Source organism: Diadema antillarum, unplaced genomic scaffold, assembly GCF_040938485.1.
Source record: "Diadema antillarum isolate AM-2024a unplaced genomic scaffold, OU_Dant_1.0 seq00000031_RagTag, whole genome shotgun sequence".
NCBI lineage: Eukaryota > Metazoa > Echinodermata > Echinoidea > Diadematoida > Diadematidae > Diadema > Diadema antillarum.
In genome coordinates this window covers 262,974-407,152 of record NW_027271147.1, presented here as the reverse complement: position 1 = coordinate 407,152, position 144,179 = coordinate 262,974, and the positions used below count along the sequence as shown (strand labels likewise).

The following is a 144,179-nucleotide window of genomic DNA, read 5'->3' as shown; positions in this document are numbered from 1 at the left end:
GAATTGCAATCATAATATGCAAAACCTCCCCCACTTGGTCCCTTTCGACAGATTGTTTTTTTTTTATATTGACGTATTTAATAATATTTTATCAAAGAATGTACAGCAGATCTTTCGTTTACAAAAGTTCCCTCTTATATTCAAAGGCGTCGATGGGGGAGGGGGGGCGCACAGTGGGCCAGAATGGCTCCAAAGTGCGCCAAAATTCATATTCACCGAGATCAACTTAAAATGTATGCTAAATTGGAGGATCTAGGGGTAATCAGACCCGTAGAATGCAATGAAAATATTTTCAAACACCTATGACGTCATTTATATAGCGATTTCTGATTGGCTGTGAACATCCAATGAGAAATATAATATTTCTCACGTTACAATAGTTTTCCCATGTCAGAAAATTGATATTGCGAACTGTAGCTGTAACGCATGTGCAGAAACAACATGAAAAGTAACAAAACAAAAGAAAAAATACAGGAAAGACGTCAAAGGTTCAGACTTAGGTCACACTTAGAGGGGCGCCCTTCAGGACTTTTTTTGGCATATTTAATCAATAGTTTGCTGTATATGATGTCCTCTCTTGAAAATGCATGCGTTAACAATGCAAATAAGAGACAAGTGAGAAACAAACATTGTACACAAATTGAAAAGGAAATTTGATAAATTTATTATGTTAAGTGCGCCCTCTGTAGCCCGGAAAACAAAACAAAACAAAACAAAACAAAACAAAACAGAAAAAATACCGCATACCTGTATCACTGAAGCAACCTGTTCAAAATATTGAAATTACTCCGAATCACAGTCACTCTCTGCTGCGTCACCAGCAATGTCCTGGATTGTTGGATCTTTCAACATTTTCTGAACACCTCAGCGGGAAGCAGCTGTGATTTCTGTACTCGCAGAGATTTGCTACTGATTACTATGTCACCCGTTACCATCAGTCTGTGAAAAAACATCGCTGATGTTGTCAGTGCGAGATGTTTTTCTCGCGTGCAGTCGTCTACAGGCATGCATAAGGCATGAAGAATTCTGGTTCGGACGAATGCATCCAATTACATGTATTTCAATACAGGAAAAAAAAAAGATCATTGACACCCACACTGGAAACTAACCTTACATCTCAATAACCCTACACAATAACAGAAGCAGAAGCCTATGATATGTACCGTGAAAACATCAAGCTAAAACAAAGTAACATGAACTGTTTATCGACACTTTAAGATTATTTATGATAAGTGGATATTCCCTATAGTGGGGCAGATATGTGAAAAAGATGCTCACATCCGGCGGAAAATGTGAAATTTTGCATATTGGGGTATTTTGGGGCGCTGATTTCAAAAATTGCCGGATCCAAGAGATCTGACAACGGGGTCGGCCGCCATTTTGAATTTCAATATGGCCGCCGTCAAAGATCCCTCCTCAGTTCTGAATGACATAATTCATTGAAATCTTATATTTTAAAGCGTGGTGATAATAATGATAACATCAATAACAGACTTATTTGATATGTCTGACAAGCTGCACGGCAGCCAATTTAAATTTTCCTACATAGTTGTCAAGTTGCAGTGTTGAAAATCTCTATCTCGGCTTTGTGAATTAGGCTACATGATTGAGCGCGCGTTTGTAGCTGATTGAGTGCGCGCTGCTGTATTTACATTGTGACTTCAGTGAAAAGTGCATGATGTTTCATTTTTGCTGCACTTTCTGGCATGCCCGTGAATGTAAGTCGTGATGTTTGTCTTCCCAGCCATATTGGAATTCAAAATATCGGGCATTGCGTTTGTCTGACACATCGCATTAGTCAATTTTTTTTAACTCAGTATGCTAAAATACTTGTTTGCACCTAATTTCAGCGTCACTCACCACTTAGAACTCGTATAGGGATTTTGAACATTTTGTGGAGGCGGCCATATTGGAATTCAAAATGGCGGCCATTCAATGTTTGTCAGACACTTTAAATTAATCTTTCATCAAATTCAATATGTCAAAACGCTTTTGTATTCCAAATTTTGGAGACACAGGTCATTCACAACTGAAGATAGGGTTCTTTAAACTTGTTTGTGATGGCGGCCATATTGGAATTGAAAATGGCGGCCGACCCCGAGGTCAGATCTCTTGGATCCGGCAATTTTTTAAATCAGCACCCTAAAATACCCCAATATGCAAAATTTCATACTTTCCGCCGGATGTGAGCATCTCGACCAATTCTTGCTACATATCTGCCCTTAATACTATTACCTTCAAAGAAGAATATAACTCTGGCATCAAAATATAATGTCATTTCACTGGCTTGATGTAAATATTAAATCATGCACACCTATCAATCATGATGAACATGACACCCTGCCCCTCCCCAGACCCCCCCCCCCCATCTCTCTCTCTCTCTCTCTCTCTCTCTCTCTCTCTTGCAACTCTGTGGTCTCTAATTGTTGTGTGTGTCTTGCCTGCCTATGAGGATCCATTGGGTGCGTGCTTCCACCGCACGCGAGATTTTGGCAAAAACCAGGCAAACATGCGGATGGAAAATTGGGTTTTCTTCACAAGATTGCGGAAGATTGCAGCCAAGTTTGGTATCATTGTAAAGCAGGAACTACAGCCAAGGCGATTGTGATATCTTTAGCGCGGGAATCGGCAGGAATGTTGACCATTTTTGCACTTGAAAAGAATTTTGCTATTTTTAGCCAAAAATTCCTTGTTTTGACCGAAACTACTTTCAGGGGGAATAAAATTTGGCCTGTAGAGTTTATGATCATTTAAAATAGTTTATTTGACACACGTGTTGAAAATTTGAAGTGGGTCAAACGTCTTGTTCGACGGAAACCTTTTGAAAACTGAAATATTGCATTTACTCATTTTTTACCTAGTATTCACAAATTTTGAGTCTTTTTGTAGATAAACAATCCACTTAAAATTAATTTCAAGAAAAACTATTGATCAGAGGTGTTCAGGAGGATGTAATCTGTGCCTAGGATATGAAAAAAATAAATTTCCTTCCAGTGACTAAATCCCTATTTTGGCGCACTTTCATTCACTCCTGGCCCACTGTGGGGCGGTTCCCCATAAAAGTATTAGGGCAGGCATATCATTTTGCTTACCCTCGTATTTCCTGAGATGTGGAAATTTTCTTGCTTTTTTTTATAGAAAGCTGCATGTCTAAATAATGTATTTCACCCAAAGATGGCTGAACTTCAATTCTGAAAATACAAAATCTCCTTCGCGAGAGAGGGAGGTTTATAGGCCTACCCCATCCCATACCCTCCCCGTTGGGTCATTTCTACTTAATACACTTTAGATTGACAGATTTCCATGTTTCATCTAAAGTGTGCACCAGATCTGTCGCTTCGGTTAAAAAATGCAAAAGTTCCGTATGGGTGGATGGGAGGGTACATACTTTCAATTAACCCAATTCCCACCATACTTGGTTTTCCTCCATAGATTTAGCACACTTCTGGGATTGACAATTTTCCAAATTCCATCATAATGTGTTTACGAGATATTTTCATCTTAATTCTAAAAATACAAAAACTTCCTCGTATGAAGGGGCGTCGATCCTCGAGGGCTATTATAGGGGGAAAACATGTCATTTTGTTCCCAATAATACCAGAAATGAGGAAAATGCCCTTGCTTTTTTTTTATAGAAAATTTATTTTCTAAATATATTTCACCTATATTGTGCACCTGATCCTTGAATTTCAATTCTGAAAATGCAAAATCTCTCTCATGTGGGAGGCTCCTTCACGTGGAAGGGGTATACCCTTCCCAACCCCCAACCCCCCATTTCGTCCCCTATTATGGAGAATTGGTTTATGTGCAGAGTATTTCATCAAAAAGTCTTTTGTGTGCATCAAATCTGCAAGTCACTGTATACAATTCTAATAAATCCAAAGTTCCCTCATCCTATTTACATTTACCCTTTCCCTGGCCACTCGGTTCCTATCCATAGAATTAGACTTGACAAGCTTTTCGGATTGAAAATTTTCCGAATATTCCACAAAAGTGTGCGTCAGATTGTTCTATTTCAATTCCAAAAGTGCAAAAACTCCGTCGTGTGGAAGGGGACTAACCTCTCCCACACGGTCCCCCTCCCCCCGTCAACTTGGTATACAATCATGATGTCGCACAAGCTGAACATAGACACTGCGATTTAGCCTTTGACATATTCTGTGAATATTTATTTTGCTTGCTTGTTTGATAGGGAAAAAAATCACAAAATTTCACCAAGAATGTGTACCAGATCTCTGAATTTTAGATCTGAAAAAGCAAAATCTGGGAATGGCCACAGCATATTTTTTTTTTAAATACGAATGTTTCTTACTTTTCTGACAGAAGCAAAACTGGAGAATTTCACAAGAGTGTGTGCATCTAGATCTCTGAAGAACAGGTCTGAATTTGCAAAATGTCCCTCATGTTTGAGGGGGTAACCCCCTCCCTAGGGGCGTCGATCCTGGGACACCCCCCCCCCCCCCCCATTCACGAGATATGAAAATTTCTTGCTTTTTTCATAGAAAGTTATCCAAATATTTCATCCAAAGTATGCACAACATGGCTGAATTTCAATTCTGAAATGCAAAATCGCGTGGGAGGGGATAATCCCGCCCACGCCCTCCCCCGTTTGGTCCTTTTCCTATAGACCTATAGTACACTTTTACATTGCCAGATTTTTAAATGTTTCATCTAAAGTAACTTTCATATGATTGCTAGAAATGCAAAAGTATACCTCCCCTGTATTATGCAGGGTCGTCGATCCATTTTTCTTCCCCAATAATTACTGAAATGAGGAAAGTTGTTTTGCTTTTTTTGATCGAAAACTGCCCCAAGACTTAGTTCACATTTAGATTGACAGATTTCCAAATGATTCATTTTTTAATGTGTATCAGATCTATCATTTTTATTCTAATAAATTTAAAAGTTCCCCCATCCTCTTTAAATCCCTTAAACTGCTGAAAGCCACGTCAGTGGCCCCGAGCTACATTTTATGTCATTTTGTTATTAAGGACAAGTATTTAAGTGAAAACTAATGCTATTTCACTCAAACACATTTAGTTTTAAAAAAAACCAAAGCAGAAAAAATAATGTTATCATAAAAGTGAAATCTTATAGCCAAAATAGATGCCAAAATAAGCGTTTTTGAACAGAGTACCACGGTAAAATCAATATATGGGACTATACGGACATTGATTACATGACTCACAATTATGCAAATATCTCAGCAGTAAAAAGTGATGAACACCTGAATTTTTTGTATCAGTGTCCTAACATACGAATGTACAAAGTTAGGTATTAAATTTGGAAAACCATACAGGAAAGTTTGAAATATATCATAATTTTCATATTCACTTTCATATTTTTTTTACAATTATGGTATTTTTCAATATGAAAATTTGTTTTTTGCATAGAATATGAAAATTGTATTTGAAATTTATTGGAACTTACTTTTTTAATTCAAATTTTCAATCTATCCTCTTCAAAATGACATATAATATCACATAAAAACTAGAAATATAATGCTTTTCAATAATTTCCAAAATATCTGTGTGGCCCTTTAACTAAAAATGCCAAAAATACCCTTAGCAGTTTACGGGATTTATGAAATCTATCTTTCCCCCGCTCGGTTCTCATCTACTGATTTAGACTCTGCACACCTGGGGATTGACAATTTCTGAAATTCCACAAAAGTGCGCATCAGATCCTTCTATTATTTATTTTTTTTTTTGGTTCTTTTTTTGTTCTTTTTGCTTGTCAGCTGAAGAAACCCGGAGGTGGCACCAGAAGTTGCGTAAAAGGCCTTTTCTTTTATTTCTTTTTTGTTTGTTTGCTCATGAAACCCAGAAGTGCCACCCCCACCCCCCCCCCCCCCACACACACACACACACTTTTGAAAACGTAGCGCCGGCGGTGTGTCAATCCTAAAAATGGAAAAGCTCCGTCGTGTGGAAGGGGGCTACCCCCTCTCACACCCCCTTCTCCTGATAACTTCCGTGTATCATTTAATAGGCCTGTAGTTGCACACGGAACATGGGCTGAGATACCACGATTGATTCATTCAATACGAATATTTCTCTTTTCTTACTTTTTCAATTATCTGTGAATATTTCTTTTTCGTACTTTCTTATGGAAAAAAAATCCCAAATTTCACCTAAAGTGTGAACCAGATCACTGAACCTCAGGTCTGAAAAAACAAAATCTTCCTCGGTCACTCTGCTCCCTCGCACAGATATACCAACTGCAAGTCCCCCCACCCCCCAATCGTGAGAACGGATCGACGCCCCTGCCCCTCCAGTTCCCTTTAAAGAACAAGTTCACCTTCATAGACATGTGGGTTGAGTGAATGCAGCAATATTAGTAGAACACATCAGTGAGAGTTTGAGCAAAATCGGACAATCCGTTAAAAAGTTATGAAGTTTTGAAGTTTCTGCTCATTAACGGCTGGATGAAAAGACTACTATAGCTTGTGATGTCACATGAGTACAACGATATAAAGAAAGAATAAAGAAAATTCAACATATTTCCATTTTTCTCGCAAAACAAAAGAACACTCGACTTTTCTCTTTCAGAAGGCAGGGGGAATGATATTACCCTTAACATACGTCAGTAGCAAGTCGAAGAAATGTGCACTTTATTCAAAAAGTAAAGTTTTGTGAAATTCTCTTTTTATTTTCCTTATACAGTTGTACGCATGTGACATCATATAAACATTTTAGTAGTCTTCTCTTCCAGCAGTGACTGCGCAGGTACTTAAAATATTCGTAACTTTTGAACGGATTGTCAAATTTTCCTCAAACTTTCACTGATGTGTTCTACTATGCTGCATTCTCTCAATCCTTATGTAGATGAAGGTGGACTTGTCCTTTAACTCCTCCTCTTGGCCGCTCCGCTCTCTCGCACATATCTTCCATCTCTCCCATCCCCATCATCAAAATTGAACGACGCCCCTGGGGATGATTGTTGAATTGATTTTAATCAAGAAATTGAGAAACGCAATAGCTATGGGGAAAGATCTACTACATTATCATAATGAGTAATGTCAACATTTTCAAGCTCGCTTGCATTTAATCTAATGCAATTATTCTGATGTAAACTGCCAGTAATTGTCAGCAGTTGCACCCGACACGGCCTCACACGGTGCGTCCCCCCCCCCCTTAATTTCCAAAGCGAAAAAAATATAGCTACAAACGGCAGGTTTTTTTTTTACTGTAAAATGTCAAAATTTTCAAGCTCGCTCTCTTCGCTCGCAAGAATTTTATGCCATTCACCTGATGTTAATGCCAGTAATTGCCAGCAGATGCGCCCGGTGCGCCCCCCCCCCCCCTTAATTTCCAAAGCAAAAAGATATGGCTACAAACGGCAGTTTTTGGACCGTAAAATGTCAACATTTTCAAGCTCGCTTGCATTTAATCTTTATCTATGCAATTATTCTGATGTTACTGCCAGTAATTGTCTGCAGTTGCACCCGGTGCGTCCCCCCCCCCTTAATTTCCAAAGCAAAAAAAAAAAATATAGCTACAAACGGCAGGGTTTTTTTTTTTACTGTAAAATGTCAAAATTTTCAAGCTCGCTCGCTCCGCTCGCTAGCATTTAATTATTGTTATGCAATTCTCCTAATGTTGCTGCTAGTAATTGCCGCAGTTGCGTCCTTTGCGCCCCTCCCCCTTTATTTCCAAAGCGAAAAAAATATGGCTCCAAATGGCAGTTTTTGGACTGTAAAATGTCAAAATTTTCAAGCTCGCTCTCTTCGCTCGCACGCATTTAAAGGACAAGTTCACCTTTATGATTATATACATGTGGATTGGGTGAAGGCAACAATATTAGTAGAACACATCAGTGAAAGTTTGAAGAAAATCTGACAATCCGTTCAAAAGTTATGAATTTTTAAAATATCTGTGCAATCACTGCTGGAGGAGAAGACTACTACAGTGTATGATGTCACATGCGTACAACGATATAAGGAAAATAAAAAGAGAATTTCACCAAACTTGACTTTTTGAATAAAGTGCACATTCTTCGACTTGCACTGACTTATGTTAGGGGTAATATTGTTCCCCCTGACTTCTGAAAGAGAGAAGTCGAGTGTTCTTTTATTATGTGAGAAAAGTGAGAATATCTTGAATTTTCTTTATAATTTCTTTATATAGTTGTACTCATATGACATCACAAGCTATAGTAGTCTTCTCATCCAGCCGTGACTAAGCAGAAACTTCAAAAATTCATAACTTTTATTTAACGGATTGTCCGATTTTCCTCAACCTCTCATTAATGTGTTCTACTAATATTGCTGCATTCACTCAACCCATACACATGTCTCTGAAGGTGAACTTGTCCTTTGTTATGCCATTCACCAGGGGGGCATTTCATGAAGCATTTTTGTCCGACAACTTGTCAGACTAATTTGCTCTCAACCAATCAGATGCAATTGAAGGATTTCGGTAGCTTTTAACATTTTGTGAGACGAAATGTCTGATAAAACGCTTCATGAAATGCCCCCCAGATGTTGCTGCCAGTAATTGCCAGCAGATGCGCCCGGTGCGCCCCCCCCCCTTAATTTCCAAAGCAAAAAAAAAATATGGCTACAAACGGCAGTTTTTGGACTGTAAAAATACGTCAACATTTTCAAGCTCGCCCGCTCCGCTCGCTCGCACGTAGTCGTTATGCCATTCTCCTGATATTGCTGCCAGGAATTTGTCATTCACAATTTGTTGTTTCACACCGTCATTCCATAATCCATTAATAGGGGGGACAACCCCCTCCCACAACCTCCCCCCTTGCTCGTTCCGCTTGCTCGGGCTCGGTCGCGTTCATGACATCAGTGTAAGAATTATCACGAGAAGTTTATTTAAATTATACCATTTATAGGCAAATTGTTCAATAACAATTTACTTCAAAATGTACTGATACCTTAAACAAGTGGGACTGTTTCAAGTCGATAAAACACGCAAAAAAAACTTGCATCAAATTGCACTATTTTATACAACATCAAAATGCAAAAAGTGCTCACCGTGGGAGGGGGACACACATCCCACATCCTCCCCCTCGCTCACTCCTCTCGCTCTTGCTTGGCCGCGTTCATGATATTCAGTGTAAATAATATTAAAACAGGAAGTTTATTTGGATGATACTATTTTATAGCCAAATTGTTCAATAATAATCTACATCAAAATATACTGCTACCTTAAACAAGTGGGACTGTTTCAAGTCGATAAAACAAGCAAAACATGCATCAAATTGCACCATTTACAACATCAAAATGCAATTTCAGTTCTAACCGTGGGAGCTGGGGTTGGCCACCTCCCACACCCTCCCCCCTCGCTCGCTCCGCTTGCTCGGGCTCGGTCGCGTTCATGACATCAGTGTAAGAATCAATACAAGAAGTTTATTGAAATGATATAGTTTATAGGCACATTGTTCAACAACAATTTCCATCAAAATGTACTGCTACCTTAAACAAGTGGGACTGTTTCATGTCGATAAAAACACGCAAAAAGCATGCATCAAATTAATTGCACCATTCACAACTGATCAAAATGCAAAAAGTTCTCACGTGGGAGGAGGGGGGGGGGGCAACAGGCACTTCCACACCCCCCCCCCCCTTGCTCACTCCCTCGCATACTAACACCCCCCCCCCCCCCCCCAAGATGAAATCCTAGCTATACTCCGCGCGGTGCCCTTTCCCCGCTTGGTTTCCCTCAAAAAACAGTAAAAATCTAGGGATTGAGAGCTTCCTATAGTCCAAAATAATGTCTGTCCAAAAAATCTCGTTACATATTTAGTGTCAAACGCACCCCCCTTGAAAAAAAAAAAAAAAAAAGCTGGTGACGCCCCTGCTTGTGGACATACAGAAGGCAGTGCTCTTCTTTGTATAGCGGCTAGTTTCTATTCAGAAGTATAGGGATATAAAAACGAGACCAAATTGGTTAAAAATTCATTCATTATGACCATGGACCTACAACGTTCGTTGTAGGTCCATGTTATGACTAAGCTACTCATTTGGAAATGCTATCATAGCTTGATATTATAGCATATCTATGTCCGACAAACAAAATGACACCAAAATGGTTTTGCCACCTCAGGTGCAATACCAATAACCCATTTTTCGGGTCTTGGCCCATGGACTAAAAGGGAGATTCTTGTTTCTTCTCCTCGATCCCTCAGAACAGCTTATAGGGAGGTGAGAGGAAGCACCTCCCTGCATGGTTACGAAACCGATTCAGCAGCATACGGTAAGCATGACTCTCCGTATCCCCGACTGCATGGACCAGGTTATAACCCAGGCACTGTTATGACTACCACCCCACCCCACCCCCCCCCCCAACCACCCCCCCCCCCAAAAAAAAAAAAACAACAACAACAACAACAAGAAAAGTAGGTCTAGTGACAATTTGTAGTTTTGGCATGGTACTGAAGAATGCCACTTTCAATAATTCATTCAAAGATCCTATATGGGGTAGGGCTTTTCTCGTAAATAGGGCCCTATGCGAATTTGAGTCGACAAGGGGAATTTTGTTTTTTCTCCTTTTCATTGTTTTATAGAACACCATCATAGACATGTGAATTGACTGAAATGCAGCAATATTAACTTAGTTACCACATCGTATAAGAGTTTGAGGAAAATCGATCGGACATTGGCATTCAAAACTTATTAATTTTTGCAGTTTCTGCTCAGTCACTGCTGGATGAGAAGACTAGATATTATGTCACATATTGTGTACAACAATATAAAGAAATTTAAACGTATTTCATACTCCCATAACAAAAGAACTCTTGACCTCCGGGTCCCCCCCCCCCTCCCCCCCCCCCCCCCCTTCAGGAGGCATGGAGAAACCATTACCCTAACGTACGTCAGTAACAAGTCGAGGAAACGTGCACTTTTTTCAATAGTAAAATTTTGTGAAATTCTCCACATATTTTTGTTTTATACATGTACTCTTAAAAAAATCTTGGAGTGATCCCTGAGGTCACTCTAAGTGAAAATGAACATTTTCACTAAAAATTCACTCCAATTTCACTCTAAATTCATTCTTGTCTGTCACTCCTTCAAGAGTGAACATTTTCGCTCGATTCTTTTTTTTTAGAGAGTAGTTCTACGCATGTGACATCAGTAATCACACACACTCTTCCAGTAAAAGATAAACGGATTGTCTGAATTTCCCCAAATGATGTTATTGCTGCACTCACTCAATCTGCATGTCTATGAAGGTGGACTTGTATAGTGTTAAAGTGTACCATAAGTCACCATCAGCACTACATGATATCAGGACACTGAGGATGACTACAGTATAGGTCTAAGCCTTTGCTTGTTTCTGAACATCCTCACAAATGTCTTTTACTCTTGATCGTATCATACGCGCCTGTTTCTTGCATAACAATTAGCAAAATCCTAATTCTTGACACCTAAAATTCTTTAGCAGACGATATCCTTGCGAATCGCGCGTTCAAGAGCCCGATCGCCTAATACACGTAAGTCCCATAGGCGAATCTTGGGCATTTCGGTGGATCCAGCGCACATTGTAATAGCCAATGAGTAGCCGAGAAAATTGTCCAATTGAGGCGAAGATATCGTACCATAACATCCAATCAAAATGTGATATGTTTGACCAATCAGATCCAAGTATGCGTGAAGACAGTAGCCTATCAAACATTTCGTTATTGCAACATCCCGGACAGACCAATGGTAACCCCCAACTCATTACCTACTGGCTGCCAAACTATTTTTAGTAGAGGGGATTGCCGATCTATATGCACGCTGACTGTGTTTATTCCGCGCTTGCAAGTTACCCAGTGTGAGCCACTCGCCAAGTGAACATTGTGAGACCGGTAGAAAGTGAGTAAAATTGTATTTTCACGGCTACTTTACGTCGTGGACTAATTTTTAAGCCGTTATCAGTTAAAGTAGATATATATAACTCCTGTTTATGTGAATTTTACTAATTTCGAATAAGTATTCGCCTATAATTAACTCCTTTTGTCGTGAATATCGCCGAAGTGGGACACAACAATGAAATGCTGAAAAGCGCGCTAGAAACAGTTGAAACAAGCTCCGTCCGTTTCTAGCTAGCGCGCCTGTCTAACAGAACGTGCGGTGGCGCGGCGCGGTACGTGTGGAACTGGAAGGCTACGAAGCTAGGCGAGTCCAGTGAAAACGTCAACTTATTAATGCACTCAGATTTCACGATGGTCAGGTCAGGGACTTCTCTCTGCATGTGTAATTTAAGATCCTATCCGTTGGATGTAGACAATGTTTTTGTGAGCATCTAAAAGATTTTCTTTTGTCTTGTGAAATGTAACGTTAGATCTTTTGTATGTAAGACGTACTCCCCTATATATAACTAATGGCAGCCATAACTAATAAGCGTAAGAGCGCGCCAGAAGCCGTTAAACACATGCCATGGCACCATCCGTTTCTAGCGCGCCTGTCGAATAGAACATGCTGCGGCGCGGCAGTGTGGTACTGTGAAGGCTGCCTACATAAATTTACAGCAAACTACAAAAATACAATGCCAACTACAAAAGTTAAACCTGGATAGAATCTAGAACGTAGAAATAGGGTTCTAAATGCTCGTAGAGTTGTAGGAAAAGATTTTCCCTTGTAAAAATGCTGGCCTTGTGAAATTGGGCCTTTTTTTTTTTTTCTTTGTGCGTGGTGAAGGAATGTGTGATTCAAACACTAACAAAATGTTAGACCCTTTCTAATTTGTTGCCTATGTTATATAAATTGAATTTCTATTGCTCACGACCTGGCTCAGCGTAATTTGATTGACCTGAGTTAGTGTCGTTGCATTTAATGATTTATAATCTTATTTATGGTATCATTCATTGTTTTGTTGTTGATCTTGTTTTTATCGGGTAAATATTTGGACATCTTCAAATCCCCAGTGCAGTGAAGAATACAAAACCATTGCGTGTAGTCTCGTGCGTGAATGTTCGTTCTTTACGTGCAGTGCTTCTTCAAAGAGAGGGGTGTCCATTTCAATGTACAACTACAGTGTCAATGTGGTGGACACCTTCCCATAATCCCTTGTCACATGACTTGCTCACTGGCATGTGATTTCCTCACACAGAATTGCCAACTCACACACAATTGACCCAATTTAAACTGTCCGCATGATGAACAAATCCTTGTGCTGAACCCCAAAAATATAAATTGATTTTTTTTTTTCAAAGTCTCTCCAAATATCTGCCTGATGTTCCAAACATATTTGGCCATCATCCAAAATTTGACTGCCCTCTTTATGTGCTAGGCAGTGCCTACATGTAAAGCCGTAGAGTTCTATGTATGATGAGATGTAGGACCTCTGTTACAGTGACTCAGCCGTGCATTTTCGTCCGTTTACACTGCCTTGTCGAGCCACAACCGGCAATAACTTTCCTTTCGCACATTCCTTTGAATGTCATAGGTGCGCTCTTCGTACATGATTTTTTTTTTTTTTACTCTCTCTCCCATAATCTCTACAGTAAGATAGGGTCTACTTGCCTTTACATCTTTACATCAACAAAAGTTGTCTTGTGCCAGCCTCATGTTTGGTTCCACATTTTGATTTATGTGTGGTTACATCAAAATGATTTTTCCCACCGTAAACGGGTCTATTTGTTGAAATTGAGCAAGACTGAGTTATGCTATTGTCATGGCCCACAACAGCCAAGTACAGTCATCAAGGCTAGTACTGCCATACTAACGATCATATCCAAACATTCATCCTTATGCAAATATTCTTAGGTATTTTTTTTTGCCAGGAAATGATTGTTCACCTTTAATTAAACTTCCATTGTTATTGCTATTTTTCAGAGACTAAGCAATGGCCCGTACAAAGCAGACTGCCCGAAAGTCAACTGGAGGGAAGGCTCCCCGTAAGCAGCTGGCCACCAAGGCAGCCAGGAAGAGCGCCCCATCCACCGGAGGTGTCAAGAAGCCCCATCGTTACAGGCCTGGAACCGTCGCCCTCCGAGAGATCAGGCGCTACCAAAAGAGCACAGAGCTGCTGATCCGAAAACTGCCATTCCAGCGCCTGGTGCGTGAGATTGCCCAGGACTTCAAGACTGAGTTGAGATTCCAGAGTGCTGCCATTGGGGCTCTTCAGGTAATTTAATGTTTGCATGGAGTCCTCCTTGGAGTCATCAACATTTTTTTTTTTCTTCTTCTTTTTAGGTTTCTATTCATAAAGCTATCTTTAATGACCCATTTGACAGGGGGAAAAATGACCAAGGTCAATGAAAGATTTTATTAGTATGAATTAGTGGTGACAACCTGAAGTGTCTTAGGGGTAATTGCCCTCTAAAACTTCCTGTTGACACCTATGCTGCAGCTAAGGAGCATTGCTCACATTAATTACATTGAATTTGATTTTCTGGTTGGTCATTATGTAATCATTTGTGCTTCTTTGCTAAGGTATTGATGAATCTTTGCTCTGATGTCTTCAGAACATACATTTTTGGTTTTGTCTTTGTTTTATCCAGTATCCCAGCTGTAGATTTGTTGTTGGAACAAACATTCACCCCAAACTTAAACCGTGGCTGGCCAGTTTTTGTTTTTGTTTTGTTTTGGTTTTTTTTTTCAGTTTTGAACAAAAGTTTTTCTGTTCTTTCATTACAAATGATATGCAGGAGGCCAGCGAAGCATACCTTGTTGGTCTGTTCGAGGACACCAACCTGTGCGCCATCCATGCTAAGAGAGTGACCATCATGCCGAAAGACATTCAACTGGCCAGGAGAATCCGCGGAGAACGAGCATAAACCGGATTGTGTGGTGTCATTTTATGTGAACCTGTACAAAACAAAAAATAGTAGCTGGCACTAGAATGGGCTGTGGGCTGGGTCCCTACCTCCAAGTTTTTTAACGAATATGTGAAAAAGCTACAGCAGACGGAGATGGAAACATGCTGGCAACAATTCCGGAGAAAGACCTTTTCAGGACCTTAGAGTAACTTCACACTTTGAGCTGCATCTGAACTATTTTTACAATCTTCATACATTGGGTGTGCATTCTTGTGGAGGATGTTCAGTCACACAAGTCGAAGATTTGGCACACTTCCATGCCAGTAAAGTTTTTGTATACAATACCTTTTCTTCTATTTTTTTTTGTTCTTTCTTGCAGCATGGTTTTCAAATGCAATATGCGCAAGTCTACAAAACTTTCAGAAACACCAGGCCTGTCTTTTCCATTGTTATTTTGTGACTGAACACCCTTCAAGAACTGTAATGTTCAACTTCAGTGTGTGCAGTGATTGCAAATCTGTACATTTTACCCAATCAGGAAGGGGGGTGGGAGTTGTAGCCTCAGAAAATTTTGTATGTTTTGTTTGTTTTCTTCTTCGTAGCACATAACTTATATTCAGACTTGTATGGTGGAGTGTCAGTGATTGGTTATATTACAAACTAGTAAATGACTTGTGTTACTTTGTCTATATATTCATGTCTTTATAAAACCTGCAAATCAACTCCCACGTTTTTATTAGTGAAAGTTTGATCTTGTAAATATTTTTACTGCAGGATTTTAAGTTAACCCCAAGTAAACTTAAAACATGTACTGTTACACGTCCACGTATAAATACTGCAGAAATAGTTAATTCAAACACCTAATTGGGAAGACTTGTTTTTGTTTCAGGGGGGATGTACCAAACTGAAAAGTGAAGACCTAAACTACCTCTGATATATTTAGAAGCTATGTAATGGTAAATGAAAGCTAAGTTATACACAGAACATTTGGAGTCAAACATGCAACAGTTAAAGGGGGGAGGGACCAGGTAATTTTTTATCATACACAGTTATCAATGCCTATGGGGGGAGGGGGAATGATGGAACAAATAATGTAACCTATGTCCTTGATTCGTGTTTTATGTGTAATAAACTTGGGGTATAGAAACCGAAATGGTTCTGTGTGCATGTGCCCTAAGCGTTATGTCGTGGTGTAGTATGCAAAGTGATGTCCCGAGTGCGAGTGTGTGATGTGGGACTTTAGACAGTGTGTACAGTGCTGTGTTTTTGTTTGTTTTTTCTGCACCAGTTGACACTCCATGCACACAGAGTTCATTCAATTTAAAATTGCTGCTGTTGGTGTGATGTGTGTAGATCTAAACTAACACCACAAGTACATTGTACAGCTCAAATACATGTAGGTGTACACCAGGGTAACCACAAAGCTCACATCCAAAGAGTGACACATACACCGTGTATTTACACTGTGTTGCTACACCATGTTTCATCTTTCACTTTCAACATAAATGATGCTGGTCTAAGATGTCTTTGTAATAGACATACACTTGTACATGTACAGCTGTATTCAGTTTTAAAACACAAACTCTATAGTGTATGTTGGCCATAACTAGGGGGCTTCCAAAATATGGAGAAAAGATTATTCTTTTGGCTATGAAATGAGTCGGTTGCATTGTAATGTCAGGGCATAAATCAACTTTTTAGACACGCTGTAGCCCCCCAACTATGACTGCAATAGACATACTGTACATGTGACAAAAAAACTGGTTCTTTTTGGTGTTGCTTGTAGTGTGTTTTGATGTCTGTTTCCACTTCATACCGATGTAGTGTACATGCATCAGTACATCGGTGTGAAGTGAAAACGGTGTTGTGTGATGCAAGTGGCAGGAAAGTGGACCTAAATGCATGTTACTAGATTTTTTGTGTACATGTACAAACATAAACCAATCTGTGGGTAGTGCTAAAAGCAACTGTGATGGATGTTTTTGCTACAGTTAATATTTTTGCTTCTGGATGATGCCTCTGTATGTGGATGAAGTGGATTGATTCATCTAACTGGTACATTGTATTCAGATCAATCACAAGATACAATTTTACAGTACAGTTAGTGCATGCATCGCATGTTTTGACTTTGAAATTGCAAATGTTGCCTACATATTTCCTCAAATTCTAGACAACATGTACAGCCGTACATGTACTGGATGTACATGTGCAACCACCTGTCATGCATTCCTCTAATATGAATAGGCCTACATGTACAATAATGAATACAATGGACAGATACAAAAGTACACCTGTACAGTGCGAATTACAAAATGACCTTTGAACTTGAAGAATAAAATGTACTTACGCATGAAACCTGAGAAAGTTTTCAACTGAGCTATTCACAGGACATAGTACATAAGTCAAAACTGGCTTCTAATCAATAGGCATTTATGCGCGTAACTATGCCAAACATTCTCTGTGTACAGTGTACATGCAAATGAGCCATGTCTCGAGTAGAAGTACACCGTATAGTACACTAATTGTCAATGTGATGTAGTACATGTACAGTGTTGTTCCCTCTGTTTTATACAATCTGTACATTATGCAGACTTGATACAGTCGTAGAATGTACAGGAACCAATCCATTACTGTAGTAATGATCATGTTGAGGCATGTGCATACCGTAGTACAGGGGAAACTCGGTATAACGAACACTGCTATAACGAGATATCGGTTATAACGAGGAAATTTTCTCGGTCCCAAATTTCCTTCCACACAAGTCTATGTAAAATGCTACTCTTATAGCGAGATCGGCTATAACGAAATAACTGCTGTAACGAGATAAATTTTGTGACTTCCAAACAAAGAAAAACATAGTAAATCAAACCTGCTATAGCGAGGTAAAGCAAAATGCCTTCGGTAAAGCTTTACTTCGCCCGTGCTATCATCTTCCGAGATTGTAAAGCTTGATGCGCCAAAAACTGTCTTGTACACACATAATCATTTTCTTCAATGCACTCCAGCTAGCACTGCATGATGTACGTGTGAAGTGTGTGTGTGCACGCACACTGATACATGCAGAAAATATGGTGGGACGGCCATATGTATACATGACATCATCATGACGTTTAGCAGGTGTGAGGCAATCTGATGCTGTGATTGGCCTTCTACTTAGGGAATTCCCCGTCTTCACACACACGCAGTCATAATGTACATACAGAATGTGTCACATACACACACAGCATTGTGCATACCATATATTATTCAAGCTTTCCACACAACACACACCCATACGATAACCATGCACATACCAATCCACAGACGATCTTGATACAATCGCAAGCTATATAAATTTACAAATTCAAACATCTACAATTAATAAGAAACACATTCTTGATATTGGATTTCCTTGGCAAAAACGTCTTCTTACCCATAAAGGTGAGTAATTCCCTCACACACAATATCAAGTTTTCAGTATTGATTGAAATATGATGGGTAGTCCCACATGTGCAAATTAATGTCATTATTTTATGCCTTCTTTTATGCCTACTGATATAACGAGATATCGGCTATAACGAGGAAAATGACTCGGTCCCGACCATCTCGTTATATCGAGTTTCCACTGTACATGTACACTGCGCATGTCTGTGTGTTTGTAAACCCTCCTGTACTACCCACAGTACATCATATACCGTACATTGTATTACACTACATACACTGTACATGTATTTTACTCTGAACACAGGACTGGACAAATACAATATGTGGTACAGTATGTGCTTCATTAAAAGAAAAAAAAAATAAGGTGCATTGATTGTTTACTGTGCAAACTTCACCTCACTTGTTGAAGACATTTTCCACACATCTATACAGAAATACATGTACATGTATAGCTCGTTTGCTTGGCTTTGTCTTGCACACATACATTTGCAATTCTCCCTCCCTTGCTGTCTTTTAGGCATTCAGTGTACAGGTAATTCCACACCATGTTTACTTTAAAATGAATGAAATCACATGAACAACAAAACAGCAGGTCCTCATGTTTTCACAGAACAGTGCTGATTGTCATATCTCTACACATGCAGATTGATGGTGTCATGAACTCGTAGCATGCTCATTGGTTCATGCACAAAAATACATTTACATGCATCACATTTATTAAAAAAAAAAATTAAAACAAAACTTTGTCAGATCATGTGACAACTTAGCAGCCAATTTCCCCTTAAAAGGGATTGTATAGTTATGGTTGAAACCCAACTTCAGGTTTTTAACTTTGTGTCTGTCTGTGTGTGTGCGTGTACATGTGTGTGTGATAATGAGAAACCTCTTATGAAATATGAAAGAGCATGTAATTCCAAGAGGAGTTTCACGTTAATTTGATGAAAATTGGCCTTGAAATGGCCGAGATATCCGAAACTGAGCAATCCTGATGATAAAAGGTGGGACCCGACTGTTATTAGGATTGCTTTGTTTTTGGATATTTCAGTCCTTCCAAAACTGAATTTCATCATAACTCTATAAACTTTGAATTCCTCTTAGAAGTGTATGCTCTGTATTATTTCGTAAGTGGTTTCTTGGTATCTTGCAGAAAGTTCAAAGCCCAATCCTCACCTCCGCAGGGATGCCAAGTTCAAACAAATTTTATGAGTGAGATTTTTATGACTCAGCATCTTGGCATGCGAATGTGCGCGCGAGCGAAGGTGTGGGAGGGGTTTTTCCCCCCTGTGGCCCAGTCCCACGGTAGGGAGCTTTTTAAATTTTTAGCTCTTAATGGTGCGATCAGGTGCATACTTAAGTGACTATAAGACAAAAGGGAAATATACCTTCATTTGCAACTATCACTTTAATCTTTTGAGCTATGCTCATTATTATAGGCCCAAGTTGCAGACTTCGCCTGATGCGTGAGAAAAATGGGTGCCATGCGTGAGGTCGTGAGATGGCCCCTAAATGCTTGAGTCTCACGCAGAATGCGTGAGACTTGGTAGCTCTATCTCCGCCGCCAATACTATAGGCTCCTATCATCCCTGTACAAGTTTTAGATATACAGTGTACATGAATATATACACCACATAATAAATGCGTGCATTTTTGAGCTATGTGTACAAGTATAAATGTATACACATACATATACAAGCTGTATATGGGATACACTTAGTTCCAGAATATCAACTCGGTAACTCCTACATGTTGACGGCACCGTAGGATCCTGACACGCATAGGAAATAATATTTCACCAGTCCAGATGTAGCTTCTTCTGTCTTCCTAACTTTATTGGACCTTGAGCTTTCAGCCCAGGCCTCCATCAGGGTATGTTGATGATGAGCCCCGTGTTGGTTATGGTCTACCTTACTATCACAAACTGCCCACCCCGATCTTCATAATACATGTATCTACAGTTTATCTTGTACATGTATACAGTCAAACTTGCCTAAGTCGATCTAGCTGGACTGAAGAAATAGCTTCCACTTACCGGTATGTAAGGCCATGACATAGCACCTATTCTGTGATTGATGATGTTGATGGTAAAACAGTGTCAAACTTTCATGAACACATGGAATTGATAATTCGAAAATCTTACTTATTTTCTGTCAAATTTTGGTGACAGCTCTTTTATTCTGTCAGATTTTACACTACTGTATTCATTAACCCAATAGCCCTGGGGGGCACATTGTGCCCCCTACCATATTTTCATTTGCCACTTCTACACACTTTATCCGATTTCAACCAAATTTGGTGACTTTTCCTGAAATCTTATTGCAAACATTTTGATATACAATTTAGCTATGTCCGATATTGTTGGTTGCCATGGCAACTGTTAACTGATAACCATGTCAGCAGAGACTCCAACCCTAAGCACCTTCTGATCTGGAGATTCTCCCGCCTGAAACCCCTAGCAAACGGGAGACTCCAACATGATGTGCGCAAAGCGCATATAAGGCTTATTTTTCAACATACGAAGACAAAAAGTAAGAAATCATTTCAAACGGGAGACACAGAGCCAGGGCGGGAGAAATTAAATCTCAAGCGGGAGAACGGGAGATTTTGCAAAAGTGGGCTTTCGGCGGGAGATCTCCCGTCGAAACCGAGAGAGTTGGAGTCTCTGTATCAGTCAGATTTTGCATGTTTTTCTGTTTCAATTTCAGTTAACATAATAATGGATGAAATGGGGGTTTTCTTGGCTGTAATTTGCTGAAGGACCAAAATGTGAAGTAATAATGGTCATGAATTGCCCTGAAATGGTATTCTTATTATTTCCTTTATTTTTTATAGACATAGGCATCAAACAATAGATATAATAGAAATAATCAAAAATACAGCTGTACAGCATTTTCCAAAGACTTCCCTTTTATTTCGTGTCATTTTCACACAGGCTTAGCCTGTAATATCATTTGTTATGTTTATCATATCATCAATCTGCAAACTCAAAATTCCAATATCATGGAAACATGAAATGTGACACCAATACAATATGTACCTATCCCAAGCAATACATCATAGGTCTCATATATTTCTTTATATTGTAATAAATAGCGCCCCCACATGTTGACCTTGAGAAATTTTAACCATAACAAATAGTGGGGGTTGACTTGCTTCTCCCTTGTGTCAGATATGAAAATGATTGATATAAAATAAAAACATATATGCTGGGGATAAAAAAAATATAAAGAAAAAACATGATTTTAGCGTATTTCCTGTGTATTCCTTTATATTTTGGTAAATAGTGCCCTCAATGGGTGACCTTGAGAAATTTCAAGTGTTAGGTCATGTAGAGTACAGGTTGTTCTACCCATGTGCCACATATGACGGTGATATATGTCATATACAAAGAAGTTATATAGGGTGGTACAACGAGCCAACCTTGAGCCTGGAAGGGGTCAAAATAGCTTGGGCTTTGTAGGGTTAAAGCAAATGCTGACAAAGTGTGAATTTTAATTTTAAAGAGATGGTACAATTTTGGTTGAGATGTGGGATTCAGATATTAACTTTTTGTGAGATAAGTAGAAACCAATTGTGAATTACATGTACAGTTAAATTTAGTGCATTCAGAATTCTAAGAGGTATTCAAAGTTGTTTTAATAAAATTGGTTTTGAAATGGCCAAGAAATCCATAAACAAAGTACAACAAAGTGGTCCTCATGAAAGCATGCTTTATATTCTTATTTTACTGTATTTCTGTATTGCAATCTTGGTAATGTACATTTTTTAATTTGATACAATGTTCTTGGATTTTTTACAATGTTTAACAGCATGCACATTATGTGTGTGGTTGTTTTTTTAAGTTGCAAACAACTGAATCTTGAAACAAAAGCAGTACCTGGCACTTACATATTCAGTGAATGTGAATCATCAATCATTTCATCATAAACTAATATTCTACAAAAGCCAATTGATGTTATTCACCATGTAATTTAATTTCATACAGCTTGACATGACAGCAGCTGTTACATAATTCAAACTTCATGTAAATGAAAGTATGTAATACAGTGTACAAACACAACGCAATATGTGCAAGTATATTATGAAATGCTGTGCAATGAGCTCTAGCTATCGCCAAACTCTACAGTATATGGCTTATCATCATTTTTTTGGAATCCTTGAAATGGCTCAAGATCAATCAGTGGAGATTTACACTCTCAGCCATGAAATCATGTAATTCAGGGTTCACAAATAGCACATCATTACCACAAATCTGCAAATTTTGACAAAATGCAATCTTGCATAAAAAAAGAGAAGAAATAATAGTCAATCACTATCTTGAGCTCTTGTTGTGTAAGTTTAAGAAATAGATGGGGACAATACATTCAGAACACTTCAGCTTATATCTTTTCCTAACATGATGAATGGAAAACAACTGTCAGATTTGAATAAGAACAAAAGAAAGTTGAATAATTGTTGCTTTCATATTAAAAAAACAAAAACTCAACATTGGCTAGTTGGGTTAAATTTTAATGTGGCTATTCTCACAAAAATATCACCTTTCAGAAAGAAAAATACAAGGGCAGAGGTTAGTGCACTTTAGACAGTGAAAAGTCATACTCTTGTAAATTTTGGTAAAGTCATGACAATCCCCAAGTCGAATCAAAAGGGACTGGTTATCATATCTTCAGACTTACAAATCTGCATTTTCACTAAACAAAATAAAAGTAGCACATGCTTGTATCCATTCTAGGTAGAAGTCTTCTTTGACATTTTCCCTAATTTTGGACTTGTGTGAGGTTGACTTTTAAGGCAAGGTGGACTGCACATTCACACATCACTTTGAAGGGTCCTGACTGGGTTTGAGGATGGAACAGTTCACATTACTTTGACAGGTAGAGCAAATATGTCTTAAGAGTACCGGTACAACTTTTATGAGTACTCAAAAGAATGTTTTTTGTCGCATTTTGAAACAGGTAGAGCACAGATACATTACATATCATCTTTAGAGTTACCTATACCACTAAGAGGAACGAACGCATGTCTTTTCACCAAGATTTTTCTGTGGTTTTTTTTTTTTCTGAATTGAATAAAAAAGGTTGGTGGTGGTGTTAGAAAAAAAAAAAATACCACTGTTGATTTCCTCTTGAAAATCTGCATCCAAACAGGAAATCTTTACTACCTACAATAAAGAAATCTGAAAAGATGTCTCTGCAACCTGTGATGACATCATTGTCAAGATCCATGAAATTGCATTTCGCTGCTACAACGTACAGGCATTTCTAAATCATGCAATATTCATATACAGTGGATTCCCATTATAACGAAGTCCTCGGGACGGGCAGTTTTCTTTCGAAATAACGAATAAACTATAAAAATATATGAAGTGGATAATGTTACGGCCCACATTTTTACTTCGTTGTAACCAGAATTTTGTTATAACCATGTTCATTATAACGGGAGTGCACTCAACAGGTGACTCCCGTTGTAACTAAGTCCTCAGGACAATTTTCCTTTGTTATATCAAAACTTCCTTACAGTCCAACACACAAAGTGTAAAAAGATGACATAGATGATAATTTTGGGACCTAAATTTTTACTTCATCATGCAGTTATACTGGAATTTCATTATAACCGAACAAATAAACAATAGAAATACATTAAGAGTGGATAATGCTGCGGTATGAATTTTCACTTCGTTGTAACCGTAATTTTGTTATAACTGTGTTTCATAATGAGAGTGCACTGTATATCTGGGCCCCATTTCATAAAAGGTCGATACAATAACAACTCTTGCTGGAATGGCAATTGTCATGGTAACGACAAGAATCCAGCTTTCTGATTGGCTGTTGCTATTGGAAGTTGCCATTCCAGCAAGAGTTGCCATCCTAACATCTTTTATGAAACGGGGCCCTGTAGGTAATAAAGTCTCTTAAAAGCTGCATGGAAGTAGGCAATAAAGCACATTTTAGAACACTCTACGAAATGTCCAAATCCCATTCTTCCAATAAATTAAAAGAAATATTTCACTGAGAATCATGAAGGTGAGACATTGGGACTCTCTTCTCCTTCTTGAGACTGCTGAGTGGCAGTGGTCGGAGACTCCTGCTCAGGTTGTGGGAACATATCGGGAAGGCGGTCATGCAGAGTCTTTTCAAGCTCCCTGTCTATATCGCTCTCCGACCTTAAGAAGACCCAGGCCATGAAGATGCAGAGGCTTATGCTGAGGGGCGCAACCTTCCACCAGGGGCGAGAGTATTGGGCCCCAAAGCTCTCATCGGCGGTCCAAGTTGCTGCTTTGCTGCCGGAGAACTTGAAAGGCACATCTGGATCATCTTCTTGCCCACTATCCTCTGCCTTCTTGACATCCTCACCCTTGGAACTTTTGGGTTCATCTGAGTACATGGCCGTCTGTGAGTGTGATGCCAGAAGTCTTTGAAGACATGGTGACCTGGAAGTGAACGGAAAGAAATACATACATATACAGAGGAAAATTAATAGAAATACATGTAGTACAATTTGCAGCGGCGGATCCAGGGAGGAGGCACCGGGCGCGTACCCCCTCCCCCGTTACATTTTGCTAAAACAAAAGAAATAAAACGAAATAAATGCGGGAGGGGTGCGTGCACCCCCCCCCCCTTTAATTTTGTAAAGGTGCACCCTCTTTCCGGAATCCCTGGATCCATCCCTGATTTGTTGATATATCCATGTTGTCTTATAACAGACTCTTCATTACGCTTAATTACTTAGTTAGGTGAGAATCAAAGTTATCAAGCGACAAAGTATCTTATTCACTGATCGTTTACTACGCAAATGCTCCTTGTCTAAAGCAAACAGGATCGGAAGCCTTCTCCTTGAAATTAACATTCAGCAACATATTTTTCTGGAAATAAGAGATATTGATTATCGTCACTGACTAAAACTAGACATTGTGACAAAAGTTGTGACTGACTGTTGAAGTGTTGGTCTCTCAATAGGAAATAAATCTTTACTGAAACATTGACCAATGACCTGATGACATGTCATGAAATATGACTGTCTAGTGTTACACAGTGATTTAAATTTTATATACATTTATCAGATCTAATCTCAGTCCGGGAAACCCATACCAGACTGGTATGTGCTGGATGCGTGATGTGATGCGACGTACGTCGCGTCGCGGGATGATTCCAGAGAAAGCGCCCAAACGGCGGAATCGTGGGCGGAATTGACGAAGAAAGTGAACTCGTCATACCTACAAAGTGATTATTTTGCTAACAAACTGGAGTATGTCATCTACCCACCTACTCTATCAGTGTGGAATAGTAATTTGGAATATATGGACAAGATCAGGTTAGTACTGATTTAATTTTTCTCGTTACGAATTTGTGTAAAAAGATGTCAGACTTCAGCTTCACGAGGCTGATTCGTGCGCGGAGAGGTGAGAGCCGCAGAAAAAAGCATCGAAAATATTTAGTCGGATCAGGCCGCTAGGTGCGGCAGTCTTGCATTGTGCGAACGCGCTGGCGCCCGTGTTTTGATGGGCGCTCTGCATCGGTTGATTAAAACTCGATTTTTGAAAAAAAAAACAGACAGGATTTTTTCTTCTTTTCATCATGGATAGTGGACATGTGTGGGTAACAAAAAATCACCGTGCAAAGTTGCGACAATTTATACGTCAGATGTGAGATGAATAAGAAGTGAATGGGGGGCCTCATGAGGCGTTCCCCGGGGGGCCTCATGAGGCGGGGGGGGGGGGGGGGGGGGGGGGGGGAGGTCCTCATTAGTGCAGTCGGAAAGGGGGGTTCCCATGCACCCCAAACATATATTTTTTTAATCTACTTCATCTAGACCAATTTTGTGCGTAGATTTCAAAAATGTAATGTTAACAGGTCAAAGCGTGTCCCATAGTGGTCAAAAATCCGTTTCCATGGTAACGCATGGTGAAAATGTCAGTATCTCATAAAAATACATGTAACCTTTGATAAAATTGTTCAATTATCATGGCTTTGGTATCAAATTAAAGAAAATTAAATTATCTATATGATGATACCAATTATGTAGGGGGTTATACCAATCTTCATCTTAATTTCGAGGCCAGAATTCAATTTTTTCACATTTTTTAGCAAAAATGCATTTTTACCATAATACTAATCTACCTCTAAATCATACCAAAACATATTCAATTTGTTTGAATATTCTTCAAAATTATACCATATATGTATGTAATAAAATGTGAAAAATTCTTAGATATTGCTCAAATAACAAGAAAGTTACGGCCATCCAAAGTTGACATTGACACCTGTCAAGAATTGGTCAAGAATTTCCAGATGGATGATGATGCGCGCCCTCTATTGTGGAGAAATAAGCAAGCTTGCTTGTGATAGGACAAAAGTTTTGGTGAAAAGCTTTATTGTTTGAATCAGACCGGGATCAGTCAAAGAAATCTGCCATAAATCAAACCTCTGACCCTTGTATCTGATTGCATTTTGTGTCATATTATTATTTTTAAAACCATTCTGCAACATACATTTATTTTTGCCTGAAAGCAAAGTACCAAAAAAAACTCCATCTATTGAAGCTTTTCCACTACAAGTTTATATTCAGTGAACTTCAGTCTCACATGTTTAAAAATGTGTTAGGATTTAGGTATGACATGAAATCAGAACTTGTTGATGTGCTGTGTTGAATTGAGTTGAATTTACTAATATTTAAAGAGAACATCTACGAATAGATTGTTATTTGTATAGTTACTTTGCTGAGTGTGAAAGTAACAGATTACAAGATTAGTTTGATGGAATGATACTGTTTGTAACATAATACTAGTTTTGGTGTAGACCTTAGTTCTGTAGACTCCACATAATTTTGTATACGTTACAATAGATCTGTAATGTTAGAGTCTAGTTCTATGTAATTCATTGATGGTGAAAACTAAAAGTAAACAGAAGCACCCAAATGTTATCTAAATTTGCAATATTTCATGAGGTATATTTTCATGCCTCTGCACTGAAGGTGGCGGACCGGGGGGGGGGGGGGGGGGGGGGGGGGGGGGGGGGGGGGGGGGGGGGGTTGGGGGGTTGGGGCACATCCAACAGGATTGGCATTTACTGTACATCCTCTCACTAAATAGATATTTTGAAGCAATGCTTCTCCTATCATTTCCACGACATTTATTGATATAAAAGTGTGTAGCTGTATTGCTGGAACTACTTCAAAACCATGCACGAAAGAACGTCGGTATTTGCGTTCATAGTATCCGTGCACGTGATGTAATTACGGGGCTTGAGCGACCGTGTTTATTTTGGGCACTTCCCAGGGGGTTGCTTTTGAATGTTGACCCTTTTAACAACATAGTTAATGTACACCATTTTTACTTTTTTTAATTATATTGCATTTCATACAAACAAAAGGGCAATCGCTGTACAACCGTAACGACAATGTGAAGGCATGGTAAATTGAAACATATTTGTGCTATATGCTGGTGCATGTTTCCTATATTGCCCTTGGGGTTGGATGGTTTTGAACATATCTCACTCGGTTGCCTTTGAATGTGCACCCCTTTGACTATGGTGATTGTAAAGCAGTGTCTCTATACCATTTAAAAATCAAGAAAAGTAAAGTGTCTTTATTTACCACTCGGCAACGACTTTACATGCATGTACAAGTGAGTTTACTGTGGCATATAATGTATGTTTTGTTAATCTGTTTTGGGACCATGACGGTCAGGGCAGGGGTGATCTGGGCACTTCCCAAGGGCTTGACAAAATAGATATTGTAAAGCAACGTCTCCTATATCACCTTAATTGCATTTTACGAAAGCGTATGTGCTACACAGGCGGAAGAGCTTTTCAGAGGCATGTAACCATGGAACATTTTTCGCGGTTGTACAGTGTATACTGCATATTTTTCATTGCCTTTAGGATTAGTTTGAGCACCTCCCACAAGGTGGTCTCTGCAAGTGAACCCTTTGGACTGCATAGATATTATGGATCAATGTTGTTATTTTATCTCTACCGCGGCAGTTTTTATAGAAAAAAGTATCTTGATATGGCAGGAATCCAATTCAATAGAATTCAATTCAATTTCTATTTCATTTTTCGACAAGAACAGATAGACATCACTTTCTTTGTAACAGAAAATGAGGTGCGTAAAATTATGTCGAATGAGAAGAATGTACAATGATTATAGCACCATACGAGATTAAATCACAAAACTCAAGTGATAGTCCTAAAACTGAAGGAACGACCTTTTTTTGAGACACGCACTTTTGGAACGACTGTATTGCGTTGATATTTGCGTTACAAAGGTCATGTGTAGAGGCAATTAATGTGTGCACTTCCCATATAGTAGGCTCCCTTCGAATGATAACCACTTTAACTATAGTTATGTCAGTGTAAGTAAAAATTACAGAGCAGTACATCGTCTGTTGACTCCATAGAATTCCATTAAATAAAAGTTTCTGGGCTAGAGGACCAGAAGGACTGTTTAAAGGCATGTATCCATAGAACATATTCATGTATTTGCGCTGGTACATGATTATTACATGTCTTAGACTGTCTTTGGGTGGGGTAATTTTGGGCACCCTCCACGTGGTTGTTTTCGTATGTGAACCATTTTCACCTTCCTACCAAGATATTGTAGAACAACAATTCTTCGAGAACTTCCATTGAATTCTAATGGAAATGAAATGAATAGGACGTTATGCACGGAGGGGTTTTTTTTCCGCTTCAAACAGCTGTATTCACGTGTGTATATGTTTTGTACCGGGCCGTGAGGGTATAGGGATAAATTCGGGTACCTCCCTGCATGCGAGCCACTTTGACTGTGCACCACTTTTTAAAGATGTACACATTGTAGAAAAATGTCTCTGCTGTCAATGCCAATGGTATTTCATGGAAATAACAAAGTCTTTGCTAGACGGCGAAACGACTTTAGAATAAAATCTTGTACGCTTAGAACAACGGAAATCGTGTTGGTTGATGCATGTGTTGTAAATTAATGGTCGTGGGATAATATGCTCGACTGGGGTAACTTTGGGCACTACCCACAGGGTTTCCTTTGACTGTGCCATCTTCAATATCTCAAAACCCTCAAGGATGCAAGAGCTTAATCATCAAGATTCGAACAAACCACCCTCCAAATAGAGTTCATTCATTACAAAATTACTGTAGACAAATTATAGATGTTGACACTTGTTTAATTTCGTACTTTGATTCTACGTAATATTAATGGATAAGCTATCAATATTCTGTCTGATAACAAACTCTAATCTTATAATAATAATTCATGCTAGTTTACTAATGCTGTGAAGTTTGTTTTTGGTGAGGAGAAACTGAAATATCATATTTGAACACTCTTGATATGCTCATATCGGGCACTTTGATGCATCAGAATATTCCGTTGGCTCGGAACCCTTTGCATATTATGCAAATGAGGCCCAGACTATGTACATGGTGAAATGTTTGCATCGCACTATATAGTGACATTGTAAACATAAGTTTCAACACTTTCGGTGTTTCAATCTGAAAACTAGAAACCTAGTTTTCATGGAAACGCTGTATTTTTATCATAATGGGAACTAATTTGCATATTATGGAAATTTAGTCACTTTGCCCCACTGGATTTCTTGGGACTTTCAGCATGGTGTTTAGGAGCCCATAACAAGTATAGCACTGCAGTGGAATTCCTACTGTTGCAATTAGTGTTGGGTGAAACCCTATTTTGACTGGACTAATGTGATCTATGACAAAATGTGTATCCGGTGTCTGTTAACAGTGCGTCATTTCTTTCAGAAGTACAGTATTTGTTGTAGTAGTCCATCGAGTATAATGAGCTTGCTTTGGTATCATGCAGAAGTCCATGCAAGACCCATTTCACCCACATTGATTTCAGTGAGATCAGTGCCACTTAGTGTTTTCAGTTTCACTTAGCAAGTCCTCATGACTGAAACATACCAATCAGAAAAGTGAGATAGCGAGACTGAAACCAGTGAAGTGAAACTGAAACCAATGAAAAGTTTGTTGAAACACCCTACAGGACTGCAAGAAAGGAAAAGGCATGAACTAACTCTTTAAGATCTATAATGTTTATTTTGTTATAAGTGCTGTCTGGGGCAAATTATTTGTATAGGGCCCCATTTTTTTTTCTCTCTTCTTTCGTTCTTTAAAACAACAACAATAACATGAACTAACCATTTTTATTGGGATTGGGGGCGGAGGTAGAGGAGGGTCTCATTTTATGAGAAATTGACTTAATCTATGTTCTGTGCCTAATTGACTTGAACGAAATGTCAGCTTGTGCCAAATGCAAAACAAAAAACAAAAAATCCAGCTACTGGGATGGAATATATAATATAATACACCACTAATAATGAAAATTGTGATTTCTGGACAGCTGTGTTATATTGGCTACAGGCAAGTTTGAGTGTAACCATGGTACAATGTAGCTATGGTCTCTAACAGGTTAGGTCTCAACTCCAGTCAATTAAATAACTATGAATTTGCATACTTATGTAAATCTAAAATGGTGTTTAACGTTGAGAAGGTGTTGCATTTTTTTGTTTGAGAAAAACATTGTTTTTAGCATAAAGTTTCCATAGAAATGACCTAATTTGGGCTCAGATTTTTTGAAAAAGAGGTCACAAATGTGCCCAATTTTGTTTGAAGAAAGACAGGAAATAAGAAATACATACACTAGAAACTTATCTCATGATTAATGTCAGTTGTATAATGAACACTTGAGGTATCCTAAAATTCCCATTCATTTATCTGGTTTGTGGGGTGGCCATGTTGATGATGTCATTTCGGCATGTTCCGAAGCAGAACTTCTAGGTAAATTTTACTGGTAAGTTTGTTAAGACATACATGTATACTTTCAAATACAAAATTTGTTTGTTATACGATAGTTGCCAGTTGACCCCAAAATTCAGCCTCAATTTCCTGGCCTATAGACTTACAGTTGAAATCAACTACTAGTACATAATCAATTTTAAACAGGCTAGGCCCCGGTATTACGAAATCCTATTGTTCGATTCAAGCTATTCGCATGCCCTCGATCGAAAACGTGCACCGTATACCCGAATAGTATACTAGTACTGTACTGTATGTGAACCAATGATTTTTTTCTACTCGCCCCCCCCCCCCCAGCAGCGCGCTGCAAAAACTACTAGTACTACCCTGACCTCAAAATTGATATGAAGATTAGTATAAATTCCGTGTGATGATTGGTATATCATTCAAAGAATTTAATACTCTTCATTTAAATGTGACATTTAAATCATGATAAGTGAACAATTGTATCAAATATTACATTTTAAGGAGATTCTGACATTTCCATCATGCGTTGCCTTGGTAACAGATTTTTTTTTGCCACCATGGGACACTCTTTGACCTGTTAATGCATTTTTTTTTAAATTCTACCCACAAAACTGGTCTAGATGACCCACTTTATCACATCCAACTTCATTCTCATGCTTTTGGAACCAAATTATGATGACTGAAATGTTTAATTGAGATTATTCAACAATAGAGGGCGTACATCACACTCCCACCTGCACATTCTTGACATGCTTGAATGTCAACTTTGGATGGCCGTAACTTTCTTATTATTTGAGCGATATCTATGAAATTTTCACATTGTATTGCATACATATTTAGTATAATTTTGAAGAATATTCAAACAAATTGAATATGTTTTGGTATGATTTAGAGATAGATAAGTTTTATGGTAAAATTGCATTTTTGCAAAAAAATGTGAAAAAAATGTATTCTGGCCTCAAAATTAAGATGAAGATTGGTACAACCCCCTACATAATTGGTATCATCATATAGATAATTTAATTTTCTTTAATTTGATACCAAAGCCATGATAATTGAACAATTTTATCAAAGGTTACCTGTATTTTTATGAGATACTGACATTTTCACCATGCGTTACCATGGAAACGGATTTTTGACCACTATGGGACACGCTTTGACCTGTTAACATTGCATTTTTGAAATCTACGCACAAAACTGGTCTAGATGAAGTAGATTAAAAAAATATATGTTTGGGGTGCATGGGAACCCCTTTCTCCTACTAGACTACATGAGGAGGGACCATCCTCGTACGCGGGGGCGATCCTCATGAGCGGGTTTCCCGGACTGATCTAGACCCTCTACAACTAAAGTCAGTAAAGATGTCTCCAGACTACGGATTACGGACGACGTTTGGGCTTTTGGCATTGCTTTATATAGGTAGCACTACGCATACTATTAGACATATAATCGCATAACAGGTTATTAATTTACACTTGATGAAGCTCTTTATACACATATTTTTAGGTGTCATACTCATAAATACCAGATTTAAACTTTACCACCTTCACTTCAGTTAGTTGTAGTCTAGAGCATAAACTTTTTACTTACATGTGTTGATTGAGCGGAAGACGGTTTACATCGAGGAGTCTCAGACACGTTCTACAACGTAAAATTGTCGAAGACATTTCCTTGGATTTGTCAGGCCTCCCCTGGTTCCGCTAGCCGCTTTGCTTGAAGTTGATGCAAGTAAGTGAAAGTGAACGACTGAAAAGAGATGTCGATGAAATTCACGACGGACGAAATCTAAATTGCCCAAAAGATAATGATAACCAGTTCTTGTAAAAGATAGATCTATCTAGACCGTCTAGATGTTTGCTATAGGTTTGTCACCCTACAAAATCAATGTCTTTGTTGCGACCAATTATGCACAAAGATACTTATTTCACAACAGATCTGATGTCCGTCCAACAGCACCCGCATTTCCTGCATCTGGGACTACACTAAAAACAGTTTGCCACACACGCAGTCATTACGGAACACTGCAGACTGCGGTGGTATCACGTACACGTAACTCACAAAGATTGGCGTCGATCGAACCCGAAGCCTAAGAAGAAGAAGAAGAAGAAGAAGTCTATTTTCAGACCCTATTTGTCCTAATACTAAGCATTTTCAACTGATTATGACGATTCGTCTATGATCATTCTAAACGCAATTAGGTTTTGTTTGACTTTATGATACCCTTATAAATACTTTACAGTTTATGTTACTTATTTAGCAGTAAAAATACAAAATATAAACAAACGTATACATAAAAAGAGTAAAAACAGACTATACAATCAGACTGAATTGACGCCAGTAAAGTTACTTCTCATTGAGAGGGCAAAAATCTGAAATTATCTACCATTGAAACTGGCCCTAGCGGACTCGACCGTGCTACTGTCATTGCCAATTTAATAGACAAATTCGTTACTTTTTTTTTGCGACAAGTAGGGCCTACCTGTAATTAACGAGGATCCTTTCGATTCTTTTTTATCCACTTCAATCAGTATGAAAAAAAAATATAGAAAGCCTAAAAGAGGAGTAGCTTAATCCAGTTTTCTATGAGTTAATAATTTTATATCTTTCTTCAATCATTCATTTTCACGCCTTACACACTGCAGAATTGGTTTGAAAAAAAAAGAAAGAAGCTGCTTCCTTTAAGATGTAATTCATTATTCATTCCATTAGTTGAAAATGAAAGAAACAAGTGGTAACTTTTGAAAAGACACATATTTTGTGCGAAAAACATTGAACAACTTCATATTTGTGTATCACACGCAGGAACACAACAGACAATGCACATCTCCTTATATGCTCTGGAAAAGACTTCTGACAAGCTTTACAAAGATCTCAAATTCTCTATTACGACAGAATCAAATTGAGTGAGATTTCATATAAGATGTAATAACTTTATATATTCACACCCTGAAATTAAATTTTAACTGATTCACTAATTTCAAACTTGTCGTTCAACGGTTCAGTTAGTTCGGGTCGGATTTTTTTATTTTTTTATTTTTTGGGTCTTTTTTACATAGGAGTGTGGTAGGGCCTATGAATTACAGGCCTACAGTTGTTGATTTATATAGTAGGGTAAGCTTGTCCATTGTTTTGATCTTAAGTTTACATGCTTGATGCTGATTCTTTTAATGACAAAATTAATATAGTTAATCATAGATGGAAATGAAGTCAATTGACATCTGATAAATCGATCCGCTAAAAGTCTACATTATTTTGATGTGACTTTAAAGGGATGATACAGTATTGGTGGAGATTTATGAGAATTGGGCTTTAGTAACTTTTTTGCGAGATACCAAGAAAACACGCATGATGTAGTACCGGTACAGAGCATACCATCTTAAGAGGAATTCAAAGTTTATTTGATGAAAATCGGGTTTGGAATGACTGAAACATCCAAAAACAAAGTAAAACAAAGCAATCGTATAGTACGTGTGAGTCCCACACAGGGGCGGATCCAGGAATTCTGTAAAGGGGGGGGGGGGGGCGTGACTAATATTTCTGGTGCCACTTCCGGGTTTCATTTCATTATTTTTCTTTTTATTTCTTTTGTTTTTAACGAAAAATAAAGGGGGGGGGGCGTGCGCCGGTTGCGCCCCCCTCTGGATCCGCCACTGCCACATTAGAATCACTCTTTTTTTGATATCTCAACCATTTCAAAACCAATTTCAATCAAATAAACGTTAAATTCCTCATAGAATTATATGCACTTTCATATTTCAGAAGAATTTTCTCATTATCTCACCAAAAAAATGTTAGAAACCTGAAATTAGGTCTCAAACTAACTCAGTTGAAAACAAACTCAAACTATACGATTCCTTTAATGGTGTAGGTCTATACAACCATATTTTTGGATTTCTCCGATTACATTGAAGGCATATCCCACCCCCCCCCCCCCCCCCCCCCACCCCCTCTGCTTTGGAGTTGTTCAAGATTTTTAGAGATACTAATACTCCCTAAGGAGGGGAATAACACATAGGGGACAGGATGTCCCAGATGACAACCCTATTAAATGAGGGGGACGAAAACGTATCTTACATTTTACACCGTATCCATTACTAAGTAGCTAATTTGATTCAAATTGGCAATCCAGAGTGTTTTTCACCAGTAAAAACTCACGGTCTTAGCTCAGATCATCGTGTTGCGTAATGTATGCACATGTGTTGTACAATATTCTTGTTACGAAAGATACACATAATTATTTTAACGATGAGTACGTGCTGAACTGAGCAGGACCAGGGCAGGCAGTGGCAAGCTGATGAAATGATCGCCGCGATCGAACGTGAAGAGCTAGAGCTGTGAAATAATTACATCGTACAAATTATACATCGAGAGAAGAAGTAAGTGTTTTGTTACATCATTAAGACATGTAGTTGTAGACTGTTCCATCCATATGCCGTGTATTCTTGGACTGTAACGAATGCGAGCGTTACAAACGAAATACTTTCTGTGCAGTTTTGTACACCCAAATGCACTAGTGAGATAGCCCCACATGTTGACCGAAAGATCGGTCTGTATCTGTCCGTCGGGGAATGTTCCGCGGAGACTGCGTCTGGCTTCACGGATCCCCTCCGTATACAGACCGAAGTCAATGATTGCGGCTCCTGTGTGGAGCAGTCGCGCACAGATCAAACGTTACGATAAACCAAATTTCAGACAGCTTTTTTACATTCAAACAAGTTTGACATGACATGACACATTATGCAGCAATATTTAGGATAAATTTCTCAATTTTTCAATCGAAATACTCACATAAACTCGGTTATAACGCAGACATTTTATCGATATCGCAACATCGCCGTTCGCAAGCTGTAAGTCGCCATTTTGAATCTGTAAGCCAATCACATGCGAGGTACGTGTTTTAGTAAAAGAAACACGTAGAAACTACCTCTCGTGTGATTAGCTAATAGATTCGTAGTGTATGTTTCTGCAGTTTGAACGTGACGACTCGACAGCCTGTGTTTTACGTTGAAAATTCTACTAAAATTTTGGAATATTCATTAATCTGGTGAGTTTAATATATTCTTAAAAAGCTAATTTCACTATACAAGCTTAAATTTGCCGACCTAGGGCCGTGAATTAGACTCAATCGAGAAGGGTGAGGTACCTCACCCAATTTTCCATAGAGACAGTGGTTAAGAACATCCACACAGCAATGGGTACTGCAACCTTCCGTCTGTCTACGGAGGACAGCGTTAATGGCAAAATATAAAAAGAGTCCTCCGGACAGACGGATCTTTCTGTCTACCCCACATGTTGCAATTAATGTCAGCGACTTCGCACCACAGGTAAATACACACACACTTGAGTCCTTGGCTTGTGCTACTACTAATGAAGTATAGCTCCTCACACTCTAAACTAAATGGAAATACCCAATAGATCTACATAAATTTACGCGTACATAACATGATCTTTTGTCGTGGTCGAACAGGTGCTGCAAAAGAATGGGGGAGCAGAGCTGACCACTAAAAGAATGTTCTGACTTCTGTCAATAAAATAGTGTCATGTCACATGTAAATTTAAATTAAATTTAAATTTACTGTGTTATCATCAAATAATTTTAAAACAAAAAAGGGGGTCTACTATTACTAAGTACTATCAGAGTATCAGGCTGACTATGAATTTACTACTAGATCTGAATTACCTTTGTCGATGACGCCCAGTAAATTGTAACTGTAAGTCAAGGACTTGTAAGAGCTAAGATTGTAAGAGGGCCACTCCAAGAATCCAATCCTGAGCCTGAGGAGTTCCATGCAATTATCATTGAGCTAACTTTATCATTATTTACATTAATTTCACCTCATCTCATACTCAATTCTATGGACAATTTATATTGCCTTTTTTAATGCTCAAATCCTCAACATTCAAAGTGCTGTGTACTTCTACTTGTAAGTTGTAATAAAATCTTCACTCCAGTAAAACTATCTTATTCTAGCTCTGGGAGGCCAATCTCTGCACTGTTAGCAGATCATGTTTAATTTTCATGATTATATTTTTCACCATCATGGGAACTGGGAGGTAATTTAATGATAATCTGGAAAAGAGTATTTTTGTATTTATTTATTTACCACTTGTGGGATGGATAGCCCTTTCAGCAAATTGCTGTTTTTCGAAGGGGTCCAACCAAAGTAAAAAGAACATAACAATACACAAAACATTCAATAGGGGAGAGTAGTAAAAAACAACAACAACAAATGAAAAAAATGACTGTACAAGAAATACACAAATTTAGCTGAAACAGTAAACAAATATAAGTATACGCGAGGTACATATAAGGAAAAAAAGAACTCAAACAATAAGGAGCAAAAAAAAAATCAGAGGTAGGGAGGTAAAAAAAGAAGAGAGAGAAAAAAAAAAGAGCTAAACAAAAACATTATCTCGTATATTATACCAAATCAAAATGCCATAAACTCAATAATGTAAAGCATTCAATGCAATTGGAATGGTCTTCAAATAATGTTAAAACTCTCAACTGAAACAAATTTACCATATATTATATCTAGGTCATTCCATAGTTTTGCGCCACGATAGATCAAAGATCGTATACCATAATTAGTTTTGGGTGGGGGGAGATTGAGTTTATGTTTGCCAGATCTCGTTACATATGGGGTTTCACGTACATGAAACATACTGCTTAAATATGATGGACAAAAATTATGGGTTATTTGGTACATAACGCATGCTGAGTGTTTTCTCCAACGCACACTAAGTCTTTCTAGTTTAAGTACATCATACAAATTTTGCGAAGGAAATAAATAATCCACATTCAGTACAATCCGAAGTGCCTGATTTTGTAATACTTGTAATTCATTAAGATAGGACTTGTATGTGTTTGCCCAAACTACATCGCAGTAGTCAAAATTAGGCTGAATAATTGATTTGTAAAACAATAATGCTGTGCGTCTATCAATATACAATCTTATTCTATGAAATAGATATAACAACTTTAACACTTTTTTCTTCACATAATCAGCATGTTGTTTCCAACATAAATTCTGATCAATAATAACATGTAAGTATTTACAACATTCATTTCTCTTTATTTCATTATCATCTATTATAAATATGACAACTGTTAAGTACTGTTCCTCATTCACTTGCAAATTTTGGTTGAGGCCTAGAACATGTGTGTCAATGTCTGTATCTTGGGCTCTGTGGGGATAAGGGGAAGGTCTATTGCCGTGTACTCATAACATCATGCTTGATTTTATAATAGTGCAATGGCTGTGATTTAACATGCTTTTTGTATTTCTTCAGGCAGCCAGACAGACAATTGCATGATCACTTGCACTGTTGTAGAGTATTGTCATAAAGTTCATCTGTACTGCACTGGTGATAGATTTGTAAATATTCAGTCTCATCCCAGTACCAGGGATTCCCCCCAGAAATTTTCAGCCAGTACGTCAGACTTGTTCAGTGGATTGACCTAGATTGGCCTTCCTGAAGTGATGATAATGATTAAAACAGGGATTACAAATGCTCTTCATAAAGTTGGATACCCCCCCCCCCCATGTTTATAAATTATGGCCTAGATGACTATTTCACTCCTCATCATACCACCCTCGCCATATCTAACACAGAGACTCCAACCTAAAGCACGTTCTGATCTGGAGATTCTCCCGCCTGAGACCCCTAGCAAACGGGAGACTCCAAATTGATGTGTGCGAAGCGCGAAGTTCCTAGGGTTCTAGATGCTCTCTGGTGCTATCTAAGGCTTATTTTTTCAGCATATAATAGCAATAAGTAAGAAATCCTTTCCAACGGGAGACACAGAGCCAGGGCGGGAGAAATTAGATATTAAGCGGGAGACCGGGAGATTCTGCAAAAAATGGGTTTTCGGCGGGAGATCTCCCGTCGAAAACGGGAGAGTTGGAGTCTCTGCTAACACCCCGAATTACTTTTTTGTTTCATTGCTCATTTGTTGTTAAAAACACTTTTCAATTAGGAAGTACACAAAGCACAATGCTGACAGCTGTTCCCCAGCTACGTTGTGTGGCCCTCAGGCAGTACGTGCTCGTGGCCAAGAATCCGCTAGTCCTGCAGCGAGGGGGAGAGAGGGCCGCGAGTTCCATGACAGGTCTGAGCAGGAAGCAGATGATCGACCGCATCATCCGTGTCGATCACGCTGGTGAATTAGGAGCAGACAGAATCTATGCTGGCCAGCTGGCGGTCCTGAAGAACACTTCAGTGGGACCCCTTATCCAGGTAGACAGAAGAAATCCTTCTTGGAAGATATCTTTCCCTTTGAAAGAGTGATAGCTCCATTTAGCTATTAAGGAATTATGTGATTTCCATACATGGGTCATAATTCCATGGGTATTTCTTCTGTAAAGACACTTCCCCCACTTTTCCCACTTCCAGCTGACCTTCTTTTTTTTTTTTTTTTCCGATTTTATTTAGTTTCAAAATATAATAGGCATCATTTCCAATACATAAGTACTACAGGGTTTCATGCCAGGAAAATGTTTTTCCTTCTTATTTCTATTTTGTGTAAATGATAAGATCCTTGTTTTATATGTCCAAAAGTAAGATTGAATGCATTAGTATGATGATGAAATGAAATTATATTTATGTATGATATGAATTGAATTGCTTCCCAATTGCCACATGCATTATGTCTTTTGCAAATACCTTTCCCAAGATACTTGGGCTAATCACCTACATTTACTTCTTGAATGTCCTTTCCTTGTCTTAGTGCTATGTCATCTTTTCCTTTTTTTTTCCCTTAGATAAATCATACCATCCATTCACATAATTATTCCTACATCATTTCTCATCGATGTGGCTTATTGTTTCATTGATTAAAATGCCTCTCTCTCTCTCTCTCTCTGTGTCTTTCCCATTTTCACAAACAGGAAATGTGGGATCAGGAAAAACATCACAAGGAGACGTTTGAGAGGTTGATTCCTCAGCACCGAGTCCGACCCACCGCATTGCTACCCATCTGGAATGTAGCAGGATTTGTTCTAGGTAAAAGGTGTTCTGATGTGGATAAATGATTTCATTGCAGCTGATTGACAATCAGCTGCAATCAGTTGTCAATCAGTTGCAATGAAAATTTATCGACTGAAGAATTTCATGAATTTGAATAAATGATTTCAGTTGTTAAGTTGGAATAAGAAAGAAGAGAAAATGAATAGTTTTTGCACAAGGAGAGACAGACCTACAGACAATAAGGAGAGATAAAGAGGGGGGGGGGAAGAAGAATTTGTTCTTAATTACTCCACATTTCCTCAAGCATCTATCATGCCCTGGAGAAGTTTCTCATCTCGTCTATCCTTATTGCTGCAAATATGGTTGAATGGCAAATGTCATCAAAAAAAAAGGAGAAAAAAAAGAAAGGAAACTGAAGACTCTTGAGGTATACTACAATGGGAGTTAGGAATTCAAAGTTTTCAGTCCCTCAGAATAATTACTTTTCTAAAGAACTTGCAGTAAGATTGACACTAGCAAATGTGTATCATGTCAGTTAGTGCTAGCAGAAGCTTGGCAAGTATTTTGTTGATTTTTTGTGTGTGTGTTTGTTTGTTTGTTTGTTTGTTCTGTAACAACGTGATCAAAAGTTTTGATGGAATGTTTTTGTTTCCATTGTCCAGGGGCAGGCACAGCCCTGATGGGAAAGGAGGCCGCCATGGCATGCACAGTAGCAGTGGAGGAGTCCATCGGTGAACATTACAACGAGTAAGAGATTCGCATGAATGCAACCTCATTTTGACATTAACAATAAAAGGGATGGCAGCTCGAAGTTGTAAGGATGACAGCCTCATTTGCAAGTTTTCCATCTCAAAGTAGCTGAGTGTTCCTTTGAATTTGGATGAAATTGTGTTCTCCCAGGGAGACGGTCAGAAGGGAGATTTGTCCTTGATGTGGCAAGAAATATCTCCACCGAAATATATTCTACCCATTTCAAGAAGATGGTTAAAAGCATGCGGAGGTTAAAAAAAAAATAAGTTTCTCAAAGAGTCATTTTAGTATGATTTGAGAACTCCACCAGTATGGAATCATTCTGAATAATGCAGAGCATTTTGTTTTTCTGAATTTGCTGAAATAAAACTTCAAGGGAGAAAGTAGTTTTTGTACTGTGCTGTGTTCTGAGACACAACAAGAAAAAGATTGATAGTGCAATAATTTGCTCTGTTATCGCTGTGAATAAACATTACTTGGAATTTCACAGACCCCTCAGTAGCACTTCAGATTCCTCACTTGAAACATTTTGTGATTATCCCATATTAAGGCTTAGCCATCAATCCAAATTGCTTACACGGTTACCTTTTTTGATCAAAGCTGCTTTATGCCAAGTGTGCGTAACTTCGGTGTTCACTTGTACAGTCAATAGCGACAAAATATGTGACCCGCTACAACAAAATGATTCTTTAAGTCGGGCGTGGTCAATTATTTGAAAATTGCATGACACAATTCCCTAATCTTTCTGCTTTAAATTGATACATAACACGTCTTACAAAAATAATTGGCTGCGGAGATATCGATGTTTAAAAGAGAGCATGTCAAGACATCTGGGAAATCACTGTTTCGAGAAAAGCGCCCTAAAAGTTTTCCTTGCGACGCAATCACAATCAAGAGACACACAAGTCAGTATTCACCTCCGGACAATAGAAGTTAAAGGGGAAGGCTAGTAACTGATTAGTGGGAATCAGTGGAAATGCTGGGAGATGATTGTTCCAATCCTTATGGGATTCATTCAAGAGTATATTATATATCTATTGTTGTGTGAAAATGATTTGCTTCAGAATGGTCTCATATTCAAGTAATGTGCAGTTTAATGCTTCCAGGTTAGCGTCCCTGGTCAGTGACGGAGCATTAATCTGCACATTACTTGAATATTAGACCGTTCTGAAGCAAATCATCTTCACACAACAAAAGATATACAATGAACTCTTGAATGAATCCCATGAGGATTGGAACAATCATCTCCCAGCATTTCCACTGATTCCCACTGATCAGTTACTAGCCTTCCCCTTTAAGCCCTAGCAACCCCCGAAATGCTCATTCAAACACAGCGTCGGCGGTCTCCTCACCGACCAATCAGTGACCAGAATGTCAGGAGAAGCGGCTAGGCATACATGTAGCGCAACCCGCCCGCACGCACCAGTTGACTGGGCAGTGTGCGAGCTTCACGCTTCGGTTAGCGGCAATCAGCAAACTGACCAATGAGATCACTCTGGTCGTTGTTAGGGGCGGAGCCTATGTGTAACGCTCAATCCAAATGTTCGAACCAGTTTCTGCTTCGTTGAAACGCCAAAAAAACATGGCCCAGAAAAACGCTATTTTTTGGTCTTTCCTTTCATCATTTTGCTTCAAAATTTCGACAGATGATAGAAGACATGTCAGACTCTAATAATATGTCAAATTCAGAAAATCGTAAGTTTTGACCAATTTTGATGCTCTAACTTCAAACTCGATTTTCACGGCTTCGACCGTGCGCGACTTTAGGACCATTTTGTTGTAGCGGGTCACATATAGTCTGATTGATGTGTTCTGCCGTCCTTTCTTCTGTGTTTGCCAACAGTCAGATAAGAGCACTGATAGAAGATGACCCAGAGGTCCACAAAGAGCTCCTGGAAATCATCAAGGAATTCAGGGATGATGAACTGGAACATCTCAACACAGGATTGGAGCATGATGCCAAGAAGGTAAGACTGAAAGAAGGTTTCGGCTCTTCACTTTGAAGTACTTGTTAAGAGTGCACAGGAATGATATTAGACAACTTTCAGACAGTCTCCCAACATGTACACATTTGCTGTACATCACTTGTTTCAGTGGAATTTTTAAAATTCAGAATATGTGAATAAAATGCAAATAGATAAAGTGATGAACACAAATGAATTTGATTTGGTATGAAAGGTTATTATTCACAAATGTAGTTATAAATCAATGAAGTGTCAGATTTTGGTTGGATGCTGGAGTTTTGGTTAGTTTTATGTGTTTATGTTTAAGACTTAAAACAAAAGAATTTACATGAAGGACAATTAAGATTGAAATTGAACATCAAATTAAGATTTGATGTACCAGTACCCAATATCAGGATTTGACTAGTAAATATTCTGTGTGTTTGTTTGTTTGTTTGTTTGTTTGTTTTTGTGGAGATGGTATTAAGACTTTTCTGTAATATCAATGAAGGGTAATAAATATGAGAGATGTCAACCGATAGTATACAAATAATGAATGGTCAAAAGTCCAATGGTACAAGATTTCGCACGAGGTGAAAGATAGATGTGCTCTGTTCAAGAAGGCAAAGCCGAGTTGAATATTGCCCCTCATTTTTCACCGAGTGCGAAATCTTGTTCCATTGCACAAGTAAAGGCCATACACTATTTGTTTTATACAACACCTAGGACGTCAATAGATGTAGTCCACACAGATTCTTGAATTTAGCACAGAAATATCAACCATTTTCATGATGATGGTGAATGAGTAGCTGCACAGTCACAGCCAGCCGTCAAACGTATGTACATACGTACGTACATGAAACTGATCGGTTGAAGTGGTTTACAAAAATGAGTGACAGAAGTTTGCACTTACAAGCGCGCTTGTAATTGTTGAGAGCGCATAGCAAATGTTTGTTATTTGTGAAATCAGAGCCGTGCAGTGGTAAACATGCGTTCTCCATTTTTTCCCAAACAAAATTGCACAGCTGACATCCACAGCATGCGATGGTACTTTTAACTGAATGTAACATGATGGGCAGTTGACCAATCGGATAGCTACATTCTTTTTAGGTGTTGTATAAATGTGTGTGTTGTGCATGCACATGGACTGGTAATAAAAGATGTAACCCATCCATAGCTCTGTTCTCATGTGTCCATATGTCCTTATCTACCAACCAGGCACCCATGTATCCTGTCTTGGATGCGGTCATCAAGGGCGGATGCAAGGCTGCCATCTGGCTGTCAGAGCGAATATGATGCCCCACATCCCATCTACCATCTTGCCACCGAGTCTTAGTGGAGGATGTCGTCGTAGTGATAGACTCACGTGATCCAAGGGAGAGGAAGATTGTGTCTCATACGAGGATTTGGGCTCTGTACTGGAGCTGCACTTCTCTTGGATTCTAGCGTGTTCTCTCCTGGCGTCGTTGCAATACTGATTATATGACATGATGTGCCTTCCTTTTGTGATTGGACATCTGCATGTCTACTTGAGAAACTGCCTCTCAGCCACTTAGGATAGCTGGAACTTCTGCTGACATTTTGTTTCTCAAGGGCAGGGCTCAGATCCGACATTACTGTTTTTTTTTGTTTTGTGTGGTTTTTTTTTAGCTGATTTTGTATTTATTCGGTACATGGATGAAAACAATGCTTGCTGGGAGCAGTATGTGGTAGTGAAAAATGCCACGCTGTAGAATAGAGTCAACCTTGCCCAAGTCAAATCTATTTGGACTGAAAAAATAGCTTCGACTTGGAAAAAAAATTGACTTATGAGGGATTAAAATCAATAGAATATAACGAGAAAAGGACCTGAAAAGACCCTCGATTTAAAGGACAAGTTCACCTTCATTTACATGTGGATTGAGTGAAGGCAACAATATTAGTAGAACACATCAGTGAAAGTTTGGGGAAAATCCGACAATCCGTTCAAAGGTTATGATTTTTTAAAATATCTGTGCAATCACTGCTGGAGGAGAAGACTACTACAGTGTATGATGTCACATGCGTACAACGATAATACAACGATATAAGGAAAATAAAAAGAGAATTTCACAAAACTTTACTTTTTGAATAAATTGGACATTTCTTCGACTTGTTACTGACTTATGTTAGGGGTAATATTATTCCCCCTGACTTCTGAAAGAGAGAAGTCGAGTGTTCTTTTATTTTGTGAGAAAAGTGAAAATATCTTGAATTTTCTTTATACTTTCTTTATATAGTTGTACTCATATGACATCACAAGCCATAGTAGTCTTCTCATCCAGCCGTTACTGAGCAGAAACTTCAAAAATTCATAACTTTTGAACGGATTGTGCGATTTTCCTAAAACTCTCATTGATATGTGCTACTAATATTGCTGCATTCACTCAACCCACATGTCTGTGAAGGTGAACTTATCCTTTCCGTAATTATTCGACTTGTGTGAGGTCGACTTAGGCAAGGTTGACTGTATTTGGATTGAAATTGTTTATTTTGTCAGAAAGTCTTGGCAGAACGGAGGGGGAAGGGGAATCATATAGCTGCACTAATTACATGAAAAATCTATCTATCAGTCATTCTCAAGATAGGCTGATGACATATTCAGAGTTCATGATAGTCCATTTTATATTAGCTTTTTGAGATGAGTACTCTTGACTCTCTTATTATCAGCTCCCTATTTGATTCATTTCTAGAATGAAAGAGGGAAGTGCACCACAAACTTTGTGAAGGTTTTCTTGTCACTCATTTGAAAATGTTCTGCAGATGCTAATAAAAACTTTTGTGTACAATGTGAACTTTGTTTTCCTCAGTGATCAACCAAGTATTCTATTCTTTTTTTTTGTTTGTTAATGCAAGTCATGTAAAGTCAAGTGGGAAATGAATGTAATAAACTAGAAAAGCACTCTGTGAGCGCAGACCTCCACCAAGCACCGAATTTTCACTCGTACCACTGAACTCAGTGAGCCAAACACACTTGCTGAAAATCGTCCAATTTCCCAATATAGCAGCCTTTTGTTTACTTAATGTGGCCAGCTGAGCAGCGCTTCGCCCAAGCAGAGCACGTGCCTTAGAGCGTGTATGCAAACCTGAAATATGCGCAGCTTGAACTCCCAAGTTCATTCATCCTATCTGCCAAAAGATCAAAAATCCTGCAAAAATCCATAAAAATTTCCAGATCACTACCCTAATTCAATCATCTGTTCCTTGTGTCATTATCAACTTTTCCTGCAAGTTTCATCCAAATCCATACACAACTTTTGAGTTGTTTTTGCACACAGACAAACAAACAAACAAATGCTGATGCAAACATGACCTCCCTCCTTGGCGGAGGTAATGATCGTTATTGCTCTCGATAAGAGTGGGTCTTGGTCATCTCATATTCCATTCTGATGAGTCAATGTAATCGATACGGATTGTTTGGCGAATGCAACCGGATGCTGAATTTGTTATGCCATGGCCCTTGTGCTGTCGCACAATGTGACGTGACATACCCCCAGTATGACAGCAAAACTGAAATAGCGCCACCTAGAGGTGGTGTGTGGTGAAGGCTCACAGACAAAAGTATGACTGCTGCATTGAACCCTCTGGAGACCAATGTCTTTTTTCAGTATCAATGCTATTACAATGTATATACAAAGAGGTTGTTCCTGGTAATCAAGGAGTTGAGTGTGGTTACTTCCTCTTTTTGTTCAAGCTGTGATGGAAAGTTGCCAGTTTTATGCCAAATTTTACCATGCATACGTGGGAATTTGAACATTGTACAGTGGGACCTCTTTATCGGGAGGCTGGGCCCATCAAAATCCTCTTACAGCAAAGTGATTTTGCCGGTCCTTAACTCTTATATTTCTTTGGTTTTTTTAACCTCGTTTTGTGAGAAACCCAATATTATGAGGCAATTGTCATAATTGTTTGGTCCTTGTTAATCCACTGTAATAACTGGGCCAGGGTTGTTGTTTATTAGTTTTACAGGACTGCATAATCACACAGTATAACTGCTCGTATGCGTGGAAGGACTGCATAATAAAGAGGTTTCTTTTTCTTTAAAAATGTTTCTCTAGGTGTTCAACTGACAATGATATCTACCATCCTTATTTGGAACCAAGGTAAATTGTATGTTGTCATATTGTTTCCTGTGGTGAGAGTTTGATGCTCTGCATCATTTATGCCATTATGGTAAATATTTTTATTCTAGGAAAAGTGACAAATATATTATACATGTATTTGCACAAGTTTAATATCTTGTACCAGAGTTTCAATGTGCTAATTATCAACATTCTGTTTGTACATGTAATGTAGGGGCTATGAAATTAACTCATAAAAAGCCATGCAAGTATATGAATATTCATGTGAATCATTATGAAGAGCCACATGAGTAAATTGATATTTATGTGGATATTCCAAATCACGGTACACTTTGTAACTAGAAACAATACAAGGATGATGAAATGATTATTACCACTGGATAACAATGCAGGCTGGTTGAAGTCCTTAAGACCAGTCAAACCTTGAAACCTCGCTTCCACTATCCCTCAATTGTCAATGATTCGACACAGCCCATGCTTCTTGGTTTCAATAGCCATCTTGCATAGCATCTTGTCTGTGCTTATTAAGACAGCTTTCCATTGTGTAGGAGTGTGTTGTGATACGTGATGGTAAATACCATGGCCAGCTTTTGTTTCCTTTTATATGTCACACAGAGAAGATGAATCGGTAGTACGCCATTTCCTTCTGGTGACTTTTGTTTGAATGTTCCCCTCTAAACTTTATGAGTAAACCCTGTCAGTAAAATAAATGCATGTGTACATAACTTGACATGAATCTCCTTCATATGAGTTGCATAGTTTGTGTCTTTGCCATTAGTGATCCCACGGAGGTGTGCATGAGATGTGAATTTGGTTTGGGTGTACATGTCTCAACTGTGTCACTTATAACGGCAGTCCAAACAAATCATTAGAAGACGGAACGCGTGATTTCTATTACGTAGATGTGGATACAAGTATTTTATTACAAACTCAAAATCCCTGTTTACAAAGAGTTGCACATGATACGAGTGAATTTTGGTACACAAAACTCACAAAATAATAAACAAAAAACAACAACAACAACAACATATCTTTATGCATATATACACTTTACAGTCAAGAGCAACACAGAGAGATGGACAGCTTCCGATGCATTTTCTACACAGAATACAGTCACTTCCACACAAAGAAAATATAAATATATTTGTTTCTTGTCCGTCACACTCTATGCGACCATCTGCATAATATACAGGGCTATAATACATTTTTTGTAATGGCACAGCTTAGGACTTGAGTATTCTCATTTCATACAAGTCTTATTCTCGTTGCCCCATAACAGCAAGGCTGTATGCTGATAACTCATAAATCATTTTCTTCAATACATATGTCACTACGTCACACTACTCAATGGTGGGCTGCTTCCGCTGCAAAAGCTGTAACCAACATCATCAGACATGTTTGCGGGAAAGAAATATTCCAAGTTTCACTTCCACCGTTGCGAAATTGCAATAAAACATTTGGGTCGTGCCATATTCATCTGCAGGGGAATTCATTTCGTACTTCCTTGCTTAATCATTTCCTTATCCTTCCTTAATACTTCACCATTTCTTACAAGGTATTTTTGGTTCTCCCCTATGAGATAGTGCACAAATTTTAAGCATCCACAAGATTATGTGTGATTAAAAAACAAGACTTGTGATGTACACAAGGCTCTGTGGATACTAACACTCAGCAACTTATGCTCTGCCGAAGGCACTAGCATGGGCGAAATCCATGCCCAAAGGTCTGGGAATAATTTTTCTTTCTTCCATTTCTTTGTTGTTGTTTTTTCCCCCTCTTGTTACAGGCAATTCATGGTAGCTTAGAAATATTTCTTACCAAAGAGAAAATGGTTCACTTAATATTTATACAAGAATGAGTTTACAGTTATTTAAGAAAAACAAAACAAACACATTAATACAGCCTATGGCATTTTGCAAGGCTCTTCATAATGAGCAGATTTTTTCCCCTTTTGTTTTAGCTTTTTTCCCCTTTTGTTTTAGCTTTTTTTTTTTTTTTACTCAACTGGAAGACAATAAGAGTTTAACGTAATGATGTAGAGTTTTTTCTTCTGTTGTTCAACTGTAACATTCTTGACTTAGTTTTCTTAAGAGCTATACATCACTACTGCTTCTAAATTCTGCCTTCATAATTCATTTAGAAGAAAGCTAATATGAAGAACCTACAAATGAGCTACAAACTTTTCTATCTGAAGATCGTAAAAGAAAAGTACATTGGAGAGGACACGTCAGACTGATTTACTGACTGGCCTCTTCAGGATCACCCACACTATCCTATCTATTACAATGAAGTTTCTCCAAACATAAATGTAATGCTTCGGGAACAGACTTTCACATCGCAAGAATTCCTTGCAAACGTCCAGCAACTTTGGCCTCCTATGAGCAGTTATTGAAGGATCCCAAAGTATTGAAGGCTATAATTAAGCTTACAGGGGAATAAAAAGACCAATAATAATAGGCAGAAGGTGCTAATCTGATCTGTCAAGGTGTCTGGCAAATCGCTTATCCTCTACTACTTCCTGTCACCATCACTCTCCACACTTGACTTCCAATGAGGAAAAAAACAAAACAAAACAAAACACAGACACTAAAACTCTATTTGCAAATACTTTGTTTTCTGCTGTTCTTTTCCATAGCAATGACATCTACCTATAGAAGAAAACATGAATTTTGCCTGTTTTTGTAATGGGCGCAAAATTTAATCGTTTCATTTCAGAAATAATGTCTGTATCATTCTCATCTAGTCAGAGCACAATTCCAGAGTGAGAAGCGAGAGGTGTATTAGATTTTTTTTTCCCCCGTCACTTTACTCTCTGATCATGTCAAAAGGAACTCCCCCTTTGCTCTATTCACCGCAACATGCAAATCCACATTCTTGTGGAACTTGTTGTAAATGGGAATTGTCCCAGACCAACGTCCCCTTGGCACACATGTTAACACATCATCACTGATCACGTTGTATTCTGCAAATTAACATGATCATGATTTCATAATAATTATTGATTTTTTTTTTTCAGATATTATCTAATGTATGTGGTAGGCTGTACACATTGCCACTTGCTACATACAGAGTTTGCATACTTCTTGGCACTTTGAAGCAAAGGGAGTAGTGAGTTTGATTTCTTTGCATTTTATTTGACAGTGATGATTTCCAATACAAAGCCTCCGATGATGTAGATTTGCTCTGCTGCACTGTAACAGCAGCCGCCATCTTTTGCAAGGCATTGTCAAGATTCCCATCATTCCTTGAAGCTTACTGTATACAATAACTTATTGAGTGGCCATTAATACGAGTGCAACATTCAATCCACTGACATTAAATATGTACATTTACAACAGTACTTGACAGCTCAGGCCGTCGCATCTTGCACAAGTTCATGATCTCCCACACACTGAGAGCAGACCGGGAGAAATATAGCAAATACTTTCACTTGCTGATGTCTATTAACCTGAAGGCAGTCTCAATTGAGAAATGGCAAATGCTACTCAAATTGTCTACGCCACCTTTTACACCAAATATCAGAGTATAAACAGATTGGCTTCCATAAGCGAGAGGCTGAATTGAAAGCTAGGTATAAACTAAACCTGCTTCACATAGTACTACCAGCTTCAAGTCGGTCTGGCTTCACAGTTGCTCTAAAAATCTCAAGACACCTAATTAAAATTTTCCCCTCCTTCTACAGGGATTAAGCCTTGTAGGCAATGCTTTGGCAGTACATATTCCTTTGCAAGACAGTTTTGTGGTCAGCAAATACTTTACAAAACTTGTGATATATTGCTTTATTTGGGCATGGAGGGTTGTGCAAGCACCTTTCGACCTTTCACTTCATGCCCACACATTTTGGTATCATTGCTACAGCTAAATACTGCGCCAATGATACATCATATTTAGATTGTGCCAATATTCTTTATCAATTTGTTTCTGAAACCTTTAAAAGTTGGCAATCTTGCTCAAAAATGTACTCACTGCTCTCAGAATGACATACATGAACTGACAAATATTAACAGCCCCCTAAAAGAGAGAATACATTATAGTCAATTTAGTTCTTGCAATGGACTACGATCTGTCACTTACTTTTTATCATCGAATAAAGTGCCTGTCCATTGTATATGCATCTGTACATAGTTGCCTGTGTTCAGCATTGGATAAAGATATGAACATTGACTGACTTTCCTCTACTGATCACTGGGGGCACTTCAGACTTTCAGAATCTCCAGCGATACCCCTACTTGACTGAACATATTGGTAATCAAAGGCAGAAAGATTCAAAGTGTTAACAAACACTGCTTGCAGCACTTCCTATGAAGTAATGCATCTCAATTAGCTCCCTGTTTGAAATTGCAGTGTAGAGGATGTATAACAAAGGAATGCATCAGTCTCGACCCCACCCCTTCCGAAACTGTTTCTCAGCTCAAGTTCATTGGACCAACACCTTCATCAATACATGTGTATTCCACTAAACAATGCACACAAACTAAAGTGTAATTGATTAGCTCCATTCTGTTACATCAATATGAGAGTAGGTGGTGTTTCCATATCAAGTGTGCGTGTATAAATACAATAGCGTGAAATCAGACTGAGGATGTATGCTCACTGAATTGCTGATACCATGAATGAAAGTGCGGTTATTAGAGTACGTGTATTCCAATGAACTAAATTCTGTTTGTCTTCTCCGCTCCAATGTCTATGCTTCAATCCAAAGACTTGTTTAAAAACTGCATTTACATACCACCTGCACATCGTTTTGCAGATGAAAAAGACGCAAGACACACGTGAAAGTGAGTGCTCTGATCTGATCACAGATGTCCATTTGTAACATTAATGTGGAAGCTACGAAAAACACGAACTGGGCAAAGCAAAGCTGGAAAATGGAAAAAAAAGGCTTCGCTCCTTTTGTGCTCCGACAAAAATAACAACATTGATTCTACATTTGTAAATCTGTGCCACACTATGTGCAACCAAACACAAACAATTGATACATTATCATCATTTGTTTTTAAAAGGGGAAAGAAATAAGAATTCAAATGCAAAATTGGAAGACAATACTTGTGTCTTTGTCAACATTATTCTGGTGTTCCCATTATTCAGGATACACACACTCGCACACACTAACTGTTCGAAACATTTTCAGAGCGTGCCCGCTCTGATAAATAGTTTTCAAGGACAAAAAAACCCACATAAGACAAAGAGAGGAATAATAACAATACCCTCTTGGAAAGAGGAATGACAATTAGACATCATAGAGTCTGTAAACTAATCACTTGATAATGACATCAACCCTGGAACGTCGGTTTTGATATAAACACCGCAGCAAATTTTCGAGTGCCAAATCTACAAGTGTAACACTATGCAGCAATAGAACATTGCACTCTCATGTTAATCTTTTTTTTTTTTTGGTTCATTTTTGTTTTGTCTCATTTTATTTGGTTGCTTTCTAGAGTAAATAAAACTGTTGCTGCCATTTCGTAGAATAGATTACAAGTAGCTTTCTGCTTGTCCATATAATTCTGTACAAGGGCACATCAAGGCATACATCAGTTCTTCTGCTTTAGTTATCACTCCCTCCCCCCTCCCCCATTTGAAACATCCAGTGGCCCTACTATATGCAGAGAGCTTTCACAATATATCTTGGGGCATACATGACCACTGTCACACTGTGCTACACTATAAATACACAATTGATTCAGTAATCTACACTACTACATTTTCTTAGTGGAATGTACAACATCAAGCATGTATGTGATGTAGTCAAAATTGGACACACAACAGTGAATCCATACACATTTATGTCAAAGGCGCGACATCATTCGGACGCACTGACAAAATAAAAAAGAGAACAAAAAAAACAAAAAAACAAAACAAAAGACAGATACAATTTCACAAAATATGTTACATAACGTCAAACTAGACCTGGCAAGTATCTGAGCAGTTTCTGCATTACACAATGCGACAGGTGCGTCCTATCTGTGCAGAGCCAGCACGAAAAAAATAAACAAAACTACTTTACACATTGCATCTTATATAAGACATGAACATCAATTCCAGAGCTGCATAATGACACGAAATACAACTTGAACATTTCTTCAGTAATCTACATCATGATTCATCTCTGTAAATTCCACAAGAGAAGGGGGGAAAAAATATAAAGAAATGGATTTTACGTAATGATTTGCGGTTTACATTTCTTGTGAAAAGTCCATCGTTTCAGGCATATGTATGGATTCGACATCAGTATCAAGAACACCAACCATTGCCCTTTACAGATCTAAAAACACATTTCAAGCAGGCAAAATTGGGTGATACTTGGTACAATTCTCTAAAGGCCTTCAGAAGAAATCCTTTCCCTGACATCGTTCCAAATGCATAAACAGCATTTGGCTTTCATTCTCATATTTTCTGTCTTGTCCACCTTGTAGTGACCCCTGATAAACTACACTCCTCACAACATCATAACATGGCCTGCTGTATTAAAGCCCTTCTCTGCGAATGGCCTCTTCCTAAATAAGATCAAACAGAAAATTCAGCCATTCTGAAAAGAGTATCTCCTGCCTGTGTGGACAGTTCGAACTGGAAGTGTCAAAATTTGTATCAGCTCGTTCAATGCCAAAGACAACTTGTCTGTGTACAAAGGCAATGGTATTTTAAGCTGGTGGATTCTGGGTTAATTTAATGATGTCCAACTTTACAGCTTTATATGGAGAGCAAACTTTATGCACATACCACAAATTTTCTCAAAGATTATTTCTTTTTACATGATTTTTTTGTAAACATTATTAAAATTTGGGTCGCTGCTCTACTTTTACATTTATACCATACTTGCACACACTTTTTATTTAAAATCTTTCTTTAATAATAATGTTCATGATATCAAAGCACATCTTTGCTGCTTTGAACCTCAGGCAAGGAGGTTATGTTTTTTAGCAGCATTGGTTTGTTTGTCGACTTGTTTGTCTATCTGTTTGCAAAATAGCTCAATAAGTCATGAACTGTGATTAGGATGAAATTTTCAGGAAAGGTTGATAATGACACAAGGAATAGATGGTTACATTTTGGTAGTGATCCAGATCGCCGTCTGGATGCAGGAATTTTTTGTAATTCTTTGAATAATTCTTTTTCATTGGGAAACAGGGCCATTTTCATAATTTGTGTATATAACTTCACAATAAATAGCCAGATTACTCAGTATCACCATCACTCTTTTGTACACTGTATTATAATAATGACTGTTTAATCAATTTTATACGCAGTGGGAACATAGGGCTATAATATACGCACTAGTCGTAGTAGGGTAGAAATTACAATATGAGTGGAAATGGGCTGCTTGGAAGAAGTCTGCACTCTCCCGAGTGCTTTCTTGTTTCTTGATTCTTGATGGTTTTCCAACAATACTAATGATTTGGGGAAAACCAAATATGTGCATAGAGTTGCCTGCACTCCTTAATTGAAAAAGGATCAACTGATGTAGATACAGTCATGCCATTGATTGCATCTTGGGCAAGATCTAAAGAGGAATTTAAAGGGGGATGAGAAAAGGTGGGTGGGGGTGTGCCCCTCAGACAAACGCTTCCAGTGGTGGAGGCGGTTCGTCTTGAGAGAAGGGCAGGGGGATGTATGAGGCAGCACGGCATGATGGGAAGGTGGGTGGGTCAGGGTCCCGCCTCATCTTTTCTCCCATGGGGGTCTTTCTGCCCCTCCTCCTTCTCCTCCTCCTCCTCCTCATCCTCCTCCTCCGGTGGGCCCGTCTCTTCACGCCTCCGCCTTGTGGGATGCTTTCTTCTTCCTCGCCTCCAGCATCTCGTAGAATGGATCTCGACTGATGCTGGCCCTGCAGATGGGGAGGAACCAAGAGACAGAAAAGGAAATTAAGGGTGTGGAAGTGTTTACCAACAGATCATCAGTTCCTACCAGAAATATTCTGCGGGAGAAACCATAAAACTATTCCATAGACAAAGCCAGCGAAAACAGAACACAAATAGGGTGGGGGAAATGTATCTTACAGGAAATTATTACCAGTAGGGAACGTATAGTCTGCTTATTATGTTTTTTTCTGTCTGGCATGTTTGTGTTCACGGTAAGATCAGTGCTGATCAAAGATCAACATTCTGTTCAAGATCTTGGAATATTTGAATAGAATCATCGTAATGGAGCGTATTGATACTAAGTACTGCAGACGAAGTCAAATCTAGTGGGAGGAACACTGAAAACCAAAATCAATGCTTGACGATTTGGGGCATTGTAGTTATTCTTTTTCCATTCTTGTGTAATATTCATTCAAAGAAAAAGGGCTTTTTCTTCTTCCTCTTAAGTTGAAACACCAGTATGACAAGACTGACAGCTTAGCAATGGGGTTACACCCAATCAATCTCACTACTGTCGCCCACCTCTGTTTAAAGGGGAATGCGGTCGTAAATGATGCTATGGTATTTGCGCAGTGGCATCACAGTTTAATAATAGATCACGTCATCCGAGCCACGCTACATGCAGCAATGCAGTGATAAGTTCACACGCTCTTTGGCAATCCTACTCCAAAACAGATGACTGTCCAAAAAAACCCAAGACAGATAGAAGAACTTGATCCCACAGGGCTGATGTCCTTGCATATATATGTGAATGCACAAGTATATAATACTCTCTGGCTTTGTTTGTTGTTGTTTATTCTTTCCCTGCACCTTTGTTGGAGCATTCCACCTGTTGGTTAGGGGAGACAGTAACACCCAACCCAAACTGGCAATAGGAAATTGCTTTATTAACATAACAGGAAATTCAATCGCGGGCTGCCAAGTTCTCCGCAAGCAGTCAGACAAAAGAGAGACAAGGTAAAAAAAAAAAAAGACATACACACACACAAAAAAAAATAGCTGGCACATCTATGGACTATCAAGCCTGTCATTGTCCCGCCCAGCTTTTCCTATTAGCTTACCTGTAATCATGTTGTGTGGTATTGAATGCATATTTCGCTCTATTACAAGTATCACAAGAGGGGCAACCACTATACACACACATGCACACGGAACTGCTTCCACAGTGGTGTATTTGTTGTAATATCATATAATAAAAACCTATGCATAGTACCCTTCACAACTGATTGAAAGCCCACTAGAAAAAAAAAAATGTTTTTCAAACATGCCTTTAGTTTCAATTTTACTACCTGTGACAATGCATATTTTTATCATCACGGAGTCCCTAACTCTCTTCTCTCTATCTCTCTCTCTCTCTCTCTCCCTCTTTTCTCTTTCATTTCTTGACTTGTTTTCCAAGAAAAAACAATTAAAAGGATAATAAACACGAAAACGACCTCGAGGAGTATGACGGAAATAAAACAAAAACTTTAACACTATGTGCAGGGCAGAAGGATATAGTTTCCAAAGGAGCTTCACAGCACTTTGCCTGCACTAAGCACAGCCTCAATTGGTCTCCCATAATTCATGCTTTGGGCAACACATGGGGAAAACACACACACACAAACATTCCTGCCTCGCACATGTTACATATATCTCCCTCCACTCAGGTACAATGTCTTTCCTCAAACGTGCTGGTATGCACAGTTACGGTTTCTTCGAAGAATGGTCATTTAATACAGACAAGGATAGCCAATGACCTGCTAAGTCCACGAAACCATATTTCTGGGGTTCAGAACTGTGTCTTTTTCATTATGATTTCCACAATTTATTGTTATGGCTTCATTTGTCTGGGTAAAGAAACAAATCTTCTTTCATCTGAGCCCTTTGGTCACGTCCACTGACTTGGAATTCTTGTGCCCAAATCCCTGAACCAGAGTAGTAAAATTGTAAATGCTGCTCTGTTTTTGGGTCCATTTTTACTTCCTTTAAAGGTCCTGTTTACCTTTGGGAGCAGTGATTTAACATTCAAGACATCACATTTGCTGCATATGCGTAAGTCTGTTGTACCACAAAACATCCTACCATATAAAGTATTTGCAATAAAGCCTAAAATATAAAGGAGATATCAGTATTATTCTCAATAAACCGTAATGGTAGACGGTTCAGTCTGGAAAAATTTTTTGTGGTAACTATTGTTCACATTTTGTATATTTAACAATACTTATCATCGATTTTACTGAATCAAATTTTTACAGTGGTTGTTTCTATCCCTAACTCACATTTTAGAGCTATTTTAAAGCACTAATGCTGGGTTTTTGTTTCATCTGCAAATGGTAAATTATGCCTTTGACGCACAAGCAACTGTAAAACTACAGCAATTTCACCTCAGTCCTACTTTTGATGCCAGAAAATCCTGCACACTGTTATTGTCGATAAGTAAAGCAGTTTCAGAAAGACTTTGCCGAATAAATAATCATGACTATATAGCCACTTGCAGCATCATTAACATATTTTTCACCCTCCACAATGAACAGTTATGATTCATTACATGCAATTCTGTTCACATGCAAGTCTGTTTGATTATTTGCCATCATAACACAAACAACTTGAGTCTGAATCAAAGATCACAGACGCATATTAGTGCTTTACTTCATTAAAATGCGATACCCTTCTCAACCGTACAATAATTATTGCCATCATTGTATGCTCTGAAATCACTGCGACTTATACAGTGCACTGTACTACAGTCTTTCTGATGTGAAAAACGGAGAGCAAACCAGTCGTGTACTTCAACACATGTGGGACTGAGTCATTCTGGGACCTTGATAGCAAATCAAACTTTACAAATTGGACAAGAAGTACCGGTACCTTACGAAATTTGATGAATAATACGCGACCCATTGAAATGCAAAATTTACATTTTATGTATGCATATTAAGCCTTAATTGGCTTGTAGCACAACAGCTGTAGCTTTAATTCTTGGTTTTTTTTTTACGGTTAATTCACAACATTGATATAATCATACGGATGTTGTTAATTAGAGGCCTGTTTCAGGAAAAATGCTCTTGGCATGTTATAAGCTGTTATCCAACATCATACTAAAACTAGTTGCTTCCTCTTTCCCCTTACCACAACAACATCAATACTAAATTTCATTACAAAACACTATTATTAATATCCTTCCGCATAAAAAAAAAAAATATCGCCAGCACTTTTCAAGGCTATAGATCTCATGTTTTCCCATGAAACCTAGTAGGGTATCCACACACAATGCTTTATTTGGGCTTACGGCAGTGGGATGTGTGTGTCTGTGAACATTTTTGGTCTGTTCATCTCGATCATCAATATACATACATTGCCTGCATGTACTGTGTATAATATATCATAATACATTTCATATTATATTATAACATACTATATCATAATAAAATAATGTGAATACATCTCCTACATGTACTGTGTATGTTTCAGTGCTTCTAGATGAAACGTCTAACAGCAATCCCGAGAAAACAAATCAATATTACTTGCACCATTTTAAATTCCATTATTCTGACATGATAGAAAGCCAAAACTCAAATAATAAATGTGGATTGAGTGAAAGCAGCAAAATTAGTAGAACACATAAGTGGAAGTTTCAGGAAAATTGGACAATCGATGCAAAATCGATTAATTTTTAAAGTTTTAATGACGTCATCACAGGATAAAGAGTCTACTACAGTTCATGATGTCATTATGGACTATATAAAGAAAACAGAAGGAGAAATCCACAAAATCTCTCTTTTTTTTAAATCAAAAGTACACCTTCCATCCACTTGTTACTGACATATGTTAAGGGTATATGTTAAGGGTAATATTATTTCCGCTGCATTCTTAAAGTGGTAAGTCAAGTGCTTTTTCATTATGCTAGAATTAAATAAAAATAAGCTGAATCTTCTTTATATTTCTATATACTGTTGCCAATAATGATGTCAACAACTGTTGTAGTCTCCTTATCCAGCGATGACTGCAGTAAAACTTTATAAAGATTCATAACTTTTGATTTGATTGTCCAGTTTTCCTCAAACTTTCACTGATGTATTCTACTAACACTGCTGCTTTCACTCAATCCACATTCATATTTGGGTTTTGGTTTCCTTTAATCTTTATTTTTTTCTTTTGAACAAAGTGCAAAAAGTAAAAATGAAAAAACAAAATCAATGCAGCATATCTCATCGAATAAAAAAAAATGAAACAAACAAACAAAACAAAAAAAACACCAAGAATTTCCCCGTTCTGTCACCCTCCGCAACCGTCATATCCTTTTGTTTGGGTTTGGGAAGGTCAACTTGCCAATTGGAGGTCTTTTAGTCCAGGAAACGAAAATACAGACCACGGCCAGGAAACATTACGGGACCATCACGTGCCGATTGTGGCTACGTTTTTTACGCTAACGACAACGGGCTAAAATGTATCACAAGAAACCACTTTCAACTTGCTTTTTATCTCTGGCAAGGCAAAGGAAGTTGATGAGTAAACTGTCTTCCACATGAGGAAGCCAGAGATATATTTGACAATGGACGGTGAGCAATTTCATGCAATGGTGTGAGTATGGCAATGTGAGTGTGTGTAGGTGTGTGAGTTGATGCGTGTGCTTTCTCCGCCATACACAGCACAATTTAAGCATTTCCAAACATCTTTTGACTTTAATGTATAAAAACTCGCTCCATCGGCAAAATCAGAATAGCTGAAATAACCGAGATGTGAGAGCACTCCAGAAAAGCAAGAACTGCCAAGATGGCGAATGAAGGAACACTCCAAATAATACTGACTCGTCTGAATGATGTAGAATGAGCACTTGAAAGCTAGACAATCAAAACAGCACAAGGCTTTGTTGGCAGAGCGAGGTCATCACGTAAAGGTCAATCTCTCTCGAAGCATTCAACTCCTTTATCTAAAGTTGCGATGGTAAAATCTCAAGGGCCTTAATGGTTTTGAGCATTTCGGTTTCACACAAGAATCAAACACCTGGTATGCAAGCAGCTTTCAGCCAGGAGGGAGACTACCACAAGAGTACACAAAATGTTACACTTGACATCCTGCAAACAAAACCACTCTAATCTTCTATGCAGGAAAAATGGCATCATGCATGTGCTATGATCTGGTTTACATACAGCCTATCACTTCTACCCTCGTTACTTCCCACAGAAAACCTGAATTATGCTCTCACTGTCACTGTAATTGTGTTCTGTACTCAAATGAAGCACAATGATCAGTCCTGAATAGGGAATGCAGTGAATTTTAGGAGACTATTTGACATACCACATACTGACTATATCTATTATACTATTACCATGTGCATTCCTATTGACAATTTGATTGTACCATCATTATCAAAACTATTATGATCCTGATAATAATTATAATTATAATCATAATCATAAGCATCATTATCTTTATAATCATTATTATTACTATACTCATTATTGTTATTATTATCATTATTATTATTATTATTATTATTATTATTATTATTATTATTATTATTATTATCTTTATAATTATTATCATTATTATAATTATAATCATTATTATTATTATTATTATTATTGTTATTATTATTATTATTATTATCATCATCATTATTATTATTATTATCATCATTATAATTACAATCATTATTATTATTATCATCATCATTATTAGTGTGATTCCTACTACTTCAATTATCATTGGCTTTGTCATCATTTTAACTATTATTTCGATTAGTACTCTTATCATTCTAATCATCATCATCATCACCATCATCATCATCATCATCATCATCATCATCATCATCATCATCATCATCATCATCATCATTCTAATCCTGCTAACTTACTGCAGTGCATGGATCCACTCCTTCTTCTCCTCCTCGCTGGTCGCCGACATCCTGTACGATGTGTGACGCCCCTCTACCACCCGTCCGTCCCCGTGGGTCTTCGCCGCCTTGATCACGCTCTTGGTCGTCGTGTTCAGCTCAAAGCAGTGCTGCAACGAATAATTGGGCAGTGGTGACATTGAGAGTGTGACTTAGTACTTGACGCTTGCGGTTCACAGAGAGCCATGCGTTCCTTTCATGCATGTTGAGACATACAGTAATGTTCACTTTCGTTTACATTGTAGGTAGTTTATACACTGCACTCTGGTCAAGGTAATATACCTTTTCATATTGCTCATCTATGGAAAAGGTGTCAAAGTTTCTTATCATATATTTAATTCTTTGACTACTTACCAAAGATTGACAAGGATGAAATGTTCACTGCTAATGCATGATGGCATCTACTAATGCTATGAGGAATTAGAACTTTGAGGCAATATTTCTGAATATACTGGGAATCCTTGGACCACCCTTACTGAGAAGAGACAAACGTTGACTTACCGCCTTTCCTTTGTCCTCCACCTCTTGCACCGTCAGGTTTTCTAGCGGGATGATCCCCTTCGGTTCGCGGTCCTGGTGGCGGAGAAAAGGAGAGACAGCGTCATCTAACGGTGCACATTCTTGCGATGACTCTCGCACGTTTCACGGCTCTGCTGCATCAGCCACGGAGGCAAGTTTCATCCACATCATGTTTGCATTAATGCATCCAAACCCACCCACTTGCTATATTTAGGAGATTCTCACGACAGTTCTCAAACGTTCTCACGATTTTGCGTCAGCCATACAGAAAAAAAATTTCACTCACATCATGTTCGCATTACGCTTCCAACCCACCCATCTCCTCAATATTTCCGTCACCTATGGTCTGCTAACTCAACGCACATGTTCAAAGGTTGGCAAGCATTTCTTTCATTTTCCATAAAATTTGGCTTCTACTCCACATCCAATGGCAAGACTTTGTGAGTAGAAATGACCTCTCGCATCTAAGAAAACTTTGTACCAAAGAAAACTATACAACTACAGTTAGCACCAGGCATTGTATTTACTTCTCTAAAAATCTGATATGAAATTCATATGTTTGAAATAAGAATATGTTTGCCTCATTTGTGCACTGTCATCCTTCTATTTTCATCTCTGGCTCCACCCTGTATCCACTCCAAATCTATTATTGCTGGCTCCAACCCACTCCCCCCTTCCCCTTTTCCCTTCCCCTCTCCCCCCCCCCCCTTTTTTTTTCTATTCTGCGATGGCAAGCATACCCAGGACCATAGGAAGCATGCTGCAGTGTCTGCACAATGTGAGTCACGGCTAGACTTGTGGCAAACAGGAAATCATAAACAGCGACGCGCTGGTACCTGACCCGCAACTCAGGTGCAGCCCCGTCTGCCGCAAACCCCCTCTCTGACGTCTTTCGGGCTAGTCCCCTCTTTCCCCGCGCTAACGAGCACTGCGTACGACAAATACGTATTGCATAAAGGTCAGGCCGATCCTAATCGCTGCCCAGACACCATCTGCTTAGTGTGGCGTCAGAGCCCAAATTAGCACCATTGTGAGTTGTATCGATATCAATATATACATTTATTTATCAGTACATATATAGGAAAACTGGCAAAAAAATATGAGTCTAATGACATAGTTATACAAACTCTTTGTACCAGCCCATTTTCAAAATATGATAAAATCATTACTATTTTCATCATCATTACTTTTGTTGCGTTGCATACCATCTGATGAAACAGAATTAACGCTCCACTGAGGTTACCAAGCATGATCTACAATTGCGTTCTCATGGAGTCACTTCAATCATAACTTACTGTTGTGAACTCAAAGTAGTAGAGACAGTTGTCTGTGAGGATGAACCACCTCCGCTTCCAGGTCTTATATCTTCCTCCTGTCAAGCAGATAAGACAACAAAGCTCAATCAACAGATAGACTTGCAACAACAACAACAACAAAAAAGGACTTGTTTAACCAAAAAATAAAAAATAAAAAAAATATATGCATAAAAATCTGCTATTAACAGAACAAGTGAAAAGATTAATACACTTGTGTAGTTAGGGTTAGTAGAAATCAGGATAGAAACAATCATTTCAACAGAGGAGAATTTTTTTTTCTTCTGGAAATTCTATGAGAAAGGCTTGCATTTCACAACAGGCAAGAAATAAGAAGTATTGAATACAGACATGCCCCTATCAAGCACTGTAATCCATATTTTAGATGATTCTATAATGAGTTCTCATACAGAACAATGTTTCTTGAGATTTTCTATCATGGGTTTCTAATACAGGACAGTGTTTTTGAGAATTTGGGGCCTTTGATATGATAACTATGCCAGAAGCAATTATAATTACATGTAGCAGCTGATCGACCATTGGACAGGAGAATGTGTATTATCTTAATCTTGTTTCATTACAATTCAAAAATGTCAGCTCATTTTACACACACATATTTATCATGGCTCTTCTATCTAGTGAATTTCATTTGCTACTGAAGACATGTTTTCTACTGCACAAGGCAAGCTCAGACATTCAATGTTTTGGCCGTTTTCTAAATCTACACCATACCACACAGACTGGACAGGGTGCTTTACAAAGGGCAGTTTGAAGCTCTGCAGACCCCACAAGTGAAGGTGGGTGAGTTTTGAAAGGGAATGTTTGGGCTATTCTGTTTCTCTTTTCTTTTTTTTCTACATATCGCTGCGACAAGTGGCAAGAAGGGTGAAGGATGGGGCATTTGAACTTCAAGGAATAGAGTGTAAAGATGGCAAACACACACTATATCTTGAACTTCCTCGATCACTAATGACAGAAACAAGTGCACCCCAGCACCGTGATAACCCTTTGCTGCTTTAACCAATAAAACAGTCTGCCTTAGTCTCTCTACGTATCCTACTTCATCGCACATGCACAGTAGAAATCTAAACCAATGGAATAGACTCCCAACCATATACGTTTGAAGTGTCTATTTCTACAATATATCTTTCATGCAAACATGTTCACGTAGTTCTTCTGTCATTCTCTCATTTGTACCATAATTTTTAAGAGGGCATACAGAATCTTGAACACGTGAGGAATAGAGTGGGATTTACATTACTTTTGAGATGGAATGAAGGCTTAATTCAAGATTTCAAAATCTACCAGTATTCAGCTCTTGTGTATTTTGTCTGCTTATAAAATCTAGATGCAATATCATACAAATGCAAACTATTAAGACATGAATGGTTTTCATTTAGACTATGCACATAAACTTCATTAGAGGCCTGCAATACACTGTCTCACATCTAAAAATCCTCTTTAAATATTGGATCTCTTTGGGGGCGGGGTGGGGGTGGGACAGAAACTGTAATTGATTGAGCAATATTCACTTCCTCTGTTACGTCAATACTTGGTAATTGGGGTTTAGTTGGCACAAATGTTAGAGTTTTTCCCCTTTATATCCACTTTACCATCGATACTTGTGAACACCATATCCCATGACTAATGAACATAAAAATTATAACATTACCCAATTTTCCACAATGTTAATAACTGAATAAATACATACATTTGATGTCATAAAACTCACCCGAGTAATCAATTATGTATTATAGTAATATTTAACAGGTACGGTAGTTAATGTAGTCTGAACATACTCCCGAAAATATTCCGTTATTAAGTACCGGTACATTTCATCCCATATCATGATAGAGAGAAAAAGGTACCCTTTTGCAGAGGTTCTCTTTTGCATTGGCATTCTGGGAATCTCACAGAGATATGAGTCCATTCTTGCCCTAAAATTGACAGGCAGTGAATGAATACATCATACACCAATTCGGGAAGACCACTGCATCTGACAAATTAAAAAGTTTTGTTCACTTTACTGTCAAAACGAGACTGAAAAGAATGCCCTTAGAGCTTTCCATGAAAATGGATTGGAAGCTTTTGGAACGTATCGATCATTTTACATTGCAATAAAAGCAGTTTCAAAGGCAGACTGTGTAATGACACACATGGAAAAAGTGTAGTGGATCTTTGGACAGGTTTGCAAAAGAGAAAGCTCTACAATCTATGACCCGCAGCATTTACATAGACGGTACACCTAATGACCATAAACAGAAAAGAAAAAGGGGATGAGAGTGGTATTGTTGGTCGCCATGAAGAACAATAGAACTGATACTACGCAGCAAAAGCACATGTTTCCCCGACCTTGTTGAGATACCATTATTGTGACACTGAATGAGTGCATTGTGTGTGTAGGTGTGTGTGTGTGCGGGGGGGGGGGGGGGGGGGGGGGGGGGGGTGGGGGAGGTTCTTTCGTTTCTTTTCTACTCTTATTTTCTCATCTCTGGGCTAGTGCTAGATGACGATGATAGCATGTGATGCGTGCGAGAGTTTTCTAATGTCTTCCCCCAATGGATGAAGTGCCCATGCAATTTATTCAAGGTACATCCTTGTACACGATGGCTCATGGCATCTTTCCAATGATGTGATTTTGTCATTGAAAGGGTCGTTCAAAAAATAAAGGGGGCTATAACATTGATGGGACTATTGGGGGTGTGTGTGTGTGCTTGAAACAGCCAGGCTAGGATCAGTGATGGTAACGGAGAATTGACATGCCTCTAAACCACACAATTTATCGCCAGAGATGTATCAGTGAAGTACAAAGCTCTGTAAACATGACTATACTCAACCACTATCCCACTCCTCTCATGTGCACATTTCAAATGTAAAAGGGAAGTTATGCTTCATTTTGAATTCAGTGCTCATGTCTGTCGATAAAACGGGAATAAATAACAGAATTACAGCTATACCCCCCCCCCTTTTTTTTTCTGAATTACTTATTAAACTGATGTACACTTGTTTCAGGAACAAGATTAATTGCAGCCCACTCTTTTCCATAATCAATTTCAAAAGAATGCTTAAAAATTAAAAAGATCATAACGTCGCTGGGGTGACAAGACCTTGTATCTGCAATTTTGGTGAAAATGACTTTTTTTTATTAATGGTCAAATAATCGGTTAAGTGATGTCCTGTCCAAATCCTGTCTGTCTTACGCCAAAAATGAAGCCACCACGGCATGTCCAAAGAAAGGCTATCCCATTCGCTATAGTGCTTTGGCCGCCATGTTTTTTGGCTCTCCCGAACATTTGACATTTTGTAGATACGAGGTCTTATCGCCCAAGCGACGATAAACTCTTGAGATTCTGGAGTACCACTTAATGTGGGAGGGGCCCAAGAAGATAATGGGAGCCATCATCATAACGGATGGTATGGTATTGATTGAGATGGGGCTTCAGGTTTCCAACATTTTTTTCTTGTGAGATAATGAGAAACATCTTATGAAATACGAAAGAGCATACAATTCGAAGAGGGATTCAAACTTTATTTGATGGAAATTGGTTTTGAAGTGGCCGAGATATTCAGAAACAAAGAGTTCCTCTTTGTTTTACTTCGTTTTTTCAATATCTCAGCCATTTTGAAACCGATTTTCATCAAATAAACTTTGAATACCTCTTTAGAATTGTATGCTCTTTGATATTTCATAAGTGGTCTCTAATTATCTCAAAAAATATTAAAATCAGAATCCCCCATCTCAACCAAAACTATACCATCCCAACAATGTATCATATCTTATCACGGGCAAAGACAGAGGATTGGTTCCCTTAAACCTCTTCCAAGCCAGTTTGTGCCGTACTGTAAAAGTGGAAATTTTCGCGCATTTCGCGCAACCCGAAACTAGCGCGAAAATAAAAGCACGCGAATATTTTTGCTCGCCATATGTTCCAGTAGTTGGTGTCTTGATTCCAAGGAATTAAAAACACATGCGAAACTCTTCTCAGCCCACCGAGCGCGAAGAATAAATCTCGCGAAAAATTAGTCGCGCGAAAATATCCACTTTTACAGTAACTGGTATTAGGGGCTTCAAGGGGGCAAGAAGGAGGCAGAGAAGTAAAGATATCAAATTATGACATATCGATCAAAGTTAATGCAGAATATACTCCATTCTTCATAATTATACTGAAATATGATTATCATGAAGGAGACTACGTATAAGGGACAGACAGGAACGTGGCGCAAGCTGATAATGAGAGAAAGGTAATCATTTCATAGAGATTATAAATGCTAGAGACAGAATAAAGAGGGGGAGGAAAAAAAGTTGCCAATTTGCAGATCTCAGTAGATGAAGAAGTAAACAGACAGAGCAGCCAGGAAAAATATAATTTAAAATGCTGCACAAAGAAGAGGGGGGAAAAAACTTTCACTGGGCAAGATCTTAATGAGGAATGGGATAATGTTTTTGTGTTCAATGCAAATCAAACTCGATGCAAATTGAAATTCCCTGAACAACATTTGAAGATGTTGAAGCTCTATCAACATTCAACGACAATTTATCAAAATTAAGCGAGTTTCTCACTTGAATGATTAAGTTTGAGGCAAACATATGGAAGCTGACAGCAGGAAATGAAAATGAAATTCAAGCTTTTTGGGGAAAACCATTACACAGCCATACTGTGTACAAAAGGGTGCCACAAGGGGACAGGTAATTGTGGGGGAAAAAACAATTAAAAAAAAACCATACCACTTCTAAACAGGAATGAACTTGGACTGAAAGATTTCCAATTGAAAGAAGCTATTGCTATCATTACAAAAAACAAGTAAACTGACCTTCTACATCAAGATTGATACAGTGAACTTCTCCATTAACCCTTATAGTGCCATGGATTTTGGATGGTATGTACAAGGCTATGTGGGTTTCTGTGCCAAACAGGACTCCCAAGTACACAAAGGATTAACTACAATAGGAAATGACGATGTAATGCCTCCCTGCCTAAAGTGAACATTGCATGTCAGAATGCCCTTTTGTTTTTTAAAATGCGGACTTATAGAAACAAAAAAAAAAAAAGCCACAATTTTCCTGTTGATTGCTAAGTTTTCTCTTTCTGTTTTGCCTTGTCTTATTTTGTTTGGGGCTTTTTTTTTAATTCTATTTCAAAGAATGGAGGACCTTTCCTTGTTCTAAAATTATATTCGCACTGAGTATCAGTTCCAAATTTGTACGATCTGGGGTTTCACTTTGGAATGTCACAATTTGAGACTGAAAGGGAATATTTCACCAAATGTAGCATCATTTTCACCATGAGAAAAGTGTTAAAAAAATAAACACAAACATGTATGGGATCATCCCACTTTTTCCAACCCCCCACAAAATGAAACCATAAATATCGATTTAATTCCCACTTTTCTTACTGAATGAGGTACGAATGACGTCATCAAACATTTCACAACTACAACATGCACCCAACGTGTATATGCAGGAAACTTGAATAAAACTATGCCTTATGAAGCCACTGGCCAGGGTTGGAAAACGGGTTCCCTTTCTAAATCCAGGCTAATGAAAGTCTTGCCATCATTTATTGACAACAACCATGAAGAGAGAAAAGATCTACAGGGGAGACTGTGTCATGACCCATTACCTGAGCTATGAAAACAAGGAGAATGGTTGATAATTTGTCTGAGAATTTATACCAGTCTTCACTCTTTTTTTTTTTCCTCTGAAGAGCTGCAGAGGGTGAGTTTTCAGTAGGTGCATAATTATTTTGTTGGGGCTTGTTTTGTTTTTTCAGTACAAACTGTGCACACACATGTTAGAGGAGTGTCAAAATTTTGAAAGATATGAGCACAACGTGGGAATCCGGAAAACCAACACTCATAGTGATTTCAGTTAAAATGTAACTAAACATTTAATTTCAAATTGAACGTCGCCTTATGGGATTTACATTGACATTTCAAAAATCATTACTCAGCCTGATGCTGAAGGCATATTTATGCATATTGTTCATGTTTTTCTTGTAAGACAGATCACCTTATTAAATTACATGATGCAACACATATTCCTTTCAACATTACCTTGCACGATTTCTTCTTCTTGGTCTTCTTTTACAAAAATAAAGTAACCAATTCTACTATTATGCAACAAGTTCACTGTCCATCAAAATCTCGGTAAATAACCATTCAAGAAAGAAAACATACGTAAAAACTAACTCAATGGATCATAGCTGCATCTGTCTTGGTTTAAAGAAAAAAAAAACAGAATAAAGAAAACATTGCATTCCCTTCTGTTCGAATGATGATCTTTTTTTTTTTTTCATGCACATCTCTTTACTACTACAAATTAAAAGGTCACGAGTCCAAGCTTGCATGATGCCGTATGTCATACCAAAACAAAACTTCCACGATGCACATATGCTCTGAAACTTTAGCACAGACCGGAAAAAAAAAAAATCAAAAGCTCAAATGCGACCGCCTGCAACATCGGGTAGGAAAAAAAAAATGAGAACAGAAACAAAATCAAACAAAAAAAAAATTTGATCAACGGCGAGAAACATAAAACTGGGATGTAAACATGCCACATTCATTCTATTCCTAACCAGGAGAAAGAAAATATCTTGATGAATAGCAGAAACATATCCTGTTGACTAACTGACACAAACAAAGTGGTGATGATCACTACCAGCACAATGTCACTCTTTTGTGTAGTCCCACATACTCTGTCCCATTGTATGTCAGAAAATGCTTTGGTTTGCAGTCAGCATGATATGTCTGGCACTGATTAGATACTAATCGTTCTAGTATTAGGAAGTGAAATCCCAGTCATTACTTCTCTCCTTTATTTTTAGAACATTAATGAGGGGGCAATTAAAGTGTGTCTGCCAGTATGGGTGCTGGTAATACCATGTTGTGGTTTCCATTAAGCAGTGGAAAAACACATTCATCAAATTTAGCTGAGCTGAATTTCAAATTTTGTCATGACGTTGCAAGTATAGCTGTAGCACCGACTGTTGGGCCAGCAAAATAGGAGTTATTCTTCAGCGAATATTACATAACTGGCTTAGAATTCGAAAGCAACTGAAATGCAGCATTTGGCATGCAGAATATCACTTGGTCTTTCCCTGACTATACGAAAGCTCACTCTGGTCATGGGTCCGTTTAAGATGAGTCAACGCAAAAAAAAAAGGGAAAAAAATTGGCACCAGTCCATTAAAGAGATATTACCCGGGCGCAATGATAAGTGTCCTTTAAACTGAGCTATTGTTCCTCCCCTGAAACTCGGTACAATGTTAACAACCCCTCCCTTGTCGGTCTGGTTCTCAAATTATGCTATGTCAAAGTTGTGTTTCAGGATGTTTCAACAGGAAGAGAGCCGCGAAGTGAAAGCAAGATCACCTCAAGAGGTTCCTTGTTGTTCTGAAATGCTGGTAGGATCGATTTATCCCGCAATCCACGCTTGTCCACCATACGACAGTACTAACACTCGGTTTGACTGTCACGTCTGTCAGTTCATACACTCCTACGCTTTACCCCATACTTGTTTGTGCTCAAAAAAAAAGGGGGGATGTCAAATGCATAGTCTACTATAGTTCTGCAACACCTCTGATAATCAATAGAATTTGGTCTGAAAATTATGGCATTCAGTGCAATTTCATTTTGTGTTATTTCTGCTCTCATTGTCCTAGCAATCAACACCAGAGCATATAGAATCTTCTTGCATTGTCCTATATTATTCTGTATGCACTAAATGCATCTCCCAGATACTAGTGTAAAATTGTGTTTTCTATCTGGAGAGTGTTACCTTGGCACCATAAATTTCATATCATGAATCCACATCACATGAGCTCTCATCTTATCTCCATGCTATGCTAATTTTAGTCTCACGTTTCCCAAGGTGAGGACACTTCTTGCAAACGGTCCCATAATACTAGCATGTATTTTGGCAAATCTTTCCAAAGTCATACTGCACAAGGATTAAAGGTAGCACTCACGCATGTGTGGTGTGAACACACATACACACAGTTACATGTACATACATATGATGTAAAATATGTAAGTATATGAAATATATTTATTTCTCTACTAAACAAGGACAGCTGATATATCTCAAACTGCTAACCAGGAAGTTAGTATCAATTTTAGCTTTACGTATTGATACTGCGGTACTGCACATCGTACTCGTGAAGTACCATGCATTCTTGCTTCTACCCTTCTTCTTTCTTTCTGTTCTTCATCTTGTTCTTCTTTTTCTTTTTCTTCTTCTTCCTCTTCTTCTTCTTCTTCTCTTTCTTCTCCTCCTTCTTCTTTTTCTTCTTTTTCTCCTTCTTCTTTGTCATTCTTTTTGTTCTTAATCTTGTTCTTCTTTTTATTCGTCTTCTTCTTCCTCTTCTTTTTCTTCTCCTTCTTCATCTCCCTCCTCCTTTTTGTTCATCTTGTTCTTTTTTTTTCCTTTTTTTTCTTCTTCTTCTTTTCCTTCTTCTTCTTCTTGTTCTTCTTCTAGACTTCTTCTTCATCTTCTTCTCAAGAAATGTATTTCATTTATGTCCTGAGTGATGTGTGTACGTTATTCTCACCAGTTATCTCACACATATCATGATTTTAGTTTTTTTCACACAAAACTTAAAATATGGTGCATAAAATTTTGAGGGATTTTTCCATTTCCTTCTCTTTCTTTACTTCACTTTATTTTCATTCCATTTAGGTTTTTTTTTTAACTTTGGCACTGAGAGCACAGGATATTTGCATGAAGTTGAAATGGAAGATAGAAATACCAATATCATATTCTATAACTGCCAAGCCAACTCAATAGTCAGCTTCGCCCCGTCACTCTTCCTCCATTTCTTCCGCTGGATATCGGCCTTTAAGCCACTAAATTATACAATACAAGGTCTTCTAAGACTGAGCCATCTTCAGTCATTAAAAAACAAAAATGTACTGTTTTTAACGACTGTACAGGGAGAAGCTGGGGTATATCAGCGTTCTATATATTGAAGTCCACTGAATGATGATTACCCACAGCTTATCAATAAGTCTGTGTCACCGCCACATCTGTTACTTGGCGTTCTTGGCTGCGGATTAATCGCAGGAAAAGGCGGCGGGTTGGGGGGGGGGTGGAGCTGACGTCACCTGACAGTTAAAGGAGAGTTGCGATGAGTGATGTCACAGCACGGCCTGCCGTCTGCTCGTCACTTCGTGCGCCTCTTGATTGGCTGAAGTCCTTACTGATTGGAAAGAAGTGGCCATTGTTCGGGACAGGACTTTCCCCAAATCACTATTACTACTCTCCGTGTGGGTTGCAGTGGATGGCCCATAGCTCACACCCATGGGTTATTCACTCGTCAAGAAAATTTTCACTTATCTTTGCTTCAATTTTGTTCAAACCGAGTCTATCCTCCGGGAAATGAAAAAAGAAAATGCCTAATAACTCTGCGTGACTTTGGCATACACGATCTTCAGACAATTCTTGCAATTTCCTCAAATCTTTGTGAAAGCTACTGCTCTAAAATGATATAATGAAACAACTTTTTTGGAAGCAGACTTTTCAATCTACAAACAAAAGACACAAGTTATTATTTGAGCACGTACGAATCGATAACAGTCCCCTTTTTTTCCCTTCCCACTCCAATTGGGCAGAATACTCATCTGTAGATTGACACAACTTCTTTTCCCTTGCCCCAATTAGTACTGACATCACAGGAAATGCAGCTTTCCAATTCGCTGGGCCATGCACTGACGTACTTTTCAACATGGCTGCGTCGCTGCGAATTCTCCCCATCACGGGCAGCCGACCCACCACCAGACAACCCATCGTGGCACGTGCCATGGCACGCGGGGAGTATCAGAGTCCCCAACGCCTAATCTACTGCCCCTGCAAAGCCGGTGGGTGAACTGACGAGGCATTCTATTCTAGATACTATTTGGGCACAGTACTCTGCATTTGTTACATAACATCTCTGACTAGCACTATGGCATGCCTGATGTGAAATCATTGACAAGACACACTGATGAAACACTTCATAAGTTGGAACGAAAAGAGCAAAAAGCCACTGGACTTCTCTCCACCAAACAGCACGGATGACAACGCATCACAGAAAGCCAACCAAGCACAATCAAATTCTATCTAGAAAGTCTCAGCCAAAATGCAGATGTGCATATCTGTTTTTTCCCCTCTAAAAGCAAAATGAAAATCTGAAAAATGAAACTGAAAGTTTTGTTTACATTCATGACACAAAGACATCATACATAGCTTGGACAGACCTGCACCCTCACTCTAAGCGCTTGTTGACGAACAATTACAATTCTAATCCAGACCTTTATACTCATCAAAATACTTTTCTGCAAAGCTCATGGCACAACTGTATTTGAGGGGTACACTTATATAGGGGTACTTTTACGGATTCCTGTGATTGACACTAATGATTGTCGATGAACACGGAGAACAATGATGACAGAGTGATGATTTTTCAGAAAATTAAAGAGACGAGAAGAAAGCCCATCACCGCAGTCACAGCATGCACCAAATGGAACGTGAACAACGTGAGCACGGAAAATAAAAACAAAATGAAAAAGGAAAGGTCGACTGTAATGTCACAAGTGGCGGAAGAAAAGGTTCGTGGAGAAGGTGTGCCGTCCACGTGTCAACAGACATAGTGTAAGAGGATGATGCGGAAGAGAGAACATGAAATTCACTATGGTTACGGTGCCCTATGACTAGAGGGGAGAGATGCTCATCAATTTTGGTGAGGGTAGCAACGGGGGGTGGGGCAAAATTTGAATGCAGATAGAGAGACAGAGATTATGAGTGAATTAATAACTTGAAAATAAAAAACCAAATTAGAATTGCGACATAACACATGCTACCTTGCACCGCACAATTCAAACAGACCATGTTGCAAATCAAGATTGCGCCAAACCTCGAAAGGAAGAAGGAAAATGATGAAAACAAACACAACACACAAATAGAAAGTAAAACGGAAGTAAGAAAGAAAATGACCGCAATCCTTTTTTTTTTTTTTTTTTTTTTTTGACAGAGGAGAGGGAAGAAAAGAATCGTGGCATATATGCATATATTCAGATATAGAGAGTTATAAGCACTGACCTCCTACGCGCGAGAGTGCGTCACGTCACCGAATAGGTTAGGATTTGAAATCGGAACAAGGTACCCAGCACACATGCAGTGTGTGAAGGATAAGTGTATGCAGGCAACAAGATTGAATGGGCGGAGAGAGAGAGAGAAGAGAGAAGGGGGAGGGGAATGAAACACACGGGGGGAAGAAGACAAAATATAATCGATCAGTTACGGATGAAAAAAATTCAGGCATTTACAAATAGTGTCTCTTCGGCCTCCTCTCTCTCACTCTCTCTTGTTCTTCTTGTTTTTGATGGTGAAAGCTCTCCGTCACTCAGAGAGCTGATGACACACTCAAGACAAGCTAGATTGCACACTAATTTTGATTATGTTGTTTCAGACTCACTATCTGTTACTCGCAGAAATTCTTTAGTTACGGGGGGGGGGGGGGGGGGATGTGAACAATGATGTGATATGGATGTATGAGACTCAAGAATTATCAGAGAATAATGTGAACAATGTACAATCATCTGATTGTGAAGTTTGGATGGATTTTTCTTCTTCTTTTTTTTCCCCCATAGCTTGGTGATAGGGTTAAGGGTGAGGGTATGCTACTTTTATCAGGGGAAAAATCTGACAAGATATTAATGGGTATAACTATTCAATAACTATTTATCAATTTTTTGATTGGGTTGTTAGAAAATATGCTAATAAATCAAACTACAGCTTCTACATTACTTCAAAGAGGTTATGTGTGGTGTGTTCAAAATCGTGAAAATATGCAGTTTGACTATACCGCTCTTTGCGTCTTTGAGTGAAATGCTTGAAGCTGGCTGTGCGTTTCTAAATTTACAACATTACATGTTACAGTGCATTATGTACACCAATTTTCCAATGATTGAATTAATCATGTCTCGATAGATATTTTATACAATTTGAGGCGCCATCTGACTGCAGTAATTGAATTTTTAGCTGGATTCAGATTTCTCCAAGAATATTGTGACTCGGTGACCCTCGTAAAACAAAATTAATACTGAAGTGAAATGAAATGAAACGGGGGGCCTAGGGGTCACACTTTCTCTGGCATCATTGTTAGTAGTGAAAGTGAATTAGTACAGCTGTTTTCTCATAGTACTCTCACTTTTTCTCAGTGCCAAGTGTCAGCGAGTGACCTTATCCAACCTCTATTATGTGACGCAGTAGATGAGGGGAGAACTTTTTTGGTCTCTTTTTATTCAAAGCTTTTAAAAAAAAATGGCAGGAAATTGGAGGAAATAGGCAAGGGAAGGATGTTTGAGCTTCACAAAGAATACGGCCAGCGGTAACAAGGATGGCCAGATCTCTATCTCTGGGCTCATTTTGAAGGGGGGCTTATTTTGAGCCAAGAACACACATACACCCACACACACACACAAATACACACAAAATTCCCACTTTGGCTCCTTAATTCTGCCTTAACAGGAATGGACAATCTTTTTCTTCCTTTATTTTTCTTTCTCATGTTGTATCAAGACTTTACCTTCCAGTGTTTTTGATCAGTGGGAAGTAGTCTTTGAATGTAAAATAAGTAGAGTTGATGTAGTATTCCTTTAACTCTACAGGAGGCCATGAGAATTTATTTCAACATTACATAACACTGACCGACTGAACCTTGTGGCTCTTGTAGTTGTTATTGTTAGCAGAGGGTGTACATCTTTGTTTCTTTTCTTTTTTTTTGGACCCTGCAGGCAGAGAGACAAATGTTTTGACTTTTGTCTGGGACAGGCAGCCATTCAAAGTTTTACAGAAAGTTATTAAAGCAGAAAGCACACACTGTGAGTGAGTATCTGGGTTAGTTTTATTTGGCACAGCAAAGCTATAAAAAAAAAAATGTTTGAACTAGGGACATATTCCTGTAGCTTTCTCTTCCTCTCACACTATGAAGTCTACATGATAACTGTATACGCCATGTATTTCGCAGGTTTTTATTTTCCAAATCTAACAACACACGAACATACTAAAACTCTGATGCTGAAGTGAATGCATTGTGCACACGTTCACATTTCCGTTCATTACTGTAATCCATGACTGGGAATTTTGAACACTTCCAAAATTGTTGGGAAGTATCGATTAAAAAAAAACAAAAAAAAAAAATTGGACTCGCTAAATATATGGCATATACAGTAACTATAGATCGAGTGACCTGCATGCTATATACAAGTGTATCAAAATGGAATCAGTGCTGAAACGAACGCATAATCAACAAATACAATCAAAGGAGTAGAAATTGTGACACATTTGATATAACAAAATAAAATATAGTATGGAGAGAATATCTGAATTCATGTACACCACTCACAAAAGTAAAAATTAAGTCCCATAGTATATGACAATCATGACTGTGGGATGTTCTCTATGATAGCATGCATATACCAAATGACATAACTTGACCATGAGAAGAAAAAGAAACGGAATTATCACACGATAAAAATCCTTAAATCCTTGAATCTGAACCATAGTGCCTGATCTATTTGTCTGCCCCCAAAATCAATGCTATCACTGCTAAGACTTGTTGCTGTCTACTTATTGTCCCCTCCCGCCCCCCCTTGTTTTTAAAACCCATTCAGACTCTTATAATATCTATACACTTTGTGAAGACCTGCCATGTTCCTGCAGGCCGTCTGTTAAGTTGAAAATAATCTAGAGCACTTACAGGCAACTTTATGAACCAGTGTATAACCTAATAAAATTAGAATGTCAGCGACTGGTAATAATTTCCCTTTTCCTATATTACATGGACTAATTCCACTTGAGTTTATTTTTAAAAGGGGAAGGGGGGTCCAGGAGAATGTAAATACTGCTTGTCACATGTTTATCCACGGCTTTCATAAAAATATACACTGCCCTAGTCATAGCACGCGTAGCATGTTTTTGTAACTTTCCTTGATCGTCTCTTTGGAAATAAAACAAAAAGAGGAAATCCGTTGCCCACATGAAGGTGAAAGTTGAGAGTGTGAATGATGGTAAAGGCCTATAAAGAGAAATGCCCAATCATGCACAATTTATCAGAGACAAAATTAGAACTCCTCAACAAAAACCACAAAGGCTAATGGATTCTATAGTCAAGTTATTGAGTATGACGGTTTCATTTTTATCTCATTCATATTCTTTCATGAGGCAGTGTCCCATTTACAAAAAAAAAAAACACTAAAACAAATAACAAAAAAGACCCTGACTGTAAAATGAAAATAAATTTCCGTAACTCCAATAACACTTTCCTTTTAAAGGACAAGTTCACCTTCATAAACATAAGGATTGAGAGAATGTAGCAATATTAGTAGAACACATCATTGAAAGTTTGAGGAAAATCAGACAATCCGTTCAAAAGTTATGAATTTTTGAAGTTTTTGTGCAGTACCCGCTGGATGAGAAGACTACTGCAGTGTAGGAATAACTTAGATGTCACATGCGTACAACAATATTAGGAAAATATAAAGAGAATTTCACAAAATTCCATCTTTTGAAAAAAGTACACATTCCCCTGACTCGTTACCGACAAATGTTATGGGTAATATTATTCCCCCTGCCTTTAGAAAGAGGCAAGTCAAGTGCTCTTTTATTATTCGAAAAAAGTGAAAATATGTTGAATTTTCTTTTACATTTTCTTTATACTGTTGTACGCATATGACTCACAAGCTGTAGTAGTCTCCTCATCCAGCGGTTCCAACACAAAAATTTAAAAAATTCATAACTTTTGCATCGATTGTCCAATTTTCCTCAAACTTTCACTGATGTGTTCTACTAATATTGTTGCATTTTCTCAATCCTTATGTTTATGAAGGTGAACTTGTCCTTTAAGTCTACTTTTTATTTTATTTTGCTTTAGTTACATTCAGTGACCGCTAAGCATTTCCTGGATTTTTGAGCAGGATCGGGTAGTCTACGGGGATTTAAATCACCATGGAAACAAGTTTGGCCCCACCTCCATAAAATCATAAAGATTTTTCGGGATACCTGCTGCTTAGTCTTTGACGCAGCGACGGCTTTGCTTTGGCTTCAAGATTTTGGTCCCAAACTGGCTTTTCCTTAGCAACCCCTTTTCCTACAGCCTTTTAATCTGTGCCTATGTTGCACGACGAAATGAGGAAGATTTCCAATTCACTACGAGGCATTTCATTAAGTAACCTCCCCCTCCCCTTCCCCCATTTCACTGTATGTGTGTAAGTGTGTGTTAATATCTGTCTGTCTAGATACTTATGTGTGAGATGCGTATTTACTCACATTCACAATTTCACTAAGAAAATGCATTTCTGATCATAGTTATCAAACGGTATTTATACTCTGTCATCACGATTATCTAGTATTTTAGCCCCCCATTCCAATACACTTAAACCTAATCCCAAATCCTCCATATGGCGACAACAAAAGGCAATACAAAATGAAAAACATTTTTATTCCCATATACATATATATAATACAATATATATATATGCATACATGAAGACTTAATCAAAACAAGAAATAATACTTCTAAATGGGATATCATCACTCACAAATGTCACAACAAGGGAAATGTTTCATTATACAGTTTGAATTCCATGTCTGAGAGGCTTGCAGCTGACAAAAGTTTTTTTGTCTTTTAAACATGACGCCGATGCCCTGACGGGCGGACAGCTTGCCTACCTTGCTTCATCAGCCAACCCTCTTTGTCAGGGTTGAAAAAGGTGTGCGTGAGGTCGTTCCCGTCATCCTCCGGGATCTTGAACGGCTCGTTCTTGATGCTCTCGTACAAACTCTGCGATGGCGTGAAGGCGGTTTCCGGACATCGCGAGAAAAAGACAAATACAGGGTGATACGGAAAAAAGATACGTAGAGAGAAAGGGAGAGGGGAGAAAAACAAGTAGAAAAATTAAGACAAGGAATATGAAGTCCAAAATTCTTTCTAGCCATGTCTGGCAAAAATCATGTGCCTTTCAAACATTTTTTTTTTTCTTTTTGGTTCATCATGCAAAAATTCAACCCATCTGAGGGATACAACCTAGATTTTTCTTACATATATAGCCCTGAATCAGGAAAAATTGCACAACAGACTTTGCTATGCAAATCTTACTTGTCTCATTATTGTTATAATACATCTTCCCAACCATGAAGCAAAGCCAAACAAATTAATATACAAACTTACTTGGGGAAAATGCGTGCTTCAATGCAAAATAACAAATTTTTGTAGAAGCTTACTTTTAAAAAAAAATGTATGCCAATGACAAAAAAATAAAAGGGAAAATATGAGAGAGATCAGGTGGTTACGCAGGTGAATTCCCATCCAATCGCTTAACTACACTACAAAAGGACTACCAGTGCAATTTCTCTTCTCAAGCATAAAGCAAGTCATCAACAGACACGTGCAAAACCTCATGTCTACATAGGAACAAGGGAATTGTTATCCTTGACTCTCTTAATTTTTATCCTTCCACTCTCTCTCTCTCTCTCTCTCTCTCTCTCTCTCTCTCACTCTCAAAAACTCCTAAAAGTAAATTACAGCTCACAGTCACTCTAACATAGTATCGCATTTCACTAGGGCATGCACAAACAGCCCATCACTATACTTATGAATTTGTAAGTTCATGACTGACTGTTCATGTGGGTTATGTCGTGCCACAAAAAAACGTGTCCATAAAATTTCAAAACCATTTTGAAACTTGAAACGCACAAAAAGGTACAACAAAAAGCATTACAGAACAGAGCTACAATTAGTATGAATCATGTGCTATGTACTTAGTTCTCCTACTATAGAATAGAGCAGTTTGGAAAGAATTTGTCAGACTGCTCACGAAATAGCAAGGCACTCAAAACAATTTCTCAACTCAAATAAGGCCAGCAACGAGTTCCTGGTGTGTATAAAGTGAGATGATACCGTATTCCTCTTCTGCTACTGCATGCCTAGCTGCAAATAGAACACACAGACAGACCTTCAACTATACCACCTCCTTGAATAAACCAAGAATGAGCTACTAAAAAGGAGCCTTTTCCATAACAGCCTCACAACCACATGCACAGATGATTCCAACATTTACTCAGGAGACTGGAGAATCCCTCAATTTTGTTATCCATGTGACTGCATGAACAAGTCATGTCTGAACATACATTATACATTATTCATAGATTGAGCCTTATGTAATACACGAAAGTGGGGTGGGGTCGGGAGTGGAAAACGTCGTGACGTCAACAGACTTATGGGCGGAAGGGATGATGTGAGGCCCCCGAGAGCCAAGATTTAACAAGAATAGGAGGACGTTCTCCGAATGCGGCACAGCTATTCTTGAGGCTCTGCTGACAGGAGGGGTTCATGCACTCCAGACGTTCACATGAACCCCACTCATTAATCCTTTCCCCCCACAGAGCGAGATTATGTGCTGGCAGTCCGTGCTGTGGATCCCCATATCGTATAGATGCTGGTACCACAAAGAAAAAGGACCCAACAAACAAATAAAGACAGCTCATGCTCATATACATCTGCTAATGATGCCTGCATATTGAGACTGTACCTACTGTTTTTCACCAAGTTTCATGACAACACTGCAAATAATATTCCTACTATTTCTCTTCAAATTACTTGGATATGCCAAAAAAAAAAAAATCCTAACCAAAATTCTGAAAGTGACATCATCTGTCAATCACTGCTGAAGTACTAAATGTGATTAATAAAAGACACTGGAATGCACATTCCTCCAGACCGAGCATAACTTGCATGTTTCCACATCACTTGACATTATTTAACATACTGGACATTGCAGGAAAAACATGCAAATTACACTCTGAATAAGGTAATTTGAAGGAAAAGCAGTAATGAAACATGTTATACAGTAAATAGCACACATTCAGATATTCTTCTGGTCATGTGCGTGTTGATCAGGGTATAATGGATCAATACAAGTCGACATGCAGTTTGTGAGAGGGGTTCATTGCTGTTGGTAAAGCAGTACAAGCGCAAATGATGTGGGGGTTTTTTTCTCTCTCTCCCTCAATTTTGCTGTAATTGTATGAAGTGGGACTGACTGACAATTTCATGTGCTTCTCAGAAGTTCCTAAATAGATTAAGCAGCACATGTTTAGCATGAATTACAGATTTATAGAGAGGAAAAAAAAAAATTGCATTAGTTCCAGTCTCTACAGTCTTGGCTTTGATTTGCTGCTCCTAATTATGTTTGAAGACAGGGAAAGAAAATGCATGCACAGCCAACACAAAACAACAACATACGCATTTCAAACAAACCCAGGGAAAATTCATTAATCTGAGTGTCAATCTGCAGTTGAGTAATTAGCATGATCCTAGACTGAACTCCGGGTGCCCCTGGGAAAAGCATATTACTCACAGAGTGAGGAGGGGGGGGGGGGGTGGGAAACATATCGAGGCAGAGTTTTCTGTACCTCGAAATCTAATGCTACGTGATCTTCTCTCCCTGATAACATTATGACTCACGATCATCAACGCTCCTTTTTTCTAATTGCCGATTCTGGAGAAGAGAAAAGGATGTTATCTGAAATTTTGCTGGAAATATTCTGATTGGCGATGGGGACTAGATAAGACTACAGAGATATTCAGTGATTTTTTTTTTCTTTTTTATTTTTGGTCTTCATTGTACCCTTTAAGGTTCCTTGTAGCAACTTCTGGCTTGGCTGTGCTTTGCCTGACATGGCAACAACTGACTACATGTGTACAAAACAACTCCAAGCTACATGAGGACATCTGTCATCAGAAGATTTAAATACAGATTTTTTTTTTTTTTTAAGCGCTCGATGACAGATGTAGCGCATTCCTGTCTTCCCTCCCACTCTGTGTTTTACTGTCAACAACGTCCAGCAATGGGATTGGAGGGAGTTGGGTTTTCGTCTCGGACAAACATGATCATCCCTGATGGCTAATTGATTGACCAAGATATGCCCGGTATTCCAACCATCCTTAGCTCCAAGGAGCGTAAACAGGACCATTGGTATGACATCAACACAGTGCGCTTCTACATCGCATGCCAACAAAAGTACGACCTTTGTACTTTCTTCCACTTGAGCTATACACACTCTTTCATATTTTGTTTTGTTTTTGTGGCAAATATTGTGTATTGATACAATCAAGATGACCGAGGGTTGGAATGTTTTGTTTGGATTACTTAAAATATCCCTCCCCCCCAAAAAAAAAACTATACTCAATATTCACATGTCTCTGAGTTTGATATAAAAATATTGACAAGTATCTTCCAAATGACGAAACTACATAATTTAAATATTTCCCTTCTACTACTCATGATGTAGTTATCAAAGGTTCTGTATTTAATCACAGGAACTTCCGTAGAATAGAACTGGCTATTCTTTCATTCTGAAGAGAACAGTAAAAACTTGTTATTGTGCCAAGGTCACCAAATGATAATCACTGCAGAAAAAAAAAAAAAAAATCATTGCAGTTGACCATGCACTGAACAAGACTTTCTCCAGACAATAGCTATCATTATTTGGAGCCATTGATTAGATACTTCTACCTACCAGCACAACAAATTACAGTAATCCCCCACAAGATCCATCAATTTTGAAAAAAATATCAACAACAACACACAGAAACAAGCCAATTTCAAGGCAAGCACGATCACATTTCGATTCAGAATTTTCTAGTTTGAAAAATTGATCTACTTCATGAAAGTAGATTGCCCAGGAGATTTTCTCAGAGCATGGATGAAGCACCAAATCCAAAAGAGTTGTAAGAATGTGAAAAAATACTTAAATGAAATAAATGAAATAAAATTTGCCACAATCTAAAGGATGGTATTCAATCAATTAAATATGGCCGACCACCGGCACCATGAAACAGCTACGTACATGTAAGTCTTGTGACCGAAGCCATCCATAATTGCTGGTGTGCAAATTATGGCTTGCGATGTCATTGAGTTCAATTTTCATCAAAATACAGGATTTCTGCAAAACTCCGTTCCAAACTAGATCAAGGACATTATACCATACTTCCTCTATGACGAAGCAAGTTGATTTGTTCTCATATGAAAAAAAAAGAAAGAAATAAAACAATAAAAGATAAAATCTTGAGTATGACATATTTTGTTTAGTCATTGTGGCACTATGATTTCATGGTCCAACAAGAGAGTCATTTGCAACTTTCATTATACTGTAGCTATTTATTCAATCGATTTTGAACAAATTTATGCTAGTCTATTCCTTTAATTGCAATAAAAAAAACTTAATTTCTTTTTTCCATTATCCCTTGGTCCACATTGTCAACACAGATTAGGAAGAAACACCATGATTAATAAACTCAACACATACATGTAATGAATGAATTTTTTATTGAAATTTGGTAAAATATGGATCAAAATATCACTGCTGTGTTTACATTGTGTTATGGAGTTTCTTTTTCACATGTAGGACAGATGATGAGGATCGGGGTGTTATGTAGAAAGTGGAAGTTGTCATCTCTGATTTATTCATATGCAGAGAAAGAACCCACACGATATTGAATAACTGACTATGAGTGTGATGAATACAGCTAGCTGAACTTTGGCAAATTCAAGCCTGTGACCAGTCTTGTGTTGGTTGTGCTTCAAATCCTTTCTCTGCTGCATTCTTTCCATCACTGGGTGCCAAATGCTCTCTTCAAATTCATTAATTCCAGATGAAAGCAAATATTTGAGTACTTCGTTCGAGCTAGTGTTTGAGCACCTAGTTTTCGTGACTTCAATTCTTCATCCTCCCTACGTTTCATTTGGCCTATAGAAACAAAATTAAAATTATTTTTTAATCGCTTCAGAGGATCGCACAACCAAAAAAGGATATTAGCTGACTGACCTACATCCACAATGCCAAAAATGCAATTAGGCATTCTTGTTTCGACACTGTTACCTTCACATGTGAGATTTATGGATACCTGAAACTAGATTCCTTACAAAGATATAGATGTTCATAATGAGTTGCATACATATTACTGTTGGATGTGAAAGCAATATGTGTGGAAAATGAGCAAGGTCTGTGAGTTTGTCATTAAGTTTAATACAAGCAGCAGTGTGCCAGATTTGTAAGAGTCTAGCTTAAAGTCTCTGATAGATCTAAGCTGACATAATTCATAAAATCCATCTCTCTCTCTTTCTCTTGGTACTCCTCTCTTTTCTTGCCTCAGTCTATCTTCCTTTCTCTCTTGAATTCCTCTCCCTTTCTTTCATATTCTTCTTTATTTTTTATCTATCTATCTCTCTCTCTCTCTCAAAACAATTTTTCTTAAATCTCTTTACATCTTTCAGTGCCTCCGTCTCTCCCTCCTTCTCCTCTTTCATCTTCCCATCTTTATATCTCTCTTCTCTTCATCATCTTCCCATCTCTTCATCATCTTCCCATCTCTCCATCTCTCTTCTCTTCATCAGCTTCCCATCTCTTCATCATCTTCCCATCTCTCCATCTCTCTTCTCTTCATCACCTTCCCATCTCTTCATCATCTTCCCATCTCTCCATCTCCTTTCTCTTCATTATCTTTCCATCTCTCCATCTCCCTTCTCTTCATTATCTTCCCATCTCTCCATCTCCCTTCTCTTCATTATCTTCCTATCTCTCCATCTCCTTTTTCTTCATCATCTTTCCATCTCTCCATCTTCCTATCTCTCCATCTCCCTTCTCTTCTTCATCTTCCCATCTCTTCATCTTCCCATCTCTCCATTTTCCCATCTTTCTGTCTCCCTTCTTTTCAGGAGTACCCTTAGCGATGGAAGTGGAGGTGATTGAGGAGTTTACCTTGAGGAGCTCCTCCGGAAGATCCCCGCCCTCGTTGATGCCCCGATTCATGTGGATGAAGCGCTCCAGGTTGGGCTTGTCCTTGACGTTGGGGTTGTGGAGACTGGTGTTCAGCATGATGATGGCAAAGGAGAGGACGTAGCAGGTATCTGAGTGGAACACGGTAGGGAAAGTCACTTGGTCATTCTCTGGCACAATGATCATTATTTTTCTCCATGGCAACGGCTCTTCTTCGGCATATTTCAAGGAATGTATGCCATGACAACCCATACCACAAGCCCAGGGCCCGTTTCATAAAACTTGTTATCAACAACAAGTTACGATAGTTGTTACAAGCTACTGAAATCCTTGCATCTGATTGGCTGAGAGCTAATTTGTCATAGAAATGTGGCAGTTGTTCCTGACAACAAGTTTTATGAAACGGTACCCAGACAGATCATCTTTAAATCATACATCAAATCATACTGTAAATATTAACATTATTGTCATCAATATCATCATCATTATCACCATCTTCTTCATCCATCATCACAGTTATAAAGCATTTTAATGTACCTTGGCTTCCCGTCAAAATATACATATAGGATCCTACATAAATTTACATCTGTTATTCAATTGTCATTGTATGTGAATCCACTCTTCATATATGTTTTTTAACGTTTAATTTGGTATCTAGGCAAAGTTTCATGATGGCTGTGATAAAGAAGAAGAAGAGAAAGGAAAAAAAAGTCTTCTCCGCGCCCGCTTCACCTGTTGATTCAAAGACGCCGGGGTTGGTCTCGCAGTAGCGCTTGGCAAAGCACTCCATCATGCGGTCGATCTTTTGCGCCTCGCCCGGCAGACGGAAACTCCATAAGAATTGCCTGCATTGTGAGGGATGGGGGTAGAAAGGGCGGGTAAGAGGGGGTAGAGAGGGGGGAAGGGGTAGGGGTAGGATCAGAGAGAGAAAGAGAATGGGGGCTTATAGAGTGATGGGTTTAGGAAATGAGATTTGAGTGTAACCCACTCTAGGCCATGCCAGACAGCTTGAAACAATGGCTCCTAACTTGTTTGTGTCTTGTCTGAATACATAAATATATTCAAATCAGGTTGGGGTGAGAGGTGGAAATGGGTAATGAATAGCTAGTGTGACCCCAAGGCAAGAATTTGCCACACACCATTAATAGTTCTTTCCTCTTCAACTTCAAAGGTTCTAACCTCATTTTCCCAGACATGATTTGAAAAAAAAAAAAGAATAAAAATCTCACCAATTTAAAGTTTAATTAGCAGAAACCATTAGGTATTTCAGCATTTATCAGGTTTCTCGCTCCATATTTCAACACTAGGGAATGAGAGTATGGAATGATAGTTTGTTTATTTATTTCAGTTATTGTAAAGTCATCTAGCATTAGGTGTCATCATGACAAAAAAAGAAATCATCATATTTCTCATATTAATGCAAAAACAAGGGAAAGAGTGACATGATATCAAACAAGCATCATGATATGATATGATTACTTTCATATTATTATTGATGAGCTACAACAGTATCACATAAACCCCCAATGTTTATTTTGTGGGGGTTTTTTTTATCTTTTATTTTTTGCACCTTGTCATGACCTGCCCTTTTTTTTGCTGACAATTTTTTTCTTCACTGTCAAACTTCTGAAACCTTATTTCTTAAAAGCAGTTTTGTCTAAACATAAAATGTAGCATTTCCATGACCTTTTTCTGACAATTACTCGGAGATTCGTTGGAGACAAGAAAGGGAAAGTCGGGGAGATCACGAGAGCATTTCCCAAGATGATTTGCAGGCTTTCAGGCAACAAACCTACTTCCTTTACCGACTTCTCCATAATCTTCACCTCCTCCCACTGACACGTTTCATCAGTCCGACCTGTTGTTTTTGCCTGTGGCAAATTTTGATCTGTTTTTATTTTTTTCCTCCCCTCCTTCAATAACTATCTCTACAACAACCCACACTGCGAACCAGACACAAGATTCTTTTCCAATATATCATATGTGTGTGTGTGTGCTTCTGCTTATGTGTATATCAATATGTACCATACACAAAGTAAACTCTTTGAATGAGCTGACAACTTACTTAAACACACTAGGACCTCTTATATGAAGATAATATAATGTAGGCTTTACACAATTTATACCTACTCACAGAAGGGGACCAATGTATGATTAAAATGATTGGGGGTAAATAACTCACAGTGTCATGCAGTTTTTCATACATATTCTACTTCATACACAAGACCTCTCTGGCTCCAAGGTAACCATAGGATGCATTACATGCTAATTTAAAAAAAAAAAAAAAAACTTAGAAATTTGAAGGGATAACTCAGTTTCTCCATACTGAAACACTGTGGTAACCCTAAATCAAATGCATTTTGATTATCAAATGCCCTCCGCAAATGTATTGGACAAAATCATACGGTCATGAAGACAGGGCTAACTGCTTGATCAAGCTAATGAAATACCAAATATTCCATACACACACAAAGAAAAAAAAACTCACATTTTGATTCACAACATTACATTCAAAATGCTTGAATGTTGGGAGTTATAAGTAATGGATTTTCGTAATGCATGCAGTGCAGTGAGTGCATCTGTGCTTCACAAGTTGTACGACGATACTTACCTGAGTGCCTGTACCAGAATCATGTCTTTGAACTCATGGAGAGCTACGAAGGCTTCTAAAACATCCACATTGAAGTCTTTTCTGTGTGTTTGGCGGAAAGAAGGAAAGGAGTAGAGTGGCATTATTAGCCATACAGTACAGAAAACAGTTGCAAGGCTATTCAAACGTAACATTATTGTCATCAGTGTAAATCAAAAAGTATAAATCAGTGTAAAATGCATGAGGTTTGCACGGTTAACTGAGCAAGCAGAAACCATGTTTCACGGATTTACAAAGTGCTAAGTGCTTAACAATAGCAGCTAGAAGATAAAGAAAAATACAACAAAATTTTTCTTTTCACATCAGAGTTGTCAGATGCAAAGTAAAGCAGTCATCATACTGTATCATATTAAAATTCATCGTGGCTTGTGGGTGAACAGACTAGATCTGTAATTGATCATAAGTCAATCTATCAAGTAGAAATATTTCTTTCTTTACAAAACTCCTTTCAAAGGCTAAACAATACTCAGATTATCTGATTTTAACAATTTATGACAAACAAAACTTAACATAAACTTCTGTGATGCTATCACTTAGTGTCTATTTTTTAGTCTGAATTCCACGAAATCAGGTATGACATTTCACGAAAAAACCATGACGACAGATTGAATATCATTTCATATGAAGAGACAATGGAACCTTACACTCGACTCAGGTCATTATCAATGCCAGAGCCTTGTCATAGCAAATGGTTGCAAAGAATCATTTGCAAAGAATCATTTGCATGTGTAACCTAATAATTATGTAGTACAAAGAAAGTTCCCATGTATTGAAACGCTTTCAAGATCAGTACGGGGACATTTACAGATGTGCAATCTTCGCGGTATCCTTGGCTTTGTGTAGAACGAAACAGAAACATCTCAAATTATCTCATTAAATCTAATTGATGCTATTTTCTTCTCTTTCTTTCTTTTATCTTACCATAGACAATAAACCACTGGACACTCGCCACAATGAATACCAACTTGCATCATATGGCCTATTCAACACTAATTTATCTTTTGTTTGCATTCTACTTTCACAGAGCCATTCTTAATGTCCAAGTCTGATCAGAAGGATCATGGGCCACTCCCATGCTTGTTGTTTAATTCTCAAGTACTTTACTGTTTCACTCATATAAGTGGGTCAAAATACCCTTCACACCAAGTCTAATTTCAGTTATCCATTCATCACCCCTGATCTCTATTATCCCGATATGGAATGGCCCACTACTGTCTTTGCGTTTTGAGAGCAAAAACTTTGCTATAAGTACAGTACAAAGCAGTGATTCTCTTGCAATTATTAGAAAATCAAGAAAGTCTGGACATAAATGTTCAACACTAAGATACAATTTGTGAATAGTAAATCAACAATGCCTTTACATGTACCCCAATACAACTTGCTTGAAAGTATATGCTGAGCATGTTCCTCACTTATCCGGTAATATCACTTATCGCACGGCCATCAGCTCCGACATGGTGAGATAACAGGTTGGACACTACTTAACTGACCACACATTCACTTCAACAAACCTGGCAAGTTCTACAAATTGTTTCAAAGAAGAAAAATAAAGAGAAGAAGAAGAAGAAGAAGAAGAAGAAGAAGAAGAAGAAGAAGATGGAAGCTCTTGCATTGAAAGTGGGTAATTTGATGCCATCCTTTATACAATGAACTTTCCCTCACATAGCTGTGTAACATGACCACAGCGGATCGCTTGCTTTATATCGTCATGGAAGCCACAAATATTTTGCAGGGGGAAAGGGGGCAAGTGTGCCTGGTATCAAATGACCGAAAACATATTTTACAAGGAAGGAGTTGGCGATGTTTTTCCCCCACGTCATCCGTGCTTGAAGAGGGAAAGGGGTGGGGGCAACAGCCAGGAGTTAAAAATGTGCAGCAGGCCTACAACTGTATTCAGTAAAGCTTTGCACGCAAAATCGCTGAGGACACAAAAAGATATGGAAGCAAAGGACAGGTTCCCAGGACAGTATACTTGCATCCACCTACCTAATGACATTGATCATGTGAGGTTTTGAAACTCTAACTTTGATTGCAAAATTAATTTTGGCACCCCATCGCACCTCTCCCCCCCCCCCCCCACCTCCTTACAGACAAAAAGTCATGAGAATCCATCCCAAGGAAAAGGTTGGGTGTGAATAATAGAGTAGCCATAATGATAATGCAGCATATGGGTGAAGGTCTGTGCAGAGTTACTTAACTCACACGGACAGTATGACCTCCTGAACCCTAGCGATTCTTTTTAATCTAATCTGGCATCATGTGAGCCACCCAAAGATAGCCATACTGGTCATGTGACAGTCACATCTCGTGTAACCACTCCAGGCTTGAGCCATATAAAATAACTTTAAAAATATGATCTATTTCTTATACATGTATTCAAATAATTGATTTTTCCTCAGTCCTGGATAATACACAAGGATATGACATCCCTGGCACACCATGAACGAAACCATCAAAATAAATTTCTTTTTGACAAACACAGCCAAAAAACTTGACAAATTGATGATGCTCTATTCACTCTACATGATGGGAGAAGCATAACAGACCATATTGCAGTAGCAGCTTGTTTAAGGCTGCGTTTGTGTAACTCGAGAGAGAATCATGTTTCAGAACGTGTTTCAAACTGCGTTTACGGATGTGGTATGAAATGCGACTCTCGGGGTGCTGCATTTATCTAACCATCATTATAATCACAATTTGAGTATTGTCACTGCACAGCTTCTTTGCAGTGTTTGACCTAGGAAGTAGAGGTCAACTGCGTACTAGCAAACATGCCTCAATCATTAACGCACAAACAATGGGTAGAAAACACAAATGGCACGCACTTTTCTCCACAACCAAAAAAAGCTGGAAGTTGACCTAGGCAATTCGGAGGTACAAATGCATTTCAAAACGTCATTGAGTTTATCTACTCGCAGAAACGGAATCATGGTCTCAAACGCATTTCAAATGCCTGCTTGCATGGTCGTTCAAATTGGTGTTTCTAAACGTGTTTGAAAATACGGTTGCATTCATCTATTGCCCGAAAATGCCTTAAAATCTGACACTCAAGTGTCCACTTGGGGGTGGGGGGGGGGGGGTGCCCTATGGCAGAAGAAAGCACAACCAATAACAAAACAATTCCATCAACTCCTGTATGAGTGAACTATGCCCTCGTGAGGAAAGTCTTTGTTCAAACGGTTGTAAAGAAAATTATGATAAACAAAGGACAGAAACAAAAATAGAGTCTTACTCTTGTTCTTGGTCGTGGAAATCTATTTTAGCCCACCCGCTTTGCCAAAATAAGATTATTTTTACCTCGAGAACAACAGCTGCATGTAGAGCAGTCTGGGCACAAGTATCAGGCCAGGCCGGTTATGCCCTTACCCGACTAACGAGCATACACGCCACTTGTGCAGACGCGGCTGAATTTCTTGTCACGCTCTTTCATCCGAATTTCCCGGATCATCATCTATGCAAACATATGTCTTCTAAACCAGTCATACTGTGAATAATTTCTTGGCAAGATTTGCATGTCCAGCCTTTCAAACAATTCTATGACATCAATGAAAAATGGCTTAAAAAAACAACGACCAAAAAATAGACAGAAAACTCTTCATCTAAGGCAACACTTCCCGCAAACTCTTGTCTGTTGCTATTTTGGATCAATGATGCATAATTCTGACTTTCGGCCAAAACAACCACAGTCTGCTAACTGTTCCACTTTGGCATCATAAACTCCCACTATAAAGATAAATGAATTACCATGTAAGACATTTATCAGAGATGACACAAACTGTACCATCACAACTGTTGAAATACACCTTTTCCATGTCTGTTGTACAAATATGTCTTTATGAATAGAAAACAGTTTTTAATGATGACTGTATATCTACAGCAAAATTTTGCACTGTAGAAAATCATGGCAAATTGTATAAACTGAATAAACAAACAAGGCAGGTACACAAAAAGAAGTTAATTTGTTTGAAGAATATTTTGGGCTTTTATTCCAAGAGAACGTGGTGGTGAGAATTTTCTCACCTGAATCACTGTAAATGCTGATGCACTGTAAAAGTTGATATTTGTTAAATGACACGTGGATATTTGGGGCTTATCTTCCCAGAGAATGTAGTGGTGAGAATTTTCCACACCTGAATCATTGTTAATGTTGACATACTGTAAAAGTGGAAATTTTCACAGTGGGGTATTTTTGCGCATTTCATGCGACATAAAACTGGTGAAAAAAATAAAAGCAGTGGTCGAATGTAGATCTAATCGTATTCTATAATTTGATTCTGCAGAATTGCAGAATTAAAAACATACGTGAAATTCATCTTACCCAGCCAAGCGTAAAAAAATTCCACCTTTACAGCATTGCATAACATTATCTTTGGTCACTGCTTTACATTATGAATCTAATACACAATCGTGCATTTCCATTCTGCATACTGTCAACATGTCAGGTTGACATTAAAAACAGAATATTCTTCATATCAAGTTACGTCTAGAAACAATCTCGTGACATCGTTGCTCGTTTCACTGTTTCGATTCCTCCTTGCGGGGGAAAATTCTGTTGTTTTTCTATTCCCATGTTCTCAGTCTACCATGTACTCGATTTTGTTGCTGAGTTCAAGCCGCTTTAGCCCGAAAGAAGCAATTAGGTTCAAGGAGGAAGGGATAATTCTCAGAAGGATGTCCACTGATCTAAGATTACATCTGCAGGCAGTCTTTACTATCACTAATCAAAAGGCAAAAACACAGGGAAATCATCCACTGACAAAAAAGGGGGAAAAAAAGAAACAAGCATACAACAACACAAAACAAAGCAAAACACGCCTCCGCACTTTCCCTTCAAGTAACATGAAAGAGGACATCGTGGAATGTACGTAAGCGTGGCTTAGACTGAAGAATAACTCCAAAGATCAAATTCAGAGTCTGGACATCTCCAATGAGATATCATTCTTTGCCCCTAACCATACTGATGTGATATATCAAAGTCAATGCAACATTCTGGAATACTACTGTACAAATTCAACCATGCTGTTGTCATCTTTTTTTCTTTGTTCTTTGGGGGGGGGGGGCAGGGCAAGTATACTAGCAACATGTAAAAGAGTATGTGGGTCTTTACATTCAGTGATTCATTGTATAATTCTTCCAGTTTAGTCAGGGTAATTTAAAAATGTTCTTGGCGCTTTAACTCAACAATAAGTCCTCTTGATTGCATGTACATAAAAAAGTTGATTTATATTTTCCGGGGGGGGGGGGGGGGGGGGGGGGGGGGGTGGGGGTAGGGGGAGGGGATGAGGTTTCTATGACAATTTGACAGTCTATTCCATTTAATAAATCATACATTGTTCCATTAAAAAAACAAAAATATATATATGTAATTTTAAATGTGATGACATATTATGAACAATAGCACATCTCAAATAGAATGCCACAATTACATTCTAAGAACTGTTTTCATTATCAAAAGGAGCTTTTGACAAGATTTCTACTTCCACGGATATATAATGTATGTGTGCGAGTTTCACTCAGCGGACCCCCATCCCCATCCAACCCCCTACCCCGAGCTCTGTTCTCTCTGTTCATGTGACTTCGGCAACGTCTACGACGCTTCCTCTCTCCTCGCTGGCAGAACAGTTGGTTTTATTTCGCCTTTCCCCGTCCAAGCTGTGTGACCGAGTGTTCTATTTCTGGAATGAGGGAGCCACGCGAGGAGAAGACGACCTCACCCTTCACTGCAGACAGATTTTTAGGGTAAAAAAGCTTTTCTTTGGAAAAAAAATATGGGAGTAAAAAAAAAATCCTCTTCATACTCTTTACACAAGACTTCTCTCTCTCTCTCTCTCTTTTTACCCCTCCCTCTTCACCAATCACAAAGGGGAGAGGCCCCCAGGGCTCAATAATTCCTCCATTTTTTTTTTCTTGTCCAAATCTGACAGGAACTCGAACTTCACACTTGGCACATCTCAGACTACAAAGACTTCAAGTGAATCGGCTGACACAATATCTTCACCATCTTTTGCAATTAAAAGAAAAAAAAAAGATCTCAGTGCTTTTTCTTCGAAGTATTATAGTACATTGAATTGGCGATGCAAATATGTCACTATGATATTTGAAGCGTGAAATGCGACGAGTTTTTCACATCATTCGGCGAAACTTGCCTGTGAATTTTCGAGCATGGACGGGGGTATCAATTCTGTCAAATCATTTGTGTACCTCAGGAATATGAAACAATGTCCCATGAGATCGTAAATAAATAACAAATCACACTGGTGCCTGATATTCATATTTTTGCAGCAAAGGGCTGTTGCATTATGCGTTTCATGGCACTATAAATCATTCTAAACAATTGTGATAAAATTCAAAGACAATGCCTAGGTAGATTCTAGGCTTCTCTAGTGTGGAAGTGTGTATGCCTGTATGTGTGGGCGTTTGCATGAAGCAGTTGATGCAGTCAAAACAAAGATTCGTTGTTTGCGGTTTTACCTAGTGGCAACACTTCATACAAACTTCCTATCCCACAAGCCCTCCCAAAACATTTGCCCAACTCATCACTAAATCTGACTGTCAAATTGGCAATGTTTCAAAGACTATACATACATGTGCAAGCAGCACCCCCTCACCTTGGGTATGTGCCTCTTGGAGAACATCTATCTATAAGCCTATCTCCTAATTTAGCACCCACGAGTATGACAAATTTAATCTTGTCAGCTGATCTTGCCTCTCCACAAGGGAAAAGAAAGAAAACAAAAAAGAAAAGGCATAAAACAATTTGCCTGCCTGCCTGCTTGCCTTCACCCGTAGCCAAAATAGTCACAAGGCACGAGATCAACACTGGCATTTGCACGTCAACTTTTTCAGATGGAAAAGATTATTTTTGTTATGAAAGAAGAAAGTGATCAGCTTCATTCTTCCCTCAGTTCAATTAACAAATTTCCAGAGATACTCTTGTATGTTTGAATATTAGTTGCCACATTATTCTTCACCATTAGACTAGAACAAACAAAAAGAAGAAAAAGACCAAATATTGAACCCTGTGTCTTTACAACAATTCTTGGCAAAACATTTTTAAATTGATCTACAACTCAAGAATACTTTCTTTGGTAATGCTGCCATCACATAAAATGACTTCAGAAGCATTCCAGTCCTTCTGAAAGTTTAAACTTTTCTAGAAACATTGGCTTTCATTCTGGCCCGGACAGAATAATGCGACGAACAGAGCCTCATGCTATTTTCTAGTTGTTCATTAGAATCTTGGATGCTGTGTCATTTCTTCACGATATCTTTTGCATCTTGTTACTCACAAGCTTTATAGAAGAGCAAAGGAATGCATCTAGGACAATCAGGTGTTATCAGAATGGCTGAGGGCAAGACTACGCTGTAAGATCTTCCATATCACAAGAATGTGTACGGATGTACTTTTCTCGATCCATCTTGCATCGTATACAGCTGTAGGTATGGAGCAAAGGCTTCTTCCATCATATAAGTCTTTCCAGAAAGACCTTTTCATGTCTTAAACACATTTCCAGGAGCAGAAGCGAGACAGAACCATCGAATCAGCAGTCAAATAACCATGGAAGCAAATTTTGAACGGTCCACTGTTGTGCCATAGTACATGTATTTAGCGAGTCTAATTTTTCTCAAATTGGGACTTCTCAACACTTGCTTGAGTGGTTAAATTCGCGACTGGGGAGTACTGTCATAAACAGAGAAATATTTGCTTGCACATCACATTCATTTTTCGATCACAGTTAAAATGTTTGTGTGTTGTTAAATTCACAAATAGCACCGTACTTGCAAAATTCACAAAAGTATTGACTCGAAAAATATGTGGTATACAGTATACAATGCTTCACAGGTGTTGAGCTGGTTATAAGTTTTGCTCGATACCAGTCTACTCTTGCTCTACATGTCATTGATCTGTGTCCCTCATTTCAATGCATTGGGTATCTGATATGACTTCGATCTTTTTTCCATCAATTCTCTCATTATCATACATAGAGTCCTCTAAAACTGCCCCATGCAGCTGGGCCAAGATCCATCCACAATCTTACCTTTCCCCAAGGTAGTCCCCTATAGCCGTCTTGTTCAGGCCCTCGCCCTTGTACAGAAACTGGGCCACTTCTTCCGCTGTGTTCTTCAGCAGGTTGTTCTGAATCAGGTACTCTATGCCCTGTGGGATGGATGGAGGATGGAGGATGGAGGGGGGGAGACGGAGAGAAGAAGGAAGGGTAGGAGTGGTGTCGGTAAGGAAGAGGAGGAGTTATGGAGAGACAAAAGGGATGAAGGAGGGGAAGCAGAAGGGAAGAGGGCAAGGTGAAAAGGAAAAAGAAGATTAAGTGAGAGAGGAAGGAGTTTTAGAGAGGTGGACAGAAGAACAGGAGATGAAATCAGAACGAGATTAAAGAATAGAAAGATCAGCAGGTCACACAAAGAGAAATGTGGAAAAATGGACAGGGAGGTAAGAAAAAAAGCAAATTTGGTAAATGAAATGACAAAGGTCATAAAACTTCACATAAATAAACATGGTAATTAATGTACAGATTCATACACAAGCATACATCATTATAAGACCATGTCCTACAAGGTTAGGTCAGGTTAATAATTACAACAATTTGAGGAAATGCCTCTTTTTATCTTTCTCTCTTTACCTTGATCTTTTCTCAGCAGGGAAAAATTACACAGGTGCAGTTCATAAAAAAAAATTTGATGGGGACCTGACTATGATGTTAGTGGATGGAATGTTCACTAGTTCACCTAACCTCAGACTTTTCATTCTCTTCACACCTCTTATCTACTGTTTAACACATTAATGGCAGGTGAGCAAATGCCTGCAGTTTCAATTTTGAACAGGTCTAGAAGCATTTGGAAGAGTCTCTCATGGGTTGCCTGGCAGCAATCAAGGAGGATCATGTTTTGGTTGTCCTGGTAACCATCCTCCCTTGACATTATGTTGCCTGGGAGCTGACTACAACAAAGCAGTGCACCTGGGCAAAAAATGCAGGGTGCTACAAAACTCATTTTTCTGCTTTGCCTGGGGCATTCTCCACTCACTCTAAAGCAAAAATTCCCATTTATGCCAATTTGAGCAAGCGAGAAAAACATCTTTCATAATAAATGCTTCGATCTATTGAAAGACTGATAACAATAATCTTGTATGTTGCTGTGATCTCTCAATCTGTTCAGTGAGTTAATTCTGTTTCTGATCAATGGTTATTTTTTTTTTCTCCGAAAGTCCGAGTCAAATCTTATGATATTTATCACAATGCCAACAGCCCTTGTGTGTGTGCATGAAATGTGCATGAACTTACTTTCATTTCCTTTAACTCCACTGAAACCACAGATAGTTACTTCATCTTCATTCTCTGTCATACATGAACTATTTTCAGTCTAAACCGCGCTTTGAAATATATTCCACTTGATGCTGTTCCGAACTGTTTCTGAAGCAAGTCTCCACACGGACGTTTCAGAATCTTTCAAAGACAAAGGATTCCTTCTCACCAATTTTAAAGATAATAAAAAGTTTTGGTACCTCAAAAGCTTCCCTGAATTTCCTTGTCTTGGTTTGTGTTTCAGGTTAAAGTACGTTGTCTGTGAGAATTACTCGCCCCAAAGTGCTCTCATGTCTTAGTAATCATACAATAATGGTTTCGTACCAGAGCCGACGCTGTACAGCGTCGATGAATATTGTACGAAACCACTGACTGCGACCAGCAGTGTGCAGCCCATTGTACGCATAGCTAACTGCGACCAGCAGCCCCATACGCATAGCGTAATGGGGCTTCGCATTGTAGCATTCAGGATCATGACAGAATTAGTATCGTTGGTAAATGTCAACTTAAAATCCAAAAATTTCTTCGATTTGAAGACTTACCAATTAAGTTGAAGTATTGAAAACAGGCTTCGAACAACGTTTGGTTCTGCCAATAGTCCCTTTCTGTTCGAATTGATGACTGAATGTGACTCGGTTGAGAGGACCTTGGGAGAGCTACATACACTGGATACCATGGCCAGCGCATGCGCACACAAACATCTTATCCGTTCATGGATTTGACATTTGTGTGCATGTGATGTGTTCGCATGCACTGGCTGTAGTATTCAGTGTACTGTATGTAGCTCTCCTAAGGTCCTGTCGACCGAGTCACATTCAGTCATCAATTCGAACAGAAAGGGACTATAGGCAGAACCAAACGTTGCCCGAAGCCTGTTTTCAATACTTCAACTTAATTGGTAAGTCTTCAAATTGAAGAATTTATGGGATTTTAAGTTGACATTTACCCTGCGATACTAAATCTGTCATGATCCTGAATGCTACAATGCGAAGCCCGATTACGCTATGCGTATGGGACTGCTGGTCGCTATGCGTATGGGGCTGCTGGTCGCAGTTAATTGCATGATTACTAAGACATGAGAGCACTTTGGGGCGAGTAAGTCTCACAGTGTTAGTTATATGAAAGGTACTTTAACCTGAAACACAAACTAAGACAAGGAAATGCAAGGACACTTTTGAGGTACCAAAACTTTTTATTATCTTTAAGTCCATCCATTCTACAAGTGTGAATCTTTCTTGACAAAGTCCAAGCAAGAAAGGGGTGAAAGAACAGTCAAGGGCAGGTAGCGGTTCTCTTCGCTATGATCTTGAAATTCAACAGCCATAGGTTTCTTCAATTTCTATGCCCCTATCTATCACATGCTACAAAATTTGCTTACAAGTCTGTGTGTTCCTACAGGTTGAATTAGAGATCACTTTGTTGTTTTCTTTTTTTTCATGCACTGTGTCATCTTTCTCCTACTGACAGGAAAATCCTGGCAATGTGCACCAACAGCTGCACAAAGTCTAGGAACAGGACACCGAGCATTAGCGCCAACCGAAGCGATAAGCCATCACGACTGGACGCGAAGGCGGAGCAGCCAACTTCCTAGTAAATGCTTCCAGCTCGTGCATCTAGACAAAAGTCAAAAACTGAAGGTTCATTTTGTCGGGTTTCGGGACTGGAGATAGAAAAGCCTGACTGTAAAAGCAATGGTTGAGTGGAGTGTCTTTTTTTTTTAAACCAATATTCCTTCATAGTACCCCTCTACTACATTCAGCTTTCATTTTTGGATGTTGCTCAGAACAGAACTACACCACATCAAGGACATATATATTGAGCCTTATAGGTGCATATAGATTGTGAGAGAGCTTAATGTTACTGTTTGTTTTACACACATACATGAGCCGGGACAGATGCACTGAATCTGAGAAGCAGAAAATGGGGAAGGAAGAAAAATTTCCCGATCTCTGCGAAACAACTTGGTATCAGACACTTCGGAAGCTGTACAATTTCCTCCCACTACCACAAAAGACAATACCTAGTGATACACGTGTCAGGAAAGAGTGGTAATCATGCTAACAAGTGCCAGTCCCACTTCTTCTTCTTCTTTTTTTTTTTTTTGGATCAATTTCCTGAGAAACAGGACATACTTCTAGAAATATCAGAGCCTACAGGTTAACAGCCTTTCAGTTCGATAGACCGTTCATGCCTCTTTCTGTAAAGTGTACTTGTATATTCAAGCTATATCATTGTTGGCTTGACAGAAAAACAAGCAAGGTTAAAATCTTTATGGTTATAAAGTAGAATCTGATCTACATGGATCAACTGTAATTTTGAAATTGCAGAGTCACAGTTTCCTTTATATCACCTACATGTATACCAGGGCTCACAGGGTTCGAAATTGGCGATGGTCCGCTGGCCATTGGCCACCCAAAATCATGTTGTACTAGCTAAAAATCATAAAATTCTGAAGTAACTGGTCCGTCTGGCTAGCCAAAATATTGCTTCAGTGTCAAAATTGATTCTAAGTAGTCCGCCTGGCTAGTTTTAAAAAAAAGTTAAGTGCGACCCCTGCCTCAACACTAACGGTGGCCACGTCCAGCCACCAAAAAAGGTCGGATGTTTGCCCTTGGGCCACCAAAAATAAAAGTTAGTGTGGAGCCCTGTGTATACCGTGAAATAACTCACTGAGGAAGGGCTAGCTCTGTCCTAGAAAGTTGGAATCTCTTTCGCAAGCAGGTAACTGGAATTGTGTAGGCAAGGTAAGGCCTTATTAAGTCATGAAAAATATTGGAATAGAATTTTAGATGTACTCCTATTAGTCATCATTTTTAGTAACAAATACATGTACTCTATGAATAGTCAATATTTCTCAGGGAAAACTGACACTTAAAGGCAATCTTTGCTTTTGTGATCTTTGAGAAATATTTAGGGCCTATACATGTACTTATACCTACTCTTTTTTCCTGGATTTACATTTGGGAACCAAACATGATTTATCAATCATTCTACAAATCATTTTAATAGAGTGATATGAATACATCTCGTAATAATAAAAAACCATGTACAATATCTTGTAAATCTGAGCATGGCAGTCGGCACTCCATCAGAAAAGTTCCACAAATATTTGACCATCATTAAAGAGGGATTGAAAAAATTAAAAAGTGGCCCGAGAAGAGGCCAGAGGTCAGGACATTACAAAAGTACAGCTTGAAGATTTCCTTTACATTGTATGTGAAATTTCATTAGTGACGACAAGAGTCCTCTTTCTATCAAATATGTACAGATACCTAAGCATAGTGCCATATCTGTGAGCACTGTAATCACACCTATCTACACAACATGGCTTCTTTTTACCTCCTGAACATTTTGCACCGTGCAGGTTGCAAATAGGAATCCTGAAAGCAGTAGCTTGTAATCAGGAGCCTGTCATGCATTCCCATTGTGTGTGTGTGTCTGTATGTCAGTGTTGATGTTAGAGGCAAGATATAACAAAGCACAATAGCATGTTTCCCGTGTCAGTTTGAGGTTCAAGAGCGCGGCATACCTCATGTCTGCGACAAAACCCTTTGTCAATCCTCCGATCCCTTTCTCGAAAATCTCTTCCCCCTCCCCCTCTCCCTCCCCCTCCCCTTACCCCCCCCCCCCCACCCCCCACCCCCCACCACCCAACTCCCTAAAAATCAACTGACAGGGATCTTTACAAGAGGCTCCAATATTTTCACATTATCCAAATGAGTTGTGTGGTTTGCTGGTAATATGAAAAGAGGAGAGAGAGGCCGGGCCCCATTAGCGCATCACCTGAGGCTAAAAAGTCGTCTTCACATCAGCCCAAGTTTAAGCACACAATCAGAAGAGCGGTATTGGGTGGGGGGAGTTCCTCCGCTGGGCCGCTCTGTACCACGAGTGGCAGACACACTGCCCCAGTGCAGGGGATCACGTTTCCCGCTTTTGTCTACCTCGGCTTTGTCTAGCCCCGAATTACTCTGCTCTGAGTGCTAGACGGGTTTTTGATGAATAAAAAGCATTTTTATACTTGGGACAACAATGTATGGAATGACAACACGCACATTACGTGATGACTTCGGATGTCTTTTGTTGAATATCCACATCGCTTCTTTGCCTATCAACTCACTTTGTAGTTGAAATGGGGACGTTCTCGTACTTTGTATGCTCACAGTTTCTGGCAGGAACTAAGATGAGAATTACTCATGGACTATCCATTTTTGACAGCACAACCTTTAGCCTACTAGCCATATACTTTATATAATGACAAATTCAACAAAGATTTCCGGTTGGAACAGAAAAAAGAAACTCCTTTTATATCATTTCCAGTTTTCCACAGAGCACTGAGGGTCAGCATATGCTCCCTCAAAGGCCTATGTGTCTATCTCTATGGCCCCTTTTTATTTTTCTGAGAAAGCATCTCCGTCGACTCTAATTCGACAAAGCCCCTACACTTGACCAGGAGATTGCAGGTCGTTAAGAAACTGGATTAGCGACCCTATGCAAACTGTGAGTGCATCTACTACGTAATCGCAAAGGAAAGCGCCGCGTGTGTTACCCATGCATCAGTTCACACTTTATGGGACAGCTCCCTCTCTGCTCTTTAATATTTAAAACAGTGTGAAGAGCACCCAGGCTGTTTTTATGTTTCATAGAAAACTGGCTCTTTATTGGACCAAATCCCTACACTTGGCCAGGGAGATTATCGGCCTGTTTCATACAGGATTACCCATCCTCTGCCTATGCACTTCTGTCATTTGACTAAGAAAAAAAAATTCATGGCGCTGGCCAGTAGCAAAGAGATTCAGTTAATTTGTCTGGATGCCACACTGACCCCATGGATAAGTGGCAATAGTTTGAGTCATCCAGACTGCATAACAGTATCGCTCAACACTGTTTCCAGTTAGAAAACTGCTCTTAACTGTGATGGTTTTATAGGCTACTGAGTCTCTGATATTGTATGAGTATTAAACTATGACCATAAAGAAGAGCTGTTGATATCACTTGCAAAATGCTGCATAAAAAAGGTAAAAAATATGTGACTCTACATAACACACCTATGTTTCTCTCCGTAGACAACAATGCTTCCGCAGAGTAGACTGGACTTCAGTAAACAGTTTATCAGCGTGGTGATTTTGGTCTGTGGTATATATCTTCACGTTCCCAGCAGAATTTTGAAAACTTTTGTATACATCAGAGTGGGTCAAGTAGGGCGATAGATAACAGCTTTCATCTTTACAGACAGAATTATTCGCATTTTGACACATTTTTATCCAAGCAGGAGATCAAGTAAGAATGAAAGTTGATTGCTCTTGATTACCAACACAAGTCAATGCATGAAAGCTCTGTTCCGTATTTGCCTTGTTCCTCCACCTAATCCCCCCCCCCCCCACAAAAAAAAGGAGAAGAGAACAGACACTACAACACATATATGACAAAATAAAAACAGAAATCAGTCCCCTTGAACACTACATGTTCAAAATTTTATATTCAAATGATCACATTCCTCATAAGCACCTTAGTACTCCCACACACATAAGAGCAAATAGTGTTATATTACAAGGTGCTTCTAAGCAGATTGAGACAATTTTGATCACTAGTGATCAGCTCAGCATTTGGCACATTATCACAAGATCTAATAGTGGAATACTGAATAGCATTATCATATCAGCATGGCTAAGTGCATGCAAATCTTTGATAATTTGTCTAAATTACATCAATGGTAACAATCTATACAGACTGAATTATTAGACTACTGAGATAGAAATTGAAAGAAAAGAAGGCAAGAGAGGCAGAGGGAGATAGCGAAAGAGGTTAGTGATGAATCACAGAGCTAGAGTATCACATCTGAATGGACAGCAAAGAAGGGGGCTGTCATGTAGCACCATGCTTCAGTCATGCATATCCTCAGTGAATGTCTTGGAAGCAGGTGTATCAATAATTGTGTGAGTGTGTATATGTGTGTGTGTGTGTGTGTATGTGTGTGGGGGGGGGGGGGGAGGGGAGAATCATTCTACTCCACAATAATACAGCTTTCTATGGCAATCAAGTCAGGCATGCAGTTTACATAAAGAGGGGCTCTCAATTGACACTAATTATGCACCTTTCTTTTCACTCTGAATAGCCAGCATTCCATTTGAATTCTTGTCTCACACGGCCTACTTTAACAGAAATATAAAAACAAAAACGATGTGTCAATGAACGCTCTTTCACAAGTAGGAATGTGTCAGGTGTATCTGCAAATTTCTCTGATGTGTCATCAACAGCACATTGCCTTGGATACATGTAAATACCCAGAATAGAAATACAATGCCCCCTTTTTTTCCTTTAGAAGCCTTCATCAAACAGTTCATTCAATGCCATATTTAGTATCTCTCAGGAATAAAAATGTGAACAGGTCTTTGTCAGTTTAGTAGTACAATTGTACCATCAGCAGGTTGATACTATTCAATGCAAACAATGAATTGCAACCTGTATACAGTGTAGGCCTATACATTTTCATGACAAAGAGGATGAATAGATCACAGATATCTCTCACCAATGGATGTAAAACTACCATCCTCTTTCGACAAAATAACATCCTCTTTCGACAGAATAACATGCCCTTTTTTCAGCTTTATGGAGAAGTAACACAAGCTTTGGTCTACATGAAATATCTAGCACTCTGAGGGATACCATCAAAATCAGATGTAGGTGAAGAAAAGGGAAGAACTGAATGAATGAATCAAAATATTTATATCCTTGGCAACTGCCTCAAGTCAAGTGTCAACAGAGCAGATACTCAGAATTTACAAACTGTAAATTCATTGCTCCATGCTTTCACTCACTGCAAATTCTGCGTCATGGAGGAGTGGCGTGTTTGTTTGTAAATACACAGAATTGCCAACAAAGTTAAACACACCTTGGACAAAAATAGCCTGACAATTCTTTCATCTCACATCATAGTTTTGAAGATCGAGAGGGCTACATCCTGCAGGCATGTTTACAAACCAAATAAAACAACAATATCTCCTATTTAATGAACAACAGCAAATATGACAATATTTTGACCACTGTAAGAAAAACAAACATGTAAAATAACTACAATCGTCACAGCAACGTATTATGTTGTGCCAAAGTGTAATAGAAACACTAAAGATTAATCTTGCGTTTTAACAATTTCGAGCCATATTTGTCCTACCCTACAGGCTTGGCCACAAGCGAAGGTCAAACAAATGTTCATTTCATATGCACGGTCCTTTTAAGTTTTCTTCTTCGTCTTTATTTTAAGTGAGCTCGTTGCTAAGCCCTACATGTGCACAAAATTCCTGAGGTCAAACGTCAAAATTTTCCAGTGCATATTTCTTTGGCAGGCTGTAACCACACTATTAAAAGAATTTTACCACAGGCATGATTGCTTGTGTTCTAACAAGTAGGTGAGTGAAGACATAATAGCATGCCTCTAAAGTAGAGGCATAATAGTAGACAAGAAAATTGCCCTAAAGCAATACTTTGACAATCAAATTTCTCACATTTTTAGCAATGGACACAAAACTGCATTAATTTCACATACTAATATTTCAGTGTGCGGCAGAAGATGTTTTTTTCTCAAATTCACCTTGTCAATATATAGAGAAGAATGCCATGGAATTTGCATTGTCAAACAATAGGAGTCACAACTATCGCATTTTCCGAAAACTACTTCCTGTTTAAGATGTGCCAATGGTACATCTATACAAGGAGTTACAATGTGATGTTCATAGCAATTTGACTCTGTATTGACACAGCATGAAAGTATTCTCATGGGAGCTACTGCTTTATGCACAACATAACATCCTTAGTGGAGGTATGGTTCATTCTAGACATGTGCATTCACAGTTTCACTGACAAAAAGTTTATTTGGCTCCGTGATCCATACAATAAGCACAACAATTAGAAACATTCAACAAATGAGTAGGCCCTACATATTCTGGCTCTTTCCTAAAATCTCCCCTCTTCTCCCCCTAATCCCCCCCCCCCCCAAGAAAAAAAAAAGACATCAAAAAATAAACCAGATAAACAGAACAGAAAAACGGAGGCATAAAAACTACCTAGATATTAGAAAGCATCCACTAAGGATAAAATATGTGTAAACCACAGTAGTTAAGTACACTGGTGAGCTGTGCACAAAATACATTGTAGCTGCATTTCAGTATTTCTTTTTCCCTATAAACACTGCTGCTCAGACATAAGGGAGGTGAGCCCATGTACAAAATACTTTGTTATTTAGCAGGGTGCCTGCTTGCTTCAACATTGGGATGGGACAGAACAGGCTAAATGCAGGATCCCTGTCAAAATATTGACCAAGTAATTATCCAAACATGGACTGGGTTCCTTGAAAAGTGGATGAGTGACCACTTTACTGACCCAAGGCCACAGGAAATGATGGGCAGTGCCCTCCACTGCCCACACATGAAATGCGCAGCTTGACTATCCATCCTCAGCAGTCTTGCCTCTTTCAAATTATCACATCATTTTGATTTGATGGGGGGTGGGGGGAGGGTGGGTATCTTCGTTTTGACGCCCCAGGTTTACAAAACAAGCTTGCAACTCACTCAACAGACAGAGGAAGTGAGCTCAGATGTTGCAATTACTTCTTCATCCATGCCACCAAGTGCTTGCCTCCATATAAAGGGGGCATTTCAGTGAGTGGCAAATGTTTGCGAACGTATTAAATTCTAGGGAATTTTAAGTTTCGCTAGGGTTCATTAAGAGTTGTAATCAAATTCGTAAACAATTTATTGTCGCAAAGAAATTTTGAACACGTTCAAAATTTCTTTGACAATGAAAACTGTTTGCAAATTTGATTGCAATTGTTTACAAATTTGATTACAACTGATAACGAAAGCTGGAATTCCCTAGAATTTGCTACGCTCGCAAACATTCGCAGGTCAGTGAGATACCCCCTATACTGACCAGAAGAAGGCCATGCAGCACACACAAACCTACAGATTGCCGATAGGTAGAGGGAACACTACCTGCAGTATGTACCTGCATAAATGTTAACTACTGAAAAAAATACAGGATATCAAATAATTTTTGCTATCCATTTCAAGGATATTGGTGAAATATTTCCGGGGAGTGATATCACCTTCTTTGTGGCTTCAATTAGCAGGATACTCTCCATTTCTCTTCTTGCTTGTTGTGTTCAGAATGCAGAACTGGATATTCCATTGCCTGGTATCTTGAATCACAAACTAGGCCCTATATCCCTACAGAAGGATCCAACCCTACAGTGTGCATTATTTGTTTTATAGATGTTGATCCCCACTGATAAATGGGTGCTGTTTGCCTTGGTGGGGTCCACATTTGTGGTGGTGCCCTGAGCTGGAGACCACATTAACCCTGACCACATGTTTATTTGTTGATACAGCTCTTAGTAGAACTGTAGTTTACTCCTCCATGCACTGTGGCCTGCAAAGCAAAGCCGCAAACTCACACGTAACACAGTTTCAGTGAACTCCTCATGTGACAGTAAAAAGCAATTCCCCATACACAGTCAATTATGTATGTATACTGTATGCGCATCTCCTGGCTTGCCTTGGTACGGCTCTCCAGCACTGCTACCTTCTTTCATTCGGCCGTCCAGTGCGGCGACTGTTTTTCACTACATAACTATGTAGATGCCCAGGAAAGCTATACAAACAGTTAGTGACATAGTGTTGCCCTGTGGTCTGTGCAAGCCTTGTGATGTACAATTGATGTCAGCAGTACGACGTTGCAGTTCAAGACTGTTCTGAATTCATGGCAACACAAAAGATGTTTCTCCCACTTACCCACATGGGCATTCAGGCAAGGGCACAAACTGTTATTAGACAGGAGCCCCTTTCATATCACTTGCCCAATAATGACTTTTAGTTCCTCCCCCATGCAAGCTGGTAATTGGGTTGATAGAACATTAGTGTTTGGAATTGGAACATGTCTCTTGTTCCAGTGCAAATAGCACCAATCAATCAGTGTCAATGAAAAACTAGAGTGCAGGAACCGAAAGGTTCAACTTCAAATGTGTTTTACATCTAAACACATAACTTATGATATGTAATAGCTAAAAATATGGTTTTGCTTTCTGCAGCAACTTGACATTTTTTTTTTAATGCCAGACAGCCAAAACATTACATTTTGTGAATCTTTGATTACCAAGCTCTCATTTCAATTTACTGTATTCCTGTCCATCACATCTCAAAAGATCTTCCTGATGTCTTTTTACACATGTTCATAAGAAACAATTCTGTCCACCACTATCCAACTCGCCAGAGTGACGCTTATCACCTTCCACGAACTCGAACAGTTTTCGCTAAAAACACAATTATGTATACAGGTCCTAAATATTGGAATGATCTCCCAACAGAGGTTAAAAGCTGCTTGTCATTATCATCCTTTAAGCGTAAACTCAGACAGCATGTATTGAATAGCTACAACACACAAGTGCACTAAAATTCCTTTTTATTATGCTGATGGCTGCTCTGTTATACTACTCGGTTGTTGCCATGTGAACAGACTCATGCATATACACTTTAGTTGCATGCTCTCTCAAATTCCTTCCCATCGGTGTTTTTCCTTCCACTTCTAGTAAGACCATGGTCGTGTCGCATAGTTTCCCCTCCTTTCTTTCTTTCCTTTCTTTTATGCATCATTGCAGCTGGCTGGTATATCACATATAGGAATTGCAATTGATTCATGTTCTCCATTTTTTAAATCTTTCCCCGTGTCTATGGAAGCCGGAATGTTTAAACCCTAATAGTACTTAAGTATTCACGTCATTATCACTCCCATGTCTAAATTGCTATGAGAGCAACTACTATAGTGTGCAGCATGTGGTTACTTGTTCTCATTTTATCACACACATAAATACATGTGAGAAGAATCTTCTGAGCCCCGAGTACTAGTCATTCTCTTTTGTTTATCATTACTTTTGGTCTTAATTGTACCCGTGCTCCTCATCCTGTTCCCCTTACTAGGCTTTTGTTGGGACCTACACTCAACAAGCTTTGCTTTTTAGTAGGTTCCATCGTATTTCTCTTCGCATCTTTTACTTTGATTGAAAATGACACATCGACCGTTATGTATTACTTTTGTATTCCTATTTCTTCATGTATATATCCAAGCTGGACATTCTGTATTATATTTTGTTGTATACCATGTATTTTCCATCGAGAAATACGAAAATAAATTGAAATTAAAAATTGAAAATTGACAATTAAAGACCAATAATTTTACTTCACACTCTCCATACCACCAGCAACTTGTTTGCATACTATCTCAATAGCATTATGAGATTGTGATCGTAAAAGGGTTAATGCCAGATGCACAGCAGGGTATTCATGACTCTGACTTTCTCCCTACCACTTTGTGAAAACACACCCAGCGCTATCAAAATGAACCTAAGTCACCTCTGTTTATTGTTTACCATTCCATGAGTCCAAACACAGGAACCCATAGACAATAGATAGTACAGCAACTGATGTGCCGTATGTTCTCTGATACTTCAAAATGTTGACTTTCGGCTCTTTGGCATTCCATTCTGCTGAATCTAATATCCTTGGGTTCCATTCCATTAAAAAAAAAAGTTGCAAAATGATAGCAACTCTTGCTGCATTGGCACGCGTCATGGTAACGACAAGAATGCTGCTTCCTGATCGGCTGTGGCTGTGAGAAGTTGCCATTCTAGCAAGAATTTCCACCATAACTTATTTTATGAAATGAGATCTGTCTGACTGTTATCCTAGTAAATGATATTAATAGTTTGTAAAGTCTTCAAATTATGAGTGCTGTATCACCAGTTTATCTGGTTTCCTTTACTCAAAATGCTGTTGACTGCACGTCATAGTTTATGCAGTGTTTTTGTTTGTCTGTTTGTTTGTTTTCAACAGGAATGACTGAATTTGCTAACAATCACAACAATGCATGTACCTCAATTGCAAACTGTGCATGAAAAAAAAAAATCTCCACAACTCATTTGATATCTACCCAGTGGATAAAAACAAACATTTGCTGTGGCAAGGTGTATAGTTGCAAGGTTTATAAACATAGATACAAAACTTGCTATCAGTATTCGAAGCCTTCAGACAACTCCCATATCTCTGAAAACACAGACAGATAGGTCCTAGATGAACTACCCCAAAACACAATGCGTCCAGCAGAGGGGGGGGGGGGGGGGGGGGGGGGGGGGGGGGCAATGAGGCATAACAAGTTGATTCACAGGTCAAATTTGTCCACCAAACTAAAATGTACTCTCCTCAAACAAGAGGGTACAACTCCCAGTTCTGGACCTTGACATAGGGTTCCCTCTACCACTGACTGGGTCAATGACAATCAATGTATGATATTCACAGCTGTACCAGCCATACCTTTTTGGGATCCATATTAAACCTGGTTCTCCCTGTGTTCATCTGTCTGGTCTTTGCATCAGTTCTGCGGACAAATCAAGAGGTAGATGACAGAGACAATTTGTGAGATACACATGTTCTTCCAGGGTAGTGTCCTTTTTTCTTGTGGGGGAGGGGTGGTGCTGTTTTTACCACAGTTTCTTATAACTGAACATTAATAACCACCAAAACAAGCAATTTGTTTTGAGCACCAGAACAAACAGTTATAAGTACGAGACAAAAGTGTAAACCTGTTTTATTACATCAATATCAGAGATTTATCGTTAACTTATGACATGAATTACTTTAGCAGCTGAGTATCATCTTTAAAGGAAAATTCATATTCATTTATTAAAATGAAAGCAGGAGTTCATGTGGGTTTGTTTTCGTCCTCCCAGAGTATGTCGAAATTGTTCATTTCAGTCACATCGTCATGACGGCAAAGTTACTCTCTCAGTATTGTTCATTTGTATTGGAAACAAAATGTCACTAAAGTGATATGATAAGCACTCTACCACAGCATACATGTTTGTTTGTTTGTTTTTTATTTGGCTTTGCCCAAAATCTGCAATGGCTGAGATGGGGAAGGGATAGGGTTGGGGAGGGAGTAGAGATGGGGAAGGGGTATGGTTGGGGATTGAAGACAGGGGTGGGGTAATGGATGGATGGAAATATATGGGGAATTGTTCGCAGTTCATCTCACCTGCTGTCATCATAGTCCATACTCTCCAGATCTGCATTGACATTGGCAATCTCCTCCTCCAATTCCTGTGTGAAAACAGACACCAACAAAAACAGCTTTAAAGAATGGTAGCCATTTTATAGTTATCATGAATATCTACGATTTCTTTCTTTGAATTCAAAGTTTGTTGTGTCTAATCACAGTATATCAAGAAAGGAAAGATGGTAAATCTTTTGAAATTAATCATTGTTTTCAGCATTTCTATGTACCAACGTTACCAACAATGGAAAGACATATTCTTTTAGAGCAAGTGGCAGGTACTTTCAAACTTTCTCTCCAACTTTTGTCCATGACATATTGGGAACAACATTAGCAAGGGCAGTGTACTTCTTTTCATACATGGGGGGGGGGGGGGGGAGGGGAAGGAGGAATTTGATGTTCCTGTTCAGAACCACTGGGGAAATAAAAACAAATGCAGTATGTAACATATTCTTTCATCATGCCTCTGGAAAATGCTCATCTGGCCCCAATTAAAGACAAGATGTTGGAGCAAACAAGGCCATCATCATGTGCAGGGACAGGCAATTTTTCTCTCGTCATCTCGAAAAATCGTCATCGCGAATTTTCGCCCACGGAAAACTTTGCACGGATGGCAAATTTTTTGCCAGTGGAGCATCACAGGGTCTCAATGAGGCGAGGCAATTGAAGCCTGGCTGGTTCCTATCACTCCTGATTGGGCGTCGGCCAGGATGAGTCTAACATCTGGTCCGGAGGTCAGGGGATGATTGAGGAGATTCCCCCCTCCCACCCCCCCCCCCCCCCCCCACCCCTCAAGAAAAAAGGGGAGGGGCAAAAAGAGCAAGATTTTAGGAAGAGGTGACTTTCGTCTAATTTAATGGTCATCTGTTGAGGAGATTAACGATTCCTGGTGAAACACTAGTCGTGGACAGATGCAGCCTAGCTCAGCTTTCTCACACTCAAACAAAAGAAAAAAAAAATAAAGATATTGAAAAAGATTGAATGGTATTCAAATTAGACTCAAGACAATTCCCGTATATCAATTTTTACACTGATCAAAGTTTTGTCAGCCATTCCTATCTGATTAAAGATAAGAAATTGGACTTGTCGCAGAAGCATCCTAAATCCTAAGATCATCTGTGAAAATTCAACGGAAATGGTAGCAACACATCACACAGCGTACTCTGCATATTCTTTACAAAGAACTCGCAAATCACTGACAATGACATGGAATCATACCTTCCCATACAGTAGGCCTATACCACTGAACAGTCTTCCATGATGCTATTACACGCGGAAAATATCTTGTAAAACCTTGTCAGCATTTTTAGCCTCCAACTACTCTTCCACAACATGGTCTGCTTCACAGCTAAAACCTGGTCTAGAAATATGTGGTATCTGTTATCTCCTGTTAGATAAAGCTTTAAATTGTACAAAGCAAACATGCCCTGATAACTAGCAGCAAAGACCACACACTTCATCGTCCCATGCTCTGCTCTGTCCATTGTTACGCTGATAATTTTTCATTGAATGATAATGAAAACAAAATAAATTCTGAATGAAACAAAAGCAAACATTGAGTTAACCTGCAGACAAAATCACATGAATGCTCAGAATGCAGTGTGTTTACCTTGTGGGAGTTCTTAAAGTGAAACTGTCCAACTCACAATTGCACTAAAGCTAATGCCAATGTGAACATGGGATTGTAAAGTTGTTTGCAAATGTACGCATCATGCATAGGAATAGCTTATCTGTAAAATAGGTGTGGAAAGAATCAATGATGAAACTGAACTTGTAAGTTATTTTAAAGGACTTGCAATTAAATGTCATTGACCCCACGTCAAATGTAATACAATCACAAATACACAATACAGTGAGCCACGGGGGCACTGTCTGACTGACACCTTGGTAAGGACAAACACGTAAAACTAACATTGATTCGCCAGAGCTATCAAAAGGTTTCCATTGTTTCAGGGTATTAACTGACCACGCTCATATCCGAACAGAGATAACTGATTATATCCAGCCTTCATTTTCCAAGAATGAAAGCAAAAGGAACGAGCAGTGTGTGCACTGGTGTGTCCTTCTGTAAAATGACAGCCAGTTGTAATCATTGGCATGTATACAGTGAGAAAAATGAGAATAGTACATTAAAGAAAATGCATTTAAGAAAAATCAACCACATATTACGAATCTAAGGAATTCTGCATCAGCAAGCCAACAATCTAGACTATGAGCATAACTACTCTCATTTGAGATTGTACATGAGGATATCTATGCACCTATTGAGCAAGAAAGCTACGAGACTCGAGATAGACTGCACATTAACTTTGCCCAGCTCCCTAGCTAATACAATTGTACTCAGTTAGTAGTCTGTGTATTGAACAAGAAAGGAAAGCACCAAATTTTCTACAGCAGCTGCTTACTGTCAAGACACATGCACAACTTGAATGTCATGGCACTGTCAAAGTGCTTTGGTTTCCCCAGGAGGTGCATTGAGGCATGAGCAATTACAAATTTCATTTCTCCCTGAGTGAATCGAAAAGGAAGAAGAAGAAGAGAAGAAGGAAGAGGAGAAGGAGGAGGAGGAGAAGAAGGAGGAGCAGCAGCAATTATTTTTCAGGACTTTTATACATTAGATAGCTGCAGCTTGTGCAACAGTAGGGTTACTGCTGTGTCTGGTGAATAGTCACCACAATAAGTTCCTTGTGTGTGTCACATCAACCATGATATTAAATCATATTGTGCTAGGCTAATCTTCTTACAGATTCACATTTGTGTAAAATGCGATGACGTGTGTGAGATTTATTAAAGAGAAATATTCATCAAACATTCCGTGTGTGGTGAATATAATTATGAAGGACATCACAGAGGCTGGAAGATTGAGCTAACCTCATGAATAATGCGATGTCACTTGAGACATCTAAAGCTGTGAATGTCTCTCTTGAAATGAATTGAGACATTATTACACGAACTCCAGAAACGGCAATACAGGTTACAAATAATATTGCAGGTTTTGTTGCTGTTGTTGTTTTTCTAAATAGCCTTTGACTACATGTATCCACTCACCCTGCATACAAGTTATTCACTGCCGACTGGAACTCTAGCAGACAACATTATGCATAGAATTCACGCCACACTAAACTGCATTCTACCGCATGCTCTACTCCATTGCATAGATCCCTTTCCACCTCTCCCTTTCTCAATCTCTCATTCTCTAACCTCAGTCTGCATTTTTTTTTTCAACCCAATATAACGAGGAGGTACGGGGATCTGGGAATACCGCCAATTTCGATATGCAAGGAACACAAGAAATTGGTTGCAGACTGTGATATTCTCCAAGGCTCAGTATCCTACAAAATATCCAAGTGAAGATTCTATTAAAGAAGACCAAGGAAGAGTTTGCTGGATCATCTTTTTCACATCGCCCTCTCCACAGCAATATTTTCAGTGGTCGCTGTCATAGCCTCAGGGACGACTTGATATTTCAATCACATCAATAAATGACACTGACCTAGGATTTGTTTGACTACTGCATTATGTGCTACTCCTCCTCCTCCCGCTTCGTACCTCTTCCTCCCTATTCGACCTTTGGTCCTTTTCCTTCTCCCCGTCCTTCACGTTCTCCCTTTTGTCTTCCTTCACTTTCCCCCTTTTTCCATCTTCCTCATGATATCATTAAAGCTTTGTCAATGTCGTCCCAATATCTTCTCTTTGGGCGCCTTTGCAAGGAAAGTCGAAAATATTTGGACAATTTCTGCAATATCTACAGGAGAAGAAAGTGGTATTCCTCTGAGAGCAATCCTTGCAGTGAAACCAGAAATTTCTGCACCCATGAAACTTTTGCAGATTCCGCAAGGAGCCAAGATTTGCGATATAGATGTAAAATGCACATTAAAGTTTTGCCTGCACAATGCATCGAATGCCAGCACTGGCCATTTGCGAAAGTTTCATGCCGTGAAAAAGGCTGTCGGCTCCAACCTGTGAACGTTTCATGCTGCGAATGTTTCTGGTTTTAGAGCAACTCATGCAAAAAAATTCGGAAAAGATCACACGTTTCCTACAGATTAAAGGGACTGTACAGTACTAGTTGAGGTAGGGATTCATGTTTTGAACATTCCTAAGTGAGATAATGAAAAGCCTCTTATGAAATATGAAAGAGCATGTAATTTTAAGAAGGATTCAACGTTTATTTGATGAAAATTGGTTTTCAAATGGTTGAGATATCCAAAGAAGTGGTAATAATAAAAGGCGACATGCCCCAACTTTATTAGTATCTCTTTGTTTCACCTTGTTTTTTGATATCTCGGCCATTTCAAAACCGATTTTCATCGAATAAACTTTTGATACCCCTTAGAACTGCATGCTCTTTGACATCTCATAGAGTGGTTTCTGAATATCTCACAAAACGTTAAAAGCTAAATCTTCACCTCGACAAGAACTGTACACACCCTTTAATGTGTGAGTCTCCTGCAGCTGAGTCACAAACAGCATTGTAACCCCCTGCGAACCCCCTCTACAGCACATATCTTATAGAGACAAAAGGGTTTGGTAATGTCAAAGCCATTGTCGGTATGATTGCTCTCGCAGGTATTGCAGCCATTTTGATGGATGATTTGGGAGAGGTGGTACTGTATTGACACCACAGAAAGATTGCTCCCCTCGGAGTATGATTATTTCGACACTTGCTTCCGTTTTCCGGCAATCACACCCAGAATGATCCCTCTTTACTTCAAACATCCATGCTGTAAAGTTATTGATCTTTGACTGGCTGTTCCCTGGAGAGGGTGTTTGTTTGTTTTTGTTTTTGTTTTTTTTAATATCAGTTTTTCGGGGTGTGTTTTTTTTTTCCATCCTGAGCAGTAAAGGGTAGAAATTGTCTTAATGGTGCATTTCTAAACAATGCTATTTCAAAGGTTAAAAACCCTTTTTTCTATTTCATTTTTCTCTTTTCTTTTTTTTTTCTGGGGAGGGGGTGAGGGTTATTCTAAATGTTCATTTGGGGTTGAGGGTTAGCTTTGGGTCTTGGCTTTGTTTCTTCTTCTTTTTTTCAAATGAGTTTTTTTTAAATTTTTCTTTATTTTAATCAGGTTTATATTTGAATGTGTGTGACTGGGCCTTATGAGCCAATTTCCTCTAATCATTTGTGGTAAAGGCTTCTACACGTAAGCTGGAAACTATTCTACACAGTTTTTACGTACGCTTTCTCTACTTACCTAACATGCAGTCAGTAATGGAAAATTGGTTGACCTATACCCTTTTGAAACAATGTTAACAATGGTACGCAAGGCAAGGACTATAGTGATGTATGATTTCTTATTTCTTATTTCTTTGTGTCAGGGGTGCATCTAGGGGGAAGGGGCAGAATGGTGTAACATAGTTATAGGTCACTTTGAATTGCAGCGTGTATGTCATTGTGTCTAAAACTAGTGCAACTGTAATCATTTTAAAGGTTGCACGTGCTCTCACACTACGAACCACGCAGAAAGTTTTCACCGCGAGCAAAGAAGAAGACTTTAACATGTTAAATGCTTCTTTCATTAGGCATGTGGCCTTTATTGTTGGTCATTGATTATGCAGCTGCCTGCATGTGTCCATACAATTACGGGATGATTTATTTGTCAGCATTAAAATGGGCTAATGCAAACATCCTAGGGAAGTCTCGAAGTAATTGACTTGGTCACATGATCATGATGCCTTCTGCATACAACACTCCACTTTCAAGAGAATGTTGCACAGCTTTTACTCAACTTTTAATATGTAAGGGAAAAAAAAACCTCTTGTGTCAAGTAAAATTGGCAAATAAATACACTTGATGCCATTGATTCAGCAACAGTCAAATCATGTGGGCTTAATGGTGAAAAATATGCCCCCCAAAATAGGTATTTATATACACAAGTAACTGAATATTAGTAAAAATTGTCACTGCAATTTAACATGCAGACTTCGTATGAGTTCTGTAAACAAATCATTCTTCAATTTATTAAAGTGTCATTGAAGTCTAGTGATCACTTTGTAAACAAATTAACAGTGTCTGAAGGCAAGGCGTGTAATGTTATACAAATGATGCACAGGATAGAGTGCGTTAGTGTAGGCGTAGTGCACTCGAGGGTATTTACAATTGTGAAACATGCACGAGGCGAAGCCGAGTGCATGTTGCACTACATTGTAAATACCCGAGAGTGAGCTACGCCTACACTAACGCCACGAAATAATCCTGTGCATCATTTGTTTTATAAAATGGGTCGAAAATTCGAAAACAAACATCATTTTTCAGCGTTTTTCACGTACCTTTGTGGGTCAAGACGTCCGAAGATGTTCGTCCCAAACTTTTACGCACGTCGCACTCGCGGAAGTCCCGTACATACAGTATAAGTATAATGGGGGGTTGGGTTTCCGGACACCCGCATGAAAACTTACTTATTTTACATAGAATATGCACCCTTTACCTTAAAGACTTGATATAGACTCCTCATATAGGCCTACTAGACAACATACTCTGAAAACGGCGTGAGAATTAACCTGCTAAATCGTTGGATTTGCTCTTCAAAGTGACTCCATGTACGCGTCCGGTCCCATAACGCTTGGTCTACTGTACTGTACAAAGTGTACGTATAGTACAGCATACGTACGTACGCCACATATGTTATGCACAAGGGAAGACAGGCCGGCCGGCCGGCAGCCCGAACTAGAAGTTGTTTACAGGATTGACAGCGCGTACGCGTATGCATGCAATTCATCAAAGGAGCCGCCGCGCGCACAGACGATCGGCAATTTACCATAGGATTACAGGCAGTGCAGTTGTACTGAAGTAAAGGAAGGAGGTGTGTCTCATTTCAGCGCTTCCTATTGGCTACATTCTTGAACCCATTTTATAATATACTAATGATGCACAGGACAGAGTGTGTTAGTGAAGGTGCGGCGCGCTCGAGAGTATTGACAATGGTGCGACATGCACGAGGCGCAGCCGAGTGCATGTTTGCAACCTTTGTCAATACTCGAGAGTGAGCTGCACCTTCACTAACGCCACGAAATAATCCTGTGCATCATTAGTTTTATAAAATGGGTCGAAAACTAACAGCATTATTCACGTACCTTTGTGGGTCAATACCAGTCAGCTACATGTAGCACTCGCTCAAAAGTCAAGATGTCCGAAGATGTTCGTCCCAAACATTTACGCACGTCGCACTCGGAAATCCCGCACACTGATAAGTACTGTACGTACGTATAAGAGTATCCGTACGCCACGTACTGTTATGCACAAGAAAGGCCGCCGGCTGTTGTGGCAGCCCGCGGCCCGAACTAGAAGTTGTTTACAGGATTGACAGCGCGTATAGTAGCGCGTGACGCACTTGTAACAACTGATTGAGTGCGCACCGCTAGTGTAAAACATTGTGACGTACGTCAGGCCAGGGAGGTGGAAGAGAGACTCTTCTTAGTGCTTACCTGAAGAAAATAATGCACGCACACGTGACTCATTTCAGCGCTTCCAATTGGCTACATTCTTGAACCCATTTTATAATTTGGTTTAAAATAATAGGCAACTTACAAAAGTAGGCATGCTGCATCAAATTTCAGGAATACACAATAATCAATTCAGACATCCATTATAAAGTGACTTGCTGATATCTGAGACTGCAGTATCTTTTTTCACTGCACTCCCAATATTGAGTTCATATTGGACTGATTCATTAGTCTACAAACTGTAGTTTCCAGGACTATTTTCTTTCTGGACTACATACCCTTATCTCCTTGAGGAGTTGCTGCTTGGCTCTGCTTATGTCCTGCAGCAGTTTCAGCTCCGTCTCTGTCAGATCTGAAAGAAGGATTGTTCACAGAAAGGTTGTGATTTGATTGGTGAGAACACATCACATGGACGAGAATGAGGCAAATACACATACGACATCGTCAACGTCACAGCACATGAAAAGTCACGGCAAATCATTTCATTCGCATTCAGGAAATGTTAACCCATTGAGGACGTACCGATTTTGCTACAAAATGCATTTCCCATAGACACCTGCCTGAGTATATTTGGGACTTGTCCTCAAGGGGTTAAAATGCCTCACATGTATTATTCACGGTTGTACATGACAATTGTGTGCATGAGCATAAACCTTGGGAGTTCTGACTTACATGGAATAAAAGGCGAGGAAGCCAAACTGGGAATACAAATTATATGATTGCTGCCAACACTGTAAACATCTCACACGTTATACAAAGCCCTCTACCCAATGTCATACAGTATACATATCTGAAATGGCAGTTGCAGATAAAGGTCTTGAGCAGTTTGCTTTAATTGTCCTATGTTTCACTGATCTGTATGGTGCATAATGTACACGTACTTGCAAGTACAAGAAACTTGTTTTCCACCACTTTAGCAATTCATGCTAATTTGTTTTAATGCATTGAATGATATACTGGTATTCAAGGTTTCTGTAACATAAACAGCACACATATACAATCGCAGAGACTCCAACCCCAAGCACCTTCTGATCGGGAGATTCTCCCGTCTGAAACCCCTAGCAAACGGGAGACTCCAATTTGATGTGCGCAAAGCGCACATCACGAGCATAAAGCACGAAGTTCCTTTCGGTCCAGGGCCCGCTTAAGGGCCCTGGAAGCTCGGTTCTAGATATGCTCTCTTGTGCTATCTAATGCTTATTTTGCAACATACAATGATATTGAGGTAAGAAATCATTTCAAGTGGGAGACACAGAGCCAGGGCGGGAGAACGGGAGATATTGCAAAAATGGGCTTTAGGCGGGAGATCTCCCGTTGAATTTGGAGTCTCTGCAATTGTACCAAGTAAACGTTGCGAATACACACCAGCAGTAATAATGACAATGTGTTACAAAATGTGCGGAGCATATAGCGGTAGGCCTATATTAAAATGTACACTGCAGTTGCAAAACAGGGAATAGAACAGAAAAGAAAAAAGGAGACTAGATGCCCCATCACAATGCCTTTGAAATCATTACCAGCATCTGACAGCCTCAGTTTGGGAGCTCCTGTGATTACAAGGGAATGCTTGGGTAGGCAATCCAAATAAATCCTGTCAGCTTCATTGGGCTTGCTGTATTCCTCAGAGGCCCTACCCCCAACCAACACAGGGAGCAGGTGATGTAAGGAGATGGGTTCCTATTCAAGACGATCCCAGAAAAGCCCTGGCCTTTTCACGATCATTGTCATCGTTCTTTTCTTCACTTCTGACAGGAGCCTCAAACGTCAGGAATCTCCTCCACACACATGGGTATATGCAGGTGATTAATCACAGCTTGTTTATTGTTAACTTCGCAAACTGCCCATACCCTACCAGCAGGCATTCACAATGGTGCTACCTCACTGATGCACACCCAATGAATGCAGCCATCTAGGATCCTATAGTACTCCTAAAAACCTCATCAAAACACAAAGAATACCCTATTCTTAATAGTCGTGAGAAACTCTGTGAAATTTCACGAAGCAAACAACTAAAACAATGTGAAGTAGAACAATAACTCCTTTACTTTCACTTTCGTCAGTGCAGTTACTCTTGGCATGTGTACACGTAGTTACTGGTGTGGTAGAAAAAGAAAAACACAACTAATCCGCAAAGCAACAGCATTGTGTGCTGAACTTCACTTTTGATTCCTGTGTACACAGTCTAACTTTTCACTCCCAAAGTTTACCATCAGTAATAAGGGATGTTGGAACCCTGACAAAGAAGGTTTGAATGGGGTGTATTTGCAAGGTTACGATGCAATATTTGTTCTCCTGGATGAGCGACCAAAGGTACTGGAGCAAGGAGTTGTGACATATAATGTATTCTATACCTGTCTAGATAACCTACTAACAAAGCACACCATTGCCAGGAGGAGCGTTCACACAGACTGGAACTTTGTTGACAGTTGTATCTGAGATCAAGAAACAGTCATCTCCGAGCAAAACAATACCTGCTGATTGACACTTCCAACTACTCTTCTCTCAAGCTCGAAAACCACTGCAAGTCATCCTGTCCCTTTCCATAAAACATAGAAGTCCCGTTCACATACACCTGAAATTACAGATTGTTGAAAACTGATTTTTGCTGTGCAATGCAAAAGCCATTCAGTTTTGTGTGTGGACAAACACAAAAACATAAGCTTGGTGACTCTAACTACATTTGTACATGCATCATAATAAGAATACATGTATCTGTCCTGCATTACTTTCTCTCTTTTTTTTTTTTGGGGGGGGGGGGGGGAACTCTCAAGACAACTTGACCAACTTGGTGTGTGTGAATGGCACACAAAGAAACCATCAATTATTACTATTGTCTTTAAAATCCCATAATGCAACTCGCCATATTAGGTCTGCACACTCGGGTGCCCGGAGTCACAAAGACACAATGTGGTCAAATACACATCGTGCATAGTGTGGAGATAAAAACTCTTAATTTGCAGCTGAGTGATTTTTGTTTCATTTTGTTCTGTTTTGTTTTTTCCTGTGTGTGAACAGGTGCGAATAAAATTAATTTTTTTACTCAATGATGCAAAAAACCGATAACTCCTATATAGGCCCTATGTAAATGCAGCTGCTGTGATGCATTGTACAATACTGCATTTAACTCACTGACTGTGGACACCTACATTTGTAGTGAGACTTGCACAAAGTCTGTGGGAATTTGAGAATCATACAGGAATTGAGTTAAATACACATACGGAAAGGCATACAAAGTGAATGTACATACCACAAGGAGGTGGTTCAATTTCCTTGACAAAAATGAAACAGATCCATTCTATTAAAACAGTTGAACAAAATTCAGACCTTCAGCAACAGACACTGAACTGATTGAGTGTCAAGAATAAAGCATTTTTTGTAGTCATTGAACAATTTGGTGGCTTGCGATAGTCAAGACTGGTTTTAGTCATATCCTTACAGATCTACTTTTAGTTGCACAAACTGCATTCACAAGAATGACCTACTTTCAAAGCAGTCACCACTTTCTCCTCACTTTTCTGTTTCTTTGCGGCTAAAAATTCATTGACTTTTAGCTTTCACCTACAGTATCAACTGCCTATAATCACTTTCCCAAATTGTCGTGGGTAATACAATACAAAGACCTGTCCATGATCAACAATAACCTTTCATCTCCACATGATTTTCATAGAGACATCACAAAAATATGACAGAATTAAAAAATGTCTCCAAGAATGTAATGGGGCCAGAAATGAGCATTATAATTTGATGTATTTCGTATGGTACAAGCATTGCACAAAAACAGTCAAAACTTTTTAAAGCATACAACAAACTTCAATACCCATGAAGTGTTCCAATTCTATGCTGGATGATTATGTGTTCATTACCATGCTTTTGATAATCATGCCAATTCACTCCTGCCTGTCAATCCAATATCAATTAAGATGGACAATTAATCTTTATACTTCACTGGTTTCTAGATCAAGTGAATATGTACATTGTATGCAAATACTATTTTGTACGCAAATGGCCATGCACACGTATGGACATAGAATATACATGTATACAGACCCATCCCTCCACCCTTCTAGAAGAAACAAAACGTACCTTTGAAAGCTGTCACTCACCACCACTTAACGAGAGAAACCGAGCATACGTGATCCAAGCAAATGTACTACTAGCGGACAATTGGTGCGACACATGAGTACTGTACCTGAGAGAAACTCATGATCATTCTTAAAACGACATTAATACCAGGGACTCTGGGATTACGGGAACCTACCATGGGTATTGCATGCTCTATAGCTATCTCTGGCAGCGGGAGGGTTAATCCCAGACATAACAGGGGCACAGCAGTTCATCTTTGGCTCCCTGCGTCTGGAATCTCGGTGGTATTTTAATGCGACCACTCGTTATCAGCCGAGGTTTGTCCGGTACAAGCATTTTGTTTTCCACCGGCAGCGAAGGAATACATAACATGATATAGGCCACAACACATTTCCATCTAATCCATGACGCTGGCTGGAGAGCTCTGCTGAATGACATCTACATTGTGCATCACAAATAGCTTGAATTTTTAGATAGGCTATTATCTATCACATCAAAACAATCGCATCACACATGTATACTAGTCCTCCCAATTCAGTTCTGAAGAACTGCATTACTGTTTCCTTCTTTCTCTCCCCCCTCTCCATTCATACCCCTCCCCCCCCCCCCCCCCCACATTTCCTTCCCTCTCTCATACTGAAAACAAATAATTAATTAACGATGCCTCTGGAAACTTAAGTAGTTATATCATTTGCAGTTTCCCACAGACCTGTCCAGACAGTAACTATTGGCATGGGTGACATAATTACAGGGCAAAAGTATTTATCCCCATAATGAAAGAAAAAGAAAGGGATAGTAACAGAATGTATGCTTGAATGCAACTGAATCCAGGTCATTTCAAGTTTAGTTGGGGACCTTAGTTTCACATGACACACATGACAGAAAGTGAAATTTGATTGCCTTCTGTGCCTGATGCATTCAGATGAGCTCTACGGTACTTTGTCATGTACAAGTACCTGAAGCATCTCCAAGAGCCTGATGTTTATGATTCAATGATAAAAGCACATTGTATTTGTCCTGGTGGGAAAACCAACCTCAAACCCCGCTCACACAGCGCTTTACGGCTTAATCACAGCCAAAACACGTCAAAAAGTGGTCTCCCGTGAAGCAGACGATGTTGTTCGCTTTGATGTCCAGTTTAAGACGAGCTACAAGCAGTCGATTTATAGACGTGGCAGGACGCGGGGAAAAATCTGAACGGCGTCGGACGCGGTAAAAAGTTTTGAACTGCTCAAAATTTTATTCCGCGGACAACCACCGGCGGCACACGTGGTAAAGACATGCAACACACGTGAAACACATGTGATAATCCGTGTTCCGCCAGTGATTAAAACTTGGGGAGACGCGGTAAAGACGCGAAAATTTAGCAGTCTGTCACGGGCAGAGCACGGTCATCTGATGCGTGTTACGCATTGGTATCACGGGAAATAGCGTGTGTTTAGCAGCTTATCGGTGACAAATGGATTTTTCCGCGTACACACATGTGGCTGGACGTGGTTAGCCGTGCTTAGGCCGTGCTTCAGCAGAGGAACATCCGCCTACGGCCATACCCCGTACAAAGCACGGCCGAACCAAAATTGACCAAAAAATTACCACTTACGACCACGTCCACCAGATTTTCATAACTTTTTGTACGTGATTTGGATGTGGAGTGCTGTGTGACCGGGGCTTTACACATGATGGAGAATTGTGGTGTATTTGCCCCATACAGTAGGGCCTGGCTACATGTATTATATAACACAAATACATAAATACATGTAAGCCTGAAGCTGGCAGAATACAAAATTTGTAACGTATTGTAGCTCCGAGACTAGTCGTACGAGCCCGACAAACACATGTAATACTAGCAAGACAGTGAATGATCCTTTTAACAAAATTAAATGTCCAATGGTGTATTTGTATGAAAGGACACTGAAGACACCAATCTCATAATTTGAGCAAACTCCAGCTTTCCACTTATATCATACACTTGAAGGGAAATGTTTGAGAGCTAGCCATGATCTCCAGTGTATTTTGGTTCCCAAGCACAACATCAATACGTGTACCTCACTTTTCTTTTCTTTTCTATTTTTTCATCAATACCTCACTCTCTCTTGCAATACTTTCATACCTTTCAATGCAGTGTGCAATAGATGCAGGTAGATGCAGTACAGTATGTGTAGGCTACATAGATGCAGGTACTTTTTTTGTCAGCACATTCTGTATTCAAGACACTTTTTTGAATATGATAGGGATGACAGTGCAATGTGCAATAATGCATGATACGTGACTGAGAGTCTATTATGCATACATTTGTACACGTACACAACATCAAGAGAAGGGCAAATTGACGTACTGTTCATTAGGTGGGAATAATTTCCCTGGTATCGCATCACAATTAGCTAAATGCATTTTTTATACCACTGCTACACAAAATATCTTTTGTGTCGTGCTCAGTTTGTTGTTGTGGTGTTTTTTTTTTCAATAGAAGTGTACAAACGACTATTTGAGATAATGTTCATCAGCTGAAATTGCTTATCGAATCTGAGTCAGAAATTTATTTCCAACAAGAGTCCAATAAATGACAGAATGTTACAACCATGTAAATTCATGTCCATGCTGAGTTCTTGACTTGAAGCCAAATGGACTTGCCCTGCACCAATGAAATGCTGATACTGTACTACCACATGACGCATTCCAGTCACTGATATCATCGATGCAGAACAGGGATACCACATACACGACACACAATAAGCCTCTATGTTTGCTGCTGCTGCTGCTGCTGTTGTTGTTGTTGTGCTTACCATGCATGGGGGCCGCATCAGAAAGTCCCTTCACAACTCAATGTCCCTCTTCTTAATGATTCGTAAACACCCCATCCAAAGGGAAGACTTTCACTTTTGGTGCCCAGTCCCGATGATCATCTCATTGATGTTAATCTCGTGCCATGCATCGATCGATCTACGCTGTCATACACACAGTGGGATACACTGTTGGTGCTGTGATAGCGAAATGAGCCCCACACATTGCAGATGTTTAAATACCGTCCTACGCACTTGTGCCTACTTGTATGTCCACGTATAAAACAGGCCTTCGAGTGGGCAGTAAAAATTGTATGTGTGGCGCTACCCAGGAAGGAAGTTAGCGGAAACCTGCCGGAGAATAAAAAAAATAAAATGGCCAACTTGTCACTGGGAAGCTGTAGCTCTCTCTCAATCTCTCCAGCTCTCTCTCCCTATCCTCCTCCCCCATCCCCCCCCCCCCCAAGCCTTTCACAATTTTCCAGGTTAGATTCTCATCCTGTTGAATTTTATAGTCACTTCAAAAAGCAAGGAATCATCAGGTCTGTTTTGACAATCCTGATGACAGTCTAGTGCACGTTGGTAAGAGTCTGGAAAAACAATCAATATAACTTTTTATGAAATTTATGCGTGCTAACATGACTTAATAAAAATGGCCAATTGTACGGTGTACCTAATCAAATGGCAAGGCACAATATGAACATATTGGTTTTATATGTAATGCCTGAACCCTGCTATTCAAGATCCAGCAAAAGTTACAACAAAATCATACTATGAAACAAGGTATAACCAAGTATTAAAAAGCAGATCTTTGTAAATGAGAATCTTGGACACTCATATAATGTACAAAATGCATAAATTTACAATGCTAACCAAAGAAACATTTCTGAAAGCTACAATTTATAGGCCTATATGGCATGGTGTTAAATGAGCATACATTCCAAAGGATGTACAAGCTGTAATCTGCAAGCAACTCCCATTATAACAAAGTCTTCGGGACAATTTTCTTTTGTTATATCGAAATTCATATATATTTAAATAGTTAAGCCTATATCTGAACAAATAAAGCATGTAAGATGATGATTTTTGGCCCCAAATTCTACTCTAGTTGTATCCAACATTTCGTTAAACCATGTTCTTTGGAACAGGAGTGCACTGTACTTACATTAAAATTTTAGAACTGGTTTTACTTGTAAAGAAATCCATTTCTAGACAAAGTCAATTTATCAATTTTAGTCATGACATTGCAAACATAGGCCCATTCATATCATTTATTTTTGCAGCTCATCTTTGTCATTGTGGCTTTAACTTCAAGTATAAACTGTGAGTATTGAATGAATCATATCAAGATGCTTTTCTAAATCTTTTCAAGCACAAAAACAACAGAAGCAGGATTTGAATGTGAAAAGGATGCAAAATATTCCATATGGAGATTCCCTACAAAGGCACTTGATACCCAAATCTGTTCCTTGCCAGGTCAGTAAAGCCATGTGCAATGCCGTTCTGATCTGCAGGCTTATAACTCTTGAGTCCTGAGTGGCAGAAGTTAGAGCCCCACAGGAATACTGGCTATCACCCCAGAGGTGAATCAAATAGCAACATTGACAGCTCGTGAAGACACAATTCCCCAAGTTCTTCTGACAAATAGGCTCAGTCAGAGTTGGGGCAGCCCGTGGCTATAAAAGATCACCAGCAAAACTTCAGCAATGGGGTCGGGCCTCTCTCTGCCAGCAGTACAGGGATGGCTATTGTTCCAGCCTGCCACCCATTGATAGGGGTTAGGCCCTCCCAAACAAATGCCCTCATTATTTCAACTCATGACTGCTCAGTCGCCGGGGATCAAAGCCAGCGAGCCAGCTCTAGAGGGGGTTTGGGGTAGTTTGTAGGCACAAACCCTTGTTGGTCGTATAGGAGTCTGCATGCGCCAAGACTAATACACGCACCACTACACTGCAGCCTCTCCCAACTTGTTGGGAGAAGCTTCAACACAGGGCCTATGGGACAGTGCCAAAGTGGTGCATGTAGTAGTCTTGGCGCAGACTCCTTTACGACCAACAAGGGTTTGTGCCTGCAAACTAGGTTTGGGGTACCCCAAGTATGTCATTACCAGTAATGAGGGAAGGAAGAGGAAGGCAGGGGGTATACGAGGGTGGCTCCTTCTGAAGCTTGTCCTTTGTATCAGATGAAATGCTACCATGCAAATTCTACTAAGGCCGTGTTTATGCTTCCCCTTTTTGGGCCAGAATCAGCGTTTTGATACGTGTTTAGTTCAAAACGCGGTGGAGTCCTTGCTCATTTTGATATAAACGCCGTTTCAAAACGTCGTTTCAAAACGCACAAATAAGTCGAAGAAAGTGAGCATAAACAGTGCTCCGTTGAACGGTGTTTTGAATCAGTGTTTCAAAACGTTGATTCTGCCTTTGCAAATTGAGCATAAACACACCCTAACTGCACGGGTGCTTTGAAGCACTGCTTGACACTACCCACCCCCCCCCCCTTCTCCTCCCTACAAACTCTAGTCTTGGCATCCACATAATATCAAGCTTCTATACAACACAGCAGCCAGAGCAAACATTGTCACATTCTGCTTCAACCAGCTACATTGTAGTCATAATATATTACCTATACCCTCAGACTGAAAGTCTGCCATGAGCTACGTTTTGTAGCATCATAAAAAAAAGGGGGAGGTTGAATGTCTGCGTGTGATTGCACACACAGCGAGGCAAATTTCAAAGAACTTCAAAGTTCAAGTATTGTATGGCATTATGAGAGTGACAGCTTCTAGTTTCACAAGGAGGCACGGATCACTTGTCTTGGTTCCTTGCTCTCTCTGACAGAGAGTTTCATGTGCGCCATGGTTTCATGTATGAACATCAGTAACACATACTTGCCAACTGGAACAATAGATTTGTATTTATGGACAACAGTCACTGCGGGAGAATGTTCACACCATGTGCAGCACAGGCTTGTACAGCAATGATGCATGCCATGAACCTATTTTGGGTTGCCTTCTCATGCAACTACAAATTTGTAAATTGAGCTCTACACAAAATCTGGCAACCCAAACCACCATAATCTAATACAAAAAAAAAAAAAGCAACCAACACACTAAAAGGCAGCTCATCCTAGTAGAAGCCAGATTGTCCATCTTACAAATGTTGTTTGATCATTGACAAGCATTTTTTAAGCATGATATTCAGTACACTTTGTACACTTCACGTCAGGCACAAATATATTAACATCAACAATATTTCGAAACACAAGCTGTAACAAAGGATATATCCTGACAATGATTTGGGAAATACATATTGTACACGTTTGTACATTACATCCTATTTTTTTTATATTTCTCTGAACAGTCACCATTAACATTTACCAAAATCAGGTCACTTTACATACAGATTTACAAATGTATGAATCACCCAGGCAACTTCATACCATGATTTCTCATTAATTTGCATAGAAATACTATGTGCTGACAATCAATGGAATTATGAAGACTGTGACATCCTTAAATATCCATGCTGGTACTGACATTCTGTATGCATTGTCAACTATCACACCTTGATTTCTTCTCTAATTTTGTATGCGTGAGGAAACTCATCCAGTCGGGAGGCGGTCTAAGCTCAATGCTGCATCGGGAAGAGTAGGAAGTGCAGAGATGAGTCACAAAGCCCTCTCTCCAAATCTAATTTTACTCATCACGAATTACAACCCATCAGATCACGAATCACGGCTCATACGCAGTATTACACTGACACTAATGGGCACAATGGTTTAGGCAAGCAAGCCGAGGTTACAACACAAGACATGATACATTGACGAGAATTACATGTATTGCGTCATTGTCTAGATTCATTTGTCATTTGTCAAAGTTATTCTTGTTTTTGCTGGATGGAACATAGGCCTACTGTCTTTTCTCTGATTTTTTATTGTCCAGTAGCATTCAGGGAAATGACAAAGTATTGCTCTTTACATGTGTGACAATCTACCAGCATGCTTGGTTTGTTTTGAATAAGAAGGGAGACATTTCAAATACTGTAAGTTTGTTTGTTTTTATTATTGCATATGTCAACCTGCATGCCCTACAGAATTCCTACATTCCTACCAAAAAAAAAAAAAAAATACTGTCTAATGGTGGTCCACAACAGAATAGACAATGCAAAATTTTATGAACAGGCAGTTGAACTATTGCCATCGGTAAATGCATTTCTACAAGTCACACACCTACAAAAATTTTGTACTGTATCTCAAACCAAAATTATCATCCTATCTAAAGGACACTGGAAATGAACTGTATAAATTTGGCACTCTGATTAAATGTTTACATTTGTGAAACAGTTTGGAGTTTTTCTTCTTCTTCATCTTCTACCTATTCAGTACAGTCCTTCCAGACTGTGTGTATCATTGTACTACATCTACTGTACTGAGTGTACATTGTATACATATTCCGGTATAGGGCTCAGCTACGGTAGATATTGCCACTTCATCATCACTAAATTTATAAAATGAAACTGCACAAACAGTCTTCTACAGTATGTCCAAAGTGTGCATAATATTGATAAAGGCCACGGGTGACTGGGTGTTCTTTTTCAATCATATTTATACAATTTTATACAAGTGTACAATGTATGTTTACTATCTCCTACAGAGGTAGGCTACTCATGCATAATAAATGATCAAGTGTCATGAACCAAACAAAAACAAAAAATGATAAATAAATATATAAATAAATACATAAATAAAAACACTCATAGTTATAATGTATCAATAACTTCTACAGTATTTGAAAGGTAAACTACAGGTTTTTAAGCACAAGTCAGGAAAAAAGGAGTACCGGTACCAGGTACTTGAAAATTTGGATTATACACGTTGATTTTGGGGGTTTTTTTAAATGAATTTGGGGACCCTTATCTTGAGTATACCTCAAAAATTCAAATTGTAAGTTACATATATTACGCAAAACCACAGAATATGAACAGACAACATCATAGATCATAACAACACTACAAAGAAGATAGTTCTTCGTGCAAGGCTACAATAAAGAGACATGATATATGCATTGTACTCGGTTCATCTCATTGTACTCATTCAATGAAAGTGTGAGCATTGCATCCATCATTCCAATATTTGCACCTTTTGGGAGTCAAAAAGTATCGTTTCACAAAGTACAAAACAGACATCTAACTTTTCACAGAGGATTTCATCTCATTATGATCATCAGAGAAAATGAATTACACCACAAGGCCTAGTAGGGTTTCTAACATAAGTATCATACTTAGGTATTGGTACTGTACATGTACAGTCACATCTTTTCAAGTCAGGATCAACTTCAGTTGTCAATGACATGGGCATTGGTGCGTGCATTTTGTATCAAGTACAATGTATTTGTGGAAACAGCTCTTCCTCTCGGCTGATTGACTGTTGATATTCCACAGCACAGGCACAGCACATGCGTGATGAACAGAGAGACCAACCAAGGTCTATCACTAGCTTAGTATCAGTTATCATCATCGAAACACTAACACAGTCAGAGAAGATTTTTATACAATATATAATGATAACAATTCGTAACAAATTCAAAATTTACAACATGCAAACACCAGCGAGAGATATTAACCATGCACGCCCTTTTAGACAAGCATGTTTGACCATTTGCAGCATGCGTGCGAGTTAACATTCAGGAGTACAGGGATCCTAATGTAGGGACTCGCAGCGGTATCAAGCATGAAACCTACCGGGGTGAAGCTGGGCGTCTATTGAGGCATACTCCGGATCGGGTATACCGGCGGGATATCCAACTCCGACCGCAACTGGAGGCATCGCGACCGGCAAGTTGACCGGGCTTTCCGTCATCATTTTCGGCGATAAATATCCAAAGAATGTCGACAAGCGTTTCTGTCACTACTCTGTGCTGATCATACGAGAAGTAAGAAATATCAGGGCTCCGGCAAATTAGTAGAAATCACTCTGATTTAATGAGCAAAGTCAACAATTCAGTCGCCCTACCACACAGAGTGTAAGCGCAGCGCATCACCTCGCTCGCTCCGATAACACGGAAGTTCCTGTATGGAAAATATGGTTACGTACGTACGTACGTACGTGTGGACGTGTGCGTGGTTTGTGTACACCGTACCGAACATAGAGCTACTCCGCCGCACACTCGGGTGGGTGGCTTGTGGGAAGATTGACTAGCACTCGAGAGGATAAAAATGAAATGCCGGTTGCATGATGAAGCCACCATCAGATGGCGCCCTATCAAATACCATTTTGTAAGTGATCAATGACGGGATACGAATAAGCATTCGTGACTGATAATAGGTTGATTGTGAACATATTATATAATTTATGATAAGTAAGAACGATCAAATGTTCGTCATCATACACACTTTGGACACAAAGCTTAAGCTGATGAAATAAAATTAGGTACTACAATTATTTGTTCAGAAGTCATCAAGTCAAAAATAAATTACAATATTGCTGGTTTATTCAGACATCAAGTCATGACCACCGTCTTGATAAAAGGGAAATGACAGCAAAATATTCACGTGGACTGAGTGAATGCAGCAAGTTTTAAAAAGCTTTAAGAAGTTAGATATTATGAATGTTTGTGTTTTCTGTGCAGCCGATGAGAAGAGCACAAAACAGATTGTGACACCATGTAATATGAAGAAGAATATAAAGAAAGTACAATGAAAATTCAACATCTTAATTTACTTTTCTACCATAAAGAAAGAGCACTTGAAGAGTTTGTTCGCAAAAACCGATAAGTACATATTTGCCAAATGGAGATATTTGCGATTAAAGGTCAAGAAAAAAAGAGAATAATAAGAAATTTTTGCTTCTTTTGACCATAACTTCAAAAATGTACCTTTATATGTAGTGACCCATATATCATTTAAAAGGTATTATTTTGTACTTTATGACAGGGACCGTACTTCAAAATCTTCACAAATGGACTTATCGGTTTTTGCGAACAAACTCTTCACTTGTCTCTATCAGAAGACAGGGGAGATAATGATTATTGCCCTTTAATGTATGTCAGTAACAAGTAAAGGTTGTGCTTACTTTTCATTTCAAAAATAAGTTTTATTGAATTTTCTTTTTCTTTATATTTACAATAGTCCATGCAGCATTATAATTACACTGTAGTATGATTTTGATATAATGTATAATAATTATGGTAACTATCAGTAACACCGTGCTATGTTGATGTAGGCCTACAGCACAGAGAGGATGATCATTGCTAATTTTGAGGTGCAGCTGTGTCAATCACAGTTATAACTGATATTGTTATCAATAATATCATTTGTATTCCTATACTGAGGGATGAAAAATACCTGATTTGTTTAAACAAATCTCATGCTGACTAAGAACTGTAACATGTATTTTGTTTGTTTGTAAAATTTGATTCAAACTTTTAGTCAATTTTATTTGTCCCCCAAAGTTTTTTCATCGATTCTTTGACCTTTTACTCTTGTCCTTATTTTTTCAACTGCCCTATGAGCTTCTGATTTTAGGTCTCTATTAAAAGTTTGATTGTTTTTGTTAAAACGGTAAATCTTAAAGCAGAATGTACAGATCAAGTAATGGCTGTAAGTTGGTAGAGATTATTAATATTTATTGTATGTGGTACGACGTACTGCGAGTACGGTATCTGCTTGCGTTCTTGTTAACACCGAAAGAGGGCGTTCGTGCGCTATGTACGGCACCTGATGTACGGCAGAGCCTTCATCTGCCTTCTCATGCGGCACTAATCTATAAGTACAGGCAGTGAATTAATCATTCCGCAAAGCTTTACCCTCTGATAGTGAAGAGGAAGTTCACATGAAAACAAAAGCATTTAAACAAAATTGCAGGTTTATATTATGACTATACTGTCCGTCTTTTTGTTTGTTTGTTTGCTTATTGCGTCTTTTGTTTTACAATACAAGTATTTTGTTTTGTTTTTGCGCCCGAAGCGTATCACTGGATATTTTGCAGGAGATTGTTTAGTGGGTTTGTGTATTTTGAGAGTGTTATTAATGTCATAGGTCTCTGTCATAAAGTACAAAATAATACCTTTTAAATGTTGGTCACTACATATAAAGGTACATTTTTGAAGTTATGGTCAAAAGAAGCAACATTTTTCTTATTATTCTCTTTATTTTTCTTGACCTTTAATCGCAAATATCTCCATTTCGCAAAAATGGACTTATCGGTTTTTGCAAACAAACTCTTCAACTGTTTTTGTGAAGTGATGAGAAACCTCTTAGGGAGTATGAAAAACAGCATGTATCTAAGTGGAATTCAAAGTTTATTTGATGACAGTTTGTTTTGAAATGGCTGAGATATCCAAAAACAAAGAGGTCCTAATAAAAGGTGGGACCCCCTTTTATTACGTCCACTTTGTTCTACTTTGTTTTTGGTATATCTCAGCTATTTCAAAGCTGATTTTCATCGAATAAACTTTGAATTCCTCTTGAAATAGTATGCTCTTTCATATCAGTGGTTTCTAATCATTTTGCAAAAAGTTAAAATCCGAATCCCCCATCTCAACCAAAACTAGGCTTGCTCGGTCCGTGATCTGGCAAAACTATACCTATCTCGTTTATGGCGATGTCGAAATCGATTTTCAAAGAGTGCTATAACTTGGAATATAATGTGTTCTATATAAAAAGGAAAGTTTAATGTCTTAGTACTCGAAATGCAAATTCATTATCACATATCTAAAGATATTTTACATTTCTTTTTTTTTTGTTGCTTTTTTTTCCAAGTATACGTATTTTTGCCAGATCAATCATGCAGGCATAATCATGAGCATTATGATCTAGCAAAACAACGTATGCTTCTGAGACACGTGGTTTTGTCAGATTACAGCCGTGCTTAACACAGTTAAGCGCCTGATTGCATGACTAAACTTGACGTTGACAAGATGAAAACACACAGGAGTGATATTAGGAAAGAAGCATAAATATCTATGTATTTTATAGTCGAGTGACACCAGGAAGTTGCTCCTTGTGTGTTCTTTTTTTTTTAATCCAGTTCAATTCCATCAATTTACACTTGGATCTATCATCTTCATTATGTAACGGTAACAAGATATTTTCTATTGTGCAATATCCGTCAAATTCATAAGAACGAGGTGTGTGTGTGTGTGTGTCCCCCTATGTCTGATTCAAAGTGATTTCTTCTATCCCCATCTCATAGCTGAAAATGCGTCTTTTGCACTCATAGTTTGGAGTTTTATGGTACGTTTTCAGTATCATCCAATTCATTTCGAAAACTCACTTTAAATGAAATATCACTTAACACGTCAGTTTCAAACAAGAAAACCGTAAATGGTGACACACGTGACTGAAATTTCACGAGTATTGATTCCGATAAATTCAAAAATATAAAAAGAAAAGACACAAAACTGATCATCTGGAATGACCAGGAGGTAAAGTGAGGAAATGATGCATATTGTGTCCGTTCGATATTTAGGCCTATAGGGTCGCGATTAAATGAAAACGAGGGAACAGAGCCATAAGGAGGTGTCACATTCATAATTAATATGCCTATCTTATATCATACGATGATAATATACTTTTGACTGAATGACGAACAGGTTCTCTAAGTTGTTGTTGTTTTATTTTGTTTTTGTTTTTATTTTGTTGTTGTTGTTGTTGTTGTTGTTGTTGTTGTTTTGCGTATAGGGCCTACTAACCTGTCGCTGCCAACGATTTCGGAGAATCCCGCGGAGTGGACACAAGACAATGACTGTTTCCATAAAATCACCTTTCGGTCAAAAAGAAAAAAAAAACACCCCCCCCCCCCCCCCAAAAAAAAAAAAAGGAAAGAAGAAAGAATGAATAAAATGAAAAATTGAAAGGAAAAACGGTCGAAATCTTCCCAGATCCTCCTCCCCATTGGTCGAACATGATCGCCCTTGCCAGCATCGGGAGCATGCAGTTCAATATACAATACATCTTGCGTAGGTCAGCCTTAAAAAGAAACAAAAACAGTTTTTGCTACTCCAGTAACGACGTTGATAATTTCATACGAACACTTTGATCCCGAAATGTGCTGAGCGCCATTTTTAAACATCAGGTAGAACAAAATAAAATCTTTCTAGTGATTCCTCACTTGTAAGATAACAAGGAGTATTCTTGAAATTGTTGTTAAAAATGCCTCATATTTTCTTATCATTTTACTTTCCTTTGTTTTTAGCAGTTTTAATCTAAAATATCTCAGATATAACAATTTTTGGGACTGAACTTCTCATATCATGGAACAGTTGAAATGAATATTCAAGATTTGCGTAATCTTCCCTCCCGAAATTTTACCATTATTACCGGTATCATCTCAGAGCAAAGGTTCAGAAACTAGATTTAGTTGTTTTTATTTAATGATTGGTCTCCGAATATAGGTTAAATGGCAATGTTTAATGTGAAAGAATTCATTCTCTATAAGACACTGTCACACAGAGACACCAGACGAGTGTGAGGAATACAACGTGACACCTGCTTTTGCATAACGTCAATAAACTGTGAAATCAATCTGAAACGGAAGTGCATCCCAAATGACATCAAACATGCAATCACAACAGCTGTGCAGCTGCAAACGTCATCTTGCAGTTTCGCGCTAACAAATTATACTGTTCAAAGCAAACTATCCCAAATTCACATTTTCAGGGGGAGAAATCGCTAAACCAAATCGAGTTGTTCTCTACACTTTGAACATAACTGTCCAACTATACTTGTATCATTCACTGCATTTAAGTTTCATATCCAAAAGGTTTTATGTTTAGTGAAATACAGACGGTGATTTTTTTTTTAATGCTACGACTGAAAAAGACGATTACCGTAGCATTACAAGAAAACGGACATACAAACGAGGTGAGATTAAAAGAAAGAAAGTAAAAGTCACTTCTACGTTTCCCTTGCAACTTTATTGTGCCCCTGGAGTGGGTCTCTATTGCTCAACGGTACGAGTATTCTTTACCGTATCAATGGACTTAGGCGCGTCCATTAAAATACTACGAGGGGTTAGATTTATGAATGCAACCCATTTTGTATTTTGACATGTGACAGTTTCTGAGATTTTTCTCATAAAAAATTCATTTATTATTTGGTTTCCATGAAGATGATTTCGTCTCATTTCAGATTATGAGCAGATTCATATTTCGTCCATAGATTAGTCTTCTTGAAAGAATAAAAAAGTAGAACCCCTATTTAAAAATGGAGCGTCCCTAACTCCTGTGTTTGGGTGCGGTGGCCGTAGGTACTTGTATGGCATCCAATGGTTGCAGATCATCGCTATCGAGAAGTGGACATCCTGCCAGGAAAGTAAGGTAAATTAGCCCTTTCGTGTGATTTTACATTGTTTTCAGAAATGTTTTGGTACCATCAGATATTTCAAGTGACTTTTTCGACCCAATGTCGTAGCATTGTGTTGTTTATACTCTAGAAAATAGATTTAGACCTAATATTCTACACGATGAATCGTATGTACTGGCATCGAACCACTTGCCCATTCACGTGAAATTATTTTTGAGTGTGCTGTACGCTGTACTAAACCAACCTGCTGATCGTCGTGGATTAGTATGATCGCCGGTGCGGTTGGTTGCCTGGGATCTCTGGGCCGATATGGGTGCGGGACAAGGTCAAATCATACAAGAAAACATCCGGCACTTCAACAGTAAATTCGGTCGGAAATTTTCGTTACTCTGTGAATAATGAATGAAACCACATGAATGCATCTGGATCTAGGAACAAATATTACAGTACCGGTACATGAATTTATTTGTTGTTGCTTGTATTAAATGCTACTAGATCTATGCTGTCTAACCTAACTGACTACCTCGAATTTCATTGTAGTCTAGACCTCTCGGCTCTCTACGTGACTGTACATGTGTATTTCAATGCTCCAAACTCATCAACAATCCTGACGATCTCATTCTCAGATTGGTCTGCAAGTCTTGTTTAGGATATCTTAAATAGCATTTGAAAGAGATAATGCCTTGCCAAATAGTTCAGTGAAAGCCTTCTGAGTCTCACTGCTGAAATCATCACTTTAGTGTCAGTCTGATTACTATTGTGTGTACATTGTGGAGACTGACTGAAGTGACTGATAGTCTAGTCCAGTTTCCAAGGAACTTATTAATGACTGAGTAAGGATGAATGTAATGCAGTACATGGGCATGCTACACACTTCATCTTCGCATTTGGTGAGATTTTTGCAGAGTCAGTTATATATAAGTTAAGATAAGGAACAATGCTGTAAATATCACGAATATTGACACAAAGCATTGATAAAATGGAATGCTGCTTCAAGAACTGATGTTGTGTTGGAAGTTTTATGCATGACTGGGCAAATCATGGAAGGAATTTGTGAGGGGTGTAAATCACAAGATACAGTAGGCCTATAGATCGGCCTACAGGCATTATACTCTTTCAAATATCTTGTACGGTAATGTCTTGAACACTTAGCGAGACTTTATTTAGTTTCTAATTCGAATCAAGAGTTGTTGAAGTTACTGAAGCCTTCTTCTGATGACGATACATATTTTTGCATTATATAATAACTGCAAAGAATTCTGTCACAAAACATATTTTCTATTCAAAAGGAAGAAGTGCACTCATGAATGGCATTAAACAAATAGAAACATCCACTGAAAATACCCTGTGGGGAAAAAAGTAATGGCAAAATTAATTAAGGGCTTGTTGCTGCATTGATTGACATATAAATGAACGCATCGATTTTGGTGAAAATATTGCTAGGTGCATTTTTAAGCAAACTTGATATTTCAAATGTTTGGCATACTATAAAAAAAATCCAAAAAACCCCCCCCCCCACTTTTCTTGAAGTGCTAAGTACTGCTGTTTTAACAAAGAGCGCTTCCCCTAGAAAAAGCAGAGAGGGACTTTTCTACAGTAATGTATGTGGTGAGAGCGATGAGCTATTATTTCTCAGCATTGACTTTAGTGAGAGCGGAGAGAGTGGATTTGACAGATGACAAGCTGGCAGTTGACTAATGCCATCACATACGACCTTGGTAGAGCAATTAATAGGAAGTCTGATACAACCTGTAGTGCTCTGTATTAGCCTCGGAGGTCACATCAGCTTAATTGTTCGGTTGTTTAGAAGAAAAAAAACAAGATAATTTGTGTGCAAGAGGATGTGATATGGCTCAGAGTTAGCTATCATACTGTATATTGTGCTTGAATAATCACAAAATCAGGGTGAACACTTAGATGACAGCCTTAAGACAGAACCCTATAGAGAAAATTTTCTTTTATGCATACACACGTCATAAGTCTTTAATATTCATCAAGGGTGTCCTCATTAGAGGTCAGGTATCATTTACCTTAATACAAATGTGCCCTTTTACAATGCATTCAAGAGCAACAAAGCACAATGTCACACTGAATGATTTCCCTTTGTGAAAAACAGAAACAAAAAGAGTGCTCGAGTGCTATTTATAATTTTGATTCAGGTAAATTAAAAAAAAAAAGATAAAAAGTTGCCAATGAAGTCTGCATATTATAAAGCAATGCATAAATTGCTGAAGAGAACAGATCCTTTGTGGGAAGCAGCAAACTTTTGATACACCCTATGTTATCTGACTTTCTCATATTCTATGCAGCCATTTGACAGAAAACACCTTGACAAAGTGTCATCCATTAATGGATTTCCCATAAATTATAAAGAGATGTGGAATGATTAAATATATCATGTCAGTCTGTGAACCTGTTTGTTGGGTTTTTTACAATGACACCTAGTCATGTGTTTGTACACGTGGACTGTGGACAACAAGTGTTCCATATGATTTAATAGTTCTTTGATTTTTTCTTTCTTTTTGTTTTTGTTTTTGGTCTGCAGCACTACAGTGCGTATCCCATAAATTGTCTGCAGTATATCAATAGGCTAGGGGTGATGTCCACATTGTAATGTATTCTGCAACGAGTTTACTGTACTGTAAACGGGCTCTGTGATACATTGCTTGTGTGTGTTGATGTGAGGGAACTGATAAAAAATGCATCTTGAGCCATGTTAACTGCGAAACGTCAGTAATGGCAAGCTCCATCATTATGTAATATGGTGTACTCATTTCACGCTCTGCTTCATTGACTGGACACTGATTTCATATGTATGGAAGATGAGAGTAGCGGGCCTCCGTTGGTCAAGATGTTTGACCATGAATAATGAATGCATCATTACGCTCAGCTGGAGCCAGAGATGCTAGGCATCGCCTTTTTATGGATGTAGAGTGATTATGTTGTCAGACAGTCACAAGTGTACACAGTCACTGGTGTATTGGGTGTTTTTGCGCTCCTTTCTGCATGTCATTTGTCTAACTGTGGCATTCTGAAAGCATTCTTTAAGTTGAAAGAGGTGTAATTTGCTGAGTTACAAGAACATCCCATCATGCTTCACCTAAACACAGCATGCCTCATGGCAAAACATCCTCATGTTTTAAATAGATTGGCAAACCAGCATTTACAACCATATGGCTATACTCAGGTTTATGACTCAGTATCATTGCAGTGATTAAAAAAAACCACTTGTGATTGGATTGATGGATACAATAATGAACAAGTCTTGTAAGAGAAACAGAGGTTGATCAGTGCATTAATGTGAACACCACTGATTTGACTTTAAGTCAAAGTTGCCATTATATAAAGATAGAGAGAGAAAAGATAAACCCCAAAAGCTTTGAATTAACATAATGTGAACCTTGCATCCATGGTACGATGTCTAGTTGAGAAGACTAGTAATGATGTTCCGCTTGATCTCGCGGATTTTGAGAGAAGGAAATTTGAAAATCCTGATAAATGTCAGTGTCTGGAGGAAAGAGCAAAAGTTGTGGATTTTTGTAGGAGTGAAACAAGGAAAGAAAAGGTCTCAATGTTAATGAAAAGGTCACACTGCGAGACAGGGACCGTTCAGGAACGAGTGATCCTTAAGGATCATGATTAGGTCTGAATCAACCAAATGTGACAGAGCTAGTCAAATCCTTCATCTCTTCAAGAAGTAACCTTCATGGGCTCGCATGGGACCGCATGCAGTCGGCATATGAACGAACAGTGGAGGCATGAGATGTGATATTAACCCGTTGAAGACTAGTCCCATATATTCTTTGGCTGTGGTAAATGGGAAATGCATGTTATAGGAAAATCAGTCCATCTTCAACAGGTTAACCGTTAGTGTGCTTTGAGTGCTAACTGACACAGAAAACTCCAAAGTGTTGTGAACACTGTCCAAAGTCCTTGGCATAGAAAGGGTTAAAGGACAAGTCCACCTTCATATAAAGGATTAGAGAATGCAGCAATATTAGTAGAACACATCAGTGAAAGTTTGAGGAAAATTGGACGATCCGTTCAAAAGTTACAAATATTTTAAGTATCTGCGCAGTCACTGCTGGAAGAGAAGACTACTACAGTGTATGATGTCACATGCGTACAACTACGTTTTGTTTATATAAGGAAAATAAAAAGAGAATTTCACAAAACTTTACTTTTTGAATAGAGTGCACATTTCTTCGACTCGCTACTGACGTATGTTAAGGGTAATATTATTCCCCCTGCCTTCTGAAAGAGAGAAGTCGAGTGCTCTTTTGTTATGCGAGAAAAGTGGAAATACATGTCTGTTGAATTTTCTTTATTCTTTCTTTATATCATTGTACTCATGTGACATCCCAAGCTATAGTAGTCTTTTCATCCAGCCGTGACTGAGCAGAAACTTCAAATATTCATAACTTTTTAACGGATTGTCCAATTTTTGCTCAAACTCTCACCGATGTGTTCTACTCATATTGCTGCATTCACTCAACCCACATGTCTATGGAGGTGAACTTGTCCTTTAAGGGAATCCTTCCCCCCTCACCCCTCAGCATCTGGTTGCAAGGTGGCTCTTCACAGATGAAACAGTATCATAATCGACGAAAAGAAGATGTGCACAAAGTACAAGCACTTGTTGCGATAGAATATTAGTTGTGAGTATTAAAATGATGTATGTGTGATATCCTGGAACAGCAAGACTCGTTAAATGGTTTCTAAAGTTGAAGAAAAAGTTGCACCCTGTAACATGCATGCGTTAATATTTGTGAAAATAAATGGCCACATTGAACACACTTGCCAACTACGTATGATGATGAGGTCGTTGTGAAAGAGATGATACAAATGTACGACCATCACTACTTTTAACATTCAAAGGAGATTTTGCCATCAGAGAGCATAAAGCTGCACGAACATGTGTTTTTATAGTGGTATTGAATAGCTGAATTACCCAGCTGAGTTACCCAGGGGAATTAAGAGTTAAGGTCATGACTGTGATACTAACCTTTCATAGCTTTGCAAGTTGGCAGAAATAAGAAGGGGTCATGTTATTAGGGTATAGAAGTCTATTGGAATTACAAAAACCCTCTTGAATATATCATCATCAAGGCTATGACATTCTGTATATTATACATAAGTGTCACAGTAAGTCTGAAATGACTATCATTCACTTGTGCATGCTCCCCCACAGATAGTGCAGCTGTTTTCCTCTCAAGCCGATCCTGACTTCAGACCTTTTCATTATTAAATGTTTTGTGTGATGAGAAGCGTTTGGGTGCCGTGGAATTGCTCCCGATCACGATCCTGGCATTTAAAGATCCCTCTGCTTCGCCTCTTTGGGATTCCATGCACCAAAAATATATTCTTTGCAGAGATAAACAGCATGCTGCTCCACTTAAGAGATAATTTTGTTCAGTCTTGTTGTGTGTGTGTGTGTGTGTGTGTGTGCATGTGTGTGTGTGTGTCACAGAAGAAGGGTAAAATTCTGCAGGAAAAGTCTCAAAACTCCAAAGTAGTAAATGGAACAAAAGGCATCATCCACATACTGTATACGCCAAATATTTCGCGAGGTTTTTATTTTCGCGAATTTCGCGAGTCAGGTGCTATTCGCGAAATTAAAGACACACGAAAATATTGACTGGTTGCGATGTGAATGTGACGTTATACGCGTGTACACTTCTCTGTTCAGTACAGGACTCAACGATCGTGAATTTAACCACTCGTGAAATCATCGGGTATTCCTGATTCGCGAAATTTTAGACTAGCAAAATATATGGCGTATACAGTAACCTATTGTCTGATTAAATATATCAGAGGATAGGAAAAATTTACCATACATTGTTTATCTTCCACTCACATCACAATGAAAGACTTTTGAATTAATTTTGTGTCTTCAGGTAGAAATGTGAGAACAAATTTGACTATTTTTTTTTTTTTTTGTGGTCACATTTGCTCTGTCATGCTGTTTTATTACTCTGACAGCAGTGCCCTTTATATTTTCGCATGTCACGTTTACCGGTTACCATTGTTGTCCCCCCCCCCCCCCCCCCCCCTTCACAGCCATGGATGTCCTTGACTCATTCAGGGGTTTCATACTACCAGCAAATATTTTAGAGCAATTTAAATACTGGCTCTACACTGTTTAGATGTAACATTCATCAATGTTTTTCCTTTTGCCTCAGTGAAACTGTGCAAAAAAATAAGAAGAAAATTTTTCCGCATTTTTTTAATGACAAAAGACATCCTCATATGGTTACATGGTTGTGGTATTTCATGCTACATCTCATGGTAACATGAGAGGTGAAGTCAGTGAATTTTTCTTTTCTTGCAGAAAGATAGTTAATGATTAAATCAGACAAACTAAAAAAAAAAACTCACAAAACTTTAAAAATTTCAGATTCCTGCAAGTGTTCTTGAAAGTAGTAATATTTTATTTTTTTAAAAATCGTTGGCTGAAACCGGTGGATCATGCATTGCAAACTGTCACATGTTGTTGCATAGATTTCAGATTGCTTTTCTTTTGCCGACACTCTGAAAATGTCATTCTGCAATACAGAATTGTATGTTTTGTGTAAAGTGTAAAAACTTATGATATGCATAGTTTTAGGTAAAGGGCGAACTTAGTATTTGCCTGGTGCAAAGTACGAATGTAGCCTCCAGCTGCGTTGTAATTTTCTGCTTCCTGATTTATTTCCCCTCTTGCTGGCACACTAATACAACAACAAAAAAAGAAACTTGAAAAACATAAATAATGTGATACTAAATTGGATTTGCAAGTTCCACACTCCTTCTAATTGCTTTGATTGAGCAGCAGGGCTTAAGGGAGGAAGTCCTGGCACACTTTGGGTGCAGTATTTTTAGCCGCAACCGTCACTTTTTATTGGAAACTTCCACGTTATTTTGCGGTCTTGGCAGAAGTGTTTTGTCATCACGACGTCACATGAAAGGGGGGGACGAGCGGAAGAACGTTTTTGACGTAATCTTTGCCTCGGCAGCAGCGGGCGGAAGCGACTTTGACGTCATCTGGGGAGGTCAGGGGAGGCGTATTGAGGCAGGTGATATCCTGGGCCGCGGAAAAGATGGATCGGCCTCGTGCAGTCACATTAGCGTTGGCCCTAGCAGCACAAACTAAGTTTGGGTCGGATGATTGTTGCTTTGGCGACAGTGTGAGTAGGTTGTCAGGGCTTGGGCTTGTACCAGACTTCACACCTCTTCTTTTTCTTTCTTTTCCGTCCTTTTTTTTTTCTGTCAGGTGTAGGGAGATTATATTCCAATTATCTATTTTTGACTCTGTCTGGCTCATTAAACTATGACATGTGTTTGATACTGAAAGTGTTTACAACATAAACTACTAAGTTGCTGGCAGAAGTTTGGCAGATCAAAAATGTGTGTCTGCAGGTATTATTAACTTTAGGTCTTTCATGTTTGGTTGTATGTGGTATGTTAAAAATTACATATTTTGCCTGTTTTTGATGCATGATATGAATGTGTAAGTCTGATATGAGTGTATTGGATTGATGATTATATTTGTTGGGTTATTCCCTATTTATTACTTAGAAATATTCATATCAATTTACACTTGGTCTTTAAACCTGGTTTCTTCTTTAGCATGAACATCATATTATTATTAAACTTTGTTCCTATGATAGAATATGAAATTGATGTGAATGATTTCATGATTTTTGAAACAGTACATGCTCTTATCTTTTCTCAAGTACCAGAATTTTCTCTCATAAATCCACTTGGTCTGAAAAGGTCATTCACTCAAAGGCACTTTGATGAATACCCTGCAGGCCATAGACAATCAGCGTCGAGAGGTTTGCAAAGTATTTTTAACCAGCAAACAATCTCTCTTGACGCTGTGCAATTATGGTCTCATGCTCATATATGTAAGAACTGCTAACTGCGGAATGGGGATGATTAATGTTTTTAAGGTAGTTTAGGTTCCAGACCCTCCTCTTTGCTTTTTTTTTTTTTTTGTCTATCATACATAGTTTGTAGACCTATGTTGGGTTGGAAGTGATGCACTCTCAGAAAACCTTAAGCTGTCTCACGTTGTAATACTTGCTGACAATCGAATGGCTGTGAGATGCAATCTTGCTTTGAAGATGATCCATTGTGATATTAATAGAATGATTTGAAGTAAAGAGTAGAAAACATTTGCATGGAAGTCAGACTATCATGTGGCAGGTGATATGAACCATGACTCTGTTGTGGCGCTAATGGCCCTATGGGCTGCTATGACTTTTAAATAGTATCAAATACTGTTTATTCTGTACTAGCCTCAAAATGCATATATATGTGTGCCTAAAGTTTATCACAAAGTGCCTTTTGGACAAACAAAGAATGACAGACACAGTGCAAAGGCCTCCTAGAAAAAGTGAAATATCCAGGGAATATCATCAACATGAAAACAAATAAAAGCAAAGTAGCACAGATACAAAAGCAACAAGTACCAAAAGTGCAAGAAGAACCACAATATGAATTTTTACTGCAGGGGCGGGCTGATTTTGGTACAACACGCATCTCCCATAGACACTTTGCACGAGTATACTCGCGACCCATCCTCAACGGGTTAATATTCCTGCTGCTCATCAGGTCAGATTAGATAGACTTCTGCACATTTCAAATCTTACTGCTATCATTTAACCCGCTGAGGATGGGCTGATTTTGCTTTACTTGCATTTCCCATAGACACCTGCCTGAGTGTACTTGTAACTAGTCTTCAACGGGTTAACTAGGCATTCAAAAAAAATCCAGACAAAATTTCCTTTGATTATTGTCACAAGCTGAACTTGAACATCTGCATATAGTGATAGGCCTATCTCTAGATATTATTGTTATTGTTATTATTATTATTATTATTATTATTATTATTATTATTATTATTATTATTATTATTATTATTATTATCATTATTATCATAATCATCATCATTATTGTTATCATCATCACCAGTATTAGATATTTATTATTATTATTATGTTTTTTTTTTTGAGGATCGTGAGAAATAGAGCATGTGGTGTCGGTTTCACCCAGAGTTGTCTGAAGGTGCCAGTCACATGATCACATGCGACAATCTGCCCAGTGGTGGCGCCTCACGGGTGCCAGATATCATGGGGCTGAGCCTGGGGAGTGTGAATTCAGACATGCTGTGTGTATCCTCGCACAGTGACTCTGATGACATCGTCCCTCATGGCAGAGCATTAAAGGTAGCAGTCCTTTGCAAAGCTTCGTGGGAACTCTAGAATTGTAGGAGGTTCCTCAATAAAAGCAGTTTGAAATGGCTGAGATAGTCCCCCCCCCCCTCCAAAAAAAAAGAAAAAAAAAAGGAAAAAAAAAGTAAGCTTGATAAAAACTGGGCCCCCAATTTTATTTATTTATTTTTTTTTGATATCTCAGCCATTTTAAAACTGTTTTTCATCAAAAAGAAAAAAAACTTTGAATTCCTCTTCGAATTGGGTGCTCTCTTTTG

At 38.7% G+C, this 144,179-nt stretch overlaps 3 protein-coding genes across 3 annotated transcripts; 2 read left to right on the top strand and 1 right to left on the bottom strand.

Moving 5' to 3' along the window:
- Positions 1 to 11,726: 11,726 nt before the first annotated feature.
- LOC139725300 (histone H3.3A) lies at positions 11,727 to 15,868 on the top strand. The gene is made up of 3 exons (XM_071636389.1): positions 11,727 to 11,812; positions 13,775 to 14,066; positions 14,590 to 15,868. The coding sequence occupies exons 2-3, from the start codon at positions 13,785 to 13,787 to the stop codon at positions 14,716 to 14,718; spliced, it is 411 nt and encodes a 136-aa protein (XP_071492490.1). The 5' UTR covers positions 11,727 to 11,812; positions 13,775 to 13,784; the 3' UTR covers positions 14,719 to 15,868.
- A 23,014-nt stretch (positions 15,869 to 38,882) lies between these two features.
- Positions 38,883 to 43,906, top strand: LOC139725299 (5-demethoxyubiquinone hydroxylase, mitochondrial-like). Its single transcript, XM_071636388.1, has 5 exons — positions 38,883 to 39,134; positions 39,785 to 39,899; positions 40,526 to 40,610; positions 42,457 to 42,580; positions 43,775 to 43,906. The coding sequence occupies exons 1-5, from the start codon at positions 38,892 to 38,894 to the stop codon at positions 43,850 to 43,852; spliced, it is 645 nt and encodes a 214-aa protein (XP_071492489.1). The 5' UTR covers positions 38,883 to 38,891; the 3' UTR covers positions 43,853 to 43,906.
- A 9,997-nt stretch (positions 43,907 to 53,903) lies between these two features.
- Positions 53,904 to 129,429, bottom strand: LOC139725305 (cytohesin-1-like). The gene is made up of 13 exons (XM_071636393.1): positions 129,143 to 129,429; positions 116,820 to 116,893; positions 109,081 to 109,145; positions 108,360 to 108,423; positions 94,729 to 94,847; positions 86,651 to 86,731; positions 84,772 to 84,884; positions 84,022 to 84,170; positions 77,932 to 78,043; positions 62,208 to 62,284; positions 60,895 to 60,966; positions 60,355 to 60,503; positions 53,904 to 54,481 (listed from the first exon to the last, which is right to left on the bottom strand). Exons 1-13 carry the CDS (start codon positions 129,261 to 129,263, stop codon positions 54,403 to 54,405), a joined length of 1,275 nt encoding a protein of 424 aa, XP_071492494.1. The 5' UTR covers positions 129,264 to 129,429; the 3' UTR covers positions 53,904 to 54,402.
- Positions 129,430 to 144,179: the final 14,750 nt, after the last annotated feature.

What these genes read in the sequence shown, in the direction of transcription:
- LOC139725300 (XM_071636389.1), top strand. Translation starts at nt 13,785, where the DNA reads ATGGCCCGTACAAAGCAGACTGCCCGAAAGTCAACTGGAGGGAAGGCT. An exon ending in CTGCCATTGGGGCTCTTCAG is followed by an intron (nt 14,067 to 14,589) that starts GTAATTTAATGT and finishes AATGATATGCAG; the next exon opens with GAGGCCAGCGAAGCATACCT.
- LOC139725299 (XM_071636388.1), top strand. Translation starts at nt 38,892, where the DNA reads ATGCTGACAGCTGTTCCCCAGCTACGTTGTGTGGCCCTCAGGCAGTAC. An exon ending in TGTAGCAGGATTTGTTCTAG is followed by an intron (nt 39,900 to 40,525) that starts GTAAAAGGTGTT and finishes TCCATTGTCCAG; the next exon opens with GGGCAGGCACAGCCCTGATG. An exon ending in ATCGGTGAACATTACAACGA is followed by an intron (nt 40,611 to 42,456) that starts GTAAGAGATTCG and finishes GTTTGCCAACAG; the next exon opens with TCAGATAAGAGCACTGATAG.
- LOC139725305 (XM_071636393.1), bottom strand. Translation starts at nt 129,263, where the DNA reads ATGATGACGGAAAGCCCGGTCAACTTGCCGGTCGCGATGCCTCCAGTT. An exon ending in ATTCTGGTACAGGCACTCAG is followed by an intron (nt 84,885 to 86,650) that starts GTAAGTATCGTC and finishes CTCACAATGCAG; the next exon opens with GCAATTCTTATGGAGTTTCC. An exon ending in ACTACTTTGAGTTCACAACA is followed by an intron (nt 60,967 to 62,207) that starts GTAAGTTATGAT and finishes CTCCGCCACCAG; the next exon opens with GACCGCGAACCGAAGGGGAT.